This window comes from Eleginops maclovinus, chromosome 7 (assembly GCF_036324505.1).
Source record: "Eleginops maclovinus isolate JMC-PN-2008 ecotype Puerto Natales chromosome 7, JC_Emac_rtc_rv5, whole genome shotgun sequence".
Lineage (NCBI taxonomy): Eukaryota > Metazoa > Chordata > Actinopteri > Perciformes > Eleginopidae > Eleginops > Eleginops maclovinus.
Window position 1 is genome coordinate 15,506,341 of NC_086355.1, and position 144,179 is coordinate 15,650,519.

Sequence of the window (144,179 nt, forward strand, 5' to 3'; positions counted from 1 at the left end):
TTTAAAAACAGTGAGTCTCTTTTTGTAAGCTTCCCTCTGTGTTGAGAAGACCAGAGCTCAGAGCTCATATCAAACAACCATGGTGATGAAAAGAGCAGGTCTCAGAGGGCTGAACGGCACGAGACACACGATCACAGAGGAGGCTCAAATGAAGGCTAATTTGTCCTGGTGATCCAGACTGTAGCTAATGAGCTTCAAAGGGTAGCAGCACAAATGCAGGTCATTGATCAGGTTATGTGATCGCACCGCAGAGGGTCCCGTACAGCGGAATGCTTCTTAGTCCTAATCATTGAACCTTTGAAGATAATTTCACATTGGTCACATGATAACATGACACGGTTCTGATACTTTCTATTGCTGCTGCTGACTTAAAGGCCACCTCCACACAGTACTGTGTTTTAAAAGAAGTGAGCTGACTGATCGGCACATTAGCTGCTGACAGCATAGTTTGAGGCTTATGAGGACCCTTCAAAACGTTATCATAATGACACTCTGGCTTTGTAAATGGAAAGATTGATTATTATCTACTCACCCTCCTGCTAGCCTTCACCCCCACTTCATACACCAACACGTTTTCTTAAGCTTCTTCAAATTGATTGAAATGGATGTGAATAGGTTATTAAGAATATGTTCACAGGTTAAATGTGGTTGTATGCACACTAAGAATATCAAGGACTGATGTATTGTGTATCATTGATTAATAAGTGCAATGTCTTCACAGTAACAAGCAGATATACTGTATGTCCAACCCATTTCATTCTGTAGTTACTTTTAAGAACGCATCTCAGGTAAATCCAAGGGTCATTTTAGAGGATTAATGTTGCACTTACTTTCATTGCCATACTTTGTCCTTACTGTATTTCTAAAGGACGTGCCCACATCTACTTGAGTGTTTTATAGATACAGATGATATGAGGATAAGCAATAAATACACTGTATGGCTCAGAGAAAAACACAATTGTGAAAGAGTTAATTGATGTTACTGTCACAGCAAACACAAGGGAGCTCCTCCTACACACACATTAGTGCATGCATGCCAGTAAATACACAATTATAAAGGCAATGTGTGGAGAAAACTGTTTACTTTATCAACAACATCATTTCAAGTCTCAATAAAAACCGATGTATTTGGTCAGAGCCTTCACAAAATCAATGTTTTAGTGAAAGCTGACATGCTGAATCTTTAATGAGGAAAAATATATGTGTAATATAAAAAGGTGTCCTGTGATAACACACAAATAACTGTTAACTCCATTCTCTCTTGGCATTGCTTTTTATGGCCTGCAATTTTGGCGGTCGTATTGGTTCACGCTCTCTTATTATGATGCCTAGAGTCTCCTAAACAACTTTTAATGCATGTATGCTATCGTCACACTCAAAACACCCAGCAATGATCTACCTTGACCTCCTCTTTGAAAGGTTTTGCTGTAAAAGGTTACTTTTCAGATAAAAGCTATCATACATACAGTATGTAACTTAAAGCTTTTGAATGAGAGCTCCTATACATTTATTTCCAAGGGCAGTTTAATGAAATCACCTTTATATATTGCACTCTGGAGCCCCGTCATGTTTTTTAACGAATATATACAGAATCCCTTCAGCTTTGCATTCCAGTTCCTGCTGTGCTATCACACCTCTTTGCAGGCGCTTCCCTGTTGTAGCATAGCATTTCCGGAATTGACCATAACATACTTCACTGGGTGAAATAAATCTATGCCAAAAAGTTACTGAGTCACCACATGGCAATAACAGAGAGCACAGCAGCAGATCACTTGTCAATCAAAACATCTCAAGGAGAGAGGCTTGTGCATCCAAAGGGAAGCTGCAGCAGCCTAAAAAGATGAATACATTGAAGGATTAAATAAACGGGTGAAATTATATGAATAGATGTTCTGCTATGAAAAGACAACTGGATGTAAAACAAATGGAAATTATTACAATGCAGTAAAAGGCAGTCAAGACCCTAACCCTAGTCCTAACCCTAACCCTAAAGGCGGTTTTCACATGAACAATGGTCTGAGCTGCAATGTCCCCAGGATAGAGTCAGACTAAAGACTGCAGCTCAACATGCAAGAACATGCTTTAATAAAAAAAAATGTTTTTAAAAAAAGATCATCATAATAAAATCATTCTGAAAAACGATATGTAGGTAAGTATAAGTAGTATTTTTAAATCATCTACATCAAACGTAATAAAGCCTGATGTGTCGAGATTGTCATCTTTGGATTTGGCTACATTACTTCAAGGATTTCCACTATGGCAAAGTTGTAAAGCACCAGCAACCCCATTTTGTATTTTTCTTATCACTTTATAATTCAGTTTCAATTTAAAATTGCCTTCATGGAGTGAAATTGATCGTGTTTGCCCCAAATGCTAACATGAACACCAATTTAATTACAAAAAGACGCTGCATTTGCGGTAGCTGGGAACAATAATCCATGAGCAGAGCAGCAGTCCATGAGCACATTCAAGTGGTAGTTTTTGTGAGTTGATTCCACAACCAACAATTTTCACTGCAATTTTTGTGTCACCATGTTTTGGCTCAAGTTGAAAGATGGAGCTCAACACACGATCTTTTTTAATGGCGGATGAAACCAGGGATGTGAGCAGTTATTCACACTGCCGGTACAAGACTACTATTTACTTTTTTTGTATGAAAATGTGTGTATTCACAGTATTACATGTTAGAATATATAATCATAGTAACCATGTTTGTGATGAAAAATAATTTTGACTTATTTGAATAAATGTTAGAAACATTTGTATAGAAAAGTGCAACAGCAGAATTAACAAAACCTTGAGATTCTGACAATAGCACCTACAGGATTGAGAGCAGATGATGTCACTGATACACTTAATAGGTACACTTACTTATCCTAGCCATTTAAAACAGATCATACACACACTGTTAAACAAATAATATACAACAATAAATAAATAAAGACTGAGCCCTCAGCATGACTCAGTTGTTAACAGATAGTTTAGGCTAATGGATTGTTTAATATTATGACCCCTCTCCTCATGAAGGACGTCTACTTTCTTTTGTGATTGGATCAGTCCAATCATTAGGATTAAGTCCAGGTATTACTGTTGGTCCGATTTCCCAAACATCTTTTACATCTTGTTTCTGTAGCATTGCCTGGAAGCACAGTCCACCTGACAGGTACACGGCAAGCGCTATTGAAGGAGAATTGCTCAAGTGATGGGATGTAAAGACAGTAGTTTAATTCCACTGGCTTTACCAAGGTTAATGCAATTTATTATGTTCAGTTTTGTGGGAGAAAGGTTTTACTCCTGCAGAGCAGGTGCAGTTAAAGGTACATCAAAATGAAATGTTGGTGGGGATTAATGATGTGACTCTTTGAAAGCGTAGCTGCAGTTTTGCTTTGATTTAATTCATTTTCATGTTCATTGGAATGTGGTGTTAGCAGCTGCACTCTTTTGATAAAACATTTCAAACAGACAGTTGGTTGTCAGTCAGATTACAAAACGTGTGGCAGGTTCTGCATTACATATACAAATATTAATATTTTAAGCATGTCTATATGCTCAATGCAAATATGGTCAAACAGCTGATCCACTACAATATCCTGACCCAGGACTATCTCCAGGCATCATTATGTGAAGCTTATCTGTGACTGTGACAAGGGGCAGAGTCGAGAGCACTTGGTTTACAAATGGAGAATTAGCTCTTGGCTAAGAGTGCAGGAGGCTTTGAAGTGTAAACGAGGAGTGGGAGAGGAAGAGAAAAGATATTTTGAAGTCGGACATAATGAAAGACAAAAGTAACGAGGGGAGGTTTGCTGACGAAACGCTGCCAGCAAGTGAGAGAGCAGAAGAAATGAATCTAGGAGCAGATAATGAGTGATGAACCGATGAAAGGGGAAAAAGTAGAGTCAAATTTAGATTGTGAAAGTACCTTTAACTATCTTGTGCCATTTTCAAGCTAAAAGTGATACCACCATTACCTTATTTGAACCTCAACAGAAAACAGGGATATCCAACATATCTGAACATTGAAGACACTGACATAAGCTATATTACTATAAGAATATATTTGGGACTATAAGTGAAGTTAATTTGGAAATCCCAACAGAAAGGCATTTGGACTTCCCACCATTACACTAGTCATCCCAAAACCATTGCAGTTTGTCATTTATAATCAGTGGTGTATACTGTAAATTGCTCTGTGGTTGAACTTCTAAGTCTGCAGTCTACTTGCCATAGCATTATCCTTCAAATAGAGAATAGGAAAAGCAACATTTGTTTGAGCGGCAAAACAACAGGCAGAATGTTAAAAAGGTTACAAGCCTGTTAGGCTGCTGGTGCATGACCTTTAATGTTCTACAACTTGAAAATTATAAACCTTTGAAAGGTCCTCTTGAGCAGTATGACAGCATTGGTCATTTCAGCAAGTACTCCAAAACACTGTGTTTACGGTGACAGAGCTTCTTATGACCGGGCTAAGAAGATCTCAGGTGACAGTACCAAAGTCTGTATTGGGTTGATGGATGATTCTTGATTCCTTTTTGGATCTTCAAAGTAAATCATAACTGCTAAATCATTGTAGGAGGTAAGTAGAAATTGGGGGAAGCATATCATGGAACAATTTAAATAAAAAGTATCTCAGAGTTGGATGAGTACTAGAGTGGATTTAGGTTGTTCATTTCAAGCTACTGTAAGGGTGTGATTCATCCAGGACTATCACTTCCCCTCTAGCAGCCACTACAGTAATAATGTATTTCCTGAGGTGTTGCTGGTAAGACGCTCAAATGCGTCAGCAAGAAAAGGAAATGAGAAACCAGCTGTCAATCTCAGCAACACTTGCCCATTCTCTATCAGATCAGATGTTGATATGTGGTTTGCCTGCTGTGACAGAATGTCACTCATTCACTTTTTAAAAAATCATTTCCTAAGGATGAATGGGGGTGGACGGACAGGGATCAAGATAAATTACTTTTTGAGTGCTGCTCTGGAACGCATTAAGTTAACTTGAGTAAAAATAATCTCAAAAGTCTCAAAAGAAGGGACCACGTTCATCTTGTGGTTGATGACCAAATATCTGCCATTCGAAACTACCAGGGTCAGCATTTGTGTTAAATCCAGGAATGTATAAGAAGTGCACGTGATACAAACCATTTGTTTGTGAAAATATGATTTTGAAGCAATGAATTTAACATTTGACTGAAGACATCTAGGATTTTGAAATCAGGTTTGACAGAAGCACAATTAAAACCTAAATGTGGCATTTTAGAGCAACACAATGTTACTGATACCACTTTTTTACAACTCAATTGACATTTGAATTACATTCCATAGACATATTTTAGCTATGATATTACCTTATTGCTTTATTTTCAATTGTGCCTAACTCTTTTATTTATTACTCCCACCTATATATTTTTTCAAGGCATAGAATTTTTTATTTGTCTAACTGTATGATTATCAAAGTTCAATTAATATACCATATTCAAATCAGAACCCACTGTGAGTTTTATAGTTCATAAAAATATCTTGAAAAGGCTTTATTTTGAAACCTGTATTGTTTAAATCCATGTTTCCAAGCTTGTGTTGTTCTCCCCACTGCTGCGGCACATCGCAGCTCATTACCATCAGAAACTGTCAATCAGCGGAGCAGTGTGAAATGGCAGCAGGAATGTGCATGTGTCCTCGTGCATGTGGACGATACAAACTGGGTACCTTATGTCTCATATTTTCACAGGTAAAGTTGGTATATCTAAAAAAGAAAATCCAGCTGTACTTTGATGAACACAGATGCACATGCAAACACACACAGTCTGTGACGATTGTTGCTTTTACACAAAATGGACCAGAGAACGGGTAAAAAAAACCTTTCATGCATGAGTTTTACTCTTCTCCTCAATGGCAGACGCAATTTGAAAGCTTCAAGTTCTCCGTATTGGCCTCTCTCACAAGCTGCTGGGATCCATCTGATACAAGCCTGGATCCCTTAGAAATTTCATTCACTAACAGGCGCAAAAATCCACATAGAATCCAGATTATTCTGCAGAAAAGCTCCAAAAATTATTTCACTATACCATTTTACAGACCAAAACTATTAGCTACAGACATAATGTCATGTGAATTACTGTGATGTAGCCTCACATAAATTGTCATTAAAACTCCACTTTGGTTTCACACAGGATTTGAATGAAAACGTTTACATCCATCATGTTCATGGTTTGCATAAACAGAAAATTCCAATATGTTTTCCTGGTGATGAGCCTGATATTTGAGTCATATTGGTGCCATTATGTAGATTTGTTTGCATCTGGGGTTTGAAATTAAAATGGCATCTGGTGTATTCATAATACTTGATGGGGTGACATGTGGTCTACATACTAGGTTTTGCTGTAGGTTTAAGATGTTCCCTCTCATATGCCACCAATATATTATACCATTCACACTCTATATTGGGACTGTTTATATGGCTGATATAACGATGTTTAAAAAACAAATTAATCAGGTTTTATTTGGGAGGATCCAACATGCTTTAAATTAATGTGCCAAACATTAACCATTGCTGGTAAAACAAGACACATTTTCGAGCTAAAATTAGGTCATGAGCCCGAAGGGAAGATCAAGTGTTTACATAGCAGTTCAAGTGCTTTGGGGTTAGCGCTATGGTTAAGGTTACGCATAGTACATAAGTAATAGTATGTAATATCTAATATCATAATTATACTTCTGTATGACAAAATGTATAATTCTGAGGTTTTGTTTGTCATGAAGTATTTGCATGTTTTTGATTGTCCTCTCTGTAGAGCCAGAGGGACCGCCTGTTGGTGTTGGCTGCTTCTGCAGTTGTAATCCCGTCCATGAATCCCCAAACTCTCTGAGTAAACGGGTGGTGCATGAGGCTACAAATCCATGGCAACAAGCTTCCACAGGCTTTTCACAAGCAGCACAGCCTCGAACCCAACTGCTCCCTCTGTGCATCTCTCAATCCATGTGTTTAGAAATAGTTATCGGACCAAAGAATTAGATCAAAATACCATATCAGGTCAGAGTGGTATGACTCTCTCTGACAGCAGCTACTCTGTGCTGGATTTCATTCCTTAAGCAGCAGATTCACCAACTGTTCAAATTTAACAAAACTAAATAAAGGGTTTTTGTTGAATGTGTCGTTGAATATCAGTACAACAATGACCAAATTGTACAAGGCCAGCTAAGATTCCACAAGACACAGTCTATTTACACTGTTTTCTTTTTTTTCAATCCTTTACTGATTGACCTAATTCCAAGTCTCAATTAACAACATGAAAAATGCAAGTCAACTGATTGATGGATATGAACAAGCTTGGTAACTTGGTGACACACGCATATTACATTCTACACTTTCATGTTCACTTTTGCTTATGTTATTTTATTTTAGATTTCAGTTCCTCAAAAATGTGTATAACAGAGAAAGGAGCTGAAAGAGCCATTGAAGTCTTCTCAGGTGTCTATACCTTTCATGAAATGCTACTAAAAAACAACCAAAAAGATTAAACAAAGCTTGGGGTTTCCGAGGTTACTATTTGGGCAGGAGTGAGACAAAAAAAGGGTTTTTAAGAAATATGTTTTAATGTAAAATCAAGAGAGAAAGACCAACTTCATGTGAATGAGCATTTAACGTGTCCTACCATGATGAGTAAAGCAATTTTATCACCATATAAGTGAAGAAATTAGGTATGAGGATAATGTTGGCCATGCCATTCCAGCTACACCCTCGACTCTGCTACTACAAAGAAAATAACCTGACGTGTGTGATGGGTTGTACTCTGAACCAGGTGAGAAGCCTTCATTGGAAACTGAAAAAAAGGCATTCTCCAAAAATACTTGGCAGGTGATAGAATAAATTATCTTTCTATCACTATCTTTCTCAGAAAAACTTCAACCCAAAACCTATACCCCGCTTGTAGCTGCCAGTAGCTCCTCACAGGATTCTCATTACAAACACATTACTTCAAGTCTGACAAGATGTATTCTCGTGATATTGCGAGAACAATGTTACTGTATCAAAGTTCCAGGCCGGAAGGTCAACCATTGAGCACAAAATTGTGTTGAAGATCCACAAAGCTAAGGGAACTGCATATTCAGCTGATTTCTCTTCATCACTATAATTGCATGGTTCAAATTTCACGAAGTCAAAGAGCTACATTTTAAGCCTACATTGCTTAATCTGCCAAAAAGTTTTAATCAAAGACAAGTTTGGGGTGACTGAACCTGACTCTTGAAATTGTTCAGCTGTGAGGCAACTGTTGGTATTTGATTTAGTTTGCCTGGAATATTGTGCACTGTGGCTTTCTAATGAGCTCAGCAGAGTGTTGGAGCTAACAACGAGCCACCGCAGCTATTGCTCATGCTCGCTGCTACAACACTCAGCGTGTTTGGCCAATTAGACAAAGTGTTTTCTGCAAAGGAACAAAAAAAACATTCAGTTTTTTTGTTACTACTGCCTCTCTGGGAAAAACAGACAAATAACACAATTACACACACCCACCCTTTACCTGCCCTATTATGGTGCAATTAGGATAGTAAAAAAATGTACGCCAATCAAAAATGCTACAACCTGTGTTGTGTGTTTTTATGTGTGCAGGAGAGTGATGCCATTTGTGAAGTAAACATTCAGATGGATGGGCATTTGTCTGTGCCGACATACAGCTGCACCTCTCATGTGATATTCTGACCAACTAGAGACTGGAAAGTGTATCTGTTTTGTTATAGAATAACTGTTAACATAAAAATGTTTTGTTTTGACTAACTCCGCCAATGCACATACAGATACACTCTCTCTCACACACACACACACACACACTCTCTCTCACACACACACACACACACACACACACACACACACACACACACACACACACACACACACACACACACACACATAATTCTCCTGTGGGCATTGCAAACTTCCTGAGTATGAGTGGTGCAACCCTTTGCATGAAATACTTTCAGTAGATGTAAACCAATTGCTACTGGCACAACGGGACAACATATACTGTAGGGAGGAAGTTTCAACCGGACTTGCACTGGGGTGGACTGTGGCTATGTGTCAATGGAAAAGATTTATGATACTTACTTGAATTTCCTTGGAGAAACTAAAAGTCATAGAAAAATAAAATTTCTCAGAAAAAGTTACCTCTTTCAAACTATGAAGCTATTTTCTATAGGATTTTAGTTTATTTCATTCCCGTTCAGGGTATTGGGCGCTGTGGAAATTAATACAGGTCCTACTTGGGTGAGAATGAAGCAGGAAGTCACTCAGGCAGAGATAATCCTGTACTAGCGTGAATGAAGAAATACACTCTCACTCTCAGTTTGGGCACACGCAGATCATCAGAATTCAGTGTATCCCCAAACATCTTTCAGGGAAGAGAGGATGGGCCTTTTCATTTCCTGTCCCTTCTGGGATCTTAACCCTCCATGAAAGTTCATGGCAACATTCAATGTAAAATATTTAGCGAACAGCTGTGTGTACGTGCTGCTTTTAACATTGTTTTCACTCAAAAGCAATTGTCTGTCCTCCCATGAAGAGGCTGTCATGTTGGTTTCTTTTGAAGAGGGTAATCTGGTAACATGTGGTTCTCACGCACACTCACACAGTCTGACAGTGATTGAAGTGTCGTCTCCGACTGAGGCAGGATAGACATCATGCAACAGAACCATAAAATGTGACTCAATTCCCCCTGTATACAGTATAGTTTGTCAGCAGGGCACTTTTTATATAACAATTCCAGTTTTCCGGAGCAGGAGAACGATGAGATCATGTGATTCCGGAATTTAGTTACTTCCTTTTTTTTCTTAGTTAAATTCCTTTTTAACTGGAAACTACTTCTTAATATAATGTAAAGAGCTTTCTCCTCTGATCGGACTCTATGCTATGTTTCTTACGTAACTAAAACACAACAATATTCCTATTTTGATATGCCTCTTCTTGGAGTAGAGACAATAAATGCATTCTTCTACAATCTAATGAGATTGATTTCATTGCAGAACATGGCTTGGAAAAAGTAAAGTGGCTGATAATAAAAATGCAAGTCATATGAATGTATAGCATTGGCTACTTTGCTGCTGGTTGCAACAATATTTAGAAACTATTGCATTCAGAGCCTGATTCATTCTTGCCCTTGGTCTTAGGCTGGATCTATGTTCTTAAAAAAAAAAAATATTGTATACACCTAGCAGTGATCCCTCAGTAATTATGCATGTGATGAAAGTCTAGAGCAACTGCCACTTCTGATTTGGCCAAAAAGGGGAATTGGAGCAGTTTAAATGACTGCCTACTAACCATGAATCCCTATGGAACATCTGAATGGGTGGCTTGTCATAAATACAGGTTCATCTAGGGTCTCTGATAGGGTAAAGCATCTGAATTGAATTTCAATAATTGTGTAATGAAACGACAAATGAGCAAGACATTAAACTTCAATCTTTCCATCACATTAAACTATAACACGTTTCATAAAAAGAGTGTATATGGGGTCAATGGGTGTTATTGATGGCGTTGTAAAGTGGTTTAGTAAAGTGTGCACATCAGAGCGGAAGGTAGGACAAAAATGTACAAAGAAAATAAACTACCTGCCAGCAGCATTATTTGTGTCTCCATTATTTTATAGCATATGATGCAATGAAAGTGGACAGCAAAAATGTTTTTGGTGCAATTTAGCCACGACCCGTAAACATGTTTACAGACCAGGGCAGCCGAATACAATAATAGCAGACATCTTTAGATAATTGAAACCATGCCATTTGAACCCGTCTGCAAAGCCCTATAATTCAATCCGGGATTCCGTTTTAACCACAGTACCGAAACTGCACTCCTAAAATCACCAATGACCTTCTCCTCTCCTTCGAGGCCGGTAACCTCAAAATCCTCATCCTACTCGACCTCAGCGCCGCCTTCGACACCATCAATCACTCCGTCCTCCTCACCTGTCTTGAAACCACCTTCATCATCACCGGCACTGCCCTCTCTTGGTTCACATCATACTTCTCTGACAGACACAAGTTCATATCCATCAATAACTGCAAATCCCCCACCGCTCCCATCCCCAAAGGTGTCCCCCAAGGTTCAGTTCTTGGAACCCTACTCTTCATCCTCTACCTGCTTCCCCTCTGTCACTTAATCCGCCGCCAAGGACTTCAATTCCACTGCTCGTCATCTCCACCAAGTCCATCTTCGCTGCTATCCACTCCATCCTGACAATCACTGCAATTAAATCCTATCTTCAACTCAACTTCCTCAAACTCAACTTTTGATAAATCAGAAATAATAATCATTGGACCTAAAAAGCTCACCACATCCATCCAAAACTTCACCCTCAACATCAACGGTTTACCTGTTCCAACCTCCCCTGACATCCGAAATCTAGGCATGATATTTGAACAAACCCTCTCCTTCAACCAACACATTAAACAGATCACCAAGACAGCCTTCTTCCACCGCAAAAACGTCGCCCGTCTACGTCCATCCCTCTCCCCCACTGCTGCAGAAACCCTCATCCACGCCTTCATCACCTCCCGTCTGGACTACTGCAACAGGTTCACCCTCAAAAATCATCAATAAACTCCAATACATCCAGAACCCTGCACCCCGTCTATTCACCCACACCCGAATCCGTGACCACATCCCCCCCATCCTCATCAAGCTCCACTGGCTCCCCATCCCCCAGATAATTCAGTACAAAATTCTCCTCATGACATATAGCCCTGTATAACCTGGTCCCATCCTACCTGACTGAGATCTTCCACAGACACACTTCCACCCGCTCCCTCCGCGCTGCTGCTGCCAACCTCCTGTCCCCCCCGATCCGGACCAATCTCAGGCCCTGGGGCGACATAGCCTTCTCCGTTGCGGCTCCCGCCCTATGGAATTCACTACCCCAACCCATCAGAGACTCTTCCTCCCTCACCACATTCAAAAAATCACTCAAAACCCACCTGTTCAACACTGCATTCAACCACTAACTGTTTTTTGTTTGTGTCTTAATGTATTTTTTTTCTCGCTTTTGTGTTACTGTCAAAGCGTGTTTGAGTTTTCTAGAAAAGCGCTATATAAGTGTCATGTATTATTATTATTGGTGTTATTATTATCATTATTATGATCACTATAATATTTAAACATTTTTATATGTTTAAAGAGGGCCCCTTATTATTGCAAAGTAATTTACTTAAGTAAAAATGTTCAGTTCAAAACAGTCAGTGTTCTAACTGTCTACTTGCTATTCAGAGCAGTGTACATTTTCTAACTCAACAAAAAAGCTTGAGCAGTGTTTGCCCTAGCACTCCCAGAAGCAACACAACATTGAGTTTTATGGGTTCCTAAAAAAATGTTGAATAACATATTTAGTTATGCAAAGAATTACATAAGCAAAGCATACAATTAATTTTTTATTGTTTGACAGAAAATTGCCTTTGAGCGTGGAACAATGTGTGTATTTCTTATGTATAATAGCTAATGGGCTGCTTTTATGAGGTATTTTTTACACCTGTGCATAGCTACAGTATGAATCAGCTATTCGCAATGCTATGTCGGTGTAGTTCTTGCCACTGGAGCTCACCTCCTGATATGGCTTTCAGATCATTATCCACTTTTATCATAATTTCTGTTGTGCATTATAGCTACATATCCCATCTGACCATCAGTATGCCCTGACTTGATTGCCTTTCCAGATCACACACATTTGTGAAGCAGATTTTTTCATCCACTAACATATTATTTCAGAAAAGTTGATGTAGTAAAAAGCTTCCCGTTGCTTGTTTTTTTACAAGACACATTAGATAAGTAGAGGCTTAAGGGTATGTGTGTCAGTAAATAGTACATTTTAAAACTCTGTTAGATCTGGTTATAACTTTATTTTTATCCCCTTCTCCTCCATGACATATGTATCACTTCCGAAACAGTAATTTGAGCAATATCTTATAATAAATGTTGTTTATGATTGTATATTTACTTTATATGTAGTTTCTGAATCATCCTTTAGCAACATTTTTAATGAACAGACTTTGAGGCAGCAAGAAGGGATTCTGGAGGAAATAAAAAATAAAAGGCTTTGCTGGTAAGTTGGTTAATCAGTGCGTTTGAGCTGTCACACAGAGATTCTGCTTTGTCACAGAAGATGCCAGGGAAATCTATTGACTGCCTTTGGCGAAAAGACAAAGACAGTGGAAAGAAACACTGCAGCAAGCCAAAACTTTCCCTCATTCATTCATTCATGTCATTTAATTCACTCAGTACTATGCCATGATATTGCTTCTCCACTTTCTTGAGAGAGTCATTACAAAGATAACACTCAAGCTGAAAAGAGTTTGTGGAGTAACTCAAAAAGTCTAAAGGTTAGATAAACAAAAAACCTGTTATTAGTGAAAGCTAATGATTCATTAACTCCAAGTTGTTGGTGTATTGAGTAAGAATGAAAAATAAGCTACTATCCCTATTCAATGAACAACTTGATCCATCTGCCACTGAGACAAACTGTGCCCCTAAGCCAGTTGAAGTTTGGCTAAGACCTCAAGGACATGGAACTTCTGGGAATAAAAGCCGCTTGAGCCAATAGCTAGATTTAGAAACAAAGGAAGCCAGCTTTTATTCTGGTTTAAAGGCTTGAAAGACAATTATTTCACCTGCAAAAAAGAAACTACCTATCTCAGGGACTATCGTCTCCAATCAATGCTGTGAGTTCCCATGCCATTTAAAAAAATAGTAATGTTAGACGATCCTTCTTTCTCCATTCAGCGACTACGCAAATGTGTTTAACGGCAGCGTTGGCAATGCAATTCCTCAGATTTGACTTGTATTAATCGATTTCTGGCTCTATCTGGTTTATCAAAGATGCAAGAGTGACTTCTATTTAAAGAGTGACTCATCTCCTCTTGACTCAACCAGATGCGTATTTGTGTTTGTGTACAAGCGGGATTTTGTGCACATGTGTTTGCATGTGTGTGATCTTTTTGGTGTGTGGCAGCAACCGCTGTCATCCTATTTGTGAGCCCACCATTAAATACAACACTTTCCATCAGTGCATTCTCGTTATCTGGCTGGACTAAGAAAGCACCATGCGGAAGCTAGAGCCTCTGCAATCTGCGCTAATGTGTCGCCTGGCATGGACCTTTATAGGGTCCGCCTGATAAGTGTTTTTAGACACCTGATACCCATGTCAATTTCTAGACTGCTGTTGCCAGAATTTTTGTGCTGACGCATCCTCGGGTGTTACGTCCCCACTAAAGTCTAGGGGACCTGGAGACAGTAACACACGACAACCAATTAATGAGCAAGTCAGATTAAATGTAGACAGACAATTTTTATTTCTAATAACTAAAGAATGAACAACAAATGTTCTTCAGGTGAGGAGGAGGAGGAGACAAGGGAGATTGTGCCAAATAAAAGAAATAAATATAACAACAACAACCAGGCCTATCTCTACATCTCTCTACTGAAACAAACTCAAACAAAAACCCTCACTTCCTGAACTACTAATAATTGGACAAAGCAAAATACAGGGGTGGCAACAATCCGCTAACCTAGTGTCTCTAACATATGTTATCTACGTGATGAGATGTAAAGGGTACCCCAAACTTACCTAACTCCTCCAACTCCCACCACACACACACAGTCACAACATATAGCACAGGATACACAATTGTCACAGTAATTTAACACGCAGTCAAATGGAGGCTCTCCAGTCAGCAGCAGGCCCAGCAGTGACCCCGAGAAGGCTTCCTGGTTGTCTCCTTTATGGCTGGTCCTGGGTGCTGATTGGTCAGCTGAGGGTGAGAGGAGCCAATCAGTCATCAGTCAGAGATGCCCAGGCAGGTACTGATCAGCTGCTGATTAGCTGTAGCGAATGACAGGGAGTAGAGAAAAGAGCAGGAGGCAAGAAACAAGTACAGCCTGCCCGGCACGTAACATCGGGTTTGACTATATCTTCCAAAAAATCCCCTGATACACAAGGATAAATTGTCGATGTAAAAAACCCTCAGAAAATTGAGCTTTTGAACGATCAAAGGACAGTTAAACATGCCAGTGAAAGCCAGACTAATGAAGGCAGACACTTAAATGGGTTTTGCTGCTACATAAGGTAGAGTGACACAGGTCTCATTAAAACCTCCCACACAGCAAGCAGTTAGTAGTTAGTAAGAACAAAATGCAAACTGTTATTTGGAGGATATTTTCTTTGAAGTAGTTATACAGCACTTACAGAACTGCATGTACAGTATTTGTTCAGACAACAGCTTGACAAACCGCCAACGTGTGATAAATGCAAAGTCAGTCTTGGCATTGTCACTGAACACAATGCTCAAAACAGCGTTACTTTATATCCCTGCCAGTGAGACGTTTCTTTAGCCTGGATAATTTCCCAGCCCAGTTTTATGTATAAAATATTGTAGTCATGACTCTGAATGCTAGAAACAACTTTTGGATGGACTGCCATGATATGTGTCGCAGATATAATGTACCCCTAAGGATGAAACATTACATGTTTATATTACTTTTCATCTATGGACATCATCTGGTCAATTTTTATATGAGTGAATACTTGCTAAACTAATTGCATCACCACCAGCCACAGCAATCATAGTTTAGTGTTAATTAGCTAATGTTTGCATGCCAACAGATCACACTAAGAGTCAAACATTATATCTTCTTAAAATAAGCATGTTAGCTTGTATGCCGTAATACAGCTTCCCAGTTCCTGTATATTCTTAGGAGGCTTTACGGATTTTGCAGAGGAGAGGCAGGACTCCCTCCTAGCATTCAGAACACACATGGTAACACTTGAAAGTGTCCAAGTGTGCCAGTGTGCGGAAGAAATGGATGTTTATAAAAGACTAAAAACAGCAATGCTACATTGACAATAATAAATACAATTCACTCTGGTTTGGTCGAAATAAACCCATTTTCAACGTGTTTAAGAAGAGAGCAGAACCCATTTGTATTCAAATGACAGAAACAAAATAAAACTCAAAAACCTGTTAGTCCTTCCACTGTACGGTCAAGAGCTCAGGTATTGTTGAAATATTCCAGTGAAATCGATGTGTTTGATGACAAACTATGTTGGCTCTCCTCACATGTTTCCTTCAGTCATCCAAGTGCTGAAAATATGAGTGTTTTTAAATAGGCTTTGTTCTTTTAGTCTTTTAAAAAAAGGATTCAACAAATTAATTCCCAATTATTTAACGCAAATTTGTAAGAAAACGCTCACTAGCATATTGAATTTGTGCAGTTTGCAGGACCAGAAATTCTTTGTGGGTGTTTTATGAGCTGAAAGGGTATGAAAAGTACTTCTGAATGGAAAAATGTTTTCCTTGGTATAATTGGAATGATCCTCTGGAACAGTCCTTCAGAGAGGTTTGATTGTGTAATATCCTTGAATTCATAAGGATCCTTCCTTGACTTTGTGAATGTTAGTATTGTGACAGTATTTGAATGAAAGTCAAGGGCATCCAAGGAGAACTTTACTGTCCATTCTATACATCTCAGCGATACAATATTCCATGCACACATCTATGCCTGACAATGCTTACACTCTGCACACTATATAACAAGTGCAACCTAAAGAGAGCATATAAGAGTGTTTTGTTCTCCAAAACATAATAAAAAACAATACAGTAGGAAAGGGTGTATGCCTGCCCAGTATAATGTGATCACAATACAATGACCCTGTACTATAAAGCTCTTAAGCATTAGATTTTTGTTGAGACCGATTGCTTTGATTCATTTTTATGGCAATTTTGTGAAACTGTAGAGGTGAAAGTGTGGTGAAAGGAGTTCCTAAGTATGGGAATGAAAGAAAATGAATCAGATATTATCCTTTAAATATTTCAGGGCGGCAATCCTTGAAGCAAACAGTAAAAATCACAAGACAACATCAGTTGGTAATTAACTTTAAATATGTTCAGCAGGGATCAAGGCAAGTGTTTACTATACCTGTTCTTCTTATCTGCAAAATCCCAAAGGACAAAATACATAAGTATGAGAAACTGGATTCATTAATAATGCAAAAGACTACTTTAATAAAATTATTTTTATTGGTTTAATGTTTGTTTTTTGGGGCAGCAGTGGCTCAATCCGTAGCTCTTCGGCTTTGATCCGAAGGGGCGCTGGTTCACGTCACGAGCGGAACAAAAAATACGGAGTGTGGACTGTCCCTGAAGCAAGGCACCAAGCCCCCAACTGCTCCCTGGCGCCGGCGAGTCTGGCAGCCTTCGCTCTGGGACCTCTCCAGATGCATGTGCATGTGCATGTGTGCAACCTACAAAAAACTGTATAGTGTGTATAAATTGTGTGTGTACTAAAAACGCATGTGCATGTTTGCACCTACTTGTATGTGGTTAATGTATGTATGCATTTTAAACACAGATTGAAAACTGAATTTCCCCATAGGGGGATTAATAAAGGTTCATCTTATCTTATTTTTCAAACTTTCCAGAGACTTTCTCTGTTTAAAAGGCTAGTTACTAAAGCAATTCCTGAAAACACCCACTCTCACTAGAAACTAACCGCTGTAACAACTTCCTTTTCCAACCAACACCTCTATTAATTATCAATTTGAATCATTTCTTCAATCTACCCAGGCAAAGATCTGGTTTCAAATGTACTAGTTCTTCAGTTATGTAGGATGGAAAAAATCACTGAATTATTGACGTGGCATTGTTTCACACGAGAGTGTGAATATGACAGCAATCCAACTAACTTTGGGCAGAGTTAGGGTTTAAGGTATTTGTGAATGTTTTTCTTTTTCCTTAGCTCAGAATGAATGGGTCTTTTGGCAGACATGGTATGAAAGATTTAAAATAAAATATCGAATCACATCAGCCTTGAGCTGCATTCACTTGATCGTGATTAGCTCTTTGCTCATTGCAAGGTTTGGCGCAGAGCCTTGCAGTGAAAACAGCAAGTTCATTTATGTTTCTATGGTTACCTCCCCTGCTAGCTTGCTATCTTAATAATTTAACTCTTTTAAGTAAGGCACATCAAAAAGTACAACAACATGTTCGATTGTTCTGCTTTAAAAAAAATCCCAATATAAATAGAGCAATGTTTGTAAGCCATCAGAATGATTTATAGATGCTCGTTCGCCAGCTCTAACAATGCATGTTTAACACAAACCAGAGGGCTGCAAATCATTAGCTAATTACTATGCCTTAATGGCATTAAAAAAGTCAAGCTGCCCATCTTTCTGTCTTAAAGACTAACGCCTGAACAGACAACTCTCATGTTATACAAGTTTGACCCGAGGTTGCTTTGCGCGGTCTACCTTAACTACTGTTCCCACGCTGTGGATAGAACATTCGCTTCAAAATATTTGTGTAACTCTTAATTTACAAACCTGTTTGTGGTGAAATAGCTGATTTGTGTTGGAAATAATGGAGTAAAACAGAAAAAAAAATCATATTCAAAAGCATTCTCACCAAGTGATCCTTCATCCTCAATCCTCCAATGTATTGCTCTTGTGGGGGAATCGTCATTGAAGCCACACAGTAGGAGGCTAATAGTTTATCTTCAAAAAAAAGAAAGAACAAGCTGTTAGTTCAGAGAATGGGTGTCCCACAGGCTTTCTTCTTTTAAATCAACATGTGGATCAGACTTGGCGGGAGGCACACCCGGAGACGCACTTGGATGATTCAAATGAGCCCTAATAACCGGCAGATCTTTGTTGTGACACATGAGAGGCTGGCATCTCTGCAGGGGTGTCTTCACAACTGAAGCATCTTTGAATGATCTGATAATAGGCCTCCGACTCCACCCTTGCATCAAATACCTACAAAGAAAGAGAAATACAAGAGAAGTCAAAACTGAAGTACGCCTCTTCACATTATACACTCAGCTTCTCTTGGAGGTTGCCTAAAATCTACATTTGAGAAGTCTGACTTTGGTACTTAGTAATTACAACTCACAGCAGTCATTTCCCGTGCTAAAACCAATCTATATATTGCCTTTGGTAGAAAGAGAAATTCAATCTTGTACCAATTCAGATACATATAATTTGCATCTCGGGAGGATTCGAAAGTGTAGCCACTGTATTAGACTGTTCAGCTTAAACTGATGTTCCCATACATTGAAACTGCATAGTCAATTTCAAGAGAAACATATTTACTCTTAATATGTATGTTTTTGACCCATAGAAAAACAATTTTATCAACTGATTTGAAGTCCATCTGTAAATGTAACAAACTTATTTCAAGTGAGTGTGTAGTGTTTGTTGCATTGTTATTTTGTTTTAATGTTTATAAAACAGATAATATCATCTAGAATTTAATACATTTTCCACAAAACACAGACTGAACTGAAGGTGTAATAGTTATTGTGATTTTTTTCTAAGAGACATTTTTCAAATATGTTTGAATACATTTTTTGGTAGGGTTTTCATCTACCTCAGTGTGTTGAATGCAAAGATCGGGTGTCTCCATTGGACATGTGAAGAAAAAAAAGAAGAACATCTCGTGTAGAGAAATGCTTGCCATTGGGGATTTGTGCAATTTCAAAAAAGTGGTGATTTTCTTAATCCATCTTAATTAAAATCTCATTGAATAGCTGAATAGCTTTGCAGTTTAAGACAATTCTTGAGTTTTTACTTTGTTTCCCCCTCTTTCAAATCTTTGCAACAAGATAAACACATTGTACAGCCACAAAAAAGCACTAAATAAAACATAAGATTGTCAGGGAGAGTGCCATGCTGATGTAACCCCCCTGTTATTTGTGAGATATCTAGAATTTCTATCTTAGCTTAATGAGCAGCAGATAACACGTAGGATCCATGTGAGTAAATGTGCGGCATTTTGGAGACCTTGTTACATAACTTGCATGACGGCATAGAGGAGTGAGTAAAAATGGATGTGCAGTAGTAGGAGTTGAAAAGCAAATCCTGTATTTCTATTTTGCCTGTGCAATCCTAAAGTAAAAAAAAAAGCCTTATCTCTTCCTTCTGCCTTATAACAAATGGTATATCAGTGAAGACAACATATTAATACCAAAATGGTCTTGTGTTTGACATGTAATGTATAATTGTTATCAAGGAAGGCAGCATTATACCATCTCATTTTGTGGAGTGCACGGCAGTGACAGTGACACTGCGATCATAGTTCATTCATTTTGGCACTTTCATCTTCAAAAGCAACAAGATAAGAGAAACACATTCAGTTCTAATTAGCGACAACAAGGGTGACTGCTATTTCCTGGTTAGCAGATCCTAATTATGCTTCTGTGTTACAGTACAGAATCATGGTGTGAGTAGTATTTAAAAACTATGGAAGAAAGAGATGGGAAGACGATTAGGAGCCGTTTTGAGACATAAGGTGAAGACTTTTTCTACCCTGCAGTGAAGGATGGAAGTACAGTTTTTGAGGTGACAGGAAAATCAGTACTACTTGTCATGATTACAATGATGGATAAGATCCCTCTCCAAAGCGACTAGCAGCGAGCTCAGACACTGACTGTGCAAAAAGCCTCTCTATATCCATTTCATGAGCTTGGGAAGCATGATATAATTGTTTACTTTTGACAGCGGCATGTTTAAGACCTCAGAGCACATGGGGCTCATTTAGTTATATTTGTTTTATTAGTCATTAAAGAATTTATGAAACAGCTTGGCATCTTTGCAGGGAATCTATTTCCAGAAATTCTGCCATTTGTTTTATTTTCTAGGATCCCCACTAGCTCTAGCTGAAGCAGCAGCTATTCCTCCTGGGAACCATTACACAAATCTTTTTTACTGCTCAGCCTTTTTATTGCTCCTTGTACTGCATACTGTGCATGTCTTTGTTTGTCAGATACTATGCTGGAAAGTGAATTTTGCTCAAATTCACTAAAGAAGACTACTTTCAGTTTCTCTTCCTCTTATTGAGCTACTGGAATTTCTTCTTAACATTTACAGTATAAAACATAGTTATATAATAACCATGATCATAAATGATACAACTGATTAAGTTTAGATAACAAGTTCTGTGAGTGTTTAGAAACATTACAATTATGACTTATATTACATAGTAATGTTATAGTTTGTTTTTTTAACAGTTGTTGAACACTTTATATTATTTATTGAGTTTTTCTAATGTTAGGATTATTCTAAATAATCTATAGATATGTTAATAACAGTTTTTCAATCCATGTTATGTTTATAGATGTTTTATAAACAATTAGGTAATGGTTTAGAAATCACTTGTAATCATTAACAAAAATAGTAACAAATTACAATATATGAAAAATGCTACAACCATAACCTGTTAATACATAGTTTATTAGGCTGGGCTCTGTACTGTATATCAGAGCATGGGAAATGCCAAATGATGGAGTTTGCTTCTCCTGATGAGAATCTCAATGCTATCTTTTTACATTTTAACTGTTTGAATATGCATGCAATTATAGATTGGAGCCTATTATAACTGGAGTTATCTGAATGGATAAATATAATAGTAAAAATAGTTACTTTTCCTTTCATTCTCGCCTTTTAATATTCCCTTTGCTCCATGAAAGCCCCCCCTGCATGCACAAACCTTTCAAATGATAATTGCATATGCAGACTAATTGCAGAAGGTTGAGCTTTTTCATGTTTATGTTTTTATTATACATAATGTTTAATATGCAATGCAAAATCTAATTCAATAGGAAAAAGGAGTCAGCACTAGATATGACCTTCTTAGCATTTACTTGCTCTTTGTACTGCTTGAAACACTGAATTCTTGGATTCAAACTTTGCTTGAACAACTTGCTTTCAAACTCAAATAAAGTACCCAATAAGCAAACACAGATGTGACAAGAAAGTTTGTGAGTGACACATTTTTGAGGGATTATTTCCTGGGAGGGAACATTAATCCTGGGGCTTTCAGATGCACTTCAAACACAGGAGCTATAATGATAACGTGTTCTAGCCCTGGTTGCAATATTAGGAACTTTTATTTATTTGCAAGGATAAGCATTTAGTGTAAAAACGATGCACATGTGCATTAAATCCAATTATGCACTGACAGTTACGACTTTTATACATGAAAAGGAAAAGTTAGAGCTACACATCTCATACACCCAAAGGATCAAATAGGTTTCATTGTGTGTAATCTTATTAAAACAATGGTTGAATTAACATGATTTCTGTGGGACTCTTTCATAAAGGAAAAAGGATATTTCTCCCATGATGTTTTGCGACTTCCCAGAGTTTCTCAAGCACAATCCTCCAAATGAACTTAAGTGCTCTTACCGCCCACTGTACAGCTACTAGACGAGCAGCCCGAGAGCAACTCTATCAGATTTATTTTCGGAAGGAAGACTCCTTGTTTTTTTTATAAACTGAGGTTTGTTAAAAGCTGAAGTACTGCCGTGTTTTTACTGGGGAAAAAAATGTCTTTTGAGAGGCTGACTTTGTCGTTGTATAAAGTCGCCTTTGTGACTTTCTAGGTTTTTTCAAATGTTGTACAACCACAGTCCTTAAAGGGCCCCTGACGCATCGCAGTTTCATATGAAGACTTTATGCTTAAATTTGTCCGAGAGTCACTCCATATCCTGGTGTGATCTTTCACTCTGTCAATACTTGATTAAATTGTTGTTTTTTTTCCATTTGGCAGCAGACATTTTGTTACCAGTGACTAATAAGAGCTTGAGCTTCACTGAAGTGTTATTGTAGGCAGCAGCCATCATACTGTTCATAACTGAAGCCAAGAAAAGTGAGTGCAATGCAGAAGAAAAATGTTTTATTTAAGATGTTACCTTTTTATTTGATTAAAAAGAGGAAACTCTCCCAAGGGGAGAATTTTCAACATTTACCATCAAGGTTGACATGTTTCAAAGGACTCCAAGATTTTTTTTTCTTATTTCAACAGGGATGAACGGAGATTCACCGTCCCTTTATCTGACACACAATCAATCTGTCTTTGTCTGGTGGACTGGTTTTGGCCTCTCTTGTCAATCCTCAATGCACATCAGCCCACACACATCACACCCAACTGTCCACATTGTTATCTCCACAGCAGGCTAAAAACTAATCTACATCTTAACATCTTTCAAGGGATTTTGAGCATCAGTCAGTGATTTCTTGCAGGAAACAAAAAGATTACACATTTACATAACTGCCAGCTAAATAAGCAGCAGAGAGGGAGATGTGTTGAGAGATTGATGGATGATGTTACACACCTCCAACTCAAAATCAGGAGGCAACTTATTGTATAACCAGTTGCTAAATATGACCGTCAAACCCCTTACTTACCCACAAGTCCTCCTGCTCCTCTTACATTAAAACATTTTCTAGTACTTTCATATGCATTCTAACTCTTAATTAACCTTTCCATTGCCTCTGCATGAAACCTTCCAAGATTTCACACCCTCTCTGTGAAATAAAAGGAATGTGTCACTGTGATAGTGTGAGATAACTTGTTAATGTGAGCAAGGGGGACATTTTAGACATTATGTACTATTGCTATAAATTCACAGAGCCTCTTCAGTAACACATTTGAAGTACCCTTCTTATATTCCGCACCAATAGAGGTTCAAAACCCACCTCCATCCTACCTGACCTGCTACATACATACATCAACATAAGCTTTGTTCTTGTCGGGCTGAGTTGAATACTTAGTGAATGTTAGCAGAATTAAAAACACCTCTCAATGGTAACACATGAAAAAAGTATCCTCAGAAAGGTATAAGGATAGTCGTGAACTCTCATGAGAAGAAACTTTATTGCTTACAGCCTACGGTACTACACATTTTACACTCATTGGTTATTTTTTTCTTCCACACACATACAAAAACCTTCAATTTCACTAGAAAGACATATAAAATAAAGCATTTTTTAAATTATGCAACAAGTTTTACATTTTATTGATTAAAATATATAAAACAATCAGAGTAAAGTAAAAATAAAAACAATAGTAATTTCTTTATTAGTATCAGTATTAAAAGATTAATGTTCATGTTAGAAGTCTCTTTTTGTACACAGACAAAGACACAGGGGAATCCATTATATGTATTTTTTTTATTCCAGAACACACAATTTATTATTTTTGCAATAATTAAAACAAATATATGAATTCACACTTGGAATATATATATATGTTAATGTGTTATCAGAAATATATTAATATTTGTGTATGACCACAGAGATAGTGAACTATGTGTTTCTTTTCTTTTTTTGACAGTTTTTGTTTCCACCAATTCCACCATATGGGAGCCCTATTTAAGCTTCATGAATAATATTGAGATGAGAAAAAGGTCATAATGTATTTAATACAGATTAACAGTAAAATGTCAGATTGTCTTTCTCCATAAAGGTTTGTCTTCTTATTAGCCTTTGTTGCTGGAAGGCTGTTGTTACACTTATCTTGTCTTTACACCTCCTCCTCCTCCTCCTCCTCACTGACGCACCTCTCTGGGCTCTGTCTATGGCCAAGAAGCGTGCACTCGCCGGCGCGCGCCCCCGCCTCTCCGTCGTAACAGTAAACGGGTGTCGGCGTGAATGTCGCTGAGCCGTGAATGGACATTAATAGGGAATGTAATGTTCTTCTCCCAATGCCTGCTTTCTTCTGTCATTTAATCTCTGCAACGAAAGCCGGGTAAGTTCATATTTTTGCAGGTGGCACATGTTTTGAGACACACCGGTTGTCATGCAGTTTCTGATTTCATGCACCGAAATTGGGAAGTAGTTTCTACTGTAGGCAGACGCTCTAGTGTGCCGTTAGGTTTAATTGACATGATATAAAAATGCAGTTGTCATCCTAATTGGCTTTTAAATATTGCACTCATCATTTTTTTCTTTGCACATTTGTAAACCTAACTATTGTAATGCTTATAAAAGAGATACAGTCAGGACTGGGTGGTCCCATTGACTGCATGTGTATTTCTAGAATGATATCAATGTGTCTAATGCAATCACTGTTTTTTTTTCTTCTCTAGATCATAATTAGGGGGGGACATTTTAATGGTAATAGAGAAAAAAAAGAAAAGAAAAAAAAAACCCCAAAGATTTAGCTGTTAATAATATAGAGTTATTTGTTTTGGCTGATATTGCCAGGATTTTTTTTTGTGGAGGTTTAATCTGAAAGCAAAGGCTCTTTAGTGTGTGCGTGTGTGTTTGGGAATGCCCAGTATGTCCACATACAGTATCTGCTTTAAATGAACTTCATATCCGGATTAGACTTTATTAAAAGTAAGCAAAGGTACTTGCTGGATTTTTCCTGGGAATCTGTTTTCATGCAATGAAATTGTTCTTTGCCCAGCAGCAGGTCCACAACACATGGAATATCAAACCCACAACATTATATGATGTGGGATCAAGAATCGTGGTGTTGCGGTTGAGATTATCGCATTGCATGTGAGGGGAGTGTGTGCGCATGTTGCAGTGTTTGTGCAGGATCCAGTGGGACCTGGTTGGTGTGATGAAGAGAATGGTGAGTTGACTTGGACGGTTTTCCATGTAGATTCCCAGGACAGTTAGAAATAGAAACAATAGAAATTGTGGGCTGTCTATGCAAACTCTGTTCTTTCACATCAAAGTTTGGCACACTGCACGCCTATCCACCACATCCTTTCTACCTCCCAACATAAAGGATAAACCACTTCCTGCATTGGCACAGCCCACTGATATTAGATGTAAACATGGACATAACTCCCATGACACTGTGCTGGTCCATGCATGCCAAATATGCAAAGCAATGTAAATGTATTTTCAACAAAGCCAGCAATTGCATTGCAGCGAAGGACATATTATTGAGGACCCTATCATATTATGGATTGAAATACTGGAGGAAGTTCCTCACACTTGGCACTTTTTCTGGCAGATGAGACACATTTCCCTCCAGTACTTAATTACAGTCGGGGAGTTATGTTGGAAATAAAAATAATGGACAGCAGCGATAGAGGGTAGCAGAGTCAAACCAAGGACACATGGCCTGGTTTGAGGCCAGGAGCATTCAGTGTAGCTCATCCTGTAGCAGCCTTCCAAGTGGGCTTTTATATGGGGATCCACCAATCCCACTTTTCCTCTGATGATGATACTTGACTATTGACTGATGGGGAGTACTGATCCAATACCAGTGGTTACTTTTTTTTCTCCATTTCAGTGGATTTACCGCATAATCCTTTTTGTTATATTAAGCACAATTTCTTAACTATGAGTCGAGAAGTCGATACTGGTGCCAACACCATCCATGATTTATATTCAAGGCAACTGTAGAAGAAACAACAGAAGAAGAAACAAATGTGCCTGAGCTATTATGATGAATGCCTTTGCCTTTTTTAGTTTCTATTAAAATGTTATGTATTGTTTCCTTGTTTATTCTTGCTTCTGAAAGCACCTTTTTTCCTTTAAAGGACTACCAAACCATATGATCTCCTAGGCAGACACATTTGATGTCAGCCAATCACAAAGAAACAATATTGGTGGCATTTGCAAGCTAATATCTTACATACAACTTAACTGCACCACCTTTGGCGCTTTTATATTTATATTAGTCTTTATAACAGGTTTTCTTGAATATTAGTAAGGAAACAAATATACAAAAGACCTAAAAAATGTAAATAAAAAAGCATGACACAACAGTAAAAACAGATTCACATGCACATAAGCTTTCACCTTGCAAAATCCCCAAGAATGTTTTATTGTCTTCAAGGTGAGGAAAGATTAAAGAACCTTTACAACTTCAGAAACTTAAAACGTGAACTTTAATCTCCTGCAAACTTTCTTTATTGTTTTACAACCCTTGAATGCCAGCTGGCAAACGCAATACTGTTGCTGATCCAATTTGAAGGTGTAGAGGACATGGTTTCTTAATTTTTATATGATGTTAAACAAGTGTGTCCTTTTTTTGCTGGAGATGTGTGCCTGGGTGCATTTGTTATGTTTACAGCCTGGTGGATCTAAGTGGTGAACTGAAAGTGTATTGATCTAAAATAAAAGGGTTATAATAGCTGCGGTTTTTGTGGCTGGTATGTGGACAACCTACACAGCACCGTCATTTTAATTAGGCTCACTGTTTCTGGTTTTATACAGCTCGTTTTGCTCACAGCTACTTGCACTCCTGATAAAATCATAATTCAACCAACCTCAATATAGAGGACTTCATGTTCTTGGACTGGATGTTAGTGTTTGTTTTCTGGTGTTTACTCTTACATTTCAGTTTGTCCTTTTCTGTGACAGAGCATTCTTTGCCTGGCAATTTAATTTCATTAGGACAAAACCAATTTGTTTGGCTTAAACAAAGCAAATATCTTGTAGGCCTATCACGTAATTTAGATTGATTAAACAAGTAACTTTTCTTGTTAAAAATGTTGGCTAGTTGAGCTTCAAGACAAGCTCTCTGTGTCCCTCTGTTTTCCCCGGGCTACTTAATAAGCCCAGACAGATCCATCTGATCTGGTCTAGCTTTACACTGACATGTCAAAGAGGCGAAAGCTTCAACCAAATTCTGTCTGGATATATATACAAGAACACGATGAAAAACTGCCTTTTTGTGCTTTCTTTCTCTAATGTGTCTGCCAGCACTGCCTATTTTGAAAGTAACTGCAAAAATGTTCCTTTGCTACCTTTGAAAGACCATAACCTTCAGGAATCAATGTTTAATTAATTGTTACCAATCCATGACAGATGAGAATTCAAATGAGAGGTTCTCATGCAGACATTAGCTGCCAGGAGTATGCAAATGCAGGACAGCTCTCATTGTTTCTTCATGGATCTTTAAAGACATCCAAAGGGCCTTCAAATCCAGCAGGCATAGAAAGAACATACCAGCACTACCTTAGGGATTTTTTGTTTGTGTGTCTGCATGTGTTCTGAAGGCATTATACAGAGCAACAGTGAGAGACAGATGGTGGGAAAGCATATTTTCCTGCCGTAGCACATATCAACTCTAGTATTATACAGGACCTTGTGTAGGTGAATGACTGCCTCCCTTTGACAGACCTGTAGGGGCTACATTTAATAGAGTACCCCCTGTCTGACGGATGCTCTCCCCATGGCTCTTACAGGAAATTGACTCCTAATGGAACTAGAGTAAAAGCCTAAAACTATATGCTTGCTACACCCAAAGGTTGCAATGTGCATTCAATTTCACAAGAGGATATTTTGTTGGAATGAGCCACCTACTGTAGTTACATTCCCATCCGTCTTACAGCTTTACCTGGGGCTAAAGGTATTACTGGAACTGCCCAAACTGAAGGTAAGTTCAATCGCTCCTCATCTATTGGTGAAGTCAAACATTTGCAGTCCTTAAGTCCAAATATTTTTTGTCCGCAAGATATCATTTTTTTAATAAGGTTTTGGCACTTAAAAAACAGTTTGAGGGATCTCTTCTTTTTTTTTTCTTTACGAAAAACAACCTTGAACATTTCTGGTAAATCTCAAGGGAAATTTGGGAGATTTTCAAGAAAAAAAAGCAATGCTATGTGTTATGGTATATTTTGGTTGAAATTACATCCTGACAAATATAATAGGATCTTAGTATTGTATGGGTATGCTTTGTGTTGTAATCGTAAACTACACCCAGCAGCGACCTCTTCCATCACATGTTCAGATAATTGGCCATCATCACGTTAATTAGGATTCAAACCTGTACGTGCGCATTGCATTCTCCTTGTATATTTATTATATGTGAACCAACAGAAGATAAGCAGATGGTTTGTAACTTTTTACAACATTTTGGGATGTAGCTTGATTCAGCATGCTAATTAAAGAGTTGAAATTAATCTTCATTGCATTTGAACCCATAGCTTTGCTCACTTTGAATGCTTACCTAGTAATTACCTTTAACCTTTGCTACACATTATGGCTAGCACACTAATTACATTTTATGGTATGACAACCACATGGATTTATTTGGCATATTAATGGGTACTGTTAGCTTTGGATATGGTAATAGGTTATTCTATTCGCATATGTCGTTTTTAAAAACAGCCTAAGCAGAACATCTCTGTTTTCATTGTATTCCCATTATTTCCCGTATACTGCTATCGAAGTACAATATTTGTTTTACCAATCTATCCGTAGCTGACATACCCACAAGGATTTTGTCACCTCCTATTCTACTGTCATAATTCAAATCACCCCTAGAGGGCTTTGTCACTTTTGTCACAGGTAATCATACTTTGTGTTTTTAAGGCACCTGCTGAAATAAGTGGTGCTGTCTTTCTTCTTGGGAGTTCTCAGTCCAATATAGTAAACAGATGTTTCTTAAGGCTTTATCTCTGTATTATAATCACCAATTCTGTCACTTAATTAAACCCAGTAATCAGTAGTTCCACAGTCTCGTACAGCTCATGTCTCAATGCCATAGCGGTCCATTGATTTCCAATGTAACACCCCATAATTACCAACGTGTTCAAGCTGCTAGCAAAGATAAACAGTTGAGTTTGTGTCTTCTATATTAACATGCTGCAATTTGTCACCCATCTGTCAAGTTCTGATAGATTTATTAAAAGTAGATCATAGAAAACAAAAAAATGCTTATGGATACACTTATCTGCGGCTTTTGAAGGTCAAACCAACTGACCAACCATCAATCACCATCCATAAAGCTGAGTTGCTATTTGCCGATTGAAATAAGAAGCAGGGCAATGTACGTCATTCACTCTAGGCATATACAGCATATGCTTTTATGTAAACTAACTATTCAAATACACACAAAGGACTTATCCCAGAGCGCCTGCCATTATCACAAACTTGACATCTATTAAAGCTGGCAGTAGAAATCCACCTCTTTGCTTTGGTCATTAAACACAAAATTGTTGGCACTGAATCACCCCTCACATTGATTAAATTAACCTGGTGTTTAAAATAAAATAAAATAAAAAGGTTTAAGGAAGATTAAGCCTTTTTGTATGACTTTGATTACATTTATGTCTGTGCTGATTTTTGTATTGCTTGGTGAATTCGGGTCCAGGTGGCCCATTGTAGCATGTCAAGCCTTGAATTGTAGACAAATACACAAAAGCCAATCGATTTGAATTCAAATTTCCCAGTGGCTCTCTGCAGTTTGAGTTTGGAACGTCTTTCAATTATTTGTATCCTCTGCTTGTAGTGCCATTTCAGCTCAGTTTCCGCCGGGGACTGGCACACAAGTCATGTGTCAATTCACCAGTTCTTGATCCACCAATGAGTGTAAAAGTATTCTGAATGATTTATAAACAAACAGCACTTGATCTCATGTTGCAAAAGCAATGCGACCAGTTATGTTGCCTCACGTTTGTAAATTTAAGAGTTTGTCAAAAAACTGAATTTGATTGTTCAGCACTTGCCCATTACTCATCCCACGAGGGTTTGCAGTGACCTCATGGACTCATTCCAGTTGCTTTAAAACTCTGTGTGTGGGAGGGTTGTAGATGCAGGCAGAATAATGCGTGCATCAGTATTTATGTATGACTGTTTGTGTTAACTGTGGTGTTGTCTTACAAAACATCTCAAGCAAAATACGATTCTTTGTTGTGTGTTTTGGTTAGATAGGTGTTTGAAAGATACACTTCTCCTTCTAATCATGCACACTTTGCAATGTATGTTCAGGAACATCTTTTGCATAGGGCACATGTGGGAATGGGAGCAAGGAAAGGGAAGTTGATGCCACCAGTTTTCCACCTTAGGACCAATTGACATTTCAGGGTTCTACCTGGCTGTGTTATGAATGAAACAGAGACATTGCAGGAACAGCTCCTATAAAGGAGTACGTCCGTCTGAGGAAAGACAATTCTCACACAAACCAACAACATTCCTGCTGATGACATTTGATCTGTTAAAGGTTGAGTATTAAACTTAAAAAAAAAAAACATGTAACAAGAACATTGGCTCCAGAAAAAAACAGCTTCTTTCCAACCATATTTATATTGCTGCATTCAAAGTAAGAGTCAAGTTCATAATTATATGCAAAATCGTTAAATTCAACTAAGCAACGTACAGCAGCAGCAAAGCATAAACAAACATCTTGGCCTATGTTGAGTTCTATGATGGGTTGAATCCAATAGACAGACTCGACTGTCCATTTCCTCATCTATGCCATAACATAGGTGACAGGCAACGATGTGTGAAAGAGGCTCTTAAATATATAGATAAACATTGGGTACCTCCGTAGTGATGCTGTTGTCTGTTTTGATTTCTGCCAATGTAAATATGGCCCCTGGTATTCTTATTGCTCTGCTAATCTATATTGGAAAGGAGTCCCGCTCATCCTCATAGGTGGTCTGCAAACCAAGATAACAAATCCTCTGGAGGATGTTCTGGTAGTGATGTCATGGCAGCATTAGCATTGGGATGTATAAAACTAATCTTAATCTCAAATGTTGTCGACAGAACATTTAAGGCTCTGCGACCTCTTATTGACCAAGAATTTGGTAAACTAAAATATTTTAAGTTTGAGTTAAATTGATAAACTAAATGAGAAACCATTACATTAGGAGAGTTTTGACTTTATGCTTTTTTAGCATATCTGATGTTATTGCTGCTTGAAATCTTAACAATAACTAGGGAACTAAATGTATGACCAAATAGCGGTTAGGTTAATCAATGTAGCATTTAGAAGAAGCATCCAGTACCTGACTTCCTGTTTGTCTTATTTACAACTACACTAATCTAATATAATTGGCAAAATGAACTTAGAGGAAACATTTATTGGTTTATATTATAAGTGATAGTAGTTTTGTGAAACATATTTGCAAATGATTTAAGGAAGTGAGTGAAAGATGTACTTTTATTAATCCCCGTGGAGAAATTCGAGAATTCTGCATTTGACCCATCCTAGTGTTAGGAGCAGTGGGCTGCCATATGTACGACGCCCGGGGAGTGCATGCTCCTGATATCCTGATACCTTAATCTACATGATTTACTTAAATATATCTTACAACATATTTAGTCTTCAAGCAAAATAAGAAACAATGTTTTCACTCCTTGAAGATGAATACCTCTAAGGTGGTTGTTGTCACACAGTGTTTATCCAACAAAACTATAATTCAAAGTGAATTTATTTGCAGAGTAAGCTATGATTGTATTAAAATTAAAAGCTGTTACAAGGTAGAGTAACCACTCCCTACCAATTCCATAAAAACAATTGGTTAATTAAACAGAATTACATTTCGGAAATAATTGCTTTATGCCAAACACATTAGCACAGTTTAGTTGGCATATTTTTCCAGCAGGTTCCTGCCTTTTTGGCCTTTGTCTTGCACTGCAATTTACCAGCTTGGAATAAATACAATCTTCTTTTCTCTCTTAATGTTATTAATCAATTCAATTACTACTTTCCTCTAAATCTAGACTCAATTTGAAATACATCGCTTAAAGACGAGACGAGATCTGACTCACCAAAGAACATTTTTCAAGTGAGAGTCATCTCAAACACAGGTCTTATTTTAAAAAAGCAAAACTAATCCAAAACCTAAAATCAAGTGTTGTAATTGGTGGCAAACTCTTAACTGTTCATCTAAAAAATAACCAAAAACATCCACTTCTGTATATGTGTAATAAAACGTAAAGCTTTTTATGTATATTAGGATGTGTCCAATGGGTACCTACGTCTGCCACTGAGCAGCTGAGTGAAGAACGATCAACTTGCTGAAAAAAACAGTTTTGAAAGCCCTTAAACTCAACACTTGATAACATAATTCAATTGGTAAAATGTTATGTGTTCACCCCCTGCAGTTATGTTGAAGTCCTTCTCAAGTGTATTTAAATTAGAGAGCCGCATGCTGCTGCACTCCAAGCCTTTCCTCTCACCTTGCAGGTTTTAATCTCTATTCTGTTCCCAACAGTGCAGCTTGAGTCAGCATCATATCAGAAGGAAAATCAGCAATGTAATTTACCTATTCAGAGGGATTTATATGAACAACAGGGTACTAATAGACGACATGCTAAAGGCAAGAATCCCTGCACATCAAGTCTTCCTCTCTAACACAGATTCACCTTGAACATTCCTGTGCCAAGAAAGTACTTATTTTATCTTTTATCATCCAGTTTCTGTCCTGCATTATTTTTTACAGCATCACTCTAGTTGAAACATGAAGCAGTTTAACCTTGATCTGCTCTGAACAATTTGCAAGGAGACTTACTGAATAGATGACTCTGTTTCCAAGCAAAATATAATGCAGAAACAGTTCACCAGACATATTTATTGGACAAAGTGACATTATGACTCAAACATGTTGTTGATGAAGTCAAGGACTACCTGTCGTTTGAGCCTTCAGATTTTACTGTTGAATGGCAACCCTGTTATTCCAAGAAACATCTCAATTCAAATTGTGAATATATTAAGCTATAAAACAGAACAAGATTGCATTAGTAGGGTTTAAAAGAGGACATGCAATAAAGGACCTTACATTGTTTATTTTCTGCATGAAATACATCTTTGGTTTTCATATGGACATCCCATCAGTTTAAGGCCATTTGCTTTATTGCCTCCACACAGGCCATTAACACTTAGGTTCCCACGTTAGCAGGTAACTCTTGTGGAAATAAGTGTCCATTGGCAGGCGATATCAGCTCCTGCTGGTTTAGGGAACTATGCATGAGGTGCTGATCGCGCCAGTATTACGGCTCATTGTCTGTGTGTGTGCGTGTATGAGCCCCCTCGGGGGTGTGTTTATGTTATTTACACATAATGTGTAATGCATTTTTAACGAGGCAAAAATTAGAAGTATGTGCATATATTATGTGACAATTATTTATGATTGAGTTAAGATACCGCTGCAGTGTGTTTATCATACCGAGGGAATGGTTGCTGTATAAACTCACTGGCTGATGTTTCAGAGAATGTTTGTTCAAAAGTCATTGTTTATGTTTGAGAGACATCATGAGGTTTATACTAACAGGTGTATTTATGCATTAACTTTAACCTGCTGTATGAAAATTAAGCGTTTTCCCTTTGTGCTAAAAATACAAAGAATGATCAAACATAGGCAGCAAAGTTTGAAATATACTGACTTTAACCGTAAACTGCCAGCTCTCTTAAAGCAGAATGTTTAACTTAAGCAATGATGGGTCCAGCCAAAAGAAAATATATAGCTATTCAGTGTTCGTGTAGATGAATGATAAAGTGATGATGTCTGGAGACATATTTTGCCAACACATTCACAGAAACAATTTCATTATCTGCTGATATGTGGCTGCTGAGTATCTGGCAGCTTGTGTTGATGTTCCTCAGTGTTAAGGGGGCATGCAATTCAAAGAGGCAAACAATTTGCTTATTTAATATTTTGGGATATTTTTTTCAGGAGTTCTAATCATGCTTCTCCTCCTGGGAAGGTTCCAATTCATTAGGACCACTTGGACAAGATTTGAGACATTCAGAGCTGTAACATTTGGGTATCATATCAATAATTATATTGAACTACACACTCATTTTGCTACATATTTTAATAAATATTCCACAGATTGGGTCTCTTTAACCATAATTTGGCAAGATATAATAACTTTTGCTCTTTCCTGGCAGCTACTCTAGGTTTCAGATTTTTTTGAAGTGAAATTGAAGTAAATAGCACAGATGTTGCACTCCAATTTTGGAGTCTGAATTTCCTTCTGACACTTTTAGTCTTTTGATAAACCACATTTTTATCTCCAATTATATCCAATACACAAGCTGTTAGGACCCGTTTTAGCTCTATTCCCAGTTAATGTTTTCATCTCCTCTCATGAGCACCTTAATACAGTTTTACATATCTGTTTTGTTTACTTCTGTTTGTGAAAACAATGCACAGTAAAAACTTTTTAATAAAATACTCTCATCCCATATTGGTGACGCACAAGTCTTAAAATAATGACTTCCTCTGCATTGCGTGATGGACACAAACTGCCTCTGAGTTTGTCCCAAGCTTCACACTTTCTAATTATTTAGCAAATATTTTTACTCCAGCTTAGAGTGCTGACAGCAGTAGATGATAAATGTGTTCAATTAAATAAATAACAAATCATATGGTTGCATGCAGTATGAATAACAGAGGTAATGATTTATAAATGTTCTTATATACAGTATTATGCAATGATTGTATAAAGGATTGGAATTCTGACTGTTAAGCTTTACAGATATTTATTCATTCATATCCGTCACAGATAGTTTTGCACATTATATTTTTGTCTTTGTTTTTCCTTTCTTTGTCACAGTTTTTCCCATTGACAGGTAATGTACTAGGCACAATTACGTTACTTACGAAGTAGGTCATGTGCACAAGGACAGTGAGGAGGATTTCAAGTTCACCAGCTTTCTGATCAATAAATCAGTAACAGGCTGTGCACAGAAGAGATGCGTGACGTGATGTCACCGTTGATGCCCTTACTTCACCCATATGGAAAACATGCGGTAAATCAAAATTGTAACTTGATTTGTGATTTAGAATGTATAAAAGTAAAAATGATGTGTCCTCTTAATTAAAAAAAACTTGCATTTTGACAAAACTCTCTACGGTTACGAGTGGCTCAAAAGCCGATGAAACAAAGAAAATGCCAAAGCTTGGTCACACAAAGACAGGGCCATGCAGAGGGGGGGAGAGGAAGATAGAGACTGCAGCCTTCCTCAGGCCTTTCATGCAAGCCTTGATTAGGGGATGGAGATCACCTGAGGGAGACGCTGCACCTGCAGGGAGACAATCAGGGAAGGGGGGTAGACACACAAACAGACATACTGACACCTAACAGTACAGCAAATCGAAATATGTTTGAGTCTTGTGTGATTTGCATTAAATATGTTTCTTTAATACAGGCACAACAGGTCCCTATTCATGTCCATTATACCTGGGTTGCAGCAGAAGTCTATCAATGACAAGGCGCCAACACACACAGCTGTTCCCCACACTTAGTGTGAGGTTGAGAGATGGTTATTGGGACCCGAGAGTGGTCTTGTCAGGATGTTCACAGATAGTAGTTTCCAGTGGCAGCCTGAAATGTCACCATCTCTCAAGGATGTCAGTGTTGAAACTTAGGATGCATAAAACTGAGTAGTATTGTCTTTAGATGCATACAGTACATGTGTCTGTAATTCTTGTGTTGTGTTCCAATCAAAGGCCCTTGTGTATTGCTTGTCTGTTGAAAAGTCTTGATAAAGGTAAACAGTGGATAGGCGACAGTAGCTTTGCTGCATCGCTTTCTAATTAAAGAGCGCAGATCAAACAAACCAGCAGTCATGCATGGCTTCAAAGTGACTCAATCAGCTAAAAAGCGAACACTCTCATGGAGTCTAAAAGAAACTGTTGATGACAGGCACCACTAACAATTCCCCATTAATTTTAAACTCGCTACCGATTGCTTGTGGCATGTTTGGCTATAGACATTCCAGAACCGTCTTCTTAATGCAGATTCAAAATCTTTAATTCACTACTCACTAAATAAAAAGCTCGATGATTTTCTCTATAATCATGGAGAACGTCTAATCAGAGAGACATTCTACAGTTTGTGTGCTTGCCAGTGAAATCAAAAGTAAGAGCTGTTTTGTTGCATTGTAAAGGTATTACTATAAAGTTGTAATGAGAATACAGAACTCGTTACTCATGAGGAAACGTGTCCCATTGGTTAGCATGGTAGCGTGATACAAGCCTTCTCCGGAGCTCACTGTGTGAATGGTGCATGACTTGGCAAAACTAATCTCAGCCTGTGATCCAGGCCTTCTCATCATCTGTTACAAGACGAGGCTTAATTTGCCATAATGTGTTGCATCAACATGCTTTGACCGAGTCTTTTGTCACTTGATTTGCAACCTGAACAGGTGATTTTGAACCAGACTTACATTTATTGGTGAAATTCATCTCTTTACATGACACAAGTAATGTTTCTCTGCCTTTTAAACCATTCATACTCCTCGTTTTCCACACCCTCACATGGTCTAACGACAGCAGAGCAAAGAGACAAGGTTTGTAATTGAGGTACATAACTATATTGTATTAGGTTTCCAATTTCTTCCCAGTAGTATGTATCGGTCATGGTGTATTTGTTAGTGCTGTCCTGTATGCTTCAGTCAAGTGAGCCAGTAAGATAATAATAAATATATACAGTAATTCCAGGAGTTTAAAATAGTGACGTCTTTGTCTACTACACTGCATTAGAAATTCAAGCTTGCAAAACCGACTTCACAGGGATAGACGTGCAGACCCACAGACGTTACAAGAAGAAATATAGATCCTTTTAAGCACTGAAATATACTGATAGACAATCCAGAGTTTCAGCCAACACAGACCTCTCTGAAAGGCCCTGCACTGAGAATATCATTTGCTTATTACCCTCCATTTGTTATTTCACTTTGCAGAATCATGTTTGTGCAGACTTTGACACCAGAAAGCAGTTGTCACGTTCATCTGCTGAAGGGGGAAAGTTTCTCACCTTAATATGAATGTGTGACGTGTAACAAGCATGCATTTGTGATAACATAACTAGTCCAATATGTAGCGAGAAGCCTCCAGTGCACATACACTGATGATGGAGTTGACTTTTAAATATAGTTCAATATAGAATATTAGCAGACAGCACACCATATACTGATAAAAGTTTAGGTATAAATAACAAATCCATTGTATGTACTGATGTTTCTTTAACCCATATCATTCAACAGTAGTGCTGTACATAACCATTTTTTTGTTTATTAGTTATTTGCAGCTTATTTCACTTAATTGTTCTATGAGATATATGATCCATATTAAAAGGTGTAAAAGGTTCATCCTAGTTTTTTAAAATTATAGTGGGATGTCTCTAAATGTCCAATTAGTCAGTCCAAACCCATATATTCAGTTTAAAAATGAAAATCTCCATATTTTAGAAGTTAAAAGCTTTCATGATCCTTGTTTTTTTGTCTGTTTCCTGTTTTATTTTGAAATGTTTTCCCTCTGTTGTGTCATGTGTAGTTTTACTTCCTGTCTTTTGGTTTTCCTTGTGTCTGATTGTTTCATTGTTGTTACCTGTTGCCCTGTGTTTCTGCCTCCCCTCCCCAGCTGTGGCTTGTGTTGTGATTAGTGTCTTTGTATTTAGTCCTGCTTTCCCTTGTGTTCTCTGTCAGTTCTTTAGCGTCTTTCATGTGCTCAAGTCAAGTGTTTTTCATGCCCTGGATTGTCGTCTTTCATGTACCAAGTCAAGCGTTTTTCATGTCCTGGATTTCCCTATCGTCTTTGTGTTCAAGTCAAGTGTTTTTCATGTCCTGGATTTTTCCTAACTTCGTATTTTTGTAAAACAGCTTTTGGAATAAAGCTCGCCTTTTGTTCGTACCCATACCTGCCTCCCTTTATTGCTGCCCTTCGGTCCTATTTCCCCAAACCCTGACAAAAGCAGCATGTTCTGCCACCTTTACTAACATTTAATTGAAAAGCATAAACATATTTAGCTTGAGCGTAAGCAACATCAGTAGTTGGTAAATAAAACGTGTGCATTGTGCTTATCTTATGTAGCAATTAAAGATAGTAAACAAAATGCAAACATGACACTGACAGCATCTGGTGAGTGCTTGAACCTCAGTTACTCACTCAGTTCCTTCCTTACTCCCTCCCTTTCTTCTTTCTTCCTTCTTTCCTTCCTTACTCAATCACTCACTCACTCACTTACTTATTCACTTATGTACTACTCCAAGCATCCTACAGTCTATGATGCCACAAGAGCACTTGAACCACTTCCATTAAATCCAACCCTCTGGGTGGTGGATCCTCACCTGTTCATACTTCTATCTGCATGAAGCAGGTAGCGTGACGCTGACATTCTGGGGATTTGAAAATCCACGCTGTGACATGCATGAAGCTATTCAGTCATGCCTGAAACAGGTCAATGAATGTGAATAGTGACTTGCTGGAGATGAAAGCACAGCAATAATGTGAATTGCAGTGTTTTCAGTATGAGTAAAAAAATTAAATATATATGATATATACATTTCTATATATATACATACTTTTAAGAAATTGTTATCCAAAACATTAGTAATTTATTTAAAAAACAGTTTTATATTTAATACATCCTTGTGTTACATTTTCCTGTTAGTGGTCTCATCTCATCTCAATATTGTGATTGAATGTAATATTTATAAAAAGTAATACATCATTTATATTTTATTATGCATTCCATAAAAACAAAGTGTATTGTGTTCGTTTATCAAGATCATCTTTGAATGAAGGGTGTTTTTTTGGCAACAGAATGGAAGTATTCATGTTTATATGAGATTACTCTCCACTTCAATTTCAAGCAAAAACCAAAACAATATCTCCTAAGAGAGAGCCTTATTACTTCCTGCCAACTAAGTCATTTACCTCCACCACCAAATTAAATAGATAGATGAAAAGAGATGAAGAGACAGATAAACCGGCAAATGAATGAGGGTTGCTGCGCTGCTTTATGGTGCTGCTGTTATTCATCTATTTAGTATCTTTCCTGGGCTGTCAGTCAGTTTTTTCACAACTCTCCTCCTTCACCAAACAACACTTGGCAGCTTGAGGTCCTGCCTGAGCCAAATTGTTTGTTTTTCAAAGATTGTACTCTGTGTGACGGAGCTTTCCTGTTCTTGTAAGAGGATTGAGCGAAGAAGGGAGCGATTGAATGTCAGAGGATTGACCTTATTTTGGTAACTGCAAACCTTTTGAAATTAGAGGGAAGTTGGTGTTGGGCATTCTGTGTGTGTGTGTGTGTGTGTGTGCGCGCGCGCGTGCGTGCATGTTGAGCATATGTCTAAGGGTGAGTTCTGTGTTTGAGCTGTGAGAGAGACACTGGATGAGGATGAAAAACTAAACTAATCTCATCTCTTTCTCTTCATCTCTGAATGTGGAGGGATATTTTTAACATGTGTCTGCTTTGTCAGCCTCCTCGTTATCTGCCAACCTGAATCTGTTGCCTGTTTGACTGCACAAGCATCATTACACAATATTTCTGTCGCTTTATATTACACTCACATAATAGCTAAATCAAACGTATGGATTTTGCAATTTTGAGTGCTAAATAATTCTGCAGTTCGTGAAACCTATTAAAGGGGGCTGAGCGTATTAGGGTGTGTTGGTTCTTATCTCTTATCTCTTCATCCAATATGAGTAGTTAATAAGGAAATGTTATACTTAAACATTATTAAAAGCAAACTTGAAAGGTACTCTGTCGTTTTATAAACAAGGTTGCCATCATTCAGTTTGTTCTGTGTTTGCTTAATTCACCAGCAAGGGCAATGTGTTTTGTTCTGAATAAAGTGGAGAGTAGAATCACTCTGGCTCACCGGAGCTTATCTTCAGATGGCCTTGGGAAAGAAAGCCTGTGTTTTAGAACATTTTGAGACAAAGGCAAATGATTTTCTTTCTTGCACATAATGACAGACTGACAAAGGGAACACCTACTGTCAATCATTGCAAAACATGCATATTAACCCTCAAAAACACCCCACTATGCCCACACCGTATATATAAATATACCTTTGGGCACAAACACTGAAAAAAAACAATATTTTCAGATGCACAGGAGAGAGGCAACTGTGCAATGACACAGAGCACAACAGAAGTGCAGCAGTAATTATCATCCATCTATCTGAGCAAAGCAATCTGCATATCAAGTATTGTTCTTCCAGATCCATTCAAGGGTAAATGGAAAGGAGTGTATAATTGCATCACAACACTGAGGAGACAATTGTACTTTCTTTAAAGACTAAAATCAAAGGTGTAGAGAAGCTAATACTCTTCACTGGTCCACTGCAAAGCAATTTGTTCTAGAATAGCTTGAGACCATTTGTATTTGCAGCCAATAGCATCATGCTTTTTTAATCACTTTAATAAAGTATTTGGGGAATCTTCACTTTAGCAAGACATTTTCTTCCACTGAAGATCAATTTAAAAAACCTTTGCTGAGAGGACAGAGCTGCTATTTTCAACAATGTTAACAGCGGGAAGGGGAAGCAATCATGTTTTATCTCCTAGAAATAGTGCCAGCATGAACTATTCAAAGAAAACAAAATGTGTAGTTGAATGGATATGACTTATAAGCACAGTGCATTGGTTAGTGAATAATCTAAAGGGCTCCTTTAGTGCGCTGCCAGTATAAACAGTGTTCCTTATACGATAATCATCAAACTAAAGAGCATCTAGGTGACTCAGGGATGGCCAGTGCCCACACCTTGAATTAAGTGGTGAAACAATAGTTATCATATGACTCCGAAATGCTACTACACCTGTATTCTGCATAAGTTCCTCAACATTGTAAGAATTAGAATGAAATGCCTCTGTCTTAGCAGATTTTTTCATCTAAAGCTTCAACCCTTTCATAAAAGTAAAAAACTATCTCGTAATAGGAACCTTTGGTCCAACATTAAAAACTGTTTCGGTCATATTGCAACTTTTTTGTCCGGAAAGCAGCTTTTGAAGGTATCATGGTTAATGCGAGGCCACATTAAATAAAAGTACTTAATTCTTGTTGTTTCTATAGCAACAGTTACCACTCATGTCTTCAGTATACTGTGCAATGGAGAAAGTAAAAAAGAGCTGCAATGACAATCATACCTGAGCATTTGGATTTAATCATGTAAGTATATCCATGACAGAATTACAAAAAAGTCAAGTTTGAATCTTACTGACTTTGATAAGCCTCTCAAACAAAGTTTAGACCACAAGGATATGTTAGGATGACCCTAATTGGAAGAGCGGTAGCAACATTGTTAAACACTCAATAGATCGACTTAATAAAAGAGCCACATACCCACAAAGTGGTTCACATGAATGAAGATTTAATTGAATTAGCACAGTCATGCAACCATTAGCCTCATAGAAACTATTCAGTGCATCTGCTGTGCTCGTCCTTGACTGTAATCTTACTTTGTTGCTTCTTAGTTAATTCTTAGTCTTTTTCCTTCCCTGTACCTTCTCTGTCTCCTTCTCCTTATTTCTAAACATGTTATCTGTTTTATTCTCTGTCTCTCCCAGGTGTTTATAAAAGACAGAGGTGATGTGATGGCAGTGCTTGCAGGCAGGATAGATCTAAGCAGACTGTCTGCTGCATGCTAAACCAACTGGATGCAACACGTTACAGTCCTTTGACAGGTAGGCATACCTTTTGAGGTCCATTGGCTTTACAAGCAAATTCTGAATGAACACATTTCTCTCCACATTGGCTTACTGCCTTCTGTATGAAGTACAAAAAGCAAAACCATTGACTGTTTTAAAGAAGCAATAACAGTGAAATTCTTGAAATCATTTTATAGAAATTAAGTGATGAAAATGCAATGCCAGATTCAAACCAGATTAAACAAGAATATATTACTTTTCTTTTTTTACTTCAAACAATTTTTTCTCCCCATCTGAAAATTATGTTTGAAACTACATTCTCCCTAAGCTCCCTTTATGTCTAATGCACTTTTCCTCTTATGCTTGCAGAATGGATTTTCCCAATTACACTGAAGGGGTGTTTGCCACAAGCAGCAGTGGTAATGACTCCCTGGAGGCCACTAAACCCCCTTCTAGTAAGATCCTGCTAACGCTTACCCTGTCTGTGGTGGCGGTCCTGACTACATTCTTCAACTGCCTGGTGATCACAGCTATCGCGGTCACAAGGAAGTTGCACCACCCAGCCAACTACCTCATCTGCTCATTAGCTGCGACCGACCTGCTGGTGGCTGTGCTGGTCATGCCCTTCAGTATTATGTACATCCAAAAAGAGACCTGGGGCATGGGCCAGGTGGTGTGTACCATCTGGTTAAGTGTGGATATCACTTGTTGCACATGCTCCATCCTGCACCTTGCTGCCATCGCCATCGACCGCTACAGAGCCATTACAGATGCAGTGGAGTATTCACGAAAACGCACGGGGGCCAGGGCTGGGGCGATGGTGGCATTGGTGTGGTTACTGTCCATCCTTATCTCACTTCCTCCTCTTATCTGGCGGCACTACAGCGGAGATGCCGAGCAGGTAGACCAGTGCATCATGATGCACCATCACATGGCCTTCACCTTATACTCTACACTTGGAGCATTCTACATCCCTCTGATGCTCATACTCATCCTCTATTACAAGATATACCGGGCCGCTCAGACCCTGTACATGCGCAGGGAGGCCAGCCGGGCCAGCCGTTATTCAAGTGTGACCAATGGGAGCATGATCCCCTCGTCCTACCCTGCTGGAGATGGCAACGAGGATAAGGGAGCTCAAAGTCCGGAGCCCATAAGTCCCCCAGAAAAGTCTTTCTCTGAACCCTCAACTGAGGAGCCCCCACGTGAACGGTTGCGTAAATCTGTAAAGACTTCCCAGGGCAAGTCGCTGCCGGCATGAGTCACGTAGTGAGTCACGCAGTGAATCACGTAGGAGCCAGTTATACCAAGGTCCACGTATCTCAGGCTCGCGGGAGCGCAAAGCAGCATCAACGTTGGGGTTAATAATAGGGGCATTCGTCATCTGTTGGCTACCATTTTTTGTCAAGGAGGTGATTGTCAACACCTGCAGTGCGTGCAGTACTTCGATGGAGATGGCTGACTTCCTGACGTGGTTGGGTTACGTCAACTCGCTAATCAATCCCCTCATCTATACTATCTTTAATGAAGATTTCAAAAAAGCTTTCCAAAGACTTGTTAGGTGCAGTCATTACCTCTGATGGTAACAGTTACTCATGATCACACCCATACACCACACCACAAACTATGGAGATCAGAGCGAACTGACTGAATACTGATTGAATTTACCTGAGAGACACTAAGGATGAGCTCCATTTCAAGAACATCCGCCAGGCGATCCAGCAGCCAGAATGGCACCAGCTCAGCCATGAGCTTGCAGCAAAGTGAAATCCATGTTGTGCTATTTATGGAAAGCCTTCACTGATCTTAATTGGGGTGTTTGAAAAGACAGTGAGATGTTAGTTTTTTTAAATGGTCCATTGCTGACCTTTCTGAGATCTGGGTTCTGATCATTAGTGATCAGCCCCATTAACAGCCCTTGACATAGCTAACCATTACAGCTTTTTCATCTAATAACCACCCTTCTATGTCGTCCAAGCTGCCGGCTAACATGTGTAAAATACCACAGCATACCAATTTGTGATTTCCTGTGGCCATGGAGTTTCCTTTATTTGATTGACTGCCGTAATGATTATTAACATTGTTGTGTTGTAAGTTTGTCATTTGTAGATTGTTGAAGTTTTTATCTGTCACCAGGCAATCTGAAAACAGGTGGTTATCAGCTGGCTTTCATAGATTTCAGAATGCTGAACCAAACAAACCATGTTTTTAATGTTAAGGGTGAACAGCTAAGAATGCCCTCAATGTGAATACACAGTGTAATGATCTTGGACCACATGATACCATTATAAGCACTTCCTGAATTAAAAATACTTTTGGGACCAAAATAAAAATGGAACGTTCTTCAACTTTCACAACAAAAGGGTTTTTCAAAAGGGTTTAAGGTATTTGTGTAAATGTTTTTTAAGACACTGACACTTTATTTGATGTTTTGCACAATTTTTTATTTCTTTTATGTTATTTATTGGGGTAATTATTCATTCAATTTTTATATGTATCTCTTTTGGAGCTATTAAACACCCCTACTCATCTCACTCCCACATCATAGGCAGCATTACAGGTCAATGAATGTGAGAACCACAGGTGCAGAAATCCTCATTACATTAATCCCACTTGAGTATTTGGAAAATAACTACTATTTCTTTACTGCCTGCAAGACGGCCCACGATAAATTGATGGAAATATTGTGGGTGAGTCATGTGTGAGGGTGTACTGTATGCTAGAAAAGATCATAGAAAGTGTGTCATACATGTACATACATCCCATACAGTATGACCAGTATTTGTATGCTGCTTCTTTCTTTGTCTCTCACTGTCTTAATCAATAATAAAAAAGCCCATATATGAATGATGTCCCACTGTTATTCTTAGTTATAGATATATTTCTGAATTTGGCAGATGAGTGATACAGTATGCATGTATTGAATGAATGAATGAAAACACAAGGCTTAGGTTCATAGTCTTGGAGCAAGGGTTATACAACACATAAAAATAAAATAAAAAACATGTAAATATGCCAACATCAGCCTGAGAAGGAAAAATAAACCCAACTAATCATACACAATTCACTATATAGAGAGCTACAGAAACTCAAGGCACACACATTACATAACATACATACACACTTAAGTATATAAATACACACAACCAATACGTGAAAAATGACATTTGTACAAGTCTCCAGGAGTTTCCCATTGATTTGTTTAACTGACAATGGGACAAATTATTCCTTATAACGTTTTTGCTTGTGGACCTTAGCAATGAATAGGTCGAATAAAATCCTTTACTAGACCATTTTACGGGGAATTAATGTCATAGCTGAATACTAATTTGAATGTGGGAATGAATGCTGATCATTTCAGTTAGCTGATTGTTACAGTAAATATGAAGGGATTTTCCATATTTCTGTGTTAGGGCGCCCCCTTGTGGCTACTGGAAACAGTGCAGCATTGTTGTTGTTTAGCATGGAAATGTATAAATCAAGAAATGTTGTTTAATTTAGCCTCTTCTACCAAACAAATTACATTTATAAAATACAATTTCATTGGTGTGCAAATACTTTGTTTCAGAAGTTTGAAGGAAAACATATACTTATTATAAAAATCACACAACACATATTCTATGAGAGAACATCAAACCAGGGGCTAAATGCCTATAGCCTAACAGACAGCAAATTTGGCTATTCGTGTAAAAATGGATAATTAAATAAGGTTTTGAAACTTAAGGCGAAAGTACGGTGGTGTATTGCTATCACACTAAAAAAAAAAATAAGGCTCAGTATCAAGTAATTACGTGAAAGTTTCTTGTTATAACAAGATCTTTTTCACGTTTAAACAAGATAAGTATCATGTTATTACATGAAATTATCACGTTATTTTGTGATGAGCTTTTATCACGTTATTTCATGATATTTCACGTTATAACGTGAAAACATGGCTTTACTTTGATACACAGCCAAGCCAGTCTACTAGCGCGCTTCCCTTTCACTTGAATGTCCAATCTGTAGCGTTTAGGAATAAAAGCATATATTATCAGAAACATCCATCTCGGGCAATTCGGTTGCGCGTCGGGCCGTTTTACTTCCTTTATAGGCTATTTCTTTGAAGCGAACGCTGTTTCGTCCATGTCATTATCTTGAAATAACATGATATTGTCATGTTATAACGTGAAAATATAATTATCATGAAATAACGTGATAATTTCATGTAATAACATGATACTTATCTTGTTTAAACGTGAAAAAGATCTTGTTATAACAAGAAACTTTCACGTAATTACTTGATACTGAGCCTTATTTTTTTTTTTAGTGTGATAGCAATACACCACCGTACGAAAGGCCTGTTTCATGGAAGAAAATTATCCTTCGCAATTCGCAAAGTAACACTTTCATCGCTTCTCTCAGTCTGAACTGTGAACGATACATTAAAAATATCTACCTCAATCTGTGTTCAATATAATATAGCAAGTTTCACACCTCAGCCAGTGGATGTTCATGGCCAAAATGCATGAGCTCAAAGTTCGAAAGATATTTTGTAGAAAAAATATATTCTCTTTTCACATTAGGGTGATAAACTCACACATGCGCTTTTACTTGTCATGTCCCTACAGCTTGGTCCTTCGATGAAAGTAGTTTCACTTTTAGAAAGCTGCCGCAGACACCGCTTGTCATGTTTATATTCCTAATAATATTTAACCGATGTTTGAATCTGCATTTAACGTTGTCCAAGAGTATTGTTGACTCTTTAACAGAACGTTATTTGTACGTATTTAATACAGGGTTGCCAGGTTCCGAGTGTTTTTTTTCGTGAGCAGATAGGAGGATGCTACCTTACAAACCTGGCAACTTTGGCTATGCGCTGGATACAGCATACAGTATGGCGGACAGCGAGAGTGATTTGGAAACAGACGGGCTTGAATTAGCTCTGGACACGTTGTGTGGAAGACACTGCAGCAACCAGTCGTTTCTGAACAGCAAAGACTATTGTTCTGAGTTTTGTGAGGTGAGTTAAACTCCATTTTGTTAAAGGGGCTCCATATTCTGCTTCTGTTTATTGCTAACGCTAACTAGCTGTGCTAGCTAACATTAGCCCCCAAACTAGCTCTGTTTATTGTGTAGCTAAGTTGTGTTTCTAAGACTGCTGCATAGCCCCCCAGAAGCACACATAACTGATTAACTAAATAGATATATACTGTGCTTATTGGCAGGGTAACTCCATATGGTTCCCGAGTTTCTCGAGATATCTGCCTGCATTTGTTAATGCTTAGCTTCATAGCTAACGCAGTCAGAGCAGAGCGTATCTCTGTTTCCAGGCTCCTATGTTCCCCACCTTACAATCCTCATGATCTGACAGTTTAAGCAGACCTTTCTAATGTTGTTATGTTCGCAACAATATACATTTCTCTGAGTCAAATGTTGAATTCATCAACCATAAGCCTGACTGTCATGTATCAACAGTAAAGTTGGTTTAAACTCTATTTACAAAGCTGCCTTGCTTAGGACTCAAAACTTTGAAATCATATTTACCCCTATTTAAAGTCATGTATTTTTCAGATTTTAGCCTTGCTTATGCACGGATCTTATCCTAATTTCTCTTGGTTGGCCGACAGTTCTTATGAGTTGCCATAAGATCGAGGTGTTATCATGCTAAAATACGTCATCATGTTGTACACAGGGATAGTTATATTACAATTGACAATAATTCAGTCTACTGCTTTGGTATGGATACAGGATTAAATACTTATTGTATGTATAACACGGTATATATCGTCTTGATTCATTCCATATATTTAACCCCTTTGTTTTGTTATTAGACAGATACTTTTTATGTAGCTACCACTCACCCAAGTGAATATCTCAAAATTCGGTTCAGTGTTCAATTTCCACAGCCTCTAAGCTTGCTGTCAGTTGTAACTGAAGCTACAATAGATCATAATACATAAAGGGCAAAATGTTTCATATTTCTACATTTCTCTGTTCTTCCGGCACAGTTGGTTGAGGAGTACACGGGGCAATGGCAGGTTCCTCTCCCTCAGCTCAAGGTGCTGCGGACCGCACTCTGCAGCTTCACCAAAGCCACTGCTCCCTTCCCTGATGACTGTCAGCACGTCCACTATGTTCTCAGCAGTATGGCTTTGTAAGTAGTGTGTTACATGTAAGAGCGGCAAATATGCATACTGGGGAATTATTAGCCTACACTTTGAATATGCATACCTGTAATCCTAAACCTAGATCATATACTGTAGTGTAAATGGCAACCTTGCCTGCTAGAGAAATGCTAGACCTTACCTATTTTAAATACATTGTCCCAGGGCTAAAGTGTACTCATGTTTTCTTTTCTGGCTGTTTTGGCAAACCAGTAGAGCTAAAGCCTAATAGCTTTTTGCTTCAATCAGCTGTTAGTAGTGTAACATCATTGTTGTCTCTGACAGTAGCACTTGCATAGAATGTAACTGCTAAGTGTTTGTTATTAGTTGACATGTTTCTTGGAAACCTGATATTCCTCTCATTGTCTTGCAGGAGCTTCTTTGAACTGATGCTGTTTTTCAGCAAAGAAGAATTTGTGGAAGAGCCTTTAAAAGACATCCTTGAAAGCTTTCAGGTGACAAAATGACTTGTTTTCTAATTCCCACAACACTATTCATTCCTAGAAGCCTGTCTACCATTTGTTAATTGTGAATGTAAATTAAAAGTTACAGCACCTAGCCAAAAGCCAATTTTACCCACCTGTATCAATATTAAAACAACATTCAATATTCAATCATCTACCTCAGTGCTACTGATAACTGTAGTTGTACCTTTGATTGTTTTTAGTATGGTTTTAGTGTTTAACGTGTCATTTTACGTCTCTGCAGCAGTGCCACTGTCAGCTCCTGAGGCACAGAAACATCTACCTTCAGCATGTAAAGCTGATCATCAAAGCAGGAGGCCCGTGGGAAAACCCAGTGCTGCAAGGAATCCTGAAGGAGGCTCACTTACCACTGAAAGAGGGTGGGCTCCTGATTGTTTTTAATATCTACTATAGCATACACACAGAAAACACTGCCTTATCAAGGAGGTCAGCCCACTCCTGTGAGCACGCTGGGTATTAATAAGACCTACCGATGTTGTGTGATCAACCAGCATCATAGGTTTAATGGAGATGTTCAGGTTGAAGAGGAGAGGGCAGCAAACAGCTTTGTGGAGTATCAGTGGTGATTGCTAGGGGGCATTAGATGTTGTGTTATAGACTCTCCTTCCTGTCGATCATTCTCTAATCATCACCTAACCATCACCCTCAGTCTGTCTACACACAAAAGGAGTTCAGCTGTTTTCTATGAAAGTGTTTAACATAATTTTAGTTCCAGGCTGTCATGACCTTAAAGTCGTGTCATTACAGTATATGATAAAATCAGGTACTTTCAAAAGTTTAGTTTTAGCAAAGCTAGGTACTGATTATAAGCTGTTTGTTAAAATGTTGTTTCATACTTAACTGTCTTACTTATTCTAACAACACCAACATGACCCTAGCAAACAGCTAAATGTCAATTGTAAGATATCATTGCAATTTTCCTCCCATGCAGTTGAGGACTACTTAAGCTCAGAGTTGGCGGTATTCTTTGAGTTGCGGATTCGCTACCTGCTGGCCTGTGAACGAATGCAAGAGGCCATGGCTCTGGCTAAAAGCTGCCTGGAAAATCGCGAGGCTGCAAAGCATCTGTACTTCCATCAGGCCTACCTGACCTGCCTCTACAAGGCCTCGCTGCACGAACACCTTCACAAGGAGGTAAGAGACAGGAAGTGATAACGGGATTTAGAACAAAGCGCATTACAAGATCTCTTAAGAGTTGGACTAGTGTAGTAATAAATAATCAGATATATAAATCAACCAGTAATAATGTGACAAATAATTTAAACCCAGCAAATGTTTCTGATGCTGCATACAAATTAAATGTGTTAACATCTCATGATTTAAGTTAATCAATGTTATAATTATAATCAGCAAGGTGAACACAGGATTCTTGTATTTCTGGTATCAACAGTTGATTGTAGTGTTTGTATTTGGTGTATTTTTCTAAGCATGTATGTGCGTATCTACATATTCCTCCTCAGATGGCGGAGATAGATGGCCGCGATGCAGTGGAGATCATCTGCAACACAGAGAGCGTAGAGAAAGACGAGCTCCTGTTGTCGCTGTGTAAAGCTTTCCTTACCCAGCAGCTACACAACGGAGACATGTACTACATCTGGTAAGAAGGACTTTCACACATGAACATCACTCTAACACCGGACTACCCTCACTTCTGTAATTTCCCCAGAGTTTGCTCAATGTGAGTGATAAATCCTGTAGTAAGGGGAGCTGGTGTCAGGGTGCACAGTTTGACATTTTTGATTGGTTCAGTTACACCTCTTTGATTACTGACATAGGAATATGTAGGAAAAGTATTTGCTTAATTGACATGTTTTTTGCTCTCCTTGCACTTCCTCCTGCAGGGACCTGGTGTTCATCTGGAGCAGGTTGCATCTCCGGGCCCATCCCTCCAGACATGGCTTTCTGGCTGAGTGCTTGCAGTTAGCTTCTTCCGCTACTAACGTCAGAGCCATCTTCACCTTCATCAAACTGGTCACCACAGAGGTGAGATGAACTTCACAGCGTCATATTTTTCCATGTTGTGTTTCTCAGGACAAATGAAAAGGAAAACATGTAGCATCTTCCGTTTTGTGTCATTAAGTCGAAATGAAAAAAAAGTTCTTACCCAGCTTTAATCATTTGATTGTCTTATCTATCATTTCATCTTGTTTTATTCCCTCTTTTGCTTTTGGACAGCTGGGAGTGGAAAGCGTCCAGGTGTGTGTGGAGCTGTGTGCAAGGGCCTTGCGGCTCGCTGACATGCAGGCTGACAGTGTGACCCGTTCTCTTGTCTGCAAGACCATTGCCTTCCTCCTACCTCACGACCTGGAGATCTGTCGAGCGTGTGCCCTGCTGGTGTTCTGCCAGGAACGCAGCCTGGAAGCTTTCCGAACTGTCTGCCTGCTATACAATCATCCCGACCAGGACTCTCATCCCCACAACAGCCCGGTCCGGACCAGCGTGCGATTCCATATTCTGCAGGTAAGAGGGGGATTTATTGTCTGAATTAATAAACAATTGGATATGTTAGCATTATAATCTGTGCTTAATTTTGCATCTTTCTTTTCCAGATGCTCAAGGCGCGCCTGTGTTTCGACCCCGAGTTTTGGAACCTCCTGACCATCAGGACTCATTGCTTGGAGTTGATAAGTGACAACGTCATGAAGGCTGCTGTTCTCAGTGAGATGAAGGAGGAAGAGGAGAAGGAATACAGGGAAGAGATGTTCATAAATAAGTGTATAAACCAATCATGCAGTCCAGGTTTAAATTCCTGTCAGTGCACTGAGGCCGCAGAAACTGCAGTCGTGAGCCAAGACCTCCCAGAGGTGCAAGCTGTGGCGGAAGAGACAGGAAAGTGTATGGCCCCATCAAATAATAATCTTCTGAAGAGGAGAAAATGGAGCAAAAGGGTGCGAAGGAGAAGCAAATCTTTGTCTGATGATGAACCCGACATTGTAGATGATCCAGAGTTCAAATACAATCTCAAACTCACCTCTTTAGGCAATAAACCAATGTACTCACTAAGACGCAATATCAGTAAAACGGAGAATTCAGCTTCCGCAAAAGTCCCTCTAAACCCCAAGAGAGAGTATCTGGCTAGGTGTGTGAAGAGCCAAATTTTGAAAAGGCAAGGTCGGAAGAAGAGATGGTTGCAGGGTCTCCCGAGGCTGGAGCCGGTGCAGACGGTCAAAGTTAAGGAGAAGGTCAAATACAAAGGGAAAAAGCGGGGACGGAAGCCCTTACAGAAACTGGAACTCTCATACCCTGATAATGAAATATCCCGTACAGAGGAGGAGTCCGGGTTTGAAGAGATAACAGACGACAAAGAGCTGGGCATGCCTCACCTGGAGAATGAACTCGAACAAACCTGCCAACAGAAAGAGAATCAATTCGAGCAGATGGATAATCTCCAGAGGGAAAATAGACTTGAGAAACATCCAGACTCGGACTGTAAAAGCCGTCTCAGTGAACAAACCCAAAAGGAATCTGAAACACAGCTTTGTGATGGTCTTCCTGTTGAACCTCAAGCGGCTGCACCTGCTGTTGAAGCTGATCCTGGGCTTGATGGTCCTCCCTTAGACTTAATAGATTGTCCAATAGAAGCGTTGCACAGCTATTCTCTAAAATCCAAAAAGCCTGATGAGGAAAAACCCCCAGAATCCTCGGCACCAGAAGAGGTTAATGGCAATACAGAAGAGGAGCCAGAACCCACAGTGGAAACAAACACTGAGGTAACTGTTACTTTTCATAATGCAGGCCTTTAATTATTGAAATGTATTTTATTTTTCAGCTCCATTTTATTATAGGTCCTTCGACTGTGTTTGCCATTTAGGAATAACACTTACTGCATATAAAAGAGAAAAAGGCTTTTTCTTTCAATCTCATAGCACTCATTTTGTTGTCTTTTCTCCAGGTGAAATCCAAGCGATCATGGAAGGACCGGGTGCTGCGTACTCAACAGTATGCCCACTTGATGCACCACTGCAAGTTTTGCCAGAAGGACTATAAAGGCTTGAATGTCATGAGGCATGCTCTCTCGCACCTTAAGAGCAGGAAACTCAAATGCATACTCTGTGGAAAGCGCTTTAAACAGCTTTCCTTTGCCAAAAAGCATGTCATGGACCACATTGATGAAATGTGCAAGCAGAAGAAGAGATGCACTGAGGGCACTCCTGCTGCTAATGGTATAGCAGATAATGTGGACAATCAGCATCAGGATAAAAACCAGACTCCCATTTCCAATGAGGAAACTCCTGAGCAGAAACCCGGGGGGAAATCTAAAGTTTCAAGCCTCAAAAGGGAAGATCGAATTATCAGGAACCTGCGCACCCTCATCAAAAAGACAGCCGTGCTTCACAAGAAATGCAAAAACCCTGACGCGAACATATTCAAGCAGGTAGAGTTCAAGGACGAGCAGGTCGTCATTAAAGACGGCCTGGTGATCGTGAAGGATCCTTCTGTGATGGGGAAGGAGGGAGAAGCAGGGGAGGAGGAGAAGCCAGCGGGAGAGAATGGCTTCGGTGTGGACATCACGTACCACCTGTGCCCCTCAGAGTCCTGTGATAGAGTGTTCTTGAGGATCAGCACCACACTAACTAAGCACGCCATCAAATGCCATATCAGCGAGGAGAAGGTGCTGGAGAAGACTTTTGTGTGGGCCAAACACAAGTGCAGCATATGCCTCAGGTAAGACTCATAGGATAACAGGCCTCTAACATTCCCCAGTGCTAGATCCCGTGGCAATATAAATCAGGGATGGTGAAAACAGTCATCTATGAATTTCTAAAGCCATCAACCACACATCGCTTATCGTATGAGCAAATGTATGGGGCCTTCCAAACTTAAAGTAGCAGTTGACTCCAGTTGAAGCTACGTATCAATACAAAGTTATTTTGGTGTGAATTGCTCCGTGTTGGGGATGGCAGTTGTAGGTATGACAATAAAATTGGTGCTAAAAGGCAACTGACCAACATGCATTATGTGCACAAGGAAGCATGCAGCTCATCGTGGATGAGAATCTCTTTGTCATTCATTATCAAGTTTATTTTGGTAGAAAGACAATGTTTTCTATATGAAATTGCTCACCACAAAGTCTGCGATTTATCTTGAGTAACTGGCTCATCTGTTCTGCAAAGAGACGTTGCTGTTAGTCCTTCAGAGTCATTGTTTTAGTTCTTTTAGCTCCATGATGTTTGATGGGAAACAGGCAGTCTTGACTGATATGTAGCAATAAAGGTAACATAGAGAATATGAATGTTTGATTTTGGGTTGAACTGTCCCTTTGGTACTTTGTTGGATACCGGAATAATATCTTTTTGTGTGTGTGTTTTATTTTTGAAAGAATATTTTGTTATCCTGACTGTGCGCTCCCCCCACAGGCAGATCCAGTTTCTCCAGCACTATAAGGACCACATGAAGCTCCACGACACTACTCTGCAGCACTTCTGCTACCATCAGGACTGTAAGCAGCGCTTCCCTTCACAGCAGGAACTAAAGGACCATGTCATCAGCCATAAGCCCTTCAGACCTCAATGTCCATTCTCAGAGTGTGAGAAGCTGTTCTCAAACCTTCAAGGTCTCCATGAGCACGAGTGGAGACACTACATCCCAGTGCCTCAGAAAGAGGAGCTGGAGTCTGGACCTGGCAGACAGATGAAGCAAAGTGCTGAAGCCCCCTGGAAGCAGAGAGTGAAAGTAGAGGAGCTATGGCTGCAGAGTAAGAAGCTGCAGAGGGAACAGGCCTCTGATGTTGAGGGTTCTAGAGAAATGAAAACTGAAACTCATTTCCCAGACGGTAATCAGCCGGATAACTGTTCAGAGAACTCAGGCAGTCACGAGCCTGTGTGCAACACTAAATCCTCCATCAATGGACATGAGCCCGAGACGGGAAGGACAGATGGAAATATGTCCTCTTCTTGCACTGGTCCTGGAGGAGTGACTCCAAAGAAGAGCGGTCGAAAAAGAACGCCCGTCGAGTTAGACCCGTTGAATGTCAAAGACCTGGAGGACTTGTCCACTTTGTCTGAGGGAGTCCAGCAGGCCATAGGAGAGCCGCACATCACCGAGCACAAAACCTTTAAACCGGAAGACCCCGCATACGCCACTTTCGTTAAAGCCCCCTTCATCAGGCCGCCGCCCTCCACCTACCTGGATGAATCCCGGCTCTCGATGCGCAAGAGGAGGGCCCCTGAAGAGGTTGCTCCGAAGAAAAACACCTACTGGAGCATTAAGAGAAAGAAGGAGACCGTCAAGGAGGAGCAGCAGCAGGAGGTGGAGGAGGACGTGCAGAAGGTCCGGCACCGCTGTGACAAATGTCTTTCCTCTTTCAGCAGTGTGGAAGAACTACAGAAACACCAGGCCCTCAACACCTGCTCCGCACTTTTTGGCTTCGATTCAGACGATGAGAGTGAGTAGGCTGCACGGAGTGTGTACAGTGTGTAGGGTGGTGCAGGGAAGAGGTATTTCTGTAGCTGACTGGACGTTAGCATCCCAATGGCTGCTTCAACTCAAGTCAATGGGAATATAAAATTGGATTTTGTGTTTTAGCAAAAAAAAGCTCAGTGACAGCAAATGATTCTGATACATCCATGCAGTTTACTCTGCACGTAGCAACAATAATTTATAATAGTTTTAGTAATAGTGTACATCCTGGTCACATGGCTTTGTGTCACCACTGCTCAGCTAAAGGCAGACTTGTGTTGTGATATTTAGTAGTGTCATTTAGCCATTTAAGCATTAGCAGTTTGTATGACTCACAGAGGCGTTAGACTCACCTGTTGTGTTTTCATGTTATTTTTTATCACATAACATGAAAATGTCTGAAGCTTGCGTTCACCACGCATCTTATTTCAGACGAATAACCAAAAAAACATTGACTTCTGACGAGGGAACCCAAGTGCTGAAAAGCTAACTAATTTGATCCTTGTTTTATTTTTTTAGGTTAGTAATGACTGAAGAGGAGCTGTAACCATGGTGACCACTCTAGATGGAGGACGACTTCCATAATACTACAGTACTCGTTCAAGTAAAAAGGAGATATGTGCCAAAATAGCTAATTTGGGGATTTCATTTTCTCTCTAACTGATAAAACCTGTGATTTTAACACTAAATTTCACCAGCGTGAGATTTGTAAGGTATAAACAAAAAAAACTACCTGTGCTAATTAACATACAGTGGGGACAAGTATTTGATACACTGACAATCTCGCAGGTTCTCCCACTTACAAAGCATGAAGAAGTCTGTAATTTGTATCATAGGTTCTCAACTGTGAGAGACGGAATCTAAAACTAAAATCCAGAAAATCACATTGTATGATTTTTAAGTAATTCATTTGCATTTTATTGGATGACATAAGTATTTGATACATCAGAAAAACAGAACTTAATATCTGGTACAGAAACCTTTGTTTGCAATTACAGAGAGCAGACGTTTCCTGTAGTTCTTGACCAGGTTTGCACACACTGCAGCAGGGATTTTGGCCCACTCCTCCATACAGATCTTCTCCAGATCCTTCTGGTTTCGGGGCTGTTGCTGGGCAATATGGACTTTCAGCTCCCTCCAAAGATTTTCTATTGTGTTCAGGTCTGGAGACTGGCTAGGCCACTCCAGGACCTTGAGATGCTTCTTACGGAGCCACTCCTTAGTTGCCCTGGTTGTGTGTTTCGGGTCGTTGTCATGCTGGAAGACCCAGCCACGACCCATCTTCAATGCTCTTACTGAGGGAAGGAGGTTGTTGGCCAAGATCTCGCGATACATGGCCCCATCCATCCTCCCCTCAATACGGTGCAGTCGTCCTGTCCCCTTTGCAGAAAAGCATCCCCAAAGAATGATGTTTCCACCTCCATGCTTCACAGTTGGGATGGTGTTCTTGGGGTTGTTCTCATCCTTGTTCTTCCTCCAAACACGGCGAGTGGAGTTTAGACCAAAAAGCTCTATTTTTGTCTCATCAGACCACATGACCTTCCCCCATTCCTCCTCTGGATCATCCAGATAGTCATTGGCAAACTTCAGACGGGCCAGGACATGCGCTGGCTTGAGCAGGGGGACCTTGCGTGCGCTGCAGGATTTTAATCCATGACAGCTTAGTGTGTTACTAATGGTTTTTCTTTGAGGCTGTGGTCCCAGCTCTCATGATCAAATACGTGTCATGCAATAAAATGCAAATTAATTATTTAAAAATCATACAATGTGATTTTCTGGATTTTTGTTTTAGATTCCGTCTCTCACAGTTGATGTGTACATATGATAAAAATGACAGACCTCTACATGCTTTGTAAGTGGGAAAACCTGCAAAATTGGCAGTGTATCAAATACTTCTCCCCACTGTATATTCACTTTCCTTTTCCTCAGCCAATCTCAAAGTACTGCTGACATCTCAGTCCTAACAAACCAAATATGGCCCCAGAGAATATCTAGAAACCTGTGTGTTCAGTTACTTGGTTGGTTACTGCATTCTTTCATTTGTAATCACAGTATTTAACTTTTTGCTCGTCTTTCAGTTTAACATGTTAACACTATCAAGTTATTATTGATACTTATTTTTTCTCACTTTATTTGATCAAGTGGATTTAAAATGAACTTCTGATTTTAAGCCTTTGAGACAAAAGGTTACCCAACTAATTTACTCCATGGACAACAATGATTTACATATCCCTATAGTGATCAATTTGGGAGAAAAAAGGCTGACATTAAGACTCAGCTTTGATTTCTTTTTCTCATCATGACTTGCTGGCAAAACTTGAAAATGATTTGTATGACTGGCTTCAGCTCCTTTGATTATGTGTTCACATGCAGTACATCATGCGCAGTGTTTGCAACTCTATGAAATATTGTAACAAACCTCATAAATTGATAGAAAGATGTGTTCTCAGTTGAGCGTGTTTGTTCAATTGCTGTCTTCCAAAGGATTCATGCACTGGTTTGGTAAAAAAGCCTCACTAAAAAAGACTAACAGTACATATGTGGTAGTTGTACATCTCTACTGTTAAACAGTATTATAATTCTAAATAAATCCTTCAAAGGAACTTTTGAAACTGTAAGAGGAGGATGCAGCATTTTCAGGATTGGGTTTGCCTTTAACAAGTCTTCTGACTTATGCTATGACAACTGGAATGACTTGCGTATTGAAATGTCTGAAACCCTGTGATTATGCCTTTATAACACTATTATTCTGTAGAAAATGGCAAATATGTATACCTTCATTAGTGCCAAGAACGAATCAGTGTTGCACTGTCGGTAAAGATACAATTAAACAGTTTCAGTTCACTTTGAATTTCATTTTAACTCCATGTTATGTATATGCTTTTGAGTTGATCTGTAAAATAAGTTGTACAAGTGTAATCCTTTTTTATGGGAGTGTGCACTTAAACCTGCTTATTTATATGTACAAATGTTAATATACTAGATTTGTAAATGTAATGATGATTTCCCATTTATTTTTCATAAGAAAATCAATTACATTTGTTTGAATAAACAAATGAAACTAACTGTCGTGGATACTCATTATGTCCTTTGTTTAATGCAGTAATGTTTTCACCTAAAACAAGAACCAGTTTTCTCTGGTTCTGCTTCAAAAGAAAATGTGTTTAATGCAGTGAAATTACACAGTAAAGGAGACAGAAGACAATTATTTCTTTTGTTATTCAGGCATTGCATATTTATTGTTCATAAACATATTGCTTTGTTGATCACCCCAGGAAAGAGGAAATAGAATATATTAGAATTTCTTGTTTAAAAAAACTTTTTGCATCTCATTTTCCTGATACACAAGGTTCTATAAAGTACAGGGACAATATAAGTCAATAAAATTCACTTGTTCAGTCCAGTTAAACCAACAAAGCGTCTTTTACTACCAGTCACTAAATAATGGAGTAACATGTAGTAAAGCCTTATTGATCAGTTTCAGGTTATATTCTTAATCTATTGCGTTCCAATAATGGGCTCTGACACTTTATTGTCCTTATGTCTGAGCCTACAGGCTAGACTCAAAGCAGAGACAGGCTGTCCGGCTACAGGCCAGCATTCAAGAGTCTCCAGAATCTCGTGCAGAGAATGCTTTCCCGTTTTTAACACATGCTTATTGAAGCGTATGCTCTGGTGCTGCTTATAGTTTAAGGACTAACAAACGGACACAATGTCTTTGCAAAGGAATATGGAGAGAGAGGGCATGTTTTACACAACATGCATCGATGACAGACACCCTAACATTGTTTCCTCACACATTTTCCTTAGACCTGAGATAAGAAAATCCTTCAATTGTGGAAACAAATAGGTCCTGTACAGTTTTGAAGGCAGAAACCCCAGAGTAATCTAATCTACACTTACACTGCTACAATTCCTTCTATTCATGACTACTGATTTGGGTAATAAAACAAAAAATAATTTAAGACATAGTTTTTTTTCCATTCCCAGACACCCTTGAAATATCTGGACAAACAGCCCATAACTCTCACACTGACCAACAGCAAACTTTTTTTTTGTGAAAAAAAACAAACAGTACAAACATGACTGAACAGCATTCAGAGTAGGTGATAAACATGCAAAGTGTCAGAGTGCTTCCCAAAGGGGTGTAGCTAGGATACATGTTTCTAGAATTCAAAATATTACTATATATCTTTTAGTAAATAACTGCCCTTAAAAGCACAGCAGTAGTCATTTCAAATGGAAGACCTGGATCAAAAAGAGAGGGGTGGACTACCATGTAGGCCAAAAAAGGATAACAAAATAAATACAAAAATCATCAAGCCATGCAAAAATCTAAGCGCTGTAAACAAGAGTTTATTTTCTAGTAAATAAATGATATTGTTTTTTTGTAAAAAGCTTAAAAGACTAACATCTTGTTTTACAGCCACAGGCAAAGTTTTCTTTATATTTTAATGTCCACTACGTTGGACACTAATGTTTTGTTTCTACAGCTTTTAGCTTCTATTAAAGAATTTTAAAACAATGGAGGATGCGGAGAATGTGCAGCTGCTGAACTTGGATGCGTAGGTTTGGAAGTTAAAAGGGCTTCGATATGGCTTTTCAAGGCAGGGTGTGTATCACCTAGATCTGCTCTGATTAAATGCTCCACATAAATCACCCAGTGAGTGTTGGATTGGACTGAAGATGGTGATAATCTATGACTCCTGAGTTGCTTACATATTGTTGAGTACATGGAAGCCATGTAGAGAATTGTGGTTGTTGTAATTATTATACAGTTTTAGTTAGCTTTAATGTGTTAACCTACTTGTGCCGGCAACACAAATGTTGAATTTCGTTCCAAATTAGAAGATGCACTAAAAAATATTATATATAGTAGGACTAGAAAAGTTCGATTTTCTAGTCCTACTATATATAATATTTGGGTAAACGCTGTTTTTAATATACATCATTATATTTGAGAAAAAACACGAGTCCATTTGTCATTGTTTTTCCTGAATTATGAAAGTCAGATTTCATGTGATCTGAAAATGTCAATGTCCATACCAAATTGGAAGATTTTAGACCAATCAGAACAAATATTTAGATGTTTAGATCTAGATCTCAATACAGTCTTTGGGCAGTGATTAGTTTACTCCAAAATAATTTGGGAACGTTTCAGGATAAAATTGAACATAGTAAAATAATATTGGAAGCATCTTGATTTCTAAATATGTTGATTATTGTTGCTTCAAACCAATGAAAACTTTTTTGTACAACTCATACACAACGTATTACTTTAAACATGGGGGAGAAGTATGACTATGGAACAGTGCAAACACGCCCCTATGACCTTTTGAATTTACAGTTTGTTTTGCATAATGTCGATTTGCATCGTTCAGAACCGGTGGATTGCATTTGTCAAATACATATTCACCGATCTTCTGGTTTTAGAGTAGATGCAGCTCAGTAGGAAGTGGACAGAAGCAAAGAGGCAGCAAAGTGTTGCTCAGTGTGTGCCGTTGGTGCTCCAGTCGTAAGGGAGGAAGATGACTTTGGTCTTCCCAGCAGATATGACATCCTGCAGGCTGCTCTTCTTCGGAGAGTCGCCCATGTGATCCAGCACCCACTTCAGCAGCTGCAGAGAGAGAAGACACAGGGTTACTGCGGTGGCCTTTATTCAGCAAAAATGTGTATTGCATCCAACTGTTGGTTCAATTTTAATAAAAAAAGTGAAGTATTTTAACTTTAACTTATGAAAAACTTCAAATCATTTCTTCCACCACTCCTGTGATGTCTTTAAATATAGACTGCGCAGTTGTAGGTTGGGAGTCAGAAATACCTTTTCATCAGTTCCTCCAAAGTCAGCTTTGTACCACTTGAAAATCTGACTGAGCCGCACTTCTCTTTTCCCAGAATCCACCACGCAGGAGTCATCGTTCTCCAGGAAGGCCTCGGCTGATGTGCGGAGCTGGCTGTCAATGTCCTGATAGGGTAGAGTAGATCAGAGTAATATTTACCAGATATGTTGCAGATACACTTAATGCATATTGTTGAAGTCTGCTCACCTTTGGAGAGTAGGTTTTTATTGGTGGGCAGCCCTTTGCGCCACAATTCAAGGCAAAGTGAATGAGGGGCTCAGCATCTGGAAGCGCCACCTAGTGGACAAAATACAGAGTAGAACATCACTTCAGTTATTGTGTCTAAAAAGTGTCCTGTGAATAATTAAAATGTTCTACTGTGATTTAACAGAATGTCTGAATACCTGTAGTCGTGGGTCTGTTTTGGAGAAGGGCCTTAGAAGCTGAGCCATTCCTCTTCTGTTCCCTCTCAGAACGCCGTTCTCAATGTCCTGAAGTGTGAACAGCTCTCCTCCAATCAGGTAGCTCACATAGTTGAAGAACTACATTTAGGAAAGGGAAAATATATATATTTTAATGGAAGTACATGAATCAAATATTAAGATAACAGGGCCATTTATTTCAATTAATACGCATGTTTAATCTTTATATTCCACTCTGAATGTAATGACTCAAGGGACACTGTACTGTCTCAAAGCCCTGCTGTGTGATCCTACTTTGTATCTCTGCAACATGTTTGTGGGGGCCCCCAGGCGTAGGTTCCCGTGGATGACCAAGGCGTTGTAGATGTTGATGAAGAAGGCCAGCTTCTCCTCCCGACTGAGAGAGAGCAGCTCCACCCGCTGCAGCTGAATGGCTAGCTCACAGTAACGCTCGAAGGCAGGGTCACCTGACATACCCTTGTAGTCCACAGACTGTGGGAGCAAGAAGAACACATTCAGTATATGTAATCATGCCATGTTGTTGGACCTTTTTAATGCTGTAGCAGAAAGGATAGACCAGTGAATAAACCTGTATGTCTTCAAAACACAAAACCTCTCCTTACATTTACCTACTTAGTGCAACAGTCTGCAGTGTATGCCATCTAATCCTAACCTCACAGATATAAATCAACAGACAGGTTACAACACTCTGCGTCACCTTACCTTGCCATCAGCGGAGAGATGTTCAGAGAACAATTTCAGAATCAACTCCCGTAAAAGCAAAGACAGCTCGGCAGCTGAGAGAGAAAAAGAGAGAGAGAAAAAAGGTTAATTATCTATTGGAATCAAAATAGTTCTTTGATGAGACCAAAACAACAATATCTGAAAGGTAAGAGCAACGGTGTTAGCTTAGCACCATACATATAAGTGTGCTCCAAGTAGCTGTGAAATAAATCCTTGGTGGGAAAAAGACTGAATAAGTTGCATAAAGATCAGGCTAATGTCATCGACAAATAAGAAATGTATTACCCGTGAAAAAGGAGAGCTCTGCAGATAAAGCATTATAATTCTAACAATTACAACAACAGTGATTATCGTCACCTCTGTGTTGTACAACACGGAGTAGCTTGTTAGTTAGCCTCTGGAGTTGAGCAACACTGAGGTAAAATACAACACAGAGCCAAGCACAATGTCTCAGCACGACCACAAAACACTTTCAAGAAAGGAAAACCTAACAAGTGTCAAAAGATGACATCAAACCTGCAGAAAAGGAAACGTGGTTTTGAAATGGGGCTTCAATGGTATACATTTTTCAGGCCAGTTTACCCCCTTTCTTCCCGGTAGACATCAGAATCAATGGATAAGGGTTCTGACGGAATAAATAATATTAGTACTGACATTCCAGAATTGTTCTCAGTATATTATAAAACATTGCAGTCTTTAAAAATCAAACTACGGCTACATTCGAAGGGTCAAGAATACAATTTGCCCATAATCTATCATAAAAGGCCATACATACAAGATATATCATTAAGCCCTACTTCAGTTCCCCCGCCAAAAAGCTCACCGACATAATACATAACCCCAAGCTTCCAAAAACTTCATAAACCAAGCTAGCAGCAGCAGAGAGAGGACGGGGGTTAGAGAGCACTGGAGGACACCAGTCAGCGTGAATCTACAATGTGAGTGTGTACGCCCCAGAGCCGGATCCAGTCCTGACCTACCCGGGATGGGGGTGCAGGAGGCCGTCTGTCCTGCGTTGAGGGCCGAGTGAGGGTCATCCTCCAGCAGCCTGTACAGAGCGTCTTTCCCTTCTCCAAAAGAGCCATCCTTGTCCCCACAGCCACGCACACTCACCATGTACTTCTTCTGCAACAAGGCCTGGCCAGTACTACAGGCCTCAGCCCTGGCTGGCACACACACACGGCCACAGTCAATTTGAGTGAATCAGGGCATCAGATTGTGCTATTAACTGCTTCAAAATCAGAGTGACAGGACACTGAACTCCTGTTTTACTGCAGGTGTACAGCCTTACTCACCCATGCCCTTCTCTTTCTGCAGCCAGTCAAGCAGTTGGTCACTTGAGAAGCTCTTTTTGTACACTGTCAGCCCCCTCCTATGACTGCCAATCACATTGCCATGTTTGAAGTTCTCTACCAGGTCCGCCAACTCATCTCTCTCACACACAAACTCTGTGAGGGTTAGCGACATGTGTACAAACACAGAGAAATACACATGTTCATACCCACATGTATGAAAGAATACGAGGAGTCCAGCAAACAACATTGTGGTGTTGGCAAACAGTTTAATCAGGACATAACTTCTCCTTTTGTCTTTGGTCATTGTTTTAACTATTTTTCATAGTTTGTTTATGTGTATTTGTAACAATGTTGTTTTTGTTTCCATTGTAAGACATTATTGTTTGATGTTTTATAAGAAGCAGGATGATCTAAGCATTTCACTCATTTTCTGATTATAACATTTAGCTAGTTTTGTCTTTCTTAGTTTTATTTTAACTAGCTTTTCATTTTTGTTTGTGGTGACCTAAAGAAGTAAAGAAATACTCCAGCTTGACTCTTCTTTTTTTAAATTTAGATAAAGAATGACCAAAGCAAAAAACTCTTACTATAGAGTTTAGGACAATATAACTTAAAAAACATATATGGCATGTCCATCAGAAAACTTTTCTTATGTGCATAAGAAAGTTAGAAAAAAAGAGATAAAACATGCAAGCCCGGCAAAGATGATGGAGAAGAACAGACAAAGTAAAAGCCCTGAATGTGGCTTCTAAAATTAATATTTCAAAAACTGAAATGAGCAGAACATACTGTTACATTCATTTTGTTCCCCTTTTACCACACAACATGTTTAAGGGATGTGTATTAGATAAGACAAAAAAACAAAGATAAAATATCTCTATGTCCATTTATTTGGATTAAAAAAGTATGAAATTACAGCGTGGAATAAAAGTGGGTCATTTAGATGAACAACTCCGAGTGTCGGTTTCTCTCCTAATTAATATGGGGCTATACAGTGGCCTACATGCTCCTCATAGCAGCCAAATCTGGACAGTATTACATAAAATGTAGTATAAGAAAAGTTGTAATTGAGAATGTCAAGGCAGTTAAAAACATATGGAATGTGTGATGATATAAATAAAAGAAAGGCTTTCTGTTTCTGTAGGTAACACTACTAAAATCTTACTCTACAGAGAGCTGTGTTTGTGTCTCTTTGGACAGACTTTGTTTACATTGTAGGAGGTTAATAACCAATAGCTGCTGTACTGCCAGACTTACAGTGGGGCAAAAAAGTATTTAGTCAGCCACCAATTGTGCAAGTTCTCCCATTTAAAAAGATGAGAGAGGCCTGTAATTGTTATCATAGGTATACCTCAACTATGAGAGACAGAATGAGAAAAAAAAATCCAGGAAATCACATTGTAGGATTTTTAAAGAATTCATTTTCAAATGATTGTGGAAAATAAGTATTTGGTCAATAACAAAAGTTCATCTCAATACTTTGTTATATACCCTTTGTTGGCAATGACAGAGGTCAAACGTTTTCTGTAAGTCTTCACAAGGTTTCCACACACTGTTGCTGGTATTTTGGCCCATTCCTCCATGCAGATCTCCTCTAAAGCAGTGATGTTTTGGGGCTGTCGCTGGGCAACACGGACTTTCAACTCCCTCCAAATATTTTCTATGGGGTTGAGATCTGGAGACTGGCTAGGCCACTCCAGGACCTTGAAATGCTTCTTATGAAGCCACTCCTTCGTTGCCCTGGCGGTGTGTTTGGGATCATTGTCATGCTGAAAGACCCAGCCACGCTTCATCTTCAGTGCCCTTGCTGATGGAAGGAGGTTTTCACTCAAAATCTCACGATACATGGCCCCATTCATTCTTTCCTTTACACGGATCAGTCGTCCTGGTCCCTTTGCAGAAAAACAGCCCCAAAGCATGATGTTTCCACCCCCATGCTTCACAGTAGGTATGGTGTTCTTTGGATGCAACTCTGCATTCTTTCTCCTCCAAACACGACGAGTTGAGTTTTTACCAAAAAGTTCTATTTTGGTTTCATCTGACCATATAACATTCTCCCAATCCTCTTCTGGATCATCCAAATGCCCTCTAGCAAACTTCAGACGGGCCTGGACATGTACTGGCTTAAGCAGGGGGACACGTCTGGAACTGCAGGATGTAAGTCCCTGGCGGCGTAGTGTGTTACTGATGGTAGCCTCTGTTACTTTGGTCCCAGCTCTCTGCAGGTCATTCACTAGGTCCCCCCGTGTGGTTCTGGGAGTTTTGCTCACCGTTCTTGTGATCATTTTGACCCCACGGGGTGAGATCTTGCGTGGAGCCCCAGATCGAGGGAGATTAGCAGTGGTCTTGTATGTCTTCCATTTTCTAATAATTGCTCCCACAGTTGATTTCTTCACACCAAGCTGCTTACCTATTGCAGATTCAGTTTTCCCAGCCTGGTGCAGGTCTACAATTTTGTCTCTGGTCTCCTTTGACAGCTCTTTGGTCTTGGCCATAGTGGAGTTTGGAGTATGACTGTTTGAGGTTGTGGACAGGTGTCTTTTATACTGATAACGAGTTCAAAAAGGTGCAATTAATACAGGTAACGAGTGGAGGACAGAGGAGCCTCTTAAAGAAGAAGTTACAGGTCTGTGAGAGCCAGAAATCTTGCTTGTTTGTAGGTGACCAAATACTTATTTTACCGAAGAATTTACCAATTAATTCATTATAAATCCTACAATGTGATTTCCTGGATTTTTTTTTCTCATTCTGTCTCTCATAGTTGAAGTGTGCCTATGATGAAAATTACAGGCCTCTCTCATCTTTTTAAATGGGAGAACTTGCACAATTGGTGGCTGACTAAATACTTTTTTGCCCCACTGTACCTGGAGTAACCAAGCAAATAATGTAACCCAATGCCAGAATACACTGCAGGAAAAACCCACCATGAAATGTGCATTTATATAGGGTTAAGGCATCAAGTACAGCAGTGGGAAAAAAAATTCCGCACCAAATCTCTAACAAATGATATTGCTGGCTTGGAAAGAAAACAACGTTCATTGGAAAAAGCAAAAACAGTTTTGTCAGAACTGAAATCCCTCACCTCCATCCGTCTCCCCAGACGTGCTCTCTGTTGGGTTCTCCTCTGGGAGAGGAGGAGCATCTGCTGGAAGAGGCTCTTTCTTCACAACATTCACCAGCCTCTGCAGCTCTTCAGGAGCCTGAGCGCATACAGTACAAACATGCAAGTTTAAACACAAGTATGTTGGATTTTCATATCACTGCATTTTAAGTTTGCTTTGCCAAAAACAAAAGCTTTTGTATTTATGGCAGAGACTAAAGCATGTTCTTTGTGATGTTGTATTAACATTCTGTGAAAAACAAAGTGTATGTATGGGCAAAACAGGTCAATAAATAATTTCCCTCAGGATAAATAAAGCTTCTTGAATCTTGAAGTAAAAAGAGTATAACTGCAATTTCTAAAATGTGTTTTTTTGCAATTCAAATTTTTTCTCCCCCCTTATATTAAAAATAATATACATCACACTTAGTTTCTTCTCACCAGTTTCTGTAGGTCATCGTTGCCACCGACATGAATGTTGTTGAAGAAGATCTGCGGGACTGAGCTGCGTCCTGTCAGCTCCTTCACCCTGGCTCTTAGCTCCGGATGCTTCCCCACATCCACATCACACACTGGGACTCCCAAACTCCCGAGGGTGGCTTTAGCCTGCACACAGTGCGGGCATCCCTGGATGGAGTACACCGTGACCCGGCCCAGCAAATTGTTCTCAAACTCCTCCATCTGCTGCGATAATGGAAATAATGGAAAAAATAAAAAAAGTATGTTACACATATGAAGAAATTGTATAATGCAAAGTCAGAAAAATATTCAATAAAACCTAATTCCCCTTTCTTAGCGTTTCAGACTTTTGAAATACTGATTTAAAAATGTATAACAGTGTGTGCATTTGCATACACGTGAAACATGTTTTTTTGTATACGTAAACTAAAATAAAAAACTTTTCCGTGTTGACATTTTAAAACATGGATTTGGTTGTAAAAAGAAAAATGTCGGTTAAAAATGTAAGATTTATTCTGACCCCCTACTGAAAATATCCAGCACCTGCTGATGATTTCATATCTGGTCCATATGTTATACTACCAGAAAAAAAGATGTGTATCTCTCTTTCTTATCGGTTAATTTGTGCTTTCTGAGGAAGGAGAACGTTTTCTGAGTTATTTTGCAAATGACTAAAGAAAAGAAGTTAATTTATTTACATTGATAATTCCTAATAGTACTGTATTTTGTGTTCTTTTGGCCAGTTGAGGGATTTAAACTAGTTTATTTACAATTCGTTAAACCTGATTTGAGTTAAGTAAATATTTCTGGTAAATGACTTACACAATTTCCTCTTAGCTCACTTCTGAACATTTCCTTGTGCAGAAAGCAGGCCACTGTGATGGGTATTTTAACGATGTGAAATGATAGAAACTGAAGTAACCCAACAAAACAGTTCCTCATTGTGACAGAGTTTTAGGATAGCAGTTAGGCTTATCAATACCACACCTTGTGTTAAAAACATGGTCAAATTCCATATCCTGGTTTCTTGACAAACAAATGCTTCCAAAAACAAAAAGCAAGTCAGACCATAACATTTGAATAAAAGCAGTCCACAAGCAGTGACTCCAGAACAACATGTTAAATTGAGTGTACTACTTCGCATCAGAATTGCCTGTAAATCAGCTATAATTATACAGTATTTATACAGTAATAACACCTTATTCCATATGTTGATGAAAGATGACTGCACATAAACTAAGGCTTTAAACTAAAAAATCCAACTCAAAGTATAGTTATAGCAGTATCCCGAATTGTAAAATAGCACTTATGGAAAAAAGTTTAATTTTAAGGGTTGTAAAGGATTACTAACGAACAAGGCTAAAGTTATTTTAAATTCGCAAAGATTATTATGGAGTTCTGCACTGGAAACATGCTTCAATAACTATGAAACGATAAAACGACTACCAACAATGATTCAATTATTACACACGTCGTTTAATGGCATATGAGAAACACTATTTAACGCTGTATGAACAGGTATGCTTATACAAGCTAAACTATGCAGAGGCGTAAGGTTAAACTGGCTAATGTTGATATATTATCAGAACATAGTGGTACGTTACCTTTACACGATTTACTCCCTTTCTTTATTCGGCAGTACAGTTTTTAATCGCACAGTGGCGTTCTTTATTCCTGGGAATTAAAATGTTGTGTGTGTTGCAAGCTGAGAGGTCGTTTATCTTGCAAGTGTATTTCCACACAGCTGCACTGGCAGAACATCATCTTTGCGCAGGCTAGCTGCTTTTGTTAAGCTAGCTATCTTGTCCTATGATGCCTTCACGTGCTCCTCGTAAATGCGACTGATTACATATATAAACAACCAAAACCTAAATTACTAATCCAAAAAACAATTTCATGATTAAAATCACCAGATTGTTTAATCTGTGAACTAAATTCTGCCTATTGTTCTAATTAAATTGTTCCCTTTTAAATGCCAGATACAAAAATATGTAATTATTATTTGACAATAAAAGGAATGTTGTCTAATGTAAGAAATCAGCAGACAATGCTAATGTATCCTTAGTAACACGTTGGTCGCATAATTTATAATTGTTTTCTTCAGATAGAAGAAACGAGTATTTAGGTTTGTTCAAGGGAATAAGGGTTAACCATAAGAAAGCATTCATTCCTATAGTCATGAAAGCAGCTTGGTGTCCTCCGCAGAATGGTCGTACCATGGCTTTTCCCGGAACGTTTTCCCACTCATTCATGTTTCTGTACGGACACATTTCTGGAAGGACACAAATAGACGGAAAACGATCTTAATCATTTGTTATGCAGTCGAAAATGTCGGGGCTGTTAGAAACAGAGCGAGCTGGATGTACAAAGTTACTGCAGTCTATGTCAAAAGACGACGTATTCTCACTTTGTGACACAGTGACGAACAAGCTGATAGTTGTGGAGAATGTGACCGGTAACGTTATGCTTTTCAATATACCAGATAGCAAGTAGCAAGATAGCTAGGATACTATCAACTAAAGGTTCATTTGTAGTGAATGTAATATACATAATTCACCTCCTTCTTAAGTGTGGTTCCACACATTAACTTTAACTTCAATCGATTGCCTTATATTTCAACAGACTGAACAAGTCCATTTTTAATATTTGTTTCATGTTATTTAAATTACATGTTTCTGCCGCATATTTGGTGGGGCTATATTGTCAGCTACATATGTCTCATACATGAACTAAGATGACATTCCTTTAGAAATAAAGAGAGAATAAAAAATATATTTGCATGAACTGACACCAGGGATTTCCAAACAGGGATTGCTGATGCGGTTTTACTTATACCTAAAGGACATATTATGTTCAAATAATAAAATCGATCCAATTGTCATGCACACTTTCTTCACATGTCTATATAGAGGCCATTGGAACAATTATCACCTTTACTAAAAATGCTGAAGAGCTCCTGAAAAGGAAGAAAGTTCATCGCGACCTCATATTTAAATACCTGGCCAAAGAAGGTGTGGCGATGCCCCCAAACAGCGAGAAAAATAAGCTGGTGAGAAGGACCCTGGAGCTCTGGTCGTCTGGGAAGGTAGGGACAGAGCCAGTACCCTCACTGATATGTTTACATGGTTGATAACATAACAATTTGGCGATTGACAGCACAGCTTATTGGAACATCTACTAAAATGTATTCAAGAAATGACTTGGCAATGTTTTTTTTAAGTATGCCATAATGATTCCCTTCTCAAATTGTAAGGCTTGGTTTGACGAAAAGCTTTCTGGAGAAACAAATGAGACCAAACAGAGGCTGACATCAGACACGGAAATTGTGAAGGCTGAGGTGGACTTCGACCCGCAGGTGCTCGGCCAGCAGTTCTGCCAGTGGTTCTTCGAACTCTTAAACAGTCAGAACCCATCTCTGGGCCAGCCGCCTCAGGACTGGGGACCAAAACACTTCTGGCCAGATGCGAAGCTACGCCTTCTGTCAAGGTAAGAATGCCATTAACAGAAAGTTAATTGGAATTAAGCTACTTTTAGAGATGCACCAACCACAATGCCAGGGTTGTCAGATAGTCGGACATTTTTGGTGACCGGGCGGTCAAATTTGCACTCCTGGCCTGTGACATTTTATATCACAAACACAGCAGCACAAACAATAACATAGCCTACACACACACACAACGTGCCCAAAAGCACATGCAGTGGCAGCTACGGCATACAACACAGTCAGACACGCACACAATCCTTCCTCTGTCAGGTAGTGTGGGGCAGACAGGATGACCTCTGAAGTGAATATAATATCATACACACCTTGTGTGTAAATGTAATTAGATTTGGATTCATAAATAGGTTTATTTGAAAGAAAAATAGTGCAGAATGTAACATACAATTGCATTTTCCATTCAAGAAAAGTTCCAAAATGTTTGTGTAAGCTGTCAATAATGTTTTTTAGAAAGAAAGTAGGTCAGACTTAAAAATAAAAAAATAAAATCCGAATAGGGAAAGTAAACTGCAATGGATGTATCTTTTCCTTATATATGTGGTTTGTTGGACTTTTAATGTTCAAGTCAGCTATTTATTTCGAGTAGGACCAACTGAACCAATTGTCTTCCACTTTTCTGCAAATAAAAGTACCATCAGAATTATTTGTGAGATGTGATAAGCACCCTTCACACATAAAGGCTTGAACTAATGCAGTCACAATACATTTGGGGAAAATAACCCAAAAACTAAACTGTGATGACAGAGCTGTGTCTCTGTTTCTCAGAGCTGGCAGTGAACAGATGGAGGAGTTCATGGGTGCTGAGCTGGTCAGCCTTCGTCTCCTGGCTCTGACCAAGGACGAGCTACTCCTCCTCTGCCCCAACCTAGAGCCTCACGGCCTCAGGACTCTGGCCTCCCCCCATGGCCTTGTACTGGTTTCAGTAGCCGGGACCATCCACAGAGACAGAGCTTGTCTGGGTGTGTTTGAGCAAATATTTGGCCTCATCCATTCCCCGCTGGAGAACAACAGCTGGAAGATCAAGTTTGTCAACCTGAAGATCAGAGGGCAGGATGCCCTGGGTGGCACAGAGACGGCAGCGCCTGCCTTGACTTACAACTCTACTGAATTGCAACTTCTCTGCAGTTGATGAGACACTTTATTTTCTTTAATTTACCCACACATTTTTTTAACTCCTTCTGCTCTCTTTACACATCCGACGTGCAGAACACATATTTATCCAGGCAGTTGTTTTCAGAGATCAGAGCCTGGCAACCTCTCCTATCTGATGTTTAGCATGTCAGGATGTAGGGTTGGGTTATCACTGTTTCATCTAGGTCTACTCGGCTCATTGTTGATGTAACATGAACACAGGACAAAGCTTGAGAAAAAATATATTCTTTTCGGCTTCCCATAAAATAGAAGTTTGCTGCTTCTTGTTGTGGAAACATTTGATTTAAATGTATACTTTACTTTTATGAAACCTTTTGCTTTTTCATCTTGTGCCTTACTAAAAATACAATGTAAATACCAACATGGATGTGCTTTTGTATATATGTATCAAAATAAATAAATGTAGGTATATTTCAATGTCTAGTATCTGGGCAGTTATTTCTCTTTTTGCAGATTTAAACCTAATATTTTAATATTTTACATTTGAGCTAGCTATTTAAGTATGCAAACTGTTTTGTGATGTTTCCTTGATGATGACAGTGAATCACTGAATCACTGCGTTTTGGCAATAAGTATCATTGTGTAAATGTTGTGACAGTGAATTATCCTGTGATTACCAGCAGTAGCGTAGAACAGCACATCAGTCTTATTCCATTTTACACTTTGATAGCATAGTGCACAGCTGTTGGGAGAATAGCATCCTATTTGTTACATGTTTGTTTCTGTGTTCTATTTATCCCGGGCACAGTGTAATTTGGCATTACATTTGCCTGATGGATGTATTCAGCCTCCACCGAAACTGAGCAAGGATTACTTTGAATTACTTTCCCTTGTTCACACAGAGGCCAGATGCTGTGCAGCCCCGCAGCTCAGACTGATGCTGTATTCAAGGTATAATCATATCATTTCCCAAAGTATTATCAACATGAAAATATCCGTTTTGCTTTTCTCAAGTCGAAACTCCTAGCACAGATGTGATCATTAAAGTATTTCACTGCCAAGACAGATGTTTCTTCTGATTATCAGAGAGGAAATGTATGAGTAGATGCATTTTTGTCACATTTATGTTTCCTTTTTGTGACTTCCACCCCTCATAGGCCAGCAGAGGAGAAGCATGTGTACATTGTGCAGTTCTGGAATGTAATATATATGTATATATATATATATATACTTCTTCATAATGAGATTTTGTAGGGAAATATTGTTTTCCTTATTTTTATAACAATACATTTATTTAGCACTCATAGCTACTTCGTACTTAAAAAAAATGCATGATGAGCTTATAGGATATGATGAAGTACCTTACTGCTAATGAACCCAGTATTTAAAAAAAAAAAAGTAAATTGTAATTAAATTGACTCAACATTGACATAAAAAATCAATATTATATTTTAAAAATGTGGTTATTTAAACAGTATCATAATTTGCTTTTGGTACTTGGGAGTTCATTTTGCTGATTATACTTCTATAGGCCTACTAAGAACATTTTGTATTCAAAACTTTAACTTGTGATTGAGTATATTGAGACTACAATATGTAAGCCTTACCTTGAGTAAAGTACTTCTTCCAAACCTTACACTGTGTACAAACCAAAGCCTATCACCAACCCCTAATGATAAAGGGCTAGTATGTTGTTCAAGTATTCAATATCCATACATGTGACCCTCTCCATGCCGTCAGGATTGCAGGATCTGTTACTTTTGATCAACATCTTATTTGTTTCTGGCCAGAATGTATATACCACACAAACCATTTTCTTACACTCTTTGTTACAATCTGGAAACAGCTAAAATGCTACCTTTGGCTTTTAAAGGGAAAACGAAAGCAAGTCTGTCCTCACTGCATCCCTGACAGCAGCAGGTTCAGCCTTATTAGCACTCAGTTTCAATACCAAAAATATCGGGGTGAAAGGGTAAGAGTCAGGAGGCAGGAGAGGATCCAGCCTCTTCATCATTAACAGGTCCTGAGTTGCTGAGCAACAGCTGAGCAACACCCATACAGTCTATGGTAACACCTGATCGGAAGCCCGGAAAGACTCCATCAGCTTTAAAAAGAAAGGATATATCCCTTTAGCAGCTTTTCCTTTCTGACGGACTGGTATTTTTATTTATCTGTACAATACAACATTGTCTCTGATCTGCTCATACTGTATATGTCCTATTAATTGGACAAAACAAAATGTCATAAGCTCCTTCTCAAGACTTTATCCGTGAAGTGGATCTGGTTTTCCATTGATTACTCTGCCATCCCCGTCAGGGCACATGGGGTCTGGTTGGGCGCAGAATATGCCATTCTGACTCTGTGGCTTTGGTGGGAAATGTTACATGTGGGAAATTATTCTTGGCAGCTGTTCTCAAAGGCTCCTGGAATAGTTAATATCTGTTACTGTATGGGTCGGAGCCGCATGCCTCTTTGTGCTTTACTGGGCCATAGTTGTGGTGAGGGGAAACCACTGCAGCCATTGATCTCAGCCTGTTCACCTCTCAGAAAGAATAATAACAAGCTGCCCGCCTTCTGTCTTTATGGCACTTGGCTTCTCTGAGTTTTAATAAGCGGTTTGGCCACGGGCGCAGCTCTGACGCACGGGTTCAAAAATACCGTTACAGTGGCGTCTGGTGATGGTTTCGACTATGAGAGCTTTTTTTCTCTTCCATTTTATTCCCCCTCCTCTAATGGGGACGTGTGTTTCTCATAGAGAAACTTGCTAAAATGTCGATGCATGGCTCTTTGAAATGGCTTATGGGTGGTGAACCATGGAGACTGCTGCTTTAATTATCAATCCATTTTCCCCCACCTTTTACTGTGATTGTGACTGATGGATGTTGGGTTTGCTCTTAGAAACGGCCTCATTAGGTTCCAAACATTACTTTATTAAACGCTTCACGCCACAGCCATTTTTCACCGTGTAACAATCTGATGGTTTAACACATCCATTAATGCCAAAGAGCATTTTTTAAAAATGTCTACAGTGGTAATTCTCAAAGCGGAGCTTGGGGACACCCAGGGTTTCCTCAGCAAGTTGAAGGACTCCTTGAAGTGGTTTTATGCAAAATGCATCTTTATAGTGTTTATTAATAGAAATGATCTGATGGGCTAGAATAACACATGTATGTTTCGTTCTCTGTGTAAACCTCCAGCTTTAGCTTTAAATAGACATTTACTCAATAATTTCATAAAAGTGCCGAACTGTATGGGTCTTTTTGAAGTAACTTATGTCCTTATGTGGTTTTGGATTCATACAAGAAGTACCATGTTAATATTTATTTTCTTTTGCTCAGTGATCCGTCAATTTGAGTTGACCTCATGGCGACATGAGGCCAGAAGAGGGCAGACAAGCTGCACCAGAGAGAAGACAGACTTTGATCCCAGCCCAAGAGAAAAGTGGGGTGAAAAAAAATCCTTTTAACACTATTACTTGAGGAAACTCATCAATTCCTCAGAGCAATCTGAGTGAGCTGATGTTACCAGGCAATATCTATCCAGCAAATGCCACGAGGAAAACTGTAAATTTTTCGATTTTTGAATTGTCCTCCATTAAAGTAATGGGGTTCTATAAGAGAGACCCGTTAAACTGTTGTCTTTCATAGGCATAAGAGCACGTATTTCACAAGTTATTGAAGTGTCAGTAATTTATCTGTACCCGTGAAGGTGTCAGAGAGCATTTTTACACAATACTCTCAGCAGTCTGCATTCTCTGGACAATAAAGAAAATGATTTATGATTGGGAAGGGACGCAATCAATAGGCCATGATATTTCTCCCGCTGACAAAACATGCTGGGGGAGAATTCAATCACAGTTTGACGTAGTTGTTGTCATTTTTGTTGGATTTGCCCTCCAACCCAACAGTGTTTCATAAACCAGTACACACTAAAACTGCACAGAAACAACCACATAACTCGAAGAGGAGGGGGGAATGAGGTCAACAGAGTTTGGCATTGGTGTTAAAGCCACAATCCACAATACTCCAACCTAACAGTTTCTAGAGGGGTTAGGATTTCATTATTTGTTTGGATTATAGGGAGACAAACTGCTGTGGCTTATTGCACTTTATTTTTATTGCAATTTGAATTGCTCTAGTGCTTTAATTTTTACTAAAGTTAATTATCTGTACATTATAGGTTGATCCCAACAACAATATTGATGTTATGAGTGTCCCGACATCTATTTTCTTATTACCCAAGAGAAAAACATTGCAACATCTTGTACGGTCAAGTCTTGCCATAAAGTAGTGGTTGTTTCCTGAAAAGGTCTACTTAGACTCAATATGCACGCAAAATGATGCCATTTGCATTTTAAAGACATTACACAGAGAGGTAATGAGTTCAGCAACATTGTGGCATCTGTAAAATCAGGTTTGGCCTCATGTTGGTTTGACCTTACGTAACCTGTTGGGAATGTGCCTGAATCTTTACAGTCTGCGTGCATCACAGATCTCCCCTGAAGCATCACTCTTCATTTCACTCCCTGATGTCTGAGCTGACTTCATTGTTCCGTTTCAACACAAATTGGTTTGGACCGGGGAGGCAGCCGTCACAGTTCATATCAGCCCCTCTCCTGGCCTGGTGGTGTATCCTTACACATGCATCATTATCTCACGTAAACAGTGGAAACTGGAAACCGCCGGGGGAACAAACGCCATTCAAGGCAACAAAGCGAGGGGCTGAGTGAAAAGATCCTGGGCGGTGACACTCTCGTTTAGCGTCAATTAAAGAAAACAACAAGCACAGGCGTTCCTGGAGGCAGCTGGGTCCAAAGTTTTTATTTATACTGATGCAAATATGCATGTTTGAGGTGAATGCACCAGCCAAGGATATTTCAATCAGGAAAACGGGAACAAAAATGTCCCTCACATTGAGATGTACTTGAGTTGTTCTCGCACACAATGCCCTCCCCTCATCTCTCTTTATCTCTTTATGTCCCTCTCCTTCTCTCAAACATAGTGGCTCCACTGTGAAGCTTTGGACCAAGTCCCTTCAGTATGCAGTGCAAGGCCCCCACTGAGGGCCTTCCCTTGGCTCTCGAACCAAACAGAGAAGATGGTGTTATCAGAGCGCTGCCAGGAGGTTGTCAGCTCGTATTGGGCCGGGCTGACCGAGTGGCCGGTTGGCGGATGTGTGTCGATGCCAGGCTCCTAGCGCCTCCCCTCCATGGACATCTGCTGTGTGTGGAAAAGCTGTGCAGTTTGTCTGCGGTTGCATCTTAATCCTCCATCTCTTCGGCTGCAGCCATGCCTGGCCGAGCATACCAGCAGCTCTGCTCGCCTTGCTTGTATTAATTGCCCTTGCCTGGCTCACTGTTTGCTTCTGATTACACTCATTAATTTCAATTCCCCAGGAAGCCACCACCACCGTAGCTGCCTTTAGACAGGCACACACACGCACACAAACATGCATGGACAGGCATAAATGCATATTTGTGATTTCAGGTTCAGTGTTAGATATTCCACATTTTTCGTCTATGCATGTTCTCATTCAGCACACCTACAGTCATACTGTAATTATGGTTCAAAATGAGGAGGGGGTAGCTATAGAATAATTACATTTGAGTAGGTGGGAAAGTGTTAGCTCTTAATAATACCCTCCATATCTGTCATCTTAAATCTTTGTCTTAATTCAATATGTCTTAATCAAAAACTAGATTATAAGGGAATTATGGTTTATATCTTTACGTACAATTGTATTTGCTGGTCAAATGTGCATGACTTTGCATGAGAGTCATGATGATATGTTGACCAAGATAATTGTCATGTTTCCTGTGATCATATGGACAGATGCAAACACCCTCCGCTTCATATTTCTGAATGTTATTAGCAGCTGTAAGCCGGCGGACAAGAAGAAAGTTGTTCGGACCGGCTGGTCATAAGTCATTGTCCTCATCTCAGCAGGTGGACCACATCTGGTAAACTCCCAACATCTGGGCCAGCAGGGTGGCCGTGTAATTATGGTAGTGATACAGACTTAACTGTAAAGGAAAACTCAATGCCATACTATATTATTACCTTTGACTCATTACATTTTCAAGCTCATACGCAAACACTTTCCTGAGAGCCAATGTAGCATAATCAGCAAATTGAAGCAGCTTAGTGGCGATACGGATTAGAACAAATCTTTCCTTAATGAACAAACATGAAACTTTTGTGTTTATTTAAAATACACAGAAATATCAAGCAATTGAGATATTTAACACATGCCTGTATGGAGGATAACACATTACAGTAGAGTTTTTAGGTACACATTGATGTCAGAGTGCATCATCCACACTACTTCATCAGCTTATGAGTTTTTTTTTCGTCCTTGAAAGTTGAGAGTGACGTACTAACTGCGGCTGCTACTCCTCCTCAGCAGCCGCTAAGCCGACCTGAGGGGCAGTAAAACCCCCCCATAATACCAAGCTGTGTGGCCTCTCGCCTTCTGTCACCCTATCACCTCAGAATCTGGGATTTTCTGGGAAAGTGGAGCTTCTGGACTGACTCATCAGACAGCTGTACCTTAAAGGTCCTTGTGGGGGCGTCGCCCCGAGGGTCACTGCCCTGGGCTGTGATTTGTCGGCCAGGCACAAATAAAAACCCCTGAAGCCTGACAACTTCCTCGCTGAGCCCACGTAACCCAATTAGTGAACCAGTCCTCAGTCGGAGAAAATGAAAACATTCCGGACTCAAACTCCCAAGGCGGCTGTAGTCGTTTATTAAATCCATTTCTTGTTTCACCTTCTTCCTGAGATTTTTCTACGACTGGTTTTAATGGTCCTCCAAGGAGTGTCTCAAGAATTCGATGTCATGCCAGTGGGCTGCAAATAAACTGGCTGCGCAGCATCCTGCAGACAAGCTAGAGTTCCTCTCATCATTTTCCCATTGCAATCTTTTTACAGGATACCCATATAATAAGATTGCCTCCTCTCTGTGGGTGCTTAGAGCCAACGTCACCCAGTGGGCATTGTAGGCCGTAGGGCGAAAGGAGCTGGAGGGTGAAGGCAGAGATAAATGGAAGAATCAAGCAGAAGGTCATATTGATTGATAAAGCACCCTGTGGATTGGGCTGTGATCTGCTCGCCCCCTATTGTGTTTGTTGTGGGATGCCTTGCTGCTGCCCTAAAGGCCCTGAACAACACGAACAGGCAGAGAAAGACAGCAAAATCAATGGCCGTCTCACACAGGGCTCTTACACGTTCGTCCCAATCATTTCAAGTGGCTCTCTTGATACCTGTACTTGCCACCACTAAAAAAATAGCAAGATTAGTTGAAGACACAAGAGTTCAGGAAGGAACTGCAAGCTGCGCTAACGTAATTGATGACTGGAGAAAGTATCATTTCTCCCTAACATCCCGGTATTATAAAGTAACTCAGACACTAAAATACCACACATTCCAGCTTGAGAAAGATGAGGATGATGAGGAATGTGTGTGAGGAAGGCTACATTTGCCTATTGAGACCAGGCCCATGGGTGTCTTCTCTTTCCCTTGTGAGCCCCTGACAAAGCCAGATAGGCCTCCTTACTGCTGACAGCCAAATGTTCTCATCCATCCTCATCCAAGAGGCCCGCAGGCGTCATCAACCCCGTCTAGATTTCCCCAGACGAAACCCCAAAGCAGAAATCTCTTGCCCCGAGCCCAGGAAAGCGATGGAGTTGGGAGGATCCCCGCGGATTCTCTGTCAATATGTCATCATCGTCATATCTGCCAGTTGGCAGCAAATAGTAACCCACTGCAGATGTGTCAGCAAAACAGTCTCCATTTTATTATTATTTCTTTCCACTGAATATCCATTGCAGGACACACACCTCTCCTCTGTATTCACAGCAAGGCTCATAACTCAAGTAGCCCATGATGTGCTTCCCATTCGTGTGACGGAGAGGTATTTGTGATGATGAACGGACACATGGGGGAGTGTTTGTTTTGTGCAAGAAGGGGACTCGTAGCCGGGTGGAGTCGTGCACAGTAAGCAGACGTAAGCACTTATGGTCCAATCTGGCTGTGCTGACAACACAATTTTAGCCAGTTTGGAGAACAAACCGACCGTTTCATAGGATGATACACCTTCAGTACAAATGTAGCATATGAATTATTTAGTTTAATCTTTGTGTGTGGGGCATCAAGGGAAAATGTGAAGCTTTGGCCATTAAAGTACTTTATCAGTTTGTTTTTGCTACAACAAAGAGTGTCATAAATAAAGCTATGAAAAACCTGTGTAAAGTTATAGAAGCATCTAGCACCCTTTATAAGTGTGCCTTTTGAACAATATTCTGACTTTGCTTGGATATAAAAGCTGTTTTTTAATGTCACCATCCATCTTCTACAGCAAGCTGCTGCGATCTGCCAAAAAACTCCATATCATCATACAGAATGTAACTACATTTTTCATTTAGACCAGAAAGTGCACTGTAAATATGAAGCACTTTGCTAAAAGCCAGGAAATCACCGCAATATCATGGCCATTCAGAGAACAGTATCATACTCAGTGGAACATATCTGGGCTTCTTAATATCGGGCTCGAGACGGTAATTGTCTTTACTGCATTAAGCGAGGGTCACAGCGATAGTGACAGGGGAAAAAAGGGGCAAATAAATAAAGAGGATAGGGGAAAGGAGAACAAGTGAAGGCTGACTTCTCCCTAAGTGTGTACCTTTCCTAGACAATGACAGAATATTGCAACTTTGCAGCTATTGCCTTGAATTAATTCTGCATGTTAAGGAGGAGAGCAGATCAAGTGCACACACGCTGCCTTGACATTCCCTTGGCTGTAATATAATGCACAGCTAATAGGGGACGAAATGACTCTGAGATTTCATTTTTGGAGCAGCAGCGGTAATGGCAGATATGATGATCATGACTGTATTACATACAATTGGATTTAAAACATTTCAGATATTTAGTTTACTCCCCCTAAGATGTCTATAAATACAGTTTTTCTCTAGCTTTGGGGAAAAACGACACACTTTAAATTTGCAGTGAATGTATGCATGTTTGAACAGTCTTTAAAGCTGCTTTCTTAAATTGACGTGCATGAGATTGTGTTTTTATTGAGTCTCGTCTACAGGATTATGAGCCGAGAGAGTCAGAGGCTTCATGTGAGGTGATGTGTGACCTTTAACCGAGGAATGTTTTTCATAGCCGGTCATCCATCTTCATTTTCTGCTGGTGGTAACTGCTCTGTACAGTATTAATTCAAACAGCTCGAGGTGTTTAGATAGCTCACTCCGTCGGGCTAAACACACCCAAACTGTCTGAAATGACATCCATCAGTCAAAACTTGTTTCAATAAAGGATCAGGTTCCTTTTATGTTATCATTTACATGTAATTGAACTCTCAGGGATCACATTCTTTCAGCTTCATAAAATATGGAAACAGGATTTTCAGGAATGACTCCAGATTTCCGATGAAACCATAGAAAACACTCAAGCGTCTCCATATTATTACTGAAAATCTTTCCACGCAATTACACTTTGGGGAAAGTCTAAAATGTTCTCTTTATATCTTTTTATTTTAGGACTAATTTCTCTTGTTTGCAATTGGATGTAAAGTAAACTTTAAACTAAGCTAATGGAAATAAATAATCCAAATAACATATCAGTCTGTGAGAGTTTCCTTGAGATTGCTAGAAAAACAACCAAGTGAATATGCATATTATTTAATTGCAAAAAAACACCAAGGATAACAATTAGCTTCATGTTAATATACGTATGTATAGAAAAGCAGAGAATAGTTCAAAAGTTAAATAAATGATCTAACTTTTTCAATGTATTAAATGTGTTCAGTTTAATAGGTGATTTAGGAATTTGCATTGGTCAGATAAAAGCACCACAATATCATTTTAGCTGGCAGTTATTGAGTGAATGGGTCACCCACCTGCACTTGATGTTCTGAAAAATGACACTTTTTACAAATGGCTCTTTGCTGGTAGAAAAGATCAGTGGTTATTTACAGTGTTCTTTTCATTTTAATTCATCTGATATAAAGTCAACTGCCCTTCTTGCCTCCATAAATCCAGAGACACTTACAAAGTGAGGGAACATTCTTATTCCACTCGCTCCTAGCAGGCCTCTCAAGGACGCTGATTGACATTTTATACAGCTCCTGCAGTTTAGCCGTATTGATGGCATTCAATTTAACTGTATTTTCTTTTAATAAGGCTGCTACCAGATGCCTGGCGCTTTCAAAGTGCTCTTTAAGAGACAGTGAGTTGCGGGGAAAGGGATGGAGACACAAAGAAGGTCAGAATTAAGCGATGTGCTTTCTCTAAAGCAATTATTTTAAGATACTGGATTTTTTCCCCACTTGGCCGGGTAAACGCTGTAATTGGACAGTGACACATTTTTATCATTTGGCCCTGTGCTCCAGGACATTAGATTTGTAATGAAGCAATGCCTATACGGTTAAGTGCTTAGTGTCAGCTTTAATTTGAGGGAGATCACAGATGAAATTGATATACTTATCATTATCATTAATAGAAGATGATTTGTTCTGTGGCACACACTTTGCATTGAATCATGTCAATGCTAAAGTTTACAACCAACAGACATCATCAAACACCGACTTGCATCACGTCTTTCCTTTTTGTTTGTTCAGGCAATTTTTACTTTCAATTTGGTCGTCAGCAAGTAACATTTAATAAATACAGGATCTCAACACAAATGGCTCATACACTGTTTACCAGATGTGAACACCTCAAACAGCCTTAAAGTTGAAAGTCAGCTCTTTACCTTCATAGTTATGCAAAGTCTTATGAGCTTACATGGAAACAAAACTGAACTAATGATTATAGTTTATGTTAACTGCTCTACAACTTGTTAGTGTGGCAACTTCAAGTCCTGAATGTTAGAGGTGTTAAAAGGCAACGTTGTCCTCCTCCGTCCCTCCAATCAGTTCTGGGGAAGAACATCTTTTCCCAGACATGTTTTATTAATCTATCTGCATCCTCAAAAACTAGGCCAGGCACACAGAGCCCAGACTATCCACTTGTCTTTTGTACAGATGGCATTATTGTTTTGTTTTTTTTCTGTTTTTGTGCTGGGGTCAAAGCAGAGCAGTGCTTATTTCACTTTTGTAATGAGAGCTGCCTATCAGGGAGACACAGAGCAGCAAAGAATGGGCTGCAGATGCACAACATGTGGTTGAATGTCTCTGCTGTTCAAATTCTGTCGATAGGACTCTGCAGTTTTGGACAGTAATGAGGGAAACAGTTTGCATTGTGTCTGACAGGCACTTGTGTCCAAACAACAGTGAAAGGCTGCTTTAATTCAGAATAAGACTCTCCACTGCCCTCTCCCTAGCCATCCCCTTTATAAATGCCATCGAGCATCCACTGAGTCTAGACACTCGACCACACAAGGCGACACTGGTTGCCCCCAGTCTGAGACACTGCCATGTGTGCGTGCTGCTTATTCTGTGTATGCCGAGCCACTTACACGAAAGGAAAAACGGATTCATGTGGCACACATGTGCACCACTTGGCTCTGACAGAAAGAGAATAAGCGAGAGTGCCCCCCCCCCACCCCCCCACCTCCTCCTGGGTATGAGGAATCTGAGGCAGACACTGTCACCCTCCCTGGCTACTGCTTTAATTAAAGCCTTAATGATAGGCTTTCAACTGAGAAGCAACTTATCATCACACATAATCGCCCGGCGCTAGTTAGCGCTGGCAGAATTGCAACCATCTGCTGTGTTAAGAACACATTCTGATCGTTCTTTATGGAGTTCACTTACAGTATTTATATTAGGACACCCCCATTATGTGAAAGTCTGTTTAAACATCCTACATTAATGGGGCACATCTGTGTGAGAGGTGCTTAGATCAGCAACGCAGATGAATAGCCCAACATCCTCTTTTTAGGATATCATCAAGATAAAGTGTTCATGATTAGGGGAACTTGTTACTGGACTACATTTATATATGAAGATATCATAATTTCCCCTTTTACTTCATCAATAAGATTTAAGTGGGCACTGATTATATGGATACAATGAAGTGTCACTTTCAAACACATAATGTATTTCGGAATATATATTTTTGGAACTGAAATATGTAACTATCCCTGCCTCTCTCTGTAGCACACTCTTGTTTATTTAAATTAGCCATCTCAAATAGTCCCTCACAGCCCTTGTAAAACAATAACCATGTGTTACTGGAGTTTAAGAGGTTCTGGTAGGATAACTTACTTTTGGATGAAGTAGGCTGTTTCCTACACTTTTTAAAATCTTAATTCTAAATTGTAAGTAAAAAGGCTGCTGGCGGTAACTCTATTTTTAGCGTACTGACATATTACAGTATTTTTAATCTCCACATCTTATTTACTAAACTCAAAGTCTAATTTATTTACCTTTAACTATATATCAAAACTAACCCTAACCCTATAATACATTTGTGTTAATCACATTGATTTAATAGTGTGAATGGAAGGTGGATGAATGGATTTGATGGTTGAAACTTCAGAGTATATTTTATTCAATTATGAAAGTTAAAGCCTCTGGAAATCTTATCAAAGATCAAACACTTACAGAAAAAAAGGAAAAGCATTTTCCCCAAGATACTTGACGGGCTCAGCTTGTGAAGAATGACTGTAAACTGGATATCTGATGAATTATGAAAGTGAATAAGATCCTATATATTGATGAAATTAAGAGGCTTTAAATTGCAGCCACTTAACAAGCTGCATACAGAGCTTGATCTACAGCATGACATAAACGCTGTTCTTATTTCAAAATCTCTATATCATGTTAATGCCTTTCCATCAACACCATTTACAAATCAGGTTCCAGTGATGTATTGTTTTCTTATTCTTTGATGTGTTGACATAAACAAAATTACTAAGCTACAACCAAATGTTTTCACACTTTCATTAGAGAGCTTTGCAAACAGCAATGAGATTTATTTCCGACGAATCAATCCGAGGTCAAATAAGGAGCACTTAAGGATTATTTACTGGCTCTGAAGCACAGTCATAGTTTTGCTGACAGAAAAAGCTGCACCCTAAGAGCTGATGTAATTCTTCTCCATGGGTGCCTAAAATGCTCTGCGGAGCTTTGGCACACAAAGTGATGAGAGCAGCTTGACTTCACTGATGTAAATCCTGCCGCTGTTTACTGATCAAAGGATGGAGGGAAAGATGGACGGTGGCAGGGAGAGCTGTGAAGTAAGAAGGGAGCTGCAGAGTTGCACAAATATAGGCGTGTGAGGGGTGTGTGTGTTTAGGGGTTTAACGTGGCGGTCTAATGGCCCGTATTAAACTGAAAAAATTATAATGTTTTGGTTTTTCATGCCATTCTGATTCCAAATTAGAGCAGGTCACTTGTCAAGGTGTTTTTAACATGTCAGTATAAACAGTTCTGCTCCTCACCTCCTGTATACTTAAAGCACTTTAAACCTTGATGGTCCTTTCCTTCTTATTCTTTGAGTGTCTCTTATTTGTTTTTGCAAATGTCTCCTTCAAGTTCACCCTGTGACACAGCACACCCCCTCCCCTTCACTCTGTGTATCTCCTGCCCCCAGCTGAAAGTGAACAGAGGATGACACAAATAAAAAAACAGGTTTACTGTCTGCAGAGTTTGACAACCTCTCCCTGCGGGCCTCTTTAATCATCCACGCTTCATTAACTGGCTATCTGTTATCATTTTGCATCAAGAGGAGGAGAAAGGTGGAGGGCTATGTGGCTTTAATCAATTTCCCTGTAACACAACAGCAGCTTTTTTTAACAAGCTGAGCAGAATAACGTTTCATAAAGCAAACTTTTGGACCTCAAAGCAGGCCAGCGTATCCCGCTGTTTTGAAAGGGTGCCTGTCATGCACAGATGTGCGCTCTTCATCACAGCATTATGACAGAACATTGTTCAAAGTTGTTTATGATGCTGTAGGTTGACAATTAAAACCACCAGCAGCTCTCCCTTTGACGGATGTATGTCGACGAAGTGCTTTAGTGCTGTTTAAAAGCGGGACACATTTTCTATTCACACATTATATTGTTTCAAAGAGGACAAATAAAATCATTCTTTCAGAACTATCACCAAATGTTATGTTAAAATGAGGATCATCCAGATATAACAGGGTGACTACTGGCATCTGTGTTTGTCAAACATATATATCCGGGTGGCCTTCTACTTTAGTTTTGGGTTTGTTTTGAAAGTGAAGTCAAGCATGAGGCACATTTTCGTCTTATCAACTTCTACAATGAAAACAGAACACTGTAAACTTTGTCTCATTTAGAGAAAATACAAAATGTGAGGTGTTTTTAGGATGATATATCAGAAGACAAAACGTATTGCACAGGTATATAGATGTATTGCTTCTGTATATTATTTTTAATCACTTTATAATGCAATGACTGTCCTCTCTGGTTCAGATTCTGTTCCCTCTGCTTCAGCTGCTGCTCCTAACATGATTCATACATCATGTACCTGGTTTCATTTAATCAATTAGATATCCTTTAAATCTTTGATGATAAGGTGCACGTTTGTGAAACATCATAAAAACTGACCCTTACCCATTTACAACTTGTCAGCATATATGGTGTTAACTTTTTCTTAGAGGTATAAGATATTATCACTTTTTTTCCGTGTACATTTTTACTTTATTCTTGGAACCTCTGATATTTTCCGCATGGCCCGTAATGTATAATATTCTATTGGTCGAACCAAAAGGAAATCTATCTGTGGTCTTGTTTTTATTTATTGAAGTGTTAATCGTTCATGAACAATCTTACATGACTTGAAAGAATGTTTATGTCTCTCTTGCTCACATCTAAGATCTCATCTGGCTATCTTTCACTGTGATGCTGATACAAATGTGCGCTGCCTATGAGCCATGACAAGCATAACAACCATCGGTCTTCAAGGCTGACTCCAAACCAATGAATCAGGACAGGCAATTGACTCCTTGTGATCTCCTCTGTTCCTCTCGCTGAACTGCACAGATATGATCAGAGCCGGGGTGCAGATGCGAGGGTGGGAAACAGTGGCAGTTCACCGGAGTTGAATTGTGCCCCGGAGAGATGGAAGTGTAGTTTTTCTATCAGATGGAAAGATCAGAGGAGACGGATAATTCAGTAATCACATCTGCAGTGATTAGGGCGACAGGACGCGATTTACCGATAAGAATCTGCAAGCGTCTTGGAGACACTGTTCAGATAATAAGAAACTGCGAAAGACTCTCAGCACGGTCCTCTGTCTCTCTTTATCTCACCTTAGTTAATGTTGTTTCATTACTCGACACATCTCATTTATTAAGGGATCAGTGAACTTGGAGGAGTCTGCATATCAAACATGTCCCTTTGCTTTTTTCACATTGAGTTGTCTTCCCTCATCTTGTCTCATTGCGTGTTGACTTGAATTTGTTTTTCGACCCCTTGTGTCCTCAAATATTATTTCATTCACAAGGTGTCAGAGGAAAACAAAGACCAGGGATGCATCCTAATGGACAGCTCTTTGCTGATTCATCTTTTTTTGAATTAAATCTAACTTCTAGCAAAATCCACTAAAGGTGAACTTAAGACAGACAGGTAATGTCATTTGTTATTATCTCTTCTTCTTTGCTACATTTTGTAATTTCTTTCTTGCCTCGTACCATAATGAATTTAATTCTGCCTTTTCTTCATCTTATGTCATGTCACTTTATTTTGATCCCCCACATTTTATGCTTCGTTGCACATTTAATCGCCTATTTTATCATCATGATTCATGCTGCCTCCACTAATTTTATCTTGTCTTATTTTTTGTCAGCATATTTTTTCTTCATCTTGTTTACATTCCTTTACTCGATTACCTAAATCGTCTATTCCGATCTTACTTTGTCAGAGGTTGTCAGCTGATTGCACAACATTGTCTAAATGTCTTATCTTGTTTCATGTTGTTTTGCTTACTCTTATCCATTTCATTCTTGTCAGATTTGCCTCATATTTCCTCTTACATTGTTACAAAATAAATCTATTTTAGTGGGTGAAGATAAACCCAAAGACATATCCCACAGCCAGACATTTACTGATTTACATTTATTTTTTTGTAGACCAATTATTTATTTAGTGTTTATCTGTATTTTTGAATCATTTGGAGAATATCTGACGCCCTTTAATAACTTTGTTTGAATTAATCATCTCATTAAAATTCTGTATAACTTCAACCGTCTGTCTCTGTAAATTAAGATGTAGTTTCATGGCCTGCTTAAGAACATTTCAAATGAAAATGCAAGCTTTTAGTCCCTTCATAATGAACTGATACAAAGACAAGTTAACATCAAGGGGATAATAACATAAACTGTATACCCATCAATGCCAGAATGCTCCCCCTTTACACACACACACACACACACACACACACACACACACACACACACACACACACACACACACACACACACACACACACACACACACACACACACACACACACACACACACACACACACACACACACACACACACACACACACACACAGCCATAATCATCTCTTTCCACCTGATGAGCCCTGCATATCCTTCCATCATCTCCGTCATGTAAATCACCTTTTATTGTCAATGCCACCTGGGGGTTAACGTGACAGGCCTTCTCACTCTATCACAGTAATTAACATCTTTCTATGTCTGCCTGTGAACACACACACACCAACACACCCAGACACACACACACACACACAGCCAAAATCCTTCTATTTTTTTCACCCATTTCAGTTTCTTGCACTGCTCATACTTGTCAGCCCGGTCATTATCCTGTCATGTCGGCCTGCCAGATCTCATCACAGATGGCTAAATTACTGCTGAAAGCAGATGACACAATGTGAGTGTGTGTTCATATGGATATGTGTGTGTGCACGAGTGTTCGTATGCATTGGTCTTACACTGACATGTTGTGCCAAGTGTCTGCTTAGTCTGACTTTAAAACCCCAATATGTCAAAGGCTAAATTCACATTACGGGGCTTAATGCTCAATATCAGTTTATTTCTTCAAATCTGATCTTTGTGCCTGGATGGTTCACATTCATGTTTGCAGTGGTCCATATCTGACATCTGTGTGACGCAATCTCTGCCCTGAAATACCTCACGCAAATTATTTCACAAACATGCAAGTGTGTGGAACAATAACAAAAACTATTAGTCGTCTGAATGACTTGATGCGGAAATCATATAACAATTTGTCATGTGTTGGAGATGAGGCGGAGAAAATAAATAAATGTGGAAAGAGGGGTTTGGGTGCTCGGGAAGTCATGAGTGGTTGGGCCGCGATGTGGAAAGTTTCACGGAGGAATAGTTTATCCAAAACATTAAGATTTCTAAGGCTACATTCCAATATTTCTGTCAGCGCCTAACGAGTCATGACAAGGCCATAACGTCAGGTTTTAGAGGGAAAGCTCTTACCGTCAGAAAGTGTTCGGCAGTAAGCTTAATTTGTTAGCATCTGTACTGATGTCAACGTAGCTTAATAGTTGTAGTTTTAATGCAAGAATATTAGTTGGTGCAGATTGTCTATCTGTTGTCTACTGTATCTATTAAATTGTGTTCTGTAACTTTAATCTATTTATTTGTAAATCAACTTCATATAATTAGCATTATTTATCAATCTTTTTTTCTAACCCTAATGCTGACCCTAATCCTATGTTTTAATTAAAACAGTTCATGTGTCTTGAACATTTTTCACATAGGTTGCTGTGAAACTTTTATTCACTCACTAATGATTAGAGTCTTTATTACCTTATATACTTGGAGTTATACTGAAAGACTTGTATCTAAACCATTCATCATGGTTTAAAGGCTGCACTCCTGAAATTGCTTTACACTAAACTCCCACCAGTTGCTGGGGTACTGCATGTAGCAGATCTCACCCTTTGCAAGGCCAGAGAAGGGGAGGTGCCCCCAAAAGGGATGAATATTTTTTAAAATGAATTACTATCATAAACATCACAAACCTAATGATACCAAACAGTGATTCATCCCTCTTCTTATCTTCCCTTTGAAAAACTTTTTAAACATATCCCAGCTGTGTGAATGTCCCGGGCGCATCCCCCTGACTCTTGGCTTGGACAGGAGAATATGATAAGAGCTGGTGCGCAATATGCTCCTTGATGTGACCATGGCCAAATCTGTTCTGAGTCAGGATGTTGAACACAACAGAGTGGTGGTCATGTTAATGAAACAAAGCTGGTATTCATCACCGACCCTTCAGCGTTCCATGAAAAAGCAGTTATGGCCATGGTAACACCCACAAGGAATCCAAATAAACAACACAATAATATTATTTAAAACTCCCTGAGAGCTCAGATTTGGGATTGCATCAATCCAATAATGATAGCAAAATGATCAGGGGAAAACATTTAACAATTCATTCTCCAAATTGTATTGAGAAATAGACTACTAAAAATGTATTATTTATGCGTTGCACGTTGTTCCTTAAAAAAAGAGGGCCTTGCACTCGATTAATAAGTAAAGAGCGTGTGCTTTTTGTCAACTTGTACATGTATAAGACAAACACCAGTTAAACACAGAGTTTATTTGGCATACACAGATGAGGAAACAAGACAGAGAGCAATGACCAAGCATATGGTCTGATGCTGTCTAAGCAGTACAGATGGGGTCTGCAGGCCCAGATGGTGCTTCCACTGTCAGGTAGCAAAAGACGATCATATTCAGGTTGTTTGAGGAAGCTTGGTGTGATGGGGTGGAAAAATAATTTGTGCACACATTCTTTATTAACATTTTTTATATCTTTTTATGCATGATAATCTAGTTCAGAGACACATACTGTACACTCCCAAAATAGTTCATACATGCTAAGCAAGGATAAAAGACAAAAAACAACCGTTGCAATAAACAAAGAACTGAAGATTTAAACATAAGGACTGTGTTCATAGATAGGATTCAATCTCGCAAATGACTTCTTTTTTTTAAAAACTCTGGCCGCTCAATGGGAATATAACATTAAAACCCCCTGTGCCATTTTGCATGTCGATTATTATCTAACTGACAGGATCTGTATCGCTTTATAAAGATATCTCTGCCAAAACTACATTTAATGTATGAATACATGTAGTTACAGGATGTTATTCTGAGCACTGATGGAGGAGGATCAGCAGCCAGCTGGCAGCTGTTTTTCTTTTCACAGGCCTAAAAATACAAAATTCATTCCTTCATATTATTATTCTTGGCCACAGAAATTCACACATCTAGTACATTTGTCATTGTCCCCTCAACACTCATTTGAATAGAGTTGTGATACTATATCAGGTGCTATTTGATGTGCAGCCTACTGCTGTCTTTGACATCCGGTGTGTTGAAATTACCAATTGAGCACCTGTCGGACTCCATAGAAACTACTGTACTACCACTGCTGCAGCACAACACTTTAAAAGTAATGCGTTTATTTTAATCACACACAATGCAACTGGATTTTATTTTACACAATGAAAACAAACTATGGAGCTAAAAAAGTCATACTTAAGGTAATCTGGCAGGTTACATCCTGACCATACTGACAAAATCAACCCATTTGGATCGTGAGACGACTTGAAAATATAGACATTTCAGAAAGTTGATGGTGCATGATTATTTCCACACCCGTTCTAAATCAGGGTAGGCATTCAGAGCTGTGCCTGTTTCGGTTGGCACAACTCAGCTGTTATTATAGACTGATGCTTCACTTGCAAGAATTTGTAGGGACCAAGTGAGTTTGATTATTACCCAACAGGCACTTCACTACACTCCCTTTCTTATTCAGGTTTTGACCATGTGAATCTAATTTTGACTGGTGTACACAATCACTCCTAACGTGCAAATGCTGCGTTCAAGTCATTATGTTAATGACCTGCAAGCGTTAATGTCAACAGAGGGAGTTGGTGGCGGGAAGATGAAAACTGATGTTTGACATCATAACACAAACAGCTCAGTTTGGGTCTGGTTACCTTTGTATCGGAAATTGGATGATGAGATTCCTCTGTTTGTTTGCCTCTCATTGAAGTAGCCGGCAAACCTTGATTAGCTGACCACCATGCCAAACTTGAGGTAACCAATGAAATGGAGGCCATGTTCACTGGTAGCCTTCTGGCTGTGGCCTTCTTGCTGAACACTACATGCTACCATGCTGTGTAAACTATACATTAGCATTATATGGCAAATATATGTTTGTTTAAGGTTCAATAACCAGTCCAAAATAGTGTCTGGTAGATGGGTGTTTTCTCTGTCTTCCACACTGGCAACCCAAGTTTGCATTTCATGCTCATAAATGGGAAAAAAAATGTTTATCTTTAATCAGTCAACCAACTTTAGCTTAGCTTTAAAACATAGCTTAACCTACTTAAGTTGGCACAAACAAATTATGTTGGCAGTGAAAATCTGGCATATTTATGAATACGAACATTCTGACTGATATGCAGAAGAAATACTTGAACCAGACAGCATTATATTTCCCCCCCAAAATGTATTTTGCTAATGCAAATCTGCTCATATGAGCGTCATCTATAAGAGATAAAAGTTAGCCTGCAGCCAGCTCAAGAGATGCCAGCCTGTTCTTGGCTGTCGCTGTCTCTCTCCGGCATGTTTTGGTGTTGCCGTGATCACTTCCGTTTCCCAGAAGCAGCCGAAACATGAATTTGTCATTGCGCTCACCGCTCTCATGAAAACTAATGGAAAGACATAAACTGTGCCCACTCAAGGGGGTTATTGTGACAGTTGGTGAGTTGCTTGCTGGGGGAGTGGTGGGGGTAGTGAGCATGGGGTGGGGGTAGAGGGCCTGTGGTGAAATTAGCTTGAGCTGCAGTGCCCCTCACCTGCGTGTCGGCTGCGCTGGCTCGCTAAGTAAGTATTTGCACGCAAACTGGTGTTATTGGATCCACCTCAGTGTCAAGCGCTTCCATAAGTTTAAAAATTGAAGAGGAGGAGGTCCTCTCGTGGCTCTCAGCTGGCAGTTTGATTCAGATTTTATTATCCGTGCTGGGTTCTATAATAAGCAGGAACTGTCCTGTCCGATTAGGCACGCTCGGCGGCACTCTCCGTCCCCCCCGACACGCTCCACCCCCACCGCCCCGACCCATCTACTTACTTAGTGAGAGGAGGAGGACGAAGCTCCCAACAATCACCGGCCTTTCGTTCTCTCTCTGTCTGCCGGGTAAGGAGCGGGAGGGGAGTAGCTCCTCAGACTTAACCCATTATCTGCCACAGTCTCTCTGTCTCCCCCTCTGTGTATGTATCCTTCAATTAGCTTGTTCTGCAAAAAGTGGTCATAATTAAAATATGAAATACTGGAGAAAAAAAATGTACATAAAAAGAGTTGTTAAAGCATACAGCCTCATCTTTAATTTTAATATATTCAGAAGTAACTGCACACTGAAAAAACTGAAACGTTGACTTTAATGAAATGTATTATGTCAACAGAATTCACATAAATGTATTAGGTATTACTGAAAGCAATATGTTTAAGTTTGAATAGGTTCAACTTAATATTATTGGTTTCAACAAACTTATACAGTTAAGTGAAATTAGTTGCAACAATGCATTTAATTTAAGTCAACATTTCAGTTTTTTCAGTGTAGGTTGAACCTATTTTTTAAATGAATAGGCTACTCATTGTTAAACAAAAAAGCATTTTAGTTAAAACTTGCAATGGAATGTGTTATCATTGGGCACACAAGTGGCATCTTAAATTGCAAGAAATTATGTTCAATATCCATTGAACTGAGTTACCTATCATTGAGATGTTTTATATTCAATTCAGACTATTCTCTGAGTTTTATAGACTTGATGATTCTGGATGAAGAGACAGAGATGCTAAAATATTCAGAGTGGTGATATACTGAAGGTCTGTGTGTTGAGTTCAGCTGGATTGCTGATGTGTTTCTGTTGTTGACACTCCAGTCCAGTCAGCAGCCGAGCTATTGGCTGCCAGGCTATGATCAAACCCCGGGGACAGACTGTCTCCACACCGGCACTATGTGTGTATGTGTGTGTGTGTGTGTGTGTGTGTGTGTGTGTGTGTGTGTGTGTGTGTGTGTGTGTGTGTGTGTGTGTGTGTGTGTGTGTGTGTTTGTTTACTAAGCTAGAAGAATGCTATACTTACAGCGGGTCACCTCATGAAAGTAAATCCCATTCTTTTGGATACCAAGAGTAGCATAATTACAAAGCGAAGGCGAAGGAAAACACTTTAAAAAATGCAAACTTGTAAACTGTGCACGGCCATTTTAAAACTGTCAAGTTCAGGGGTGACAATCCTATCTTTAGAACATGTCATGTGCTTATTACATCTAGTCATATTGAAACAGAAAATCATTAGTTGCATGATGTGTTTCATTTGAAAATGCAGGAATGACAGGACTTTGATGAAATTATGTTTGTAGCAAGTTTTGATTTTTAATTGTTTTTTTAGTTTTATACATTAAAAAAGGTTATTTGTGCATTAGCCTCAAACACTTAAAAGCATTATGAGCTATTTATGTGGTATTCTCTCGTTGTATTAAATCTGTCCCTGTATTTTGATGTTTTAAAGTTTTTGTTTTAATTTTCAACAATATATTATAGGTCTAAGATAACAAATTACAAAACATGTCCCTGAGTTGTTTGGCTCGAAATACCAAACAGATCATGCATTGTATCATGCCATACACCCCTCTGTTTCAGCCCTGTTTCAAAAGTGCTGGTTCTATGTCTGTACATTTAAATGCAAATGAGCTGCTGCTGGCCACGCCCCTTTGAGAGATGTTTGGTTTATGGTGCACTAGGTAGGAGGAAATTCAGGTGATAAGGTGGGCGGGTGTTACCTTGGTTGGTTATTGGCTAATGGTTGCGCAACACGGTGACATTACAAAATGGCCAAAATCTGATCAGCTGATTTTCAGACAGTTTTATATAAACGGATCAGGACAAAATGACAGAGAATCTTTTTTTCGTCAAACATTCCGACTCTCTTTACACAGAGGGGACACATATTTATGTTAAAAGACATGAAAAGAGGATTTTCATAATAGGTGACCTTTAAGATGTGTCTTCCAGTGTATGACAGTAGGTTGCTTACCGTAAGAAATGTGGATTATATTTTAGGTATTCTGCTGAATGAACTGTAAGCTTTCCTCTCCTGCAATATGAGGCTGTAAGCCTGAGGCAGACTGCTGCGGATGTGGCGAATGTATACCATGATGCATTGGCGTATCCGTAAGCTACACACCATACTTTAAAAGATTCCTCACCTGGCCACATATAATGTTAGGCAAACATCTGTGCTACAAACAATAAATATAAGGTGAACTTTTGCACAGTTTGTTTACGTAAATTTCATCACAGCACCATAAAATTGACCCAGGACTCATTTCCAGTAAATAGGACAAGCCTTTGCATATGCTGTCTGCACATTTTGTCTTTGTCAGGGAGGGTGGGTTATGCAAGCCCCCTTTCACTGCTAATTCCATCAAAGCTTTGGGAGCAGTTCTAATTGGGCGTCTCTATTTTTGGTTGTCTTCCAGCCCTGTTTTGCTGCCTTTGAGTAAAGGCAGCGCAGCGAATGTAAAGCTGTGTGATAACAGGGCCATTCGCCACAGCACTGAGTTTGACCCCGCAACCAGCCTCCATGACGGATGTGAGATGATTCCTCAGCCTCCAGCTCAGCATGACACACTCAGCACATCCCAAATACACTCTCCCAATCTCTCTCACTCTTATTTTCGCAATCTTTCTCTCATTTTCCTATGTTCAGTGTCTTATTCGCCATCTCTCCATCTCTTCCTCTCTCCGTCAGTCGCAGTTACTCTACAGATTGACTGTGTACTGTATGCCGTCTATTTAAAGCTGGTGCCGTAACCACCCACTGCTTCTTTAAGGAGTGGTGACTCATCTAAACTGCCCAGTATGTGTTTGTGTGTGTGTGTGTGTGTGTGTGTGTGTGTGTGTGTGTGTGTGTGTGTGTGTGTGTGTGTGTGTGTGTGTGTGTGTGTGTGTGTGTGTGTGTGTGTGTGTGTGTGTGTGTGTGTGTGGGACAGTGTTATATCATTTTGGCTTTAGTTCAACTTTGCGACGGCCTTCTCTGTGTGGTGACAAGTGCAGCTGTTTTCAAATGATACTACTTGTCTGCATGGCAAACTGCAGAATGGCCAAATTAATGAAAAGAGACACAACTCTCACACTCACACAGTCCAACACAATATGTGCACTTAGTGTCACTGAGTTATGTGCTATTCTGGGTGCATCCAGGGGACTAGCAGCTTATGGGTAAAACAAATGAGTAAATTTGCATTTTGTCTGCTTTGCTCTGTAATGGGATATATGTCAGAGACTGTGCAAGTGCAAAATGAAGGTTGTGCGTCTGAGAGGACTCTTTATCTGCCAATTAGAAACAAAACAGGGCGATGCATATGGCATGTTCTGTTTTTGAGGCAGGAGCTTCAAGGCATCCAGGCTGAACAGTTTTCACTGCCATGGTTTTGAGTCTCCCCCTCACTTCGCTGCATTATTGAATAATCCCTGAATAATTCACTGTTTTCGTATCAAACAAATATTTTTGCAACTTGCACCTACAAATAGGTGAGGGCAGGGCTGCTGTACCATACTGTATGTAGTCCTAAAGGACAGCGACATTGGCATAAAGGGTGTATGTTTCCTAGGATGAGAATTATTTTTTTTAGCTTGTGGCAGCGATGAGAACTTCACTGTACGTGAGCTGCTTTTTTCTGTTGAAAGTCACAAGTCATATCCTTATAGAAGACCCCCATTATCTCATTAATTTATAATTAAACATTTATCTATTTATTATAATTTATTTCTTGAAAAAACAGGGACAATGGACAATCATTGAATGTATATTCAAGGTACTTTTTTGCAATTGTAAGATAATAGGACAATTGAGGAACAAGCTGGGTCAAGACACAAATAGAAAAAAATTTGATAAAAAAATACTAAATACTAAATAGGTATTGCATTGTGAGTGAGTTAGACCTACATTTCATCAGAAGTCCCTGGGCAGGAACATGCACAATTGAGTCGTAGCATCAAAACATAGCAGACACACACACAGTGAAATGTCAGTGTCCCTGAGCTGGTAATGTGCTATACTTCTCTGATGGTGACTCCAGAGACTACAATTGACAGCCAATGTTCCTCTGCACTGTCATCCAATATGATCTTTATGTGTATTATCTCTTTTTCATATTGCATAGTAATGTCATTTCAAATCTGTACACTGCATAAATACATTTTTCATCTATCTATCGTATTATTATGGGTTGATCACATTCCTTTTACATGCTTTTTTATGCAGCATCCCACCCCCAGTGGGATTATTGACATGTCTTCACCACCTATAGTGCTTCACTACAGTATGTTACCATGCAAACTCAGCGTGGTAAAGATCTTCAGACCTTGCCTGAGCGATGATAGGCGACGTCTAATTCCCAGTGACGACGCCGCCAAGACATGGCGGGAAAGAACTGACTCGTATGCTGACTTGTTAGTCATGCCTTCATGAACAGTTTAAAGAGGACTCCAGGAAGCCGGAAGAATATTCATGCGCATGCGCACTTCCCACACACACACACACACACACACACACACACACACACACACACACACACACACACACACACACACACACACACACACACACACGAAAACCCCACACTTTTTGCACAAAAGAACACACAGCAGCTGAGTGCTTAAAAGGAAAGTGACTGCATCATTTGGTAGTCTGACATGAAACCATGGTCATGTGTTTTTATGAGGTGACTTCAGAACAGTTTCCTTGTACAGTGACAGAATTCATGAACACTGTTAAATTGCAGAATGAAAAAAAAATGCAGCCCATAATCAGGACAACCTTTACTAAAATCAAAAATGTCACAGTCCACATTATGATAAAAAGCTCAGGTTTCATTAATTATCATACACTGTTTTATTCATGACTTAGCTTTTAAATGTGTGTAAGCTAAAACATGGGTGACACAATTACTGGTATGTGCCTTAACGACGCATGGGAAGTCCTCACTTTGAAGTTAAATTGTTTTTCACACTTACATAAATTTGCTAAAAAAAGTCTATAATATTGTAAATTAGGCCTGTAATGTCTTTGGACCCTTGAAGCTGGTCCAAAATATTTTCCCTGTGCTTTGGTTGAATTTAGACAATGGGTTAAAACCTTCTAAAAACACATATAAGTTATATCATTTAGTTATATAAGATTTAATTGAACAATTTTAGCAAAAATAAATGTTGCCATAATTATATTCTCTATTCCTGCTAACTGTCATTTGATGGAAAACATAGAAAAATAAAATTGATGAAGTTAAAATAAATATATTTCTCATACTGTGTGGCTCAGAACTTTAACACATTTCTGAAGTCCACTGTTCTTATTTTTCAGTTTGAACAAAGCTTAGTTTTTCTTAGTTAATACCAAAGAAAAGCAAAGCAAAGGGACATTTTATTTTAAGAATAAAAATATTCTATTTCAGTACAAGTGTAACATGACAAGAAAGCATAAAAGAAAGAAAATGGATACATTTCGACTAAAAACATGATAAATTTGAATTCTGGTTTTGCCTATTGTATGTAAATATGCATTTTTGTATCATATAAACTAAAGTATTTTATTAATTTACCTTATAATATATTGGAATTGTAAATACTTCCCTGTACAACATGATATAATATTTTACTTCACAATATTCAGGTTGTGTGTTTACAGGACGGCAAAGAACACAAACAAATATATATAGATTTTAATTAAACCCCTAAATCGAAAAATCGAAAAAGAAATATTTCACAATAAATGTTGCAGCCTTTTTTTATAGGCAGATTTGAACTCACCCACTCTGGCCTGCAGCCAGATACAGTATTTGGCAGCGGAGCTCTACACGGTCCAGTTATTAGAAAGGTGCTGGCTCATTATTTAGCAGGACCGAGTGAGAGAAGTCCAGCAAACACTCAGCAGCTGCAGCCAATCGCTCTTCACATGCAATAAAGTTTGCTGCCTCATGTGGGGGATCTCTCCCTCTTTTTGAAGCAGACTTTTTTGGTCCATAATTTATACATCTACCTTACTTGCTTCTGCGTGCGTTGGCCTCCTGCATTTTTTAAAGGCCGGGTATTGAGGGATTTTCTGTCATGCTCCCTTGCTTTGTTCTGATCACGCAAGCTGCTGCCATCCCACATACGGGAACACTGGCAAACGCAGAGGCCTCGCTCATGCCACCAGGAACAGAAACACACACGTGCACAGAAACACAGGCACAGTGTCACACCAACAAACAGTCAACACACAGAGTGGAAGGCCCAATCCCTTCAGCTGAGCACACACTACCTTGTGCCATTGCGTGAGGGTTTTTCACAGAAACACACACCGAACCGAGGCATCCATGTGTGTCTCAGCAAGTGAAGGGGTGTTGAATCTTCCTCTCACATTCATGCATGCGGAAGCAGTCTACCTCGGCTACTCCCTGCGGAGGACACATGGCAGACAAAAATAGAGGAAGAAGGAGAGCCCGAGCTCAACACATTAAAAAAACTGAGAAATAGTTCCTGGATAAAGTTTAACTCCTGGACTATTTTCTCTCTCTGCACAATAGTACCCCCACATTAAAAACAACACCATCGAAATGATATTTTATTTCAACTGCTATAGTATAAACTTTTCTTGTATGGTATATACATTTTGCCCTAATCAGTTACATGGGATTACATGTGATAACATTTCTTTATATGTTGTATCATCAATTAAAATAAGGTTTTGTGTGGTATAGAAAAAAAAGTTTCTTCAATTAGTAAAGTATTAGTAAAGTATTGTTGGAGAGAGGCTGTTTTATTTCTGAAAGTTCAAGTTAATTAACATTTGTTTTTAGTAAATTAATGTTAAAATTAAAATATGTAATTCAGCTGAAATCCTTATTGTGCCTGCAACAGGGTCCACACACAATTAGAAAACAACTACTAACCCTAACCTATTTTTTCCGCACCAGCTTAAAAAGTTCTAACATTAAATATGTTGTCTTTTAGTTTGAGACTTGAAATTCATGAAATGTTTAAATTCAATTGATAATCAGTGAATGCAGTATTTGAAAATACCAATGTATTTTTTTTTTTCTCTTAAAGTGTTCTGGTTTATAGAGTAACATATTTAATGAAACATAACCATTTTGTGGATATGGATCTACTCTTAAGTAACAGTGAAAAAGAATTGTGAAGCCACTACAAACCCTTGAATAAAGACAGAGAAAATAAGACGTTTTTTATTTAAATATATTTTAATTAAATCATGTATTTATTCATATTTTAAGCTCAATGTTAAATTGAATAACAACATAATTAAAGAAAGAATCTTAATATCTGAATAAAAGGGGTTTGTGTAAGAGTTACATGGAGTCGTCCCGTTGCAATACTCTCACACTTTAGTATCCCCATCCTTATACAGCAATTTGGAATAAGTCTTTAAATTAATCTTCTGCCTTCTCAACGTTATGCTGCCCTAAGAATGTGTTAAAAAGAACAGGGCAAATGTTTAAAGTAAAGAAATTTAAAAATATATTTTAAAATGTTTATTATAATAAATTGCAAATACACAAATCAAACAAATCTCAGAACAACTACCGTGAGCAAGTGCAAAATAACTTACTTAAAAAAAAAAAAGAAAAAACAGATTTAAAATATTTTTTCTCGAGTTAAAAAAAATACAATTCTTTCTATTGTGTCTTGCAATGGTCAGTAAAATAATGTAATGCAATAATTGTCTTTTTTCAACACTTTTTCTGCGCCTTTCACTTAAAATATGTATTTAACTACATTATAATGTTTGAACTGATATTATAATGTTTTTTACACCAACAAATCAGACTAAAACTAGCTTACTAATTTAAAAATAAAATGTTCTATATCATGTAATTTGATCCGTTTATGTTGTTGGACTAAAATAAAATATAGGCAGCAGATTAGAAGTATTAACTCAAAAGAATTACTATTAAATTACAAGAATAAATGGGAATCATAATATTTTTCACATTTTAAGTTTCTGAACGAAAACATGGATTAATTTATTTCTTACTGTCCAACAAGAGTCCCTGACGCCCCCTCCATAGCTCTTGCTCCTTCTCACTCTCCCTCCTCCATGTGCTGTCATCTAGATTCCCTTCCTAACATGTAAATTTAGGTCAGGCCACAGTCTCCTCGCGGGCTTCACAGGAAAATGTGGAAATGGATTGTTTCACACTACTTAATCTTATTGGGAGCGAGGGAGGGGAAAGCGAAAAACAACAGGGGCTAATGTGGGGGATGAGGGAGAGGAGAGGAGGAACAGGACTGAGGAGTGGGTATATAGCAAAAACTGAGAAGGGAAAAGAAGGAGAGAGGAAAGTGCAAGAAAATGGAAGCAAATGGAAAAAAATAACAGGAATCAAAAACATGGAGGTACACGGGCGAGGAGAAAAGAAAGTGCATATGAGGAGACGACAAGAGGCAAGGCCAGAAGGGAAGGGTGGAACACAACAGGAGGAAGGAGGAGGAGCAGAGAGGAGAAGAAACAATGGACAGAGAAGAGGAAGAAAGAAGATGAGAGGAAGAGGAAGAAAGGGTATGCCACTCACGTCTCATCTCAGCACTCTGCCAGCATCACAGCTCCCAGTCCTGGCAGCTCGCAAACTAACAGAAAGGCCATATGGCTTCATTATGACACACACACACACACACACACACACACACACACACACACACACACACACACACACACACACACACACACACACACACACACACACACACACACACACACACACACACACACACACACCCGCACAAATACCAGGACACACCAGTTTCTACCAGCGTATAACCAGGCAAACACTTGAAGCATGCATGTGCCCATACACACACACCACCACAAACACAGGTGCTAACAGGGAGAAGAAGAGGTGTGTGACAAATTGAATGAAGGCGGCGAGAAGGAGGATGTAATGGCACGTTGATTTTTTCTACCTCCGGGGGCTCCGAGGGAGAGCAACGCTGGCCCAATTACCGAGGCTAACATGGACATGTTACACACTCAGTCACGCACACCTATACTCAGCAATGGGGGAAAATAATCTTCATTATCAGACACAGGGAGAGCAAATATTTGTAAGTGCAAATCACAGTCTTCATTCTGATATAGTAACTCCTCCAGCTAGCAAACACGCACACACACACACGCCTTAGGTGCACAGTGTGGACCACCAGTCGCTGCAGTGGAGGTGTTGGGGATAGTCTGAATAGGATGCTGTGTATACCACTTGGCACACATTACAGCCATTAATGTCAGGATCCACGGGATGGATGACGTTTGTCATGCATCCCACGGGGCAGGGCCCAGTGCTCACTAGGGCCCCTCCGTAGGGGTCTCTGCAGGTGTCTTGGAAGTACATTTTGTGGACTTATGTGTTTAGAAACCTGCTAACAGAGCAAGGACAACTGTTGTGGTGAGGGAGGGATATATTACATTTACTCGTACATTCGACCTGCTGCAGGAACAACGTGCTTCATTCAGAAAAGAAATACAACTGTGGAAAGTGACCTGCTTCTGTGTTTACTCCGTGCTTTACAAATTCACAAATGATCATATACCTATTATATACAGAAGTTAAATACAAATAAGCATTGCTTCAATCTAATACAGACGAGTCGAGTGGAAACAGCTGTGTTTCAGAAACACACTATACACTGAAAACATAACCCCTTGACTTTAGTTGAATGTATTATGTAAACAGATTTCACATAACTGTATTAGGTTAGTTGAAAGCAATAATATTAAGTTTAAATAAAAAATTGCTTTCAACTAACCTAATACAGTTGTGTGAAATTTGTTGACATAATACATTTAATTAAAGTCAACGTTCCAGTTTTTCTGAGTAGTTTGATGACTTCTCTGTGGTAAGTACCACTCTAAACTAAAAATGTGTTTATATTCTGGACTTACTCTCATTTATCAGCATCTGCCAATTATTATGGATTTCCTGGTGATATTGTTATTTATAAAACTGTATATGTAATGTTATTTAAATTGAACAATGTATTATTTCCAATCAATCTACAACAATTGATAAACTGGAATATTTAACAATATTGCTGTCGGCTAACTTTACTAACATCTAGTGCAAAGTACACGCATGCAAAGTACTATATGCAATGCAAAGTATGTTTAAAACAATTGTAAAAAATCATGTACATTTTGTGTAGCAACATTTTAGTAATTCATAATTATTGTATGAAAAACTTATGTTATTACAAAATCCATTTGCTCAATAAATGGTCACAACCCATTATCCTTTGACACTTTGAAGAAAGGAAAGAATCTAACCCAATCCAAAGTGTGTTTTATCCCTTTTCTTTTCTTTAGATTAGAGGATTCACTTAAAAAATACATCTGATTTTGAGTTCTCTAATGGGTCATCTTTTGACCCCTCAGATATATTTTGTGACGCCTTTGGATGCCCTCTTCCCCAGGCTGGCAATCACGGAAGAAGACTGTGTATAAAACATGCTGACTTTATGTAAACTACTCTTATTCTGCACAACAGCACTTTTCACATTTGTGTTGAGTTTTTCCAAAAATAACTCCTTGTTCCTGAAGAGTTCAGCAGACAATGTCTGCAACCATCATCACTTTTTTCAAACCTGAAATAAAAGAATTGCTAACACTTTATCCATCAGGAAACTCATATAAAAAGTGGCAAAAAGAAGACCGCCAAGCTAATTGTGGGATAAATGGATATATCATTATAATTTCTTTGACTTTCCACAGCTGTTTATAAATCAAAAGAAGACTAGATTAGATAGATTTAGACTTCAATTGTGTGCGATATTACAAATGTGAGCGATCCCCCTGAAGCCCTATATATCTCTGCCTGTGACTTTAACAACCTTCTGTATGGATAGATCATTGAAACATATGCATTTGCTTCTCAGTCTGTTTCCCATATTTTGGTCCCTACAGACACACACTGTTAATGATCCGTGGCCCATGATGTTTTTGAATAAGTATGGGATTGTTGCGTGATGATTTACCACAGTTGTCTGTTATTGCTCTTTTATAATCAGCATATTATTTTGAAATTAGCAGGAGAACAAAGTGTTTTTAATAGATTTAACAATGTCCTGCAGAGCAGCAAGCAGACATTTTTATCAAATGATGTGGTAAGTATGGATTTTTCTGTGGTTTCCTATTACAGTATACACCGCCTTATTGAATTCAACTAAGCATGTAATCCTGGAACCGCTGACTCCTCTTCATTGAAAATCACTTTGTAATTCACTTGACATTATAAGATACCAAGGCATATGTTATTCTAATTTAATGACTTATTTGATTAGCTTGAAAACATATCAGCAGGACATTTTGATGCTGCTGCGTAGAGTATTTTTCTTGTTCCTGTCTGTGAGTCTACTGGCCTGTGATGCAATAAGGTCGCATTAAGTTCAGTGACATTAAAATCATAAATACAGAGTAGACATACACAAACAACAAATCAAAGATGGATTTTGTTTGCTATGTTGTGCTTACTCTATGTATCCTTTTTGGGATAGAAAGATATGTGTTTTGTCTGTAAAAACTGTATGTAGTCATAGTTTTACATTCATAATCGAACTGAGTTTTTCAAGTAAAAAAGATCAAACCCTCCGTATCTGCGCAGTATGGTCACGAATGACTTGGCATTAAAATTGTTTTTACCCAAGAACAGTCCAAACAGAACATTGTGTTTAATTGCTCTCCCTGTTGACAATAGCGAGCGCTTTACTGACCCCCTGTTTCCATTGTTCAGGTTAATTCATCTGGGCAAAGTGTAGGAACAGATGAATTGAAGCTGATGAAAAGAGAATGGAGCCCTGCAGTCTCAATCACCACCGGGCGGGTGCTCTTAGGGTTCGGGGTGGGGGGGCGGTGCCTGTTGACAGGATACTGGCCGGATCCAGTCTGGAGGTCCCGCTGTTTTATTGGACAACACGCTTGACCCACTGGCGACCCCATATTGGCCCCTGACCTGAGTAGTCACACCTAATCAATGCAGCCATGCACACGCTTACTCGGGGAAAGTTCGGTGGTGCCTACCTGCTGGCACCGCGGGATCAATATCATACAAAGTGACATCTGCAACCGTTTAAAATCACATTTAGTGTAATTACGCCTTGATATGTTGTCATCAACATGACATGTGGCATCTGAAAAATGTGTTTTAAGTGGTTTCCTACTCGGCTAAGGATTTTAGAACGAGCAGAAACATTCAATGGGAAACAATTGTCAGTGTATGTTCAGCATGTGAACACATTTCCTTCCCTGTGTGTTGTTAACTTGTTGAGCTAAATATTGTGAGGGGAACAAAAGAGCCGTCGAAATTTTGTTGCGTAAATTTTTTCTCCTTTTAAGGGGATTCTTTTGTCCGTTAACATGGCTATCATATGACCACGTTGTCAATGTTATACTCATTTCTCATCATTTTACTATTCTTTTCACCAAACTGTCCACTGAAGGCCAAAAAAAAGACTTAAAAATAACCTTAAACTCTCAAGTCTAAAACTAAACGTCATCTTGAATGACTCAGTGCCATTCCCTAATGCAGGGTTGGGTTCTCGTAACTACATTCATTTAGTCCTCTTTACAATGCTGTCATAACTCCATAGCCATTTGGTCATGGACAACTTTTAATAACTAAGAATTATGGCATTTCTAATCATTTTGGGCAAGAATAACCACTTTTAAGTATATTCCCTAAATATGCAGCTTTTAATGCTTTGCAAAGACCAAATATAGAGCACTTCTCTGCCGGGCGTGGTACGCTGAATATGAAACCCAGCCTCTCGATCTGGCCTGTCACCAGTCTGTCAGCAAATACAAACCATGCACTAATCCCATGGATTTCTTCATTCTGTGGCCTGACATGAAGAGAAATAGGCAGACACGCCCAGTGATCTCTCAGATTGCTTCAGAGTGGCCAGCTGTCTCACACAGTTCAGACAGGCTGGGCTCTCCTACCACACACACACTTTTAGAAAAACAACAGAAAAAACAACTAACACCTATACAAAGATGTCTAGAGTGACTTTGGAAAAGAAAAAATATTCTAGTTAGTTATCCTCACAAACAACCATCAAGACGACCTAAAATCAATCACAGTAAAAAACTAATTCCTGAAATTTCAAAGAAATTCTACCCAATAAAATGTGGAGACAATCATTGAGTTTAAATGGTTCAAGCTGCTTCCTTACATCCCTGATTATGCAATCTTCTTTTGTTGAAACTTGTTAGGGATGATAACATTTTAACAAGACTGTTAAAAAGTCCTTCCAACGTCCATTTTCCAATTATTGCCTAGCTCTTGCATTCACACATGTTCATTCTCTTTCTTCTTGTACAGATCATTCATCAGGGCCAAACCCAGATTAGGGCCACATAATGATAGCATTGTAAAAGCTGTTGTTGTAATAAAAAAGTTGGTATGGTCATTTTTAAATAATGTGACGTTATTGTGGAGGGAATTCTGTACAGCGCCTGGCACTTTTTCTCTACTCGTTCAGCTGTTGGTTGTTTCTTTACTGCTCAAGTCATTGTGGTCTTTTGTTTTGTAAAATCAAGAGAGAATTCCTCGTCTTTATATAAAAAAGGGTTGAATATTTTCATTCAAACACACAAATAGTGAAACTTTCCAAATTGTCCTTTAAATAAAAAACATATCTTACCGTTGTTTAAATTGCTGCAAGTTCAAAAATGTAACATCTTCAACAAAATAGTTCCAATGACGCTAGAGAGAACTGTTTTAGGGTAGACAATCATGATTCACCCATGGTACCGATTTGAAGAATCATTTTGTGGTGCACTGTAGAACCTTTTTGTTGTGGCTCTACTCTAATTATGGGAGTTTTCTTGAGCCGGACGGGATAGTTTACTGCACAGAGAAGTTTCCAGTTATTGTGGCTGAGGAGGCAAAGTGTGGAATAAGTGGAGAGGAGATGGCACGACTCCTCTGGCAGTAATCTAATCTGTTTGGATAAACATAACATGCACCCAGTGCGGCCAACACCAAGTGCTCCTCCTTATTGACTCCATACAAAATAACACAGATTTTGGAGGGCCTGGTCAACATCCAGCTTGTTCGTGCCTCATCGCTAATATTCGACAGCTGACTACATGCTACACATTCTTTGTTTCCCACATCAAGTGAGTCGCAACAAAGGACTTAGTAACTAAATAAATGTTGTGGCAATAACACAGTTGTATCTAAATTAAAATCAGTAATGTCTCCTGTATGTGGTCTATTATTTTCAAAAGCTTATGGAAACAATTACACTTTTAATGATTCTTTTTCAGGATGCTCAATAATTTCATGTTTTCTACTGCTGTTTTCTCCAGTAGAAATTGCACTCATGTCAGCAATCATTTGATCAATTAAACTCAAAGTCAATGACGTGAAAAAGAAAAATAGTAAAAGCTATCTGAGGCCTTGCTTTGCCCTCAAGGTAAAATCCCACCAATCAGAAAGAGGCTGCAATTTCTCTTTGACATAAAACCATCTTCTTGACGCGAACATAATCTCCCAAATCCTGTAAGAAGATTTCAAACCTTTCCATGGATATCTTATGGTTGGACGAAACTGTTACTGTGGGCAAGTTTCCTTTCCAAATATAATTTATCAGCATAAACCAGCGAGCCTATTGTAATGATTAGAAGGTTTGTCTTGGCTACCGGGGCAACAAAACCCACCCACCTTGCCAGCTAACCAATCTATCCAACTGACCACAGCACCTCTGCTCACATAAATCTGTTGACTGCTCTGTTGGCAGTTTTTTTACCTTGTGCACTGTGTGTTTTTTCTTTTCATGTATAATTGCATGCATGCGTGTGTGTGTATTTGTGTTATTTGTGTTGAGGGTAAGTGTGTGACCCAGCCCAGTTTGTCCGGATTGAAACATTTCTTCTTCAGAGACGGATTGGAGGCTTCCTGATCCGGGGCGTGCCGTGTACATCCATCACAGCGGCAGTCTGGTTTCCTGGTGATTTAGGACTTACTAAAGTGACCCTGCTGGCCGCTGTACTCTGACCACAGCCATTCCATCACCCTCCCACCTCCTAGTCTTAATATCACTGCACAGACAGCCGGGAGCTCAGCCCAGTCCTCGGGATTTCTCTTTCTCTATGTGTGTGTGTGTTTTATACTGATAAATCTGAGTCTCTGAGGTAAGAAATTATATATAGAGGAACCATTATTGGCCAAAACTGAATCTGGTCCAGTCTGATTTGAATGTGCAGCTAGTTTTAATCAACATTAAAGTAGTTATACTATATGGCAATAATTGTGAAATTTCCATTATATTTGATTTGCAGTTACCATCCAGCTTTCTGTAAGGTGTCCTAAAACCAGCTAAAAACTATTTCAGAAGCTCCATGCAGCATGAAATCTGCATGTAAGTGAGACATGTGTAGCTGGATAGTGTGAAAAATAGCTACTTAAAACTGTAATACCACAAAATCAGTACAAGCGAATAACACTATTTGTCGTCAACTTCATATGATTTTGGCCAGAGTTAGTTAATTTGGAATTTGGAGAGCATGTTCTCACTCACCCTTTCTAGAAGTGTTTAAGCTAAGTCTGGTTCAAGTAATAGCAATGCTTTGAGAGTACAGTCGAGTCCTCCTCTGTTCCGGGCTTAGATTTTTTTGGAGTGCCGGCTGTCCATTTACACAAAGCGGATTTTGCATCAGGCAGCTTAGAAGTGAGCATTGCTTTGAAGTGCTCTAATCCTTCCTCTACCTTCAGACAACCTTTCCTGATCCACAGCAGAGTCGCAGAGCCACTAACTGCACAGGCAGGACAGCGTGTAGCACTCACCCTCACATATACATATATATATATATACATATATATATATATATATATATATATATATACACATATATATATATATATACATATATATATATATATATATATATACACATATATATATATATATATATATATACTTAAGAGTATGTACACGTTAATACACTATCGACTACATGTAAAAACACATAATAACGCAGACATCCAGTGCAGGCTGAACAGAAAAAAAGCTTAGATGTCTACATTATGAGTAGAGGTTGTTGGGATTGCATGGCAATACGCCTTTTTGATTAAATAATCATTAAAGTTTGCCTAGCAACAAACAGAATGTATGGTTTATGTCGCCTTAAAACAAAGTCCCATATCTATAAATCACAAGGGTATATAAATGATTTTTATTTGTATATTTTAGATCCCTGAAGTACAGTGAAACTGTTTTTTTCACAACAGTAAAACAAATATTTATTTAAATACGATTTTGTGTTGAAGAATGCTTTTTTAAAATTGATTTCATTGATTTGTTTCTTCTTTCTAATTTCTTTAAAAAATTGGCACAGTCTTCGGATTCATCTTGTGACTATTTGCGAGATCCTAATTCCGATTCCGGCTTGGGAGCACTGTGTTATGAAAAACATTTAATAATGTATGAAATATGCTAAACAAGCAGTGCTAACCCTTTCAGCATGACACTGGTTATTTTTGTTGCTTTTGCAGTTGTTTTAATTTGCATTTCATCTTCTTATAAGTCACTCTATCATGTGAATAATGCCATCTCACAGAGCCACTATCCATCCAAATAACCACCAAAAGATGTGAATTTACATAAGCACATATTTGCATTATGTATACAAATGTAAGCACATTCAGTTCATGTCAAACTTCCTTACTAGCATACACATGTGACTACGCACCAAAGCATAAGGAAATCTTACATCAGATCCAGCCGAAGGCCTCAAATTCTGTCTCAGTGAAACTCCTGCGCTCCATTGAAGAACCAGAGCTGTCAGAGTGGGTGGCATAAGCAAGCTGACAGCCTGCTGTGGGCTGCTGCTCTTTATTCGCCAGACAGAGATCAGCAATTTTCAATTTCCTCCTTGCCGCACGCTTAAGCCCACACACTACCGAGACACTCTTCAACAACAAAGGCCAACTTCTTCGAATGAGAACGATGACTAACAATTGGACCAAGCACTACATTATCCAATGGGGACAGCTGTTGTTGGTGGGTGGTCTGTCTCCTTGCATACTCCTCTTTGTTTGGCTCAGAGTTTTGACCAATCCCCTGCCGGATGGTGACACTAAACTCTCACCACCAGCACCCCTATTGGCCGGGGTTGTTCATTGGGAAGTGCTGCTGAGGGGAACATGACTGGTCATGCATATGCTGAGTGTGTGTTCTGGTCAATTTATTTAAATCCAGCTGTTCAGCATTATTGGAGTTTCATGAATTATCTACATTCCTCTTATGTTAAGCCTACCTTACCATTTGCGTGTGTGCCTATTGGTGGTGGATCCAGACGGTGTATGTTGGCCGTCTCTCTCTCCCTTCTCTGTGCGCCAGTTCTCCGTCTAAAAGGAATCTCCAGCTTTTAAGGCTCTTTTTGTGAAGCGCCCATCAAAGCCTCTGCAAATGCTACACTGCTGTTTTTGAAGTCAACATCCCACTTTCACTCTGGATGACATCTTCTGGTCGTAGTTCTGTGGTTTTCTCTCCTCATTATTTAAATGATATGTATGCGCTCCAATGCAAATTAGGCAATTGTTTTCATAAAGAAGGTAGATTGGTTTTGATTCAAATTGATTTCCATAACTGGCCTTCTCAAATCTTTGTGTTGCCATTGTCTTGTACTTAAACCTTAAGGGGGGAAAAGGGAAAACCAGATTAACCTTCATGGAAACCATCTTAGCATGGACCAAACATCTGTTACATTTCACTGAGGAACTTCCTTCATCAAATGTTCTACCATGAAAACCTTCTAATATAACATTTTATTGGCCATCAGGCAATTCAAAGTTTTCCAAAAAAACATGGAAAATAATTCTGAGCACAAAATTGAGATATGGTTGTTGACTGTTTTGAAAGATTTACCACAGGCCATCAAATGCTAAATTGTGGAACCTTTAGAAAAACAATAAAATTGACAGGGCAATATCTTTTAAAACAATTTCATGACAATTTTTATGCGATCATTGTGATACAAACTAATGTTCCTACTAGCTAATATAAAATGGAGATCCATGCCCACGCCCAGGCTTAGCTGCCTTTTCCCTCCACTGGATCGTAATCCCAGCGTTCCTCTAACAGATGGATCATCAATATAGTTGAGTTTTTCCCCCCTTGCTGGGCTCTGTGATGATTTAACGAAAGAGTGAGGGGAAAATTGGAAAGTAAAAAATGTTGAGGGATAAGAAGGAAAAAACACAGGCAGGACGATAGGGAGCGATGGATCTAGCTTATCCTCATGAACACACAGGCAGTAAGATGACACTTCCCCTCCTGTCGAAGCGATGAAGACCGCTTTGTCATTCCCCTAATTGGATGTGATTACGTTATAACTGGGATGGAATGATCCCAGTCGCTGGCAGGGCTGAATCTGGGCACTTGTTCTACCACAAATTACCTCTTATTGAATTAATTTTCTTTGAATAAAAGTTGGCAGAGAAGCAAAGTCATTCATCAAGTAGCATCACTGTAGTGTTTGGATACAAATGAGACAGTGGGCGGGATATTTTGCTTCTAGCAGACAAAAGAATACAACAAAATATCAGCCTGATGCCTACCTTAAATGAATTCAGCTATCCCTAGGTACTCACTAATTAGGCCGGTATAATATAAAAAGCCTGCCTTTTTTGTATGCTGGAGAAATGCACACATGAAACTATTTATCCCCGTCTAGTCTGATACATGCTGTACAATATTCCTTCTCTGGATAGTGGCTCAAAAAGACTTCCAAGCTAAATACGTCACAAATAGGGGCAGCTTCTTTTACACTTTTTTTCACTTCTACAATTTATAACATACAATCCAAAAGTGTCACAGTCATATCTGGTCAAACAGACTTGAGTAAGAGGACTCATATAATGCATTTTCTGGTTGTTTTTAAACATCTAGCTGTAGCATCCTGTTCAAGCTGAAAGCAACTGAATGCCTTTGGCCTTTGTTAAATGGCCATTGTAGGATTTCAAGGTAGGGCATTCAAACAAGAAAACATAAGCCAATTAAGTCAGATGATAAACCATCACAGGAAAACTGTGTTTTCATACAAATAGGCAAGTATGGTCAAAGTTGAACCCGAAAATCAATTAACAGTGATGGATGTTTGCAAGGGACATTCTGGGTCATACTTTGACCTTTGACCTTTGGTTTTGAATCCTAAAATAAGTAAATTAAGTAAACAAATTTGTAAAGAGGTTGCATAATTCTAGGACCTCAGCGATAATCATAACACACAACTGATAGAACCTATGAGTTATGAAAATAAATATCAAGAAATAAAACCAAGTTTTCTTTGAATCTTACATGTTTTCAATAACAGTCAAAATGGACATAACATGATTGAATTGGAGCATGCAGTGTCATTCAAATTAATTAAAATGATTTATTTATGTACTCATTATGAAAACCACGGTTTTATTTTCTCTAACGTACTCAATGTGTATCAAGCAGTTCTTGCTATCAAAAGAAAGATATTATGTTATCAGTAGTTAATATTCTATCCGAGCCTTGTGTTCTACAAAAGAGAAGAATGTTATTTGAAGCTGAAGTTAAAATGGGATGACTGTCAGTACAAAATATAATGACAAACTGCCTTAATCAACTTGTCTGATCGATCTTGCCTTAGTACACAAAGATCTTGGATGTCTTAATGGCAGAAGCGGGCACCGTCAGTTACTATCACAGTTAAACTGTCATCATAAACCTTCAACTCTTTCCTGGCAAACAAAATAAAGTTTCTGTGTCGGATGCATCTGTCAGACACAATTTTCTCCTCTGTCGTAAATGATGAGGAGAGGATGATAAGGAGGAAAGGAAAGTATCAGGTAAGCAATTAAACCCAGGCGCCCTCTTGTCATCCTCTTGTCATCTCCTTCAGTACTTTCTCCTCCTCTTCCTTCTCCGCCTCCTCCTCCTCCTCCCTTCCTCCTGTGTGCTGCTCAGCATTTATTAGGCCCAGAATCCCCAAACACTGTTTTATCTACAGGAAACTTTACTGTGTTGAACTCCTGATCACTCTGATAAACCGCAGGGCTAATTAAACAGAGGATCATACAATGTGTTCCTGCATGTGTATATGCATATTTATGTGTGTATGTGCGTGTGTAATCCATGGAGTGTGTCTTTTTATCTCCTCTCCAGTTCCTTCCCCTCTCTCCATCTCTCTCTCCCTCTCCTTGTCTGTCGGGCTCAGGGAAATGATGCTGAATGCTGAAAATATGGCACACGCTGAAAGCAGCATTTAAATCTTGACAGTGGCTGGGATTAGCTAGGTAACGAGGAGGACAGCTTGGGAAAAACAAGCCGGAGAGGTGAATTCGAGGACAGGGAGGCGGAGGAGAGAGATTCTGGATTTTGGGGCGTGTGGAGAAATGGGACAAATTTAAACTCTAAGTTTCATAATTATCCCTGAAACTATCTCCAGTGTTCTTTTTTTACTTTAACTTTGAAGTTTCCCCTTACTTTTAATGATTGTTAAGCTTTTTTGTATCGTCCTCCCACCCCAAACTTTGGCTCGAATGGCCTGAAGTTTTGAAGTCCTCTCTTGGCCTTTTGGTGTTCCATCATTATCGGGTTTTTGAAGAAGACACCAAAGTGACTTACAAAAACACTTGAAGGAAAGTCAGGCTGCCTTTAATGTTCTACTTTTTCCTCCCCTTTTTTAATCAGCTCACATGTGTTGTGATTAAAGCCAACATGATCCTGCGTGCGTCTTCGCCCCTCCTTGGTTTTGCCTTCGGACTGCAGCCTACTAAATCCTAATCCTCTCTCCTATGAGTCCCCTGCAAACCTCGACTTGATGAACATGTGCTGAACTGACTCTATGGGCCTCCTCTTTCATCTGGAGAGAGGATGAGGTGGAGAGAAAACCTGTGAGGGGGAAAGATTGACAAAGAGAGCAGGGGAGAGAAAAAAAATTCCCAATTAAGCAGCTCTCCAAGAAGGGCACATTGTCTGACATGTGCACATAAGGGCAAAACTGCACATACAGTACACACACTCAGCTCCATGATGGACTTGTAGTCTCTTGGCTTTGCAAAAAAAGGAAATAGTAGGTTACACCATATGCCTGCCTGCCTGTGTGTTGCATATGCATATCTTAATGTTTTATGCATGAGCCGTTATGCAATCTCTGTGTCAAAGCTTTACTGTGTGGCTACATTTGTATGCAGACAGCAGAGGCATTTTCCCATTTCAAACTCCCGGCTTTGCATTGACATACGGATATATATTCCATCATGTCACTCAGAGCAAAGACGTAAGCTTAAGTGGCGTGAAAGAAGGGCAATCGAACCTCAACTTAACTGACACACGCTTAACTTACAGAATTGTTCATCGTTCCCTCCGGCTGAAGAAATCCATATAGGGCAAATTCATGGCATGCAACTGTATACAGCCAGCGGTAATGTTGTGGTTTATGTTATTCGAAGGGCTGATCTTTAGAAGGAATAATGATTCAACATTTACAGAGAGTACTGTGTGGTTGTGAGGGCTTTAACATCACAGACTGGAAATCATAAAGAAGTTAACCCAACTTTGTATTAATCTTTATTCCGTCAGTGCTGGCATGTGTTGCTAGACTTCTACTAATGTGGCCAAATTTCCATTTTCATAAGTTATACTTATATGCTGGTTGTTATTTTTGCAGAGATTTGTATGGGGGTCTTACATTGACATATGTGACCCTATGTGAGTCATTTGATCCCGCATTTCTCTGAAGCTTCACTAAACATTTCTGCTATAAAGCCGAGCTGTTTCATTTTGAAAATGTGTGTAATCCAGTCATTGAATTCACCACAACTGGTCTTTAAGTTTTTGTTTAAAATCCGGACTATTATGTTACCTTGTTGGCGTACTCTCTTGCTTTATGGAAAGATTTTCAACCCTGATATGAGACTATGATCCACTTTTTTGCTTCGCCTGACTGTTGGCTCCCTGCAGACGGAGATAATAATTGAATCATCTCGCTCTTTCAGATTTTCCAATTTTTTTTTGACCGAATAGATCAAATTCTGAAACTACAAATAATAATTCCAATGAGGTTTGTGATGCTTAGTAGCATGGAAACCGTTTTACAGCTGTTCCCTCTTCAATATTTCCGTATGGATTTATTTTTGCTAAAGTTGCAATACCACAAGCAGCCACTAAGCCTGTGTAAAGAACATTTGCGTGCACATAGCTTATCCGTTCTGTCATATGAACCTCAAATAAATGACTGAAAAAGGCTGCATTGGCGCCTCCTGCATAGACACGCTGTCAGTTTAAATTCCACCTTACAACTAAAATGGCAGTTTGGCAAATAACTAGTTTGTCACTTTTGCATGTGTACATTATAGTTCATTCTTGTTCAATGAACAGCTTTGCAGGGCTGTTAAAATCTGTCACAAACTGTCCATTTCAATGGTCTGGATCCACTGCACGCAGCCACTTGCACAATACACGGAATGTTGATTAATGCATGTACTGCGGAACCACATTTCACATGTGCGATGTTCCACATGGAAACTTGTAACCAAGCAAGCTGATTGTTGTTTCAATGATTGCGCAAAAAAAAAAGCGCGAATGAAAGGCTAAAGCTGGAGGACCTGCCTTCAAGTTCCTTGTCACATTACAGAGATTTGTGGACATGACAGGATGCAGGCCCGTTTCTAGGATTTTGGGGGCCCTAGGCAAAGAAGTTGTTGGGGGCCTTTAAAAAAAAAATTTCTTCGCAATTCTGTGCGTTTTAATCACAAAAGAGGTCAAACATACACTGAAAAGTAGCCTTTATTATTTTTTTTATTTCCTACTGAAACTGCTGCTTGCGGCCCTTGGCCTCAGCAAATGCAGACACAATCCCCTCCAAGTCCAAAGACCTGCGGACGTCACTCTCAATTGACATGAGTGCCAGTCCAGAGAGCCTCTCTTGGCTCATAGTTGACCTCATTTAATTCTTTATGCGCTTCAGAGATGAAAAGCTCCTCTCTCCGGAGGCAACCGAGACAGGAAGGGTCAGAAGTAGGCGCAGTGCAATGCTTAAATTGCTGTACAGGTCCAACAGCTTCTCACTGTATATGTAGTCCAGCATTTTAAATGGGCACCTGGATACTTCATCTGGAAAGGTGTGGACAGCAGAGTTGATCTCCAATGCCAAGTCGTCTGCATCAATATCATGGAGGGTTTGTTCCACTTTCCTGCATCTCTCATGCAATTTCCCAGTCTTGATTGTGGCCCTCATGATATCAATGCTGAACAGGAAGTCGTACAGGGCATACACCCCCTCCAGTCTGGAAAATCTGTCTTTTAGGCTGGTGATGGCAGTGTCAACCAAAGGCAGGAAGAAGTCCCTTCTGAAGGCCTCTTCTGGGGTCGATTGGGTTTCATCTGTACTCTCGTAAAGGAACTGCCTTTTCTTTTTACGTTGCCTTTTCTCAGGCAATTTCCTCTCAATTTCCAGATCTTCTGCAATCTCCATTGCATCCGTTTGGCTTGATGCGAGTCCATTTTCCCTGAAATCTTCTAGGTACTCTGTCACTCCCTCGGTTTCTTTTTTCAGTGTTTGCATTGAAACATCCGGGCTCTGGAGGAGCTTGCTCATATGGTTAACCTGATACAAAACGTTGTACCAGGTTATTGTGCACAGAAGAAAGGACCATGTTTTAAGCTCACCATGTAAGCTTTTTGCTGAGGACATGGTCTCTGAGTCCCCCTTCTCTGTAGCATATGTCTCCAGTGCTGACAGTCCGTCTAGTATTTCAGGTAGATGGTACCGCACTACCTTCACACTGTCAATTCGGGCCTCCCATCTCGTCCCTGAAAGTGGCTTAAGGGTGAGCTGCTTCACATGCTGCTTCAAAATTGCCCAGCGGTGCACAGAGGAACTGAAAAGGTTGTACAGTCGTTGCAGCATACCAAAAAAAGACATGGACAACACTGAAGACTTGGCAGCATCTGACACAACCAGATTTAGTGTGTGACTGCTGCATGGGATGCATAGCGCCTTGTTGTTCAGCTCTAAAATTCTTGCCTGCACACCCTGTTTGTGGCCCATCATATTGCTGCCATTGTCGTATGACTGCCCACGGCAATCTGAAATGCTGAGGTTGTGCTTCTCCAACTGGTCAAGCAGGATTTCACTGAGCCCTTTACCAGTTGTGTCTTCAACATGTACAAATCCCAAAAAATGCTCAGCAATAGAAACAGGTGTTTCACAGTTGACAATCCTGAGAACAACAGAAAGTTGTTCCTTGTGGCTGATGTCAGGAGTGCAATCCATGATCACGGAGAAGTATTTTGCTTTGTGCACTCTTCTTGCAATCTCCTGTAGGATTTTGTCTCCGACCAGCTGAATGATTTCGTTCTGAATGACTCCACTCAGGTAATGCACCTTTGTCTCTTTGCATTGTATTCGTCTGATGTGTTCATTCATTACCGGATCAAACTGTGCTAGGAGTTCCACTTGAGCCAGAAAATTCCCATTGTGGCGATCATACACGGTACTGGTAGTTCCTCTCAAAGCCTGGTTGCGTTCTGCCAGATGGGAAACTATGGCAATCACTCTCCGAATCACGCCTTTCCAGTGTTCAACTTCAAGTTGCATCAACTCCATCTGTCTTTGATCAATCAGTGTACTGGTTTGCAGTCTCCTCTGAAGGTCGTGCCACTTTTTCACATTGTCACAGTGCACCTTTGTGCACTCGTGTTTTTTTAGGCGATAGGAAAGGTTCTTCCATCCACCGTAGCCACAGGTCGTTAAGGCATTGTCACGCTCACGCTTCCCGAAAACAGTACAAGGGAAACAGAACACTCCATCTGTGTGGATGGAATACACCAGCCACGATCGATGTATATTCTCACCATTTTTCATGGTTCTTTTGTAACTGTCCTTGGTGAATCTTCGAGGAGGATTGTCTAAGTTTTGCGGGAATTCAATGTCCATGATTTGCACAGGTCCTTTTTTGACTATTTCACAGCGCATACTGCTTGTTAGGACACTGGGCCAACATCCTGGGTCATCACTTAATGTGGTGCTTGCAATACCTACAGGTACCCCAGTTCTGGATGGTGGGGTGGTCTCTGCCATGTCAATGTCATCTTCCTCTTTGTCCTCCTCATGAAGTGGAGATGGAGTTGATGGCACTGTTGAAAACATATAGTTGCAAATTAATTTATAGCACAATTGCCATGTGGTAAGTACAGCAACTAGGGAATGGTGATCTACTTGTATAATGCTTTAAAAAGAAAGGGTCATTTTAATACACTTTCATAGCACATGGGTGTTAGGTGATAAGTTGAAATTGTGCGGCTTAATGCACCTTCTGTTGAACCACTGCTGGGAAGTGGTGTGGATGCTTCCACTTGCTCCTCCTCAAGTCGTGATGGAGTTGATGGCACTGCTGAAAAATATGTAATTACAAATTAATTCATGGCACAGTTTCATGTGTGAAGTACGACAACTAAATGCTTAAGGTATGGTGATCTACTTGTGTAACGCTTTATAGCAAATGGTCATTTTAATACACTTTCACAGCACATGCTGCTATAACTTTGGGTCACTATGATAGGTGATAAGTTGAAATTGTGCGGCTTAATGCACCTTCTGTTGAACCACTGCTGGGAAGTGGTGTGGACGCCGCAATGTTGTCTTCCACTTGCTCCTCCTCATAAACATGTGACGAAGACGATGTTGATGGCCCTGGTGCAAAAATAAATAAATACATAAATAATATTCTTTTTATTTATATTGCACATTTTGCATGCATTGATCTCAACAACTCAGTTATTCATTAACATTAGTGAATGTCCCACATATTTGAAATGTCCAGAAGACTCTGTGGGCAAGTGGAATGAATACACACAACTATGACTTGAATTAGAAAAATGTAAAGTCATTTTGATAACATCAAGTGTGTTGATAGAAGGCACTAATAATAGGTAGAAAAGAACGTTACCTTCAGTAGCACCAGAGACAACACTTGGTAGAGCGGGATGAAGAAATTTCAGCAATGCCCCTTGGAGAAAGAATAAGTACTGTATGATTAGCTTGGTTATTTTTCAAATGCTTTTGAAATCCTATCATTTTACAGTCTGATAATTGTGGTGAAATAGATATTAAAAGCATTACACACAGTTCCTACTAGGCGGTTTAGTGGCGGTTTCTATACGACTACAGGTGAAGCACTGCTTCACCAAAAAAAAGTAAAAAAAATAATAATAATAAAATCTTACAATAATCCCGTTTTCACTGGTTTGAAAACAGAAATACAGTCACTAAGACGAGCTGTTTTCCTGAAATCAATTCTGTGAGTGGCAACAGCGCCATCCCCGCACCCGTGGTGTGTCTGTGTGTGTCTGTGTACTGTCTGTGTCCCATAGAAAAAGCTCAAAGCTATCGGTACAGTTTTTAACGGTGGTCCAGTGGTATTTACAGCTATCATGGAGACCAACAACAACAAACAGCAGAATAGGTTTAGAAAAGGATTAATTGACACTAAAGTGGCTGTTTTCTTCATGTGGCTGATCTGCGCCGGGATGTTAACCGTTAAAATGTAAATAAAGTAAGTAAATCAACCCAATGGTATTCTAGCAAAATTATTGTAAACTCCCATGTTAATCTCCTATTAAATAGCTAGCTACTACAGGAATAACTATTTCACTGGTTGTCTCAAGGCTCTAACGACTGAAAACATATGTGAAGTTTATTTAGGATATTAAGAGGAATTAATCGTTGATCAATTTGGCCAGCTGATAACGTTATGAACTTATAGTGAAGTCAAAGGTAGCAGTTTAAGTTTGGTTAGCATGCTAGCATGCCAAACCACTGGTTCCTAGCTAGTCGTCGTTACAACCTCGCTACTCTAGCAAAATATGGTATACCCTGCCTGGCACAATTTTCATGTTGATTGTGTATATTCTACTTACCGGTGTCTTGTTTTCTTTTCTGCTCCTCTTCCCTTTTCTTCTTCTTTTTTTGATTGCCGGAGAGATAATTTCGCTTCATTTTAATTTTTCACTTTTCACTTGCACTTGACGCTGTCGCGCTAATGCATGGGAAAGGGGGGCCCCCTCGAGCTGGGGTATTTCGACTACAATGTGTCGTTGCGCTTTTCGGACATCGCATGCTCTAGGGAGGCGCTGTTGCTGCCCTCGCAGTCGCAGCAGAGCCCTTCATATACAGATGACTGCTTATTATTATGAAGCTATTTAAAATCGTCATTGCTGTTGAATACATGACCTGTCTTATTGGTATGCATGTTGTTTGATTCATGTTGCATTTGTATCAGACTTTTCTTTGAATTTTGAAAAAAAAAAAAAAAAAAAAAAAAAAAATCTTAACCTGTCGTCTTTGGGGGGCCTCCTCCTACTCGGGGGCCCTAGGCAATTGCCTACCATGCCTACCTGAACGCGACGGGCCTGACAGGATGGTACTTCAACGTTGCTCCCTGGTTGTGGTCTGAATCACTGGGACGAAAAAGTCAACCCTCATTTGTAGTTGTAATTATGAAGCTCAACAGGGTGCCTTTTAATTTTATCTCCAGAACTATATCATGACAAACACAGACATTTTCATCTATGGTTAGGATTATTATAGACAGTATTTATACAGCATGTTTCCATATACTGTACATATAAGATAGCATTCACACATTCACAATCATTTATATAGAGGGTTAGGCCTCAGTTAATCAGGGAAGACTATAATTCACACACCATTGATCATGACACCAGGAGCAATTTGGGGGTTCTGTGTCTTGCCCTAGGACAAGTAGACATCGACCCTACAGTTGGTGCACAACCACTCTACCTCCTGAACCTTAGCTGCCCTCTATATAACAATAGTTTATAGAACCTATTGTCCGATCACATCATTATGCAGAAGAGTTTCAAGTCGAAATGAAGGTGAAAGAGCTGGCAGCCCATTTCACACAACGTCAAAAAGTCAGCAACAAGAGTTTTGTGAAACTATCAACTGTCCAACCAGCTGTTGCGTTATACTGCAGGCTTTAGATCGAGCATTTGGTGGTGTAAGATGGGGTTTCTGCAGCATCTACTGATCTCTCCTGTAAGACTCTTTGAGGATAGAAGTTAGGAAGGTTTGATCGCTCAGTGACACCCGGGGTTCACTTCGCTTACTGATGTCAGGAAACCTGGGGTTTGCTTCCAAGATTTATGGATGAAAGCTGTTGATAGTTAGTTTGATTATGTGTGTGTGTTAAAGTATATAAACCACTCCAGCTTCAGTTCCAAAGTAATGGCACATTACAAACAGTTTATGTTAAGAGTTTTCTCAAAGAGTAGTGTAGTATTGATTAAGTCTTCATAAAAAATGCAACTAATGGAGGATGATACTGACAGGTATATCCAGTTTTAAAGTAAAAGGCCACGTTTGGCCCCATGTATAAGTCTAACCTTAGTTGTCAGTGATGTGTCCATGCTTTTGGCACTGTCACTTTACTGTCATGTCAGAGAGAAGCCCACAGAGAGAGCTCAGACAAGCCCTCTGAACTCTACCACTCACTGGTTAAAACCCTGACACATCAAGCCCAAACACACACACACACACACACACACACACACACACACACACACACACACACACACACACACACACACACACACACACACACACACACACACACACACACACACACACACACACTTGACAGGCTGACAGAGTTGACTGTTGGAATACTGACCAGCCGATGACCATGGAAAATGATACACAAGGTCATTTTTTTTGTGTGTCTTAGTACAATGCTTGACATTGTTTGTTGCTGGACTTGTTCAGACAATGACTGAAGAGATTGGAAAAGTTTTGTAAACATCATAATTCCATAGTGATATTTTACCTTCTTATTACTCTTTCATATGTCCAGATCAGAGTCTTATAACTTGATTATTCCTCTCCCTTACAATGATAAAAGCACTCACAAAGCACTTGCACTCACTGAGCACAAAACATAGCAGGAGTCCCAGAGTAATATTCCCAACCTAGGACAACAATGGGGGTACAGGGACGCAGAAAATGTGATAATGACAGAGCAGACACGAGAACAAGGGGTGGTGTCGGCTTGTGAGAGGTACATTAGAGGAAAGGCTTGATGTAGGAAGGCGTTGCTATGAGGCAACAACAACATAATCGACTCAGGAACATTGAACACTCCCCTGTTACCGTGTCCTCTTATCCTTGTGGCTCAGCAGCCGCCTTTGTTGATTCTACAATAGTGGCGTTGTGTTGGCATGTCATCCTTTCACGGTCATTGTTTCTCACCTTTAGTTCGGCGGCGAGGGAGGATGTCTCTGAGGAAAACACTGCGACCTCCCATCACATTTGTTTGTCACTAAATTACTTGTCTTTGTTTCATCCCGTCTCTTTCTCTAAACATTTCAAATTTAGCACTGTGTTATGGGTGTTTGTATCACATCATGTTTGCCCAAAGGATGCTTTTTCTAACAAATAACAGTTTATACATTCAAATACAAGAAAGCTGTCATTAAACAATTACAACTCATTAAACATGAAAAAATAATCATTCAAAAGCCACCAAATCCAGTGGATTGTAGATCCATTTTGATCTTTTAAATACCTATTCACTCGTTCTGACTCTTTTTCAAATTTCTCTTTTGCTCTCTCTGTTATTCTGAAAAATCTTGTCTTGCTGGCTTCTTCTCACTCACATCACCCATGTGTTACTAGTGATATATATGAGTCAGGGGACCAGACACACACACCATACACACACACACACACACACACACACACACACACACACACACACACACACACACACACACACACACACACACACACACACACACACACACACACACAGAAAGAGACACACTCAATACAGAGCAGCAGCTGGAGTCTGAAGCAGTATTAATCCTATTTTTGCTTGTTAATGGGATTATGTCTTTTAATTAAAGGCAAGTGGAGAGCAATTATGAGCAGTGAGAGGATGTGGCACAGTTCACTGTCATGTCATCCCGTCAGTATTCAAGGTGCTCTCCGATAGGTAGACTTGGATATGATGCTACTTGAACTTTTTAGGCCTTGCAATCACATCTCTACTGATTTTTAACGAATATGAATCTTAATTTGTACATCGATATATTTTACCTGATGTTTAAGTTTTTATATGTTCAATATGTAAGGCTGTAGCCAGGTTATACAGGCACAAGTAACATCAACTTCTGTGCACCTTGTGAGAAACGATTGATAATTGAAGTTCTACCACCCTTTTTCTATTCTGATGGTTTTGATGTTGGGAATCCACATTGCGGAGGTAATCAAACTAAGGTATATTGGGGATTTAGAACGATACTGTTAAGACAGTAGAGTGACTCAGGTGGACACTCTGTGGAGACAACTATTGGGCAGGTCTGGAATAGAAGGAGAAGGATACAGTGTTGATAGATACAGATGAGGAAAGAAGGAAAGGCTGACACCATCACAGCTTTTGCTAGTTGTTTTCCCTAATTTATATTAACTGTCTCGTAGAATGTTTCTCCAAACTGTATCACATCTTATAGCATAGATATTGCACTCATATGACCTAATTTCATGACTGTAGAGGCGTAAAAGCATTGTTTGATTGACATGTCCTGCAATTTAGCAGTTGTTAGGATATTTAACAGCTTTTTAAAATCTGCTATTTTAACTGTGGTTGAATCGGAGTCTGTATCCTGCCTTGGAGCATTTCCTTTGTGCAGATATCAACACAGCAACGGGATCTGACCTTAATCTCATATTACTTCTAGGCGTACTCTGCCTTTGAATATTGGGAATTGGATGAATGAAATCAACAGCGGCTGATTCAAGGTCTGACCTGGACTAGAAATGAAGTTGGGGTCTTGATATTTTGACAGATAGGACCTTATCTCAATCCAACCAAAGACCAGCTATCCAACTAGCATTGTGTGCTTTCTCACATTGCTTTTGGTGTTGTTTATTTTACATTAATTTTACTGAGGTTCATCAACTCCTCCATTGACTTGGATCAGAACAAACAAAAACAATTCGTCTGAAAGGACTTTTTGAGTTTATTCACGAGCATGTTGCTTAGCTGAACACCATGTTCATTTAAGACCAGCGTTAAACCAAATACTTTGTCCTGGTAAGCTTTGGGGTTGGGATAATTTGCGCTTCACTGTGTCCCACAACACACTGATTCCATTAGCAAGGTGAGAACTGGCCTCGGTGTTGAGTTTCACTGCATCAGAATCCACTTAGCGGTGTCTTAAAGGCAAAAGTGACACTCGAGTGGCATTACAAGCTACAGTTGTTACAGTGGCAGTGCTGGAGTTATAGAAAAGGAAAAAGAGAGGAGAGTTACACCTCTCCCTTAATCACTTCTACCAGCCATGAGCTTGGTAATGTGTCACGGCACTACATGCACTGCTGCACACTCAGTGTGCTGACAACACACACATACATACACAGATAGAAATGCAAACTCAATGGACACAAACAATTTTGCTTATCATCATTCCGCAGCTAAGAGTGTATGTGTGCATGCAAAACACATACACACACACACACACACACACACACACACACACACACACACACACACACAGACATTCACACACACACACACACACACACACACACACACACACACACACACACACACACACACACACACACACACACACACACACACACACACATTCACACACACACACACACACACACACACACACACACACACACACACACACACACACACACACACACACACACACACACACACACACACACACACACACACTCACTGATAGTCTCTATTACATCTCTTGCTCATCTTAGGATGCTCCTCCAATTACCTGCAACCACAGACATGATTCTGTCTTTATCCCTCTTTTTTTTCTTAGAGAACAAGGGAGTGTTTTGTTCCAATTAGTCCCAGCAGATGAGCTTCCAGAAGCCACCTAGCCAGCCCTCAGGATCATTAGACCCAACACACCTTGCACTCCTCCACCAGCTATTAACATATAACTACGCTGCAGGCAGAAATAGGGGGATAGGGAGAGGTTGAAAAATATGCACAAAAAATGAGGCAGAGGGAAAAGGAAGGAGAGACAAGAAAACATGTTAAGAGCAAAACTGTTACTTCAGGTCTTTTTACACCAACCCAATAACAATTTGTATATTGTTATAGTTGTGCTGCAGCTTCACGAGGCGTTGATTAATATGACAGACAATTCATTTAGACTTGGCATAACACTACATAGTTATTAATGAATTGCACTTTAACAAGGAGAGCTGTTTGTGTTGATCACACTGCATTGTAAATGTTTCAATATCATACTCCATAAAGCTTTTATGACCACCACAGGGTGAATGTGCTGTGCAAGAAGACCTGAATTACATAGATGGAAGCCCCTGAGTCACAACCTCAGTATACAGGCCCTGAAGACAGTACGTGGACAATTAGATGAACACAGACCTTGGGCTACCTTCTGTTCAACTAGCCTTCACTTTTATTGTTTTTTCTGAAAAAGGCAAAACATAATACAGCTTTTTATTTTGGTCTGAAGTACACTTCAATTTGCTAGCAGGTTTCATCCCTATACTTATACAGTACATTTAGGGAAACATTTTGATTAGTGCACAAAGTCTTTTTTGTTGTTGTTTTAATCTGCTTATACCTCAATGTTTCTGCAACTTGTGAAAAAAATAACTAAAAGCGGAGAAATACTAACATAGATGACTATAGGTACAGATTAATCTGTTTTTGCACTATTTTGTTCAAGCTAACAAGGCTTCATAAACCCAAGCAATTAATCTTGTATATTTACATGCTAGCCAAAACTCCTACAAACAATAACATCACAGTTAGGTGAAGTTAGCAGGGTGAAAGACACTAGCAGTTTGTTTCTAATTAAAGTGATTACCCAGAAACTGTCCAACAGTAGCACTTAAAAACACTTTTATAAAATAATAAAGAACATGCAAACTGCTTTGAACCCTTTGTCACCCCCATTATATTTACTATCATTAAAACATGGATGCATCCTATAAAGGTGTTCCAGGGATCTGGTATGATGCATGCTGGCTCCCCTCAGTGTAATACAGTCGTCATTAATGTTCCAGCTGTGTTTTTCCTGCTATGACAAAATGCCCACAAAGAGATTATCAGGGTGTACGAATGAAAAAATGCCATAGAGCTATATCAAAGTAAATGCAATAGGAAGCATTTATCCAACTAACCCTTTTTTTCCTTCTGCTTTTCCTTTAATAATTTGTGTCTGTATTTCAAGATTAACCTCGTTGCTTCTTCCCCATCCTCCAACTCGCTTTATCTTTTCTAACCGCTCCTCCCCATCTGTCTTAATCTCATTACAGATGTCAATAGGCAAACTGCTTGTTCCTCCCTGATAAACAGAGCTATTACCCCACAGTGACCCCAGTACTGTTTACCATGTTAACAGCACGCTGGACCCCAAACACACTCTCATTTCCTCTGCTATAGGACCCATTTATGTTCATTATGTGTGTGTGTGTGTGTGTGTGTGTGTGTGTGTGTGTGTGTGTGTGTGTGTGTGTGTGTGTGTGTGTGGCCGCAAAGGGAGTCCGGGGTTGGCGATGACTGTGTTTGTTCAGTTGTCCTACATTACTGTCAGTGATGCGTGTCTTTCAAGTAGGAAAGTGCTTGATCGGTGGAAAACGAACAGGAAAAGAGTGACTTCCTGTATCAGACCATTTCCATTGATAAGTTGGATAGGATAAATTTGATTAAATCAAGCATTATAGTTTGTAAAATAGTAACCAGGTTATGTGTTGTTTATGTATAGTTTATCAATAATGGCGCACAACCTGGATGTACAGATTTAAGCAGGCAGGAACAAGGGCACTGGAATGCTAAGGCTTGGTTTCTCTGTCAGAGAACAATAAGGGGCTGGTGTAATAAGTATATTTGCCAGCCTGTGGTATATATACTTAGGAGTTGATGACAGGATTGGAAGCAGGTATGCATGTGAGGTGAGGGGAAAAGGCAGGAAACATTAAGAACATCTGCAGGCCATAAAGAGGAACGCTGGCTCCCGAGTGATAAAGGAGTTAGAGACTGGCACACAAATGTTGCAGGTTAGAAGTGCCAAAAAGGAAGTGGGTTTTGAAAAAAAAAAAGCAATAAAAACAACATCTATTGATTAATTAATCATATCAGAATCAGAATACCTTTATTCGTCCCACAGAGGGTAAATTTACAATATGGAAAGTACAGTGGTATGCAAAAGTTTGGGCACCCCTTAGGAAAACCACTGCATCAGTTTGTCACTTGCTGAGCTTTTGAAGCAGCAACTTCATTTTAACATATGTTATACCTTATGGTAACAGAAACATCTCAGTAGTGAAATAACTTTTATTGGTCAAACAGAAACATGTTTATGTGCATTCAAACAAAAATAGGCATGTGCATAAATTTGGGCACCCCTAAGAAATAATTCCATTAATATTTAGTATTGCCTCCTTTTGCTGCAATAACGGCCTGTAGACGCCTCCTGTAGCCACAGACAAGTCCCTTAAGCCTGGCAGGTGGTATTTTGGCCCATTCTTCCACACAAAACGTCTCCAGTTCAGTCAGGTTTCTTGGCCTCCGTGCATGGACAGCCTTCTTCAAATAAATCCATACATTTTCAATGATGTTAAGGTCTGTGTTGTGATAACGATTCTGAACCCAAGAGCAGACAAGAGACGGTGTTGAATTGATGCAAGGGGGTTTATTGAGTGAGGTGGAGGAGCAGGTAGAGGACGCGGAAGCCGGGGGGAGGGTGAGGCAGGCGAGCTGGAGTGCGTGATCCGGATAACTGCAGGCAGAGGGAAACAGAGTTAGGTTGTGGTCAAAGGCAACAAGAGACGAGAGTTCGGTAGCGAGGTAACAAGGTAACAAGGTAACAAGGTAAACTGGAGCCGGGCACGTATCATTACCACTGTAGAGCGAAGTACGATCTGGCACCGACAGCAGGGAATCCAAGGGTTTATGAAGGGGAGTTGATTGGAGATGACGACCAGGTGAGCATGATTGCAGATGACGGCCAGGTGTGAAGTGAGACAGACAGGGGGAGTGGCAAACCCAGGAGGAGGAAAAACACAGCAGACTGCTGTGACCACAACAGTACCCTCCCCTCAATGGACGCCTCCAGGCGGCCTAGGCCTCTCTGGGTGAGCCAGATGAAAATCCCGGATGAGGGAGGGGTCGAGGATGAGGCCCCGCGAAACCCAGCTCCTTTCCTCTGGCCCATAACCCTCCCAATCCACGAGGTACTGATACCCCCTGCCCCGACGACGAATGTCCAGCAACTGCCGGACGGTGTAATCTGGGTGGTTGTCAGTCAAACGGGGAGGTGGGGGGGGAACGTCCGGGGGGGAGAGGGGACTGGTGGAGACTGGCTTTAAACGAGAGACATGGAAGGTGGGGTGGACGTGCATGGCTGGAGGCAGCTTGAGTGTGACCGCTGAGGGATTGATGACGGAAATAATAGGGAAAGGGCCAACAAAACGAGGGGTTAACTTCTTGGAGCCAGTTTGTAAGGGGAGATCCCTAGAGGACAACCACACCTGTTGACCCACCCGATAGGCAGGAGCGGGAGCCCGGTGGCGATCAGCAATGCGCCGGTTCTGCTCTGCAGAGCGCAGCAGAGCGGTGCGTGTGTCCCTCCACGTCCTGCGACAACGGCGGAGATGGTGCTGGACCGAGGGGACGGAGATGTAATCCTCCTGAGCAGGAAACAAGGGTGGCTGGTATCCCAGGGAGCATTCGAACGGGGACATGCCGGTGGCAGCACAGGACATGGAATTGTGGGCATACTCGATCCAAGAGAGATGGTCGCTCCAAGCCGAGGGGTTGCGCGCAGCCACACAACGCAGCGCGGTTCCGAGGTCCTGATTGGCTCTCTCAGCCTGCCCATTAGTCTGCGGCTGGTACCCTGATGACAGGCTGACAGAGGCCCCCAGCGCTCGGCAGAAGGCCTTCCACACTTGGGAAACGAACTGGGGACCACGGTCGGAGACGAGGTCAGCGGGAATCCCGTGGAGGCGAACGACATGCTGCACAAGCAGCTGGGCAGTCTCTGTGGCAGTGGGGAGCTTAGGAAGCGCAATGAAGTGAACCGCCTTCGAAAATCTGTCCACAACGGTGAGTATTACAGTGTGGCCCTTAGAGGGAGGAAGACCAGTCACAAAATCAAGGCCAATGTGGGACCAGGGCCGACCAGGAACAGGAAGAGGGCGTAACAGACCAGCAGGAGGTTGATGGGAGGACTTGGCCCGAGCACACACCGTGCAGGCAAGCACGAATGCCCGGGTGTCAGCGTCCATCGCTGGCCACCAAAAGTACCTCTTCAGGAGGAACAGGGTGCGGCCCACGCCAGGGTGACAGGCAAAGCGCGATGTGTGGCCCCACACCAGAACTTGAGAGCGAACCGAACTGGGGACAAAGAAACGGTTAGGAGGGCCGTTGCCCGGATCTGGTTCGGTGACTTGGGCCTTCCGGATGAGGGACTCTATCTCCCAGGTGACAGCAGCAACCTTGAGGCAGGAAGGAGAGAGGATAGTGTCAGGGGAGGCCGGTGTGTTCATAGTGTTAAACTGACGAGAGAGGGCGTCAGGTTTGATGTTACGGGATCCGGGACGGTAGGTGAGGGAGAAATTAAACCGCCCAAAAAACAGGGACCACCGGGCTTGGCGGGAATTCAAGCGCTTAGCTGTCTGGATGTATGACAAATTCTTGTGGTCGGTCCAAACCACGAACGGCTGTTCTGCCCCCTCAAGCCAGTGCCGCCATTCCTCCAATGCCAGTTTCACAGCCAGCAGCTCTCGGTTACCAACATCATAGTTACGTTCAGCAGGTACCAGCCGGCGAGAGAAAAAGGCGCAGGGGTGAATCTTCTCATCAGAAGCTGAGCGCTGGGACAGGACCGCCCCCACCCCCGTGTCAGACGCATCGACCTCCACGATGAACTGCCTGGAGGGGTCAGGTTGGATAAGAATGGGGGCAGACGAGAAAAGTCTCTTAAGACCAGAGAAGGCAGTCTCCGCCTCAGGCGTCCAGGCAAATGGGCGGGCAGGAGAGGTGAGACGGGTGAGAGGTGCTGCAACCCTGCTGTAATCACGGATGAACCTCCGGTAGAAATTGGCAAATCCCAGGAACTGCTGCAGTTTCTTGCGGGAATCGGGAATGGGCCAGTCTGTCACTGCACTGACCTTCTCGGGACAGGTCCTCACTTGCCCGCTCTCAATGATGAACCCAAGGAAGGATACAGAGGTGACACTGAACTCACACTTCTCGGCCTTCACATATAATTTGTTCTCCAACAGCCGCTGAAGAACTTGCCTGACATGCTGGAAGTGTTCCTCCTGGTTGCAAGAGAAAATAAGGATGTCGTCTAAATAGACAAAAACTGAGCGGTTGAGAAAATCCCGGAGGACATCGTTTACCAGGTTCTGGAACACGGCAGGGGCGTTAGTGAGGCCGAAGGGCATGACCAGGTACTCAAAGTGGCCGAGGGGGGTGTTAAAAGCAGTCTTCCACTCATCGCCCTCCCGGATACGCACCAGGTGGTAGGCATTGCGTAGATCCAACTTAGAGAAGACTGTAGCACCCTGCAGCGGCTCAAATGCGGAACTGATGAGGGGCAAGGCATACTTGTTTTTGACTGTAATGTTATTGAGTCCCCTGAAATCAATACATGGACGAAGAGACTTGTCCTTCTTGGCAACAAAAAAAAATCCTGCACCAACAGGAGAAGAGGAGGGTCTCATGAGGCCAGCCGAAAGAGAATCCTTAATATACTTCTCCATGGCCTCCCTCTCAGGACGGGACAAGTTATACAGGCGACTACTGGGCAAAGGGGCGCCGGGGAGGAGATCAATGGCACAGTCATAGGGGCGATGGGGAGGCAGGGTGAGTGCACGACACTTACTAAACACCTCTCCCAGGTCATGATAGATGGGGGGGACCAAGGAGAGGTCGGGGGTTTCCTGGGGCAAGGGGACACCTCCCTCTGTTGGAAACAGGGCAGACTGTAAGCAGGTGGAGTGACAAAAGGTGCTCCAACTCACCACCTTGCCAGAAGACCAGTCAAATTGGGGATTGTGCCGCTTGAGCCAGGGGTGGCCCAGAACCAGGGGAATAAGGGGAGACAGGATGACGTGAAACTGAAGCATCTCGTGGTGATTACCAGAAACAATTAACTCCAGGGGCTTAGTACAGTGAGTAATAAGGGCCAGGTGGCGGCCATCTAAGGCATTAGCGTTTAATGGAGAGGGTAATTGTTCCAACTGAATGCCAACCTGAGACGCGAAGCCGGCGTCGATGAAGTTCTCATCCGCTCCCGAATCCACAAGGGCCGATACCGGAAAGGGATGACCGAGGGACAGCAGAGTGGCATCCAGCAGTGAGCGTGCATAGTGAGGAACGGGGACGGAGGGGGCGTGGCTCAGCAGGGCCCCGAGTCTCACTGCCGAGCCCTGTCTTTTGGTCGTGACGGACAGGTGGAGATGAGATGCCCGGGCAGCGCACAGTACAGACACACTCCGGTCTTGATCCGATGAAGCCGCTCCGCTTGGGTAAGACGAGTGCGCCCCAGCTGCATGGGCTCCTCTTCAGTGACTGCATGTGTCACGGGGGCAGAGGGAGCAGCTCTCGGGAAGTGAGGAGAATAGGAAGCAGCGAGTGCCGGGGGTACGGAACTGCCTGTCCTCTCCCTACGCCGCTCGCGTAGACGATTATCCAGCCGGATGGAAAGGGAGATCAGTTCATCGAGAGTGTTAGACTCCTCCCTAGTAGCCAGCTCATCCTTAATTGACTCGCTGAGAGCGGAAAGAAAAAGCCCACATAGTGACCTGTCGTTCCAGCCCGACCTGGCTGCATGGGTCCGGAACTCGACGGAGAACTCAGCTACACTGCGGGAGCTCTGACGAAGGGAAATAAGCCGCTTGGCGGCGTCCCCTCCCTCTACTGGATGATCAAAAACCTTCCTCATTTCGGCTACAAAAAGCTCAAAATTATCGTTGACTGGGGAATCACTGTCCCATAATGCTGAAGCCCACTCTAATGCGTTACCCTTAAGTGACCCCATAATGTAGGCGATCTTAGCCTTTTCAGTGGGATAGGTGAGGGGCTGCTGACTGAAAACTAGTGAACACTGGATCAAAAAGGCTCTGCACATACCCATGTCCCCAGCGTAGCGCTCAGGCGCAGGAATGAGAGGCTCACGAGCTCGTGGCAGGTGTGTCGGGAGAGTGGGGGCCGGCGGAGGTGAAGCTGACGGTGGAGGCGCTGTGGTAAGGGGGGCTAGTAAGTCCAATTGCGCACCCATCTGAGTGACTCGGGTAGCGAGATTCTTAAAGGCTTCCATAGCTTCCCGGAGGGCTTGGCTGTGCTCAGCAACCTGAGTGCCTTGGGCGGCGAGAGCTCCGCGGATGCTGTCAATGTCCGCTGGGTCCATCTTTGCCAGATCGTTCTGTTGTGATAACGATTCTGAACCCAAGAGCAGACAAGAGACGGTGTTGAATTGATGCAAGGGGGTTTATTGAGTGAGGTGGAGGAGCAGGTAGAGGACGCGGAAGCCGGGGGGAGGGTGAGGCAGGCGAGCTGGAGTGCGTGATCCGGATAACTGCAGGCAGAGGGAAACAGAGTTAGGTTGTGGTCAAAGGCAACAAGAGACGAGAGTTCGGTAGCGAGGTAACAAGGTAACAAGGTAACAAGGTAAACTGGAGCCGGGCACGTATCATTACCACTGTAGAGCGAAGTACGATCTGGCACCGACAGCAGGGAATCCAAGGGTTTACGAAGGGGAGTTGATTGGAGATGACGACCAGGTGAGCATGATTGCAGATGACGGCCAGGTGTGAAGTGAGACAGACAGGGGGAGTGGCAAACCCAGGAGGAGGAAAAACACAGCAGACTGCTGTGACCACAACAGTCTGGGGACTGGGATGGCCATTCCAGAACATTGTACCTGTGCTTCTGCATGAATTCCTTGGTGGATTTTGATCGGTGCTTAGGATCATTGTCCTGCTGAAAAATCCAACCCCGGCGTAGCTTCAACTTTGTGACTGACTCTAGAACATTCTTGTCAAGAATCTCCTGGTACTGTAAGGAATTCATGTGGCCCTCAACTTTAACAAGTTTTCCAGTACCTGTGCTAGCCACACAGCCCCATAACATGATAGATCCTCCACCAAATTTTACAGTGGGCAACAAGTTCTTTTCATTGAATGCAGTGTGTTTTTTTCGCCATGCATACCTGTTCATGTTATGACCAAATAACTCAATCTTGGTCTCATCTGACCACAGTATTTTGTTCCAAAATGCTTCTGGCTTGTCCAGATGTGCTTTTGCATACCTCATGCGACTCTTCTTGTGATTAACACTCAGGAAAGGCTTTTTGCACATCACCCTTCCAATGAGCTCTTCCTGGTGCAAAGTACGCTGGATTGTGGAACGGTGAACAACTACACCATCAGCAGCCAGATGTTGTTGTAGTTCTCTGGAGGTGGTCTGTGGCTTCTCTGTGACCATTTTCACCATCCTTCGCCTGTGCCTTTCCCCTATTTTTGTCGGCCTACCACATCTTTCCTTCACACGGACTGTTCCTGTGGCCTTCCATTTCACAACTACGTTTCTGACTGTGGAGACAGACAGTTTAAACCTGTCAGATAATTTTTTGTACCCTTCTCCTAATTTATAATGTTGGATTATCTTAGCTTTCAGGTCAGTGGAGAGTTGTTTTGAGGTCCCCATCTTGCCACTCCCTAAGAAAGAACCTAGGCCAGGCACAGCCAGCTATTACCTATGTTAAATAGCCTTTTTCATGATTGGTTCCACCTGTCTTTGTAATTGAAGGTCTAATGAGCTAATCAAAGCAATTTTGTGCAGCAACCTGTCAGCTATAAATCCGTACAGGTGTTGAAATGAATGCTATTTATAAGGGTGCCCAAACTTTTGCACATCCCATTTTTTGCATTTTATTTTATTATAATAAAACTATGTAATGCTACCCTAAGAATTTTGGTCTGGAAAACACTAAAACGTCTACATCTTTGTAGGAAAACAAATGTTGTTGCTGTGATCTTCTATTATAAAGGAAAAGCAAATTGTCATGAAATCTCAGAGGGGTGCCCAAACTTTTGCATACCACTGTATATAGTAATGACATATTGAATGACTACAATATTACATCAAATAATTGATTGCTTAATATAATATAATATTCAAATAAAAAGTCAGATTTCAGCTGTACAGCAGTGGGCTTCAAACTCATACAGCTCATAGCATATAATTAAAGAAGAAAACAGTCTTTATTTGTTCTAAAGGCTCTTGAAAAGTTGCTATAAAATATATAACAACTAGATTATGACCTTTTTTTATTTATTTCAAGCCACAAGGACATTCTTGGGATGGAATGGGATGGATTTAAACATGATACCCATGATGTTTATTTTGTTTTTTTAACACAAACTGCCAATGAGGTATTTACTTTAATCAGAGATCAGGGTTTGAATTCATTGAAATGGTTAAGATGTGCATAAAAAACAAAGACCTCACTGGTGTCATTGTCATACAATTCAAGTGTGTGTGCGTGTGTGTGTGTGTGTGTGTGTGTGTGTGTGTGTGTGTGTGTGTGTGTGTGTGTGTGTGTGTGTGTGTGTGTGTGTGTGTGTGTGTGTGTGTGTGTGTGTGTGTGTGTGTGTGTGTGTGTGTGTGTGTGTGTGTGTGTGTGTTTGTGTGGGATGTCCCACTTCTTGGCTATAATGGTGACAAGTGCTACCCAGAGCTTTGAGCAGATCTATTGGGATCTATAGGGATGAGGGCACCACATGTCTTCATGGAGGTATGAGCTAATTATCTCACCCCTCCTCTCCAAATACATCACCACTCCTTGACCTTTTTCACATCTCGCTGACCTGCGCTGCTCCCAAAAGTATGTGTGTCATTTCAAAAGCATGGATCTTTATTCATTTCCCTAACTTCCCCCTTGTGTACCTGGGGTGCATCTAAAGGTTGGAGCTAAAAGCATACTGTCCATAGAGAATTCCTTACACTCTCTATAACGAGACGTGTTTGCCTCCCTTTGCTTTGTTTTCTGCTTTCATCTGCAGCTCTTGTTGATATCCTAACCTACATTTTTGGGAATTTTAAAACATGGCCTCACCTTGGATCATTTTTTGTCAAATCGTTTGTAGTTTTAACAGGGGCTTCTTGTTAAGAACTTCTGAATAAAACATGACACGGGCAGGATTATTGCGTGAAAATCCCCTCAAGTACATGGATGTGCATTCAGCTGAGATCTTTCATCAGCCACTAAATGATTTCTTACAGTGTTGCAAGAAACCAGGATAACAATGGTGCTGAGAAATGTATTTTCTGAAGGGTTGCATAATTTTTTATAATAATAATAATCAACCATTGTATTAACAAAACTGCAATCAGATGAAGGACAATCAAAATCTGCATTTGTTTATACCCATCCCTTTTTATTAGTTTTTTGAAATCTAAAAACATAAATAATAATGCTAGTCCATGTCCTTAAATCCATAAATACATACACATATAATGTGTTATACACTGGGTAATGATTTATGTGAATTTAATAAGCACATATCATTATGGATCGTTCTGCAATAGTTCTTTTGGAATAAAGCACGGAATAATAGGGAATTTCCTTTATTACAATTGTATTCATCGGTGTGTATGTTTTTCACAGTACTAACACCTGCAAGCTATTATTGTGATGGAAACTTCTGGAGCAACGGAGACGAAACTCAGAGAGACAAGGTGAGAGCTGGAACTTTGATGCTAAACAATGAAGGTTTATTCTGAAGTTAACTGCCGGAGAATTGACAAGACATTTGCTGCAGCCACGAGTTGACAGAGCGGTTGCCCGACCAATTCGGAAGATCTCTAGCTGTAGGAAGAGGTTTTAACTAGTAGTGTTTTAGCGTCTCAAAGACTTAATAGAACATATTTTTAAATGGATGTTCCTGGCCCCTCAGAACCACGGGTAAATAGGATCAATACATGTAAATCAATTCAGAAATGTAACATATCACACACCAAGTGTTGATGTTCCATCGAATTCAGGCAATGTGCCGTACAATTCTGTGAGTCAACATCAGAGCAAGCTCGTTGATGAAAACTGTGTCTTTTTTCTATTCCTAGGACACGATGCTGGGACGGCGACAAAATCATAAAACAATAACTGTGACGATTTCATGTCTGGAGCACATCGCTAACAGATGTTAGTTTGGGATATACAGCATAGGGTTTTAAAAATAAAAATGAAGTATTTCTGATTCTGATTCAACAAGCAATACCATGGACTAAACATGTCAAGATTAAAATGGAATATAAAAAATATCTTTTTATTATATTTTAGGAGTTAGACATAATAGCTCAACAAAAGTCAAAGCCTCCTAAACTAACATCTGTTAGCGATGTGCTCCAGACTCAAGTCATGCATGTGCAGCTTCCACCCATTGTCTTCAATTGGTAGAAAGAGACAGAGACTTGAAGCCTCCATGGCTTTCCTGCATTCATGTCTCATTGTTCTGTGGTTGCTGGTTTACCCTTGTCAACTTGAGCACATTTATTTGTTATGAAGAGCAAACAAATAGATAGCCAAAGTCAAACACAATCATACACTCGAAACAAAGTTGGGGCAGAGTGATGAAAGATGTTTTATGGTATCCATTGTGGTGTGGGCAAATTCCATAGTTGTATGTGGTTTTAAATTATTTTGGAATAATAGTGGTAGTCAGGAAGTTGCAAGCGCCCTGTTGTTTTAACGGTTTCTAATGGATGTGCAAAGACTTTTGGAAGGTATACTGGAAAACATTCAGTCATTCCATTCCATCATGACATTTAAAACACATTGCCAAACGGATTACATAATAAGCAATATCACCAGCTTAGTATCTTGACCAATAAGAGCAAAAGGTCTTACAGAGTTAAGACAAAGTGTGGAAAACATGGTACTGACTTTTTAACTCTGCTGTAATTTTTCATGCAGACAATCATTATTTTTCACTGCTTCACACATACATGCATACACACATTGTGCAAACACATGCTGTGCTGCCTGGGAGGACCACTCTATCAGCATCCATGAGAAGTCTGGGCTGTCGATCTGCTCACAGCCCAATCTGGCAGCGTGCTCACCATCAGCCCCGCCATCTGCTGGGCTCTCAGCAGCTTGTTTAGAGGTTAATAGCTTCATGATCCCTCTATCAGTCCTTCCCATCTTCAAATGGCTAATTCTTCCTCTCTGGCAGCCATTAGCAGGGCCTGTGGCATGGCGTCCTCCGTCCCTTTTTTCGGCATCATCCGGTCCATCATCAGGGCAGCAATCCCCGGTTGTTACTGCATATGTGATATCATAATAGATTTAACATTACAATGTTTGCAGCCACAACAAAACAACACATCTGGAGCAGTTTGAGACAGATCAATATCCCATCCTCAGAGGTATCAGGTTTGTAACATGTCATCCCTTTTTAACAGCCAACACACTTGAGCTGCTTAATATTTTCTACTTTAATCATTTGATTGCTTTTTGTTGACATACTCTAAATCAATTTTATGTGGATGATGATTTCTCTTTTTGGTCTTTGAGTTTTATCTATAGAGATGCATGTACAAGCAAGAGAAAAGATAAAGAGCCCCCAAATGACTTAAAATGAAAGTGAAAATAAATAGTCCCTGGACAAAATGTGCTTTCCTTTTGCAGGCATCAGAGTCTGGACCTTCTCATTTGCAGGACATGCTTTCCACTGCTGCATTAGATTTCTTATATGAAAACTGATGGAGATTCTCAGTGTTAACGTGGTAGCTGTTGGGTTTAAAAGACAGCAGGCAAAGTGAATCTGAAGAGATCAATGCGTGTCAGGGCTGCGGGGACCTCTGCACTCCCTAGAGAAGGCTACCAGTTTGACTTTTACTGAACCCTATCCATAACCGACTGATTTTCTTAGAAAAAACCTCCAACTGCTGCTCAAATTAAGTTTAAGGCAATTTTTTTCAATTTGACTTCTGCATGACCCCTATGAATTTGCATATTACATAGCTGAGAACTGAATATTAAGCACTTGAGCGAATTACTGTCTCTCAGTTGATATTCCCCGTGCAGCTCGAGGTAGCGAGCAAACGGGCGGGCGGGCATTTAAAACCCCTTTTGAAGATAATGTGATTTTTTCATTTGACTGATAAGGACGTGTCATGGAATGTTTCATTATTTTGGACACTAAGCATTTTTTTCCGTTCACAGCTTACGAAGAGGAACAAAAATTAATCCGGTATCATTTTATTGCTGGTTCAGATGAGGAAAGAGGGTGGTGGAAGTTATTCTCTGTGATTGCTGTCGGATCGTCTTCGGGGATCTGCTCTGATTCTGACGATGCTGGCAGACGTCAAAGCTCTCAGGCTTGGGGCCGTGAGACGACATGCTTTCACACCAGCAGTACAGTACACGCTCATCTTTCAGAAGACGATGCACAGTTGTGTGGATTACCCACATCCCATAATGCACTTTGCCATGACTTGATGATTTCCTATGATCTCAGTGTTCAGGTGGGAATGATTTATAAGATGCATTGTTCATATTTTATAGATATTACTCTTGTCAAAGCTCAGATGCCGACCACATGTTTATTTCAAACCTCAACTTTTACCTTTCAGCACAAAGTTTCAGGTCCAAATATGCTTTGCTCAGTCAACCTTTGGAGCCACACTATGTGGAATTGGCGATCTGGTTTCAGATGATTGCTCCAGCCCATGCATATACATTATATAAACATGAAAAGGCACAATTGCTCTAAGGGAAACTATGATCTCTCAACACATTCTAATGAAAGATTCCACTCTGCACTGTGGCAAAAAAAACGCTGAATTCTATCCTCAATTTGCTCTATAGCCGACTTTCATTTTGAAGTTTTTCCATCCTGCCACACAAACACTGATTTCAAAGTGTCTGTAGCAGAGAGCAGGATATCCCATTTTTTCCTCTGCTCCTTTTACGTAGGGATTTTCTTTCTTGGACATTATCATAGAGAGGTGCGGGTTCCTCCTTGGGGTGAGGGGAGCGGGTGCTGCCGAGGACAGATGAATAGCTGAATAAGGACACTCTGACGGTTTCAGATCCCCCTGCCCACCCCCATCTTTTTGTCAGGGAATGGAAACACTGAAATAGATTCATGAGCTTCCCCTTCCAATAGCTTAGCAGAAACTGTGCCAGCGGCTGGCACCAAGTGAGAACTGAGATTGGCTCAGAGTAGACAGACACATTGCCACACACATCAACGCTAGAGATGAAAAATGGGAAAAAGAGAGGGTGTGAACAATCAGGGAGGGAAATTGTCGTAGTAAACAGTGGACAGACATTTGTCCAGCAGTGGCTCAGTCAGTAGGGGCAAGGGACTGAGAATCGTAGGGTCGCCGGTTCAAGTCCCCAAACAGACTTGAAATATGGAGAGTGGACTGCTACTTGGAGAGGTCCCAGTTCACCTCCTCAATCAATACAAATAACTCAGATTCTGTGTTTTTTCCCAGAATAGTTTTTAAGTGAAATCTATTTACAATTGCTGTAGTGGACTGAGTGTACGGTAATATATTTAATGAAATAAAGAGTGATTTAATGGTAATTTAACACATCGATTGATCTTCTAAACATTTCTTAGTACCTCATCTTAACGTGAGCATAATCCAAGTTTTAATATGCCAACAACCTTTTTGTAAAAAAGTTAAAACAATTGAGAAAATTAAGTTATTATGATGTTTTATACATGTTTTCTCAGAGAGGCCATGTATTTCATCACAGTGTCATGCCAATAAATTCCTTGCTCATTTTCCTCTTAGGTCAGAGAATGATTCAGTGATAAAAATCTAATAACGGCTGTCTATCAAAGTTATGAGCATGTAGTCATTGTCAGCCTTGGTCAATACTTTCTAAACAAAATACACACTCTGAAACTCATCCAGTATGTTCCTTGAGATCACCAGTTGTATTAAAGCGTTTCTAAATATTTAAACAGAACGGAGATGAGAATCACTAGATGGGAAGTTAATACCTAACAAATGTGGGTTGCTGGTTTGTTATGCAGTACACTTGTTTTAAATGTCCTGCTGAGCTGGGATCTGTGTGATTATTGGAGTCCTGTCCAAACAGTGGGATAAGAGGCAAACAGTGACCTCTCCCAGGCTGATCATTCTTACCACATGGAGCATGTTTGTACAGACCTGCCTTCAACCCAGGAATGCATGTCCGATGTACTCTGCATCCCTACATCATTTTCTACATCTTTCACCTGTATGTTCAACCATTGATGTGAAACAGATCCCAGAGGAAGTACGGTTTTCAGTAGATAACATCTGGTTCGTTAGGAGACCAAAGGAAAGCCATTATGACATACTGATAAATGACAGTGTATCACAGCTAGTAAATGATGACGAATGGCCCCATTAGAATCTGATGATCTTCATGCTGGTTTGTTTTTGTCTCAGGGTTGCTGAAGTATGATACCAGGTCAGGATTTGCCCTCGAAGGGTTAAGATGACAACTCCAGGCTAAAACAAATGACAGGAACAGACACTGTTGACTTTGTCAACTGGCACAACATTTTCTAATATTACATGATTTACCAAATTAACAAGCAGGGTTCAACTTAACAATACACATACAGGGGTAATGCTTGAAAAAAAACAAAAACATTTAAAGTCAAAATGATGAGAAATTAACAATATATGTACGTGAAAGTCAATAGAGATTCTCATAGTTTATATGATATTTACATATATCTTTGCTTGGATCCAATCAGGCCTTGATAGCAGTATTATAAGCAACACACTTGCTTTGAACTACGTGCTTCATTTCCCTGCTTTGCTATGCCATGCTTTGGCAAACTTTCATTGTTCTGCAAATGCTAACATGCCTAACATTTACAATTCTTACATAATTAATTTATGTTCAATTCCAAGGCTAAGGGGGAACAGGAACTGCATCACTTTTAATTGCAACTGTTGATCATTTTCCATTTAATTTTAGAGGGATTACTTGATATGACCTAATGAGTGAGTTCTCATTGGTTCATTGAAATATTCTCTCTTTTAAAGGTTAGACATTGTTTTAAGTACAAACAATAAAGCCCAACTTTAATTTACGTTGCTTGTACGTTTTTCTCTATGTAGCCCAGGGGAAAAAATAAAGTTTCACTGATTATGGTGATTTAATCTTGAACAAAGAAGGATAAATAGTTCAGTGAGTTATTAATTTGAACAGTTTTAAACAATATTGAGGGCAAACAGTGGCGTAAACTGATAAGATATACAGAATATGCCTTTAGTTTCAGTGACTTGGTTTGATTGGTTTCTGTAAGTGTCAGGTGGTGCCACCTGTGGCAATTGGTCGTAGGCCAGGAAGAAGGCGGGAGATAAAGACAACAAAACGAAAGACAGACGCAGTGAGATCATCACAAGTGATGAGAGAAAGTAACAACGGCCGGCTGACAAGTTGAACACAATTATAAACAGTTAAGCCTGATGAATGTTTGAGTTATCAGAGAGAAAACTAAGCGATAGACTACTATGCATATGTCATTGTGAAAAATGAAAAGCTCCTCTGCAAATGTTTGTGCTAACGGCTAGGCTAACTCGATCGACGGCACGAATGCCTGGAAGTGACTGTTTGCTTGTGTTTTCGGATCATGGATGTCATAAGAGATTCAACTTTCCTGATGGTTTGATGGTCAGAGAAACGATTTGCTTCTGCCGGACTGACGCACCAATGTGAGTACAGTTTTGTATGATTTTGATCTCCTGGGGATTAATGCTAATAACGACCTGCTGCAACTAGTTTTAGTTGCGTGGGTTTGTCTGTCACTGTGTGTGTGGGGGCTGATTTACATGTATTAAGTTCAGAGTGTGTTTGAATTGATTTTGACATAGGGAAATAGCATTTAAAGGGTTGAGACCTAGATATTTTGCCAACATAAATCTGAGAGGATTTGATTTGTGTGTTTTGTTCTTTTCAATTCCATTGTGCATATTGTTTTCAGGTATTTATTAATCTAAGCAGAAATAATGTTGTTTTATTTCATATTGAAGGCCACTCAATTATGATTAAGCTTTAAGCTTTAATCTATTTATGCTAGTTGTGGTTTTTCTACTTTAAAGGATAATTATTGTGTGGTAATTTCCTTTCTTTTCTTTTCTGTTCTTACTCTTTTGTATTGACAATTGAGCATTGTACAATTAAAAAGGTCTAATGGTAAGTTTGGCTGTTCCTTTGTTTAGTTAAGGGTTGTCATCGCTCACTATGCCTTTCCTGATCATGTATCTGCCTCCCCAAGAGAGATGCTTGATTACATTTACAAGGAACAGCTTCTGGATCTTTATGGAAATCTCAGCATTGCCTTCCGTCTGCTATTAACTCTTCCAGTCACTGTTGCCTCTGGAGAGAGAAGTTTCTCAGCTTTAAAACGAATCAAAACCTATCTCAGGTCAACCATGTCACAAGAGAGACTTTCAGGACTGGCTCTTATTTCAATAGAGCACAGTGTGCGAAGGTCTGTGGATCTGGAGGACATAGTGTCAGCATTTGCACAAGCCAAGGCCCGTAAGCAGCATTTGTAAAAGACACCGGTCGGAAGGGCCCCCTGGGAATTTTTGCTTGGGGCCCCAACAGACTCTAGAATCGCCACTGCAAACAGGTAAACATTTGTGTTAGCTATGGGAGAGTGGGGGCGGTTGCAACACTTTTTACATTTCCTTCAGTTTCTCAGCGACCGTTTGTATTAGAAAGATAATGTATTAAACCCATATATGTCACCTACCTGCCCATACTGCTCCAACATGTGTACATATGATAATATGGAAGTCATTTGTACTGTCGGTAATATTGCAACAGTAATTTAAATGTAATAAAACTTCAGCATTTCTTTGTTTATTTGAGATCAGAGTTCATTGACTTAAAGTAAAAAACAAGTACACAACCATGCAAGAATAGCCCTAACCATTGTGTATACAGGTAACACCTTTGTCAAAAGCCTACAAACTGATTTCTATAGGCCTTAAGGGATTATTTAAAATAAAGGATCATTGGATCACTCATTTGTCACATCTATTATTTATCTTAGACCAGACAGAGTTCATTGACTTAATAACAATATTTAAAAGGCAAAATATTGAAGTTTACAACTTTATTAAGTAAAGCATCAAGTATTCACAATTCCGCATCTGACTCACAATTGTGGCAAATGTAAATGGAGCCACCATCAGTGCAGGCTTCATGAGCCCATGTCTTGCACTGCCAACATTGCAGCCACACCTCTCTCGGAATGGAGTAGCTCTCCAAACAGACAATGCAAACATCTTCTTCTTTCTCAGAGTCACTGTCCTTCTCGGTATGCTTTTTCTTCTCGATTTTCTTTGGGCTTACCTTGGTTTGTTGGCTTGTGTCCAGTGTGTTCTTTGTCAGTTTTCTCTTTACCGTTGCTGGCTTTCTCTTAACTTCTGCTTTCTCCTTCTCCAAAGCCTCCTTTTTGGGGGTGTCTGTCAAGATGGCCATGGTCCTGCTCTGGGGTGAGGTCTAACAGTGTCAGGTGAGAACTCTCGCGCTGGACGAACTGTAGAAAAAGCAGAAGTCACAGATTTCCCTGGAGGAACTGCAGAAGAAGCAGAACTCCCAGCATGCACTGGAAGAACTGCAGAAGAAGCAGAACCCCCAGCGTGCACTGGAGGAACTGCAGAAGAAGCAGAACCCCCAGCCTGCACTGGAAGAACTGCAGAAGAAGCAGAACCCCCAGCCTGCACTGGAAGAACTGCAGAAGAAGCAGAACCCCCAGCCTGCACTGGAATAACTGCAGAAGAAGCAGAACCCCCAGCGTGCACTGGAGGAACTGCAGAAGAAGCAGAATCCCCAGCCTGCACTGGAAGAACTGCAGAAGAAGCAGAACCCCCAGCGTGCACTGGAAGAACTACAGAAGAAGCAGAACTCCCAGCCTGCACTGGAAGAACTGCAGAAGAAGCAGAACCCCCAGCGTGCACTGGAGGAACTGCAGGAGAAGCAGAACTCCCAGCATGCACTAAAGGAACTGCAAAAGAAGCAGAACCCCCAGCCTGCACTGGAAGAACTGAAGAAGAAACAGAATCCCCAGCGTGCACTGGAGGAACTGGCACAAATATCAGCTTGTAGGCCTACTGGAGAAACCTTCAAAGGAGCAGATGTCCCAGCTTGCTCTGGAAGAACTGGTGGTGGAGGCCGCTCTGTCACCAAAGATGGTGCAAAGTCACTGTCTTTGAATTTATCCTGGTTATAAGGCCAAATTCCAGTGCTGCTAAAGCCATTCTGCACATTGACTGGTGTTCCAGCCAATGGGAGGGCCAACCTAACAATTCCAGGAATGTTGTAGATAGACATCGTCAGGCCTGGGTGGCTTCTCATCCAGGTATCGCAAAATTAGTTTACATGACGTTTTAGGGGGCCATTAACGGTGCGATCCTGTGGCTGTAATTTGAGGGAGCAATAGGGTGGGAAAGATAGCAGGACAATCCCATTTTCTCTGCAGAAGTCTATTCCGCTTACAGAAAGATGCGAGGGATGATTATCAAGGATCAAGACGACTTTGGCATCCATTGAGGCCCTCGTGTGGTGGTGGAAATGTTTAAGGAACTGAAGGAAATAGTCCTCCAACATCCACCCTGATTTATTGGCGGCTCCAATGCATCCAGGTGGGCCATCACGGATGAAATGGTCCTTGAAGTGAACCCGTGGGAATATGAACATGGG

General features: G+C 40.0%; 4 protein-coding genes across 5 annotated transcripts; 3 read left to right on the forward strand and 1 right to left on the reverse strand.

Annotated features, from left to right (window-relative positions):
• Positions 1–24,442: 24,442 nt before the first annotated feature.
• Positions 24,443–44,703, forward strand: htr1fa (5-hydroxytryptamine (serotonin) receptor 1Fa). Its single transcript, XM_063888178.1, is given in 4 exon segments — positions 24,443–24,549; positions 41,807–41,923; positions 42,257–43,139; positions 43,141–44,703. Coding segments are annotated over 2 exon segments (1,209 nt in total). The 5' UTR covers positions 24,443–24,549; positions 41,807–41,923; position 42,257; the 3' UTR covers positions 43,468–44,703.
• Positions 44,704–46,596: 1,893 nt separating this feature from the next.
• Positions 46,597–57,979, forward strand: LOC134867384 (zinc finger protein 654-like). Its single transcript, XM_063887921.1, has 12 exons — positions 46,597–46,886; positions 47,875–48,020; positions 48,404–48,485; positions 48,739–48,874; positions 49,447–49,649; positions 49,976–50,112; positions 50,357–50,498; positions 50,691–50,975; positions 51,065–52,225; positions 52,408–53,180; positions 53,873–54,900; positions 55,434–57,979. The coding sequence occupies exons 1-12, from the start codon at positions 46,707–46,709 to the stop codon at positions 55,436–55,438; spliced, it is 4,278 nt and encodes a 1,425-aa protein (XP_063743991.1). The 5' UTR covers positions 46,597–46,706; the 3' UTR covers positions 55,439–57,979.
• Positions 57,980–58,114: 135 nt separating this feature from the next.
• On the reverse strand, positions 58,115–68,564 carry zgc:152951 (uncharacterized protein LOC569013 homolog). Of its 2 annotated transcripts, none has more exons than XM_063887923.1 (11): positions 68,379–68,564; positions 66,757–66,999; positions 66,298–66,415; positions 63,216–63,368; positions 62,901–63,086; positions 61,900–61,973; positions 61,471–61,668; positions 61,159–61,296; positions 60,962–61,051; positions 60,736–60,879; positions 58,115–60,531 (listed from the first exon to the last, which is right to left on the reverse strand). In XM_063887923.1, the coding sequence occupies exons 2-11, from the start codon at positions 66,994–66,996 to the stop codon at positions 60,403–60,405; spliced, it is 1,470 nt and encodes a 489-aa protein (XP_063743993.1). In that variant the 5' UTR covers positions 66,997–66,999; positions 68,379–68,564; the 3' UTR covers positions 58,115–60,402. The 2 variants fall into 2 exon arrangements, with proteins under 2 accessions (XP_063743993.1, XP_063743994.1); XM_063887924.1 differs by having other exon boundaries at positions 66,757–66,996; positions 68,379–68,542.
• A 463-nt stretch (positions 68,565–69,027) lies between these two features.
• On the forward strand, positions 69,028–71,842 carry c7h3orf38 (chromosome 7 C3orf38 homolog). The gene is made up of 4 exons (XM_063887039.1): positions 69,028–69,229; positions 69,684–69,859; positions 70,028–70,260; positions 71,039–71,842. The coding sequence occupies exons 1-4, from the start codon at positions 69,091–69,093 to the stop codon at positions 71,400–71,402; spliced, it is 912 nt and encodes a 303-aa protein (XP_063743109.1). The 5' UTR covers positions 69,028–69,090; the 3' UTR covers positions 71,403–71,842.
• Positions 71,843–144,179: the final 72,337 nt, after the last annotated feature.

Coding starts and splice junctions, on each gene's coding strand:
- LOC134867384 (XM_063887921.1), top strand. CDS start 46,707: ATGCTACCTTACAAACCTGGCAACTTTGGCTATGCGCTGGATACAGCA. Junction 48,021..48,403: donor GTTCTCAGCAGTATGGCTTT/GTAAGTAGTGTG, acceptor ATTGTCTTGCAG/GAGCTTCTTTGAACTGATGC. Junction 50,113..50,356: donor GGAGACATGTACTACATCTG/GTAAGAAGGACT, acceptor TTCCTCCTGCAG/GGACCTGGTGTTCATCTGGA.
- zgc:152951 (XM_063887923.1), bottom strand. CDS start 66,996: ATGGAGGAGTTTGAGAACAATTTGCTGGGCCGGGTCACGGTGTACTCC. Junction 61,297..61,470: donor ACATGTTGCAGAGATACAAA/GTAGGATCACAC, acceptor TCCTAAATGTAG/TTCTTCAACTATGTGAGCTA. Junction 61,052..61,158: donor AAACAGACCCACGACTACAG/GTATTCAGACAT, acceptor TTTGTCCACTAG/GTGGCGCTTCCAGATGCTGA.
- c7h3orf38 (XM_063887039.1), top strand. CDS start 69,091: ATGCAGTCGAAAATGTCGGGGCTGTTAGAAACAGAGCGAGCTGGATGT. Junction 69,230..69,683: donor AGTTGTGGAGAATGTGACCG/GTAACGTTATGC, acceptor ATGTCTATATAG/AGGCCATTGGAACAATTATC. Junction 70,261..71,038: donor AAGCTACGCCTTCTGTCAAG/GTAAGAATGCCA, acceptor TCTGTTTCTCAG/AGCTGGCAGTGAACAGATGG.